Source organism: Balaenoptera physalus, assembly GCF_965194825.1.
Source record: "Balaenoptera physalus genome assembly, chromosome: 11".
Taxonomy (NCBI): Eukaryota; Metazoa; Chordata; class Mammalia; order Artiodactyla; family Balaenopteridae; genus Balaenoptera; species Balaenoptera physalus.
Genome location: NC_138896.1, coordinates 42,789,821 through 42,933,999, shown reverse-complemented (window position 1 = coordinate 42,933,999; position 144,179 = coordinate 42,789,821). Strand labels below are relative to the sequence as shown.

General features: G+C 37.5%; 1 protein-coding gene across 2 annotated transcripts; it reads right to left on the bottom strand.

Moving 5' to 3' along the window:
- Nucleotides 1-34,464: 34,464 nt before the first annotated feature.
- On the bottom strand, nucleotides 34,465-117,200 carry FAM83B (family with sequence similarity 83 member B). 2 transcript variants are annotated; one of them, XM_082414294.1, is made up of 5 exons: nucleotides 117,084-117,200; nucleotides 97,979-98,482; nucleotides 41,797-41,961; nucleotides 40,978-41,102; nucleotides 34,465-37,164 (listed from the first exon to the last, which is right to left on the bottom strand). In XM_082414294.1, the coding sequence occupies exons 2-5, from the start codon at nucleotides 98,420-98,422 to the stop codon at nucleotides 34,860-34,862; spliced, it is 3,039 nt and encodes a 1,012-aa protein (XP_082270420.1). In that variant the 5' UTR covers nucleotides 98,423-98,482; nucleotides 117,084-117,200; the 3' UTR covers nucleotides 34,465-34,859. The 2 variants fall into 2 exon arrangements, with proteins under 2 accessions (XP_082270420.1, XP_082270419.1); XM_082414293.1 differs by lacking the exon at nucleotides 117,084-117,200 and adding an exon at nucleotides 116,715-117,043.
- Between the last annotated feature and the right edge of the window lie 26,979 nt (nucleotides 117,201-144,179).

Below are 144,179 nucleotides of genomic sequence, written 5' to 3'. Positions count from 1 at the left end.
TCTTTATTTAGTCTTGAAAATAGTAAGGAGGAAATCTGGGAACATTGAACTGCTAATATTTTTTTTGGTTCCCTCCAAACCCCCATTCCTTTGGCAGCCCATATAAAAAGTAATGTTCTGGTATGCATTATGAATTACATTCAGGGGAGATTTTTTATTTTAAAGCTACTATGGATTCAGTGTCGGCATATATTATTTAGATCTATATATTAAATTACATGGTAATTTATTCTCATTTATTCCCACGTTTAAAATGTGTGTGCTACTATTGCATCCATAAGCAGACTTGCAGGAACTAATTCCAGTTGCAATCCTCTTACAGAATCAGTCCTAAACCATTATCCCAGCATGAATTCGTGGCACCATACTAAAAGAAAATACCATCTCTTTTAGGGACGGTAATTTGGGAGTAGGAACTCTGTCCATTCAGGATCACTATAGCAAAATGAGTGGTTTTGACATAGTGAATATTATTCAAGTCAATCCCAAATTACAGACTTGTGTCCTGCCTCTGTAGAAACTTGTCCAAATGAAGGGCTCGTGTTTGAAATTTTCCATACGTGAATTTAAGCACTATTATTATATTCAAGCCCAGATTGTATTAAAATATCATTTTTTGGCTGTTATTCTGACTGAAATATATCAAAAAATCTTAGCTCTAAGTATGATTCCAGCAAACCTGGCATTTCAAAAAGATGGTCTCAAATTCATCTGCAGGCAATCATTAAAGCTGTAAGGCAAAATTAGTGCTACATTATTCTCAAAAGACGTGTTTGTTTGTTTTTCAAAAGATTTTGTTTTGTCTTTGGTTTTCTTCCTTATTCCATATATGCCTTAATCTCTATGATACTGAATTCAGAGAAATGCTGCAAAATTCCAGACAGATGTCTTGCATACCTGAATTGGCCACAATTCCTAAATTGGTTCCTAGGAAACCAGCTAGGCATCTGCTGGTTTATAGGCCCAGCTTCCTCCAAGATTATTTTTCCGGTATGCATTACTCTACTATCTTGAATTTCTCAGTACTTGATCGTTACTGGGATAAATAAGAATGCAGAATTTCATTTTGTATTTATCTAAGAGAAGGGCTATTTAGTAGTTGTTGGCAATTTCTCTTTCTTGTGGTAGAGATATCAAATCCTAAATTTTTAAAGTTTCAGCAGCATGTACTCCCCAGATATTACCCCAAAATAAAGCAAGTAACTCACTATCTATGTTTTGTCTTTCGCTTAGGTATGGGTGCTGGTGATGGTATATTATTAATGCAATGTTTTCCCCCCGGTACATCTTTGCATCCAGGAATTTGCTTAAAGGAGAAATCTGAAAGGATCAGTAGTAGAACATACACTTCTTTCCTTTGAAGTATAAATTTTTAGAAAGGTTGGACAGACTACAGGTTGCCCCCATGAAATGAGAGCAGGGTTCCTCAAAAGAAAACTGTTTTGAGAGGAGAGGTCTGCTCCATGACCCCATATTGCCATCGAGTCCTGTGAACTGCGTGGCAGATGCTGGGTTCCCTCCTTCTAAGAAACTTGGGTAGCATGAGTGGATGAGTCTCAGGATAAGAGGCTGTAGATATGAATGAAAGAGCTTCTTTATAAGAACTGAGGCTAACCCTAGAGCCAAAAGTATTTCTTCTTGGAGCTCCTGTTATTTGAATATGAAAATAAATATAATTTATTTCCTACCCCAGTAGAAAAATGCAGCACACTAGTAATATTTAAAATAATGATATTTTCTTGCACTTTTGTAAATTGTTTCTGCATAGAAGTTTTATTTCTTTAAACAGATTATTATCTCCCTGAGAACAAGAACCATATCTTCTACATGTTTTTGTGTTTTATGATAGCATCATTAATTGCTGTAATTTATGAATAGTGAACATCTGATATGTGGGAGGGGGTTTGACTAAATTATATTTTCCCTTTATATGGCTTTATGGTTCATGATGTGCTTTCACACACACACACACACACACACACACACACACACACACACACAATTACCTGACAACCACACAGAGAGCGGATTGTGCCAGATAAACTAGTTTCCCTGAAACTTAGGGAAATAAGGGATTTGTTCACGGATAAAGTCTTATAGCTAAGAACTGGGAGAACCAAAATTCAAACACAGATGTATAGAATCTAAATACATTGCTATTCCACTTACCACCACTGGTGGCACTCTGGTGGTCCTCAAGCCAACTTTCAGCCACAGATTTCCTTTCTCCTTTTTCTACTGACCGCTAGGTGAGACACTCTCTCCCCAGCTGACCACACTGCTCAGCACTGGAGGCTGAGCCATGTCTGGCACCCCTCAGTGACTTAGTTACTTGCCTGACCCCTAAAGACTTGACATCTGAAACTTCACCATCAACTATACAACATGGAAAACGTCTGTGTCTTGTTTAGAGCCTTCACTCGAAACAGAATATATTAAATGTTAAAAGGAAGCAAAGTAAGCAGAAAGCGAGAAGAAAGGAGAGTTACTGAGAAAGACATTTGTTATGGGAGATCCTCACAAAAGTCTCCGCAAGCCTTGATCCCTCTGTGTTGTAATGCTCTTCCCTTCTTATAGAATGCAAAGGAATTACAAACTGTGATTTTGTTTTTAAGCAAATAAAAAGCCTCTTAATACCCCTTTTCAAAATATAAGTAGCTTATAAAACAAGGGAAATAATTATGTAAGTCTACAATTTTACTATTATGATCTCTATTTTTTTTAAAAAAATGTTAGTTTTGCTTGATTTATTATATTTTTATTAGAAATTAGAAAATAACTTGCTCTTCGATGATATAAATCAAGGGAGTTATGATGGAAAATCAACAAGGATCCACAAAGTGCCAAAAGAAGGTAATGGGAAAAATGAGGATGAATTCACAACTTAGAGAGCCCACTGGCCCCGCAGGTCACACCTAGCAACAGCTACAAGGTCCAAACAGGTCTCGATGTCTCCATCCCCAATCACTGCAAAAGCGACATCAGCCTGAGGGTTAGAATTAACTGCACAAGTAAAACCCCAGTTCAGGCCAAAGCTGGAAGCAATCCTATGATAGCTTCCTATGGCTTAGTATCATACTCAATAGGGAATTAAAGAACAGGATGGGGACTTCCCTGGTGGCGCAGTGGTTGGGAATCTGCCTGCCAATGCAGGGGACACGAATTCGAGCCCTGGTCTGGGAAGATCCCACATGCCGTGTAGCGACTAATCCCGTGAGCCACAACTACTGAGCCTGCGCATCTGGAGCCTGTGCTCTGCAACGGGAGAGGCCGCGACAGTGAGAAGCCCGCACACCGCGATGAAGAGTGGCCCCCACTCGCCGCAACTGGAGAAAGCCCTCGCACAGAAACGAAGACCCAACACAGCCAAAAATAAATAAATAAATAAATAAATAAATTTATTAAAAAAGAAAAAAAGAACAGGATGTCCCTTTTAGTCATTCTATATCTCTAATTTTCCTGACATTTGCCCCCTCTTCATGCTCCTTAAAGAATCAAACAAAGCTTAAGTCCAGAGAAGGCAATCACCCTTAATTTTGACAGATCTTAAGAAACAATTACTTCTCTGATTTATACTGAGGGCCTTTTAATCATTGAATTGCCTTAAATTACATCCTTTTTATTAAAAATCTGTTCCTCTGTCCTTGTCCATTCTCTCTAATTCTTATGGCATTTCTCAAGACCAGGTAAGAAGGGTCTATAAGCTTCTTAAAGAGTTCTCTGGATAAAACCTTCTTCATGTGGAAAATAGGTTGTTAAGATCTAAGATCTTTTCCTCTTCTGATGTATTCATAGTAGTTTGCTATAGTAGTGAGTTAAGAAGAGCTGTGAGGCTATGCCTTGCTCAGAAAAAAGTTTTAAGATCAGTTTCAGGTCTTTTCCTTGAGCTTCACAAAAAGAGTGAAGATGGGAAGGCCAGATTACTTGCCATGATCTTTCACTCTGATAATCTCTCCACGTGTTTAATTCAGATGACTCTGACTCAGGCTTGCTGGTATCTTGGTAAGAAACAAAGGCTAAGTGCTTGACCAGCTCTCTTACAAAGCTGACTAGCTTAGCCAGTGCTTAAGACTACAACTGTAGCATGTAAAGGGCTAGCAAGACTGAGGCTTAACCAGTTCCATCGTCCAAAGGTCTGATTTGGCAACTATAGCCCAGCAAGTCAAATCCCAATACAGAAAATTACTTAAGGGAGGCAAATGACTTTGCTGGTCATCTGACTGCTCTGTCTTGTTTTTATTCCCCCCTGGACATGATTTACATATAGGGGACAGGACACAGTGCTTGGGTAACATCAAATGTCAGCTAGGTAGGGGCTGAGCCTAGAAGGCAAGCGGGTTGTGAAGTAGAAATTGAGGTTAAAAGGCAGTAACAGAGGGCTTCCCTGGTGGCTCAGTGGTTGAGAATCTGCCTGCCGATGCAGGGGACACGGGTTCGAGCCCTGGTCTGGGAAGATCCCACATGCCGCGGAGCAACTAGGCCCGTGAGCCCCAATTACTGAGCCTGCGCGTCTGGAGCCTGTGCTCTGCAACAAGAGAGGCCGCGATAGTGAGAGGCCCGCGCACCGCGATGAAGAGTGGCCCCCACTTGCCGCAACTGGAGAAAGCCCTCGCACAGAAACGAAGACCCAACACAGTCCCCCCAAAAATAATAATAATAATAAAAAGTCTAATTATTTAAAATAAAAAAAAAAAAAAAAAAAAAAAAAAAAAGGCAGTAACAGAAATTGGGAAAATCTGGACACACAAAGTAGGGGACATTTGCACTTTGGTGAGCTGAGCACACCAAATCCTGGGTATAATAAATACATTTGCCCCAAGATCAGCTCAACACAGTCCCAGACTTTCTCCTGCCAGCCCTCTGTCTCCTACCTCACACTGGATCACAGGGTTGGAGATCCTACCTTGAGCCCCAGAAGGTCCATCTAAGCCCCTGAGAGCAGCATGTTGGCAACACTGAGAGAAGATATACTTTTCTGAGCTGACCACGTGATGCTACCTCACAGATCTAAACTTGGAGTAACTGCTTTGATTGGATCTTCACTTTTAACTGTGGTAGAAAAAGAGTTTCAAGACACACACTTTGACTACATATTTCATTCCACTTAGTACATCTCCTACTCACATCAATATATAAGTGTCCTTGCTGAATTCATTTTGATTTCTTTTTATTATTTCATAAGTATGGTTTTAAAGAGAGCAGTTTATAGGCTACAGATCCAGTACAAGACCCTGTTAACTGTTGTGGAACCCACTTTATGTGAAGCAGGGCTCTTAACATATTTGTCAGAACAAGTTTCTTGTGTCTATTTCTTAGAAGATTGTGTCCAACACTATTGGAACAATGTCTATAAAATAAGTGAAGTAATGCAGATGCTGATTTACCAAGGAAAAGTAGATATGCTTTATGGTCAAATAAAATATGAGAGAGGGAGAGTGAACCAAGATGGTGACATGGTGGCACCTGAGCACCTCTCCTCCTATGGACACATTGAATGTACAGCTACACACAGAACAATCTAGGAACCAGCTGAGCAGATCCTATACATCAGACAAATGAGAAAATACCCACATCGGAGCAGACAGGAAAGGTTGAGACACACTCTTGCCTTAAGCCCCCTACCCAGCCCAGCACAGCACCATATGACTGGGAGGGAACCCCCAACCCCCAGATTCTCCCTGAAGAGCACAGAATGTGGATTCCACATCTAGCACTCCCAACTTTTAAGACTCTCACTGGAGGGAAGGGCTCCCCAAACACCTAGCTCTGACTGCCAAAGAGGCTCATGTTGGAGAGACCCACAAGATCAGAGCAAATACACAGGAAGTTCCTCAAGGTGCTCAAGCACCTGCCACCCCTCAGGGTTCAGGGAGCAGGCAAAATCGCCTGTCACTCAGTCCTTCTTGGAAAGAGGTTCATCTGCTTACTTTAAAAGCTGCTGCCTGAAGGCCAGGCTTCTAATTTAGCAGGCATTTGGGGCTGGCTAGGATCCTCCTCAGAGACCTGGGAAGTCAACAGACACTTCTGCCTTCCCCCGCCAGCCCACTCCTAGTCACCAGTATCTCCCTGGAAGAAGTTTGAACACAAAACTGCACCCCAGCTTTTAAGGCTGCTGCCTAAGGGACGGGTCCCCAGATTGCTTCACTCTGATAGCCAACAAGGCTTAATTCCCAAATCCTCCAGGACTGAGGCAAACAAAGGAGCAGTACTTAATGGGTAACTGAGCCCTCCTCATAGCTATTCCCAACCTCCCAGGGCTCAATGAAGAGACAGCAGGTAATAAACGCCAGTCTCCCAGGCGTTTCCTGAAAGGGGTGTATCTACATTCTTTAAAAGTTGCTGCCTAAGGGCTGGTTTCTAATTTAGCAGGCATCTAATTTAGGGACTGGCTGCCATCCTCCCTAATAACCAGGAAGCCAGTGGATACCTCTCCCACCTTCTCCCTGCAGCCTGCTTCAATAATAAAACCAAGTCTCCAGTATCTCCCTGGAAGATGCTTGTACATACATCTAACAACCCAGCTTTTGTGGCTGCCCCCTGATGGATGGGCCCCAGGTCCCCTGACCACTCTCCCACTCATCTCCCCATACACCTAGGGCCAGCACAGAGGAAACAGGCGAAAAACACCCACCTCCCAGTTTCTCACTGGAAGGGCCTTAATTAATTACACGCTTTCCCTTCTGCTGCCTGAGGGTCCAGTTTCTAATCAGTCTGCAATCAATATAGGAAAATCAGCTGTATTTCTATACATCAACAACAAACTACCAGAACCATTTACAATAGCATCAAAAAGAATAAAATACTTAGAAATAAATTCAGTCAAGAAGGTGAAAGATTTCTACACTGACGGCATTCGTGAAAGAAATTAAAGAAGACACAAATAAATGGAAAGATATTTCATGTTCAAGAATTGGAGGAATTAATATTGCTAAAATGTCCACACTACCCAAATGATCTATAAATTCAATGTAATCCGTATCAAATTCCAATGACATTTTTCACAGAAATTGGAAAAAAAAGCCCTACATTTTGTATGGAACCCCAAAGACCTCAAACAGCCAAAGCAATCTTGAGAAAGAAGAACAAAGCTGGAGATATCATACTTCCTGATTTCAGACTATATCTCAAGCTATGATAATCAAAACAGTATAGTACTGGCATAAAAACAGACACATAGATCAATGGAACAGAATCGTGTCCCCAAAATTAACACACAACTAATGGTCAACTGATCTTTGACAAGGGCACAAAGAACACAGAATGAGAGAAGGATAGTCTCTGCAATAAATACTGTTGGGAAAACTTGATATCCACATACAAATTGATTAATTCAAAATGGATTAAAGACATAAAGTTAAGACTTGAAATCGTAAAACTTCTAGAAGAAAATATGGGCGGGGGGGTAAGTTCCTTGACACTGGTCTTGGTAACGATTTTTTTGAATTTTATACAAAAAAGCAAAGGCAACAAAAGCAAAAGTAAACAAGTAGAACTACATCAAACTAAAAAGCTTCTGCACAGCAAAGGAAACACAATAAAAAAGTAGCCTATGGAATGGAAGAAAATATTTTCAAACCCCATATCTGATAAGGAATTAATATCCAAAATATATAAGGAGCTCATATAATTTAATAGAAAAAACACAAATAACCCAATAAAAAAGAAGTCAAAAGATCTAAATAGACATTTTTCCAAAGAAGAAAATCAAATGGCCAACATGCATATGGAAAGGTGCTCAACATCACTAATCATCAGGGAAATGCAAGTCAAACAAAGAAGACAAATGCTGGTGAGGAAGTGAATAAAAGGGAATGCTGGTGCACTCTTGGAGGGAATGTAAACTGGTACAGCCTCTATGGAAAACAGTATGAAGATTCCTCAAGAAATTATAAATAGAACTACCATATAATCCAGTAATCCCACTTCTGGGTATATATCCAAAGGAAACAAAATCATTATTTTGATGAGATATTTGTACTCTCATGTTCACAGCAGCATTATTCACAATAGCCTAAGTATGCAAACAACCTAAGTGTCTTCCTACAGATGAATGAATAAAGAAAATGTGTTATATGTATGATAAAACATTACTCAACCTTAAAAAGAAGGAAATCCTGTCATTTGCAACAGCATGGATGAACCTTGAGGACATTATGCTAAGTAAATTAAGTCAGACAGAGAAAGACAAACACCACATGACAACACTTATATGTGAAATTAAAAAAAAAATAAAATAAAAATTCAAACTCATACAAGAAGAGAGTAGAAACATGCCTTATTTTTTGTTTTTCCCTTGCTGCTTTAAATATTTTGTCATTGAATTTAATTTTTGTTAATTTGATTAATATGTGTCTTGGTATGTTTTTCCTAGGGTTTATCCTGTATGGGACTCTCTGTGCTTCCTGGACTTGGGTGACTATTTCCTTTCCCATTTTAAGGAAGTTTTTAACTATAATCTCTTCAAATATTTTCTCAGACCCTTTCTTTTTCTCTTCTTCTTCTGGGACCCTTATAATTCAAATGTTGGTGCATTTAGTATTGTCCCAGAGGTCTCTGAGCTTGTCTTCAATTCTTTTCATTCTTTTTTCTTTATTCTGCTCCTCAGCAGTTATTTCTACCATTTTGTCTTCCAGCTCACTTATTCGTTCTTCCACCTCAGTTATTCTGTTACTGATTCCTTCTAGTGTATTTTTCATTTCAGTTATTGTGTTGTTCATCTCTGTTTGTTTGTTCTTTAGTTCTTCTAGATCTTTGTTAAACATTTCTTGCATTTTCTCAATCTGTGCCTCTGTTCTATTTCTGAGATTCTGGATCATCTTTACTATCATTTCTCTGAATTCTTTTTCAGGTAGATTGCCTATTTCCTCTTCATTTATTTGGTCTTGTAGGTTTTTACCTTGCTCCTTCATCTGTGACATATTTTTTTTTGCCATCTCAAAAGATATCACAAATAAAATTGTAGACCTATATCACTGATGAACATAGATGCAAAAATACTGAACAAAATACTAGCAAACAGAATCCAAAAGCACATTAAAAGGATCATACACCATGATCAAGTGGGATTTATCCTAAGGATGCAAGGATTCTTCAATATACACAGTTCAATCAATGTGATACACCATACTAACAAATTGAAGAGTAAAATCCATATGATCATCTCAATAGATGCAGAAAAAGCTTTTGACAAAATTCAACCCCCATTTATGATAAAAACTCTCCAGAAAATGGGTGTAAACAGAACCTACCTCAACATAATAAAGGCCATATATGACAAACTCACAGCAAGCATCATACTCAATGGTGAAAAACTGAAAGCATTTCCACTAAGATCAGGAGCAAGACAAGGATGTCCACTTTTGCCACTCTTATTCAACATAGTTTTGGAAGTGCTAGCCACAACAATCAGAGAAGAAAAAGAAATAAAACGAATAGAAATTGGAAAAGAAGATGTAAAACTGTCACTGTTTGCTGATGACATGATACTACACATAGAAAATCCTAATGATGCCAACAGAAAACTACTAGAACTAATGAATGAATTTGGTAAGGTTTCAGGATACAAAATTAATGCACAGAAATCTCTGGCATTCCTATATACCAACAATAAAAAATCAGAAAGAGGAAACACTTTTAAGGAAACACTCCCATTTACCATTGCAACAAAAAGAATAAAATAGCTAGGAATAAACCTACCAAAGGAGGTGAAAGACTTATACTCTGAAAACTATAAAACACTGATGAAAGAAATCAAAGATGACATAAACAGATGGAGAAATATACAATGGTCTTGGATTAGAAGAATCAATATTGTGAAGATGACTATACTACCCAAAGCAATCTACAGGTACAATGTAATCCTCATCAAACTACCAATGGCATTCTTCACAGAAGTGGAACAAAAAATTTTACAATTCGTATGGAGACACAAAAGACCCCAAATAGCAAAAGCAATCTTGAGAAAGAAAAACGGAGTTGGAGGAATCAAGCTCCCCTACTTCAAACTATAACACAAAGCTACAGTAATCAAGACAGTATGGTACTGGCACAAAAACAGAAATATAGATCAATGGTACAGGGTAGAATGCCCAGAGATAAACCCACGCACATATCGGCACCTAATTTATGACAAAGGAGGCAAGAACATACAATGGAGAAAAGACAGCCTCTTCAATAAGTGGTGATGGGAAAACTGGACAGCTACATGTAAAAGAATGAAATTAGAACACTCTTTAACACCATACAGAAAAATAAACTCCAAATGGATTAAAGACTTAAATGTAAGACCAGACACTATAAAACTCTTAGAGGAAAAACACTCTTTGACATAAACCACAGCAAAATTTTTTTTGACTCACCTTCTAAAGTAACTGAAATAAAAACAAAAATAAACAAATGGGACTTAATTAAACTTAAAACCTTTTGCACAGCAAAGAAAACCATAAACAAGACAAAAAGACAACCCTCTGAATGGGAGAAAATATTTGCAAATGAAACAACAAAGGATTTATCTCCAAAATATACAAACAGCTCATGGAGCTCAATATCAAAAAAGCAAACAATCCAGTTAAAAAATGTGTGGAAGACCTAAATAGACATTTTACCAAGGAAGACATTCAGGTGGCCATAAGGCACATGAAAAGATGCTCAACATCATTAATTATTAGAGAAATGCAAATCAAAACTACAATGAGGTATCACCTCACGCCGGTTAGAATGGCCATTATCAAAAAATCTAGAAACACTAAATGCTGGAAAGGGTGTGGTGAAAAGGGGAACACTCCTGCACTATTGGTGGGAATGTAAATTGATACAACCACTATGGAAAACAAAATGGAGGTTCCTTAAAAAGAGAAAAATAGAACTGCCATATGACCAGCAATCCCACTACTGGTCATATACCCCGAGAAAACCATAATTCAGAAAGAGTCATGTACCACAATGTTCATTGCAGCTCTATTTACAATAACTAGGACATGGAACCAACCTAAATGCCCATCAACAGATGAATGGATAAAGAAGATGTGGCACATATATACAATGGACTATTACTCAGCCATAAAAAGAAATGAAATTGAGTTATTTGTAGTGAGGTGGATGGACCTAGAATCTCTCATACAGAGTGAAGTTAGTCAGAAAGAGAAAAACAAATACCGTATGCTAACGCATATATATGGAATCTAAAAAAAAAAAAAAAATGGTACTGATGAACCTTGTTTCAGGGCAGTAATAAAGAGGTAGACATAGAGAATGGACTTGAGAACATGGAGTGAGAGGCAGAAGCTGGGGCGAAGTGAGAGTAGCATCGACATATATACACTACCGAACGTAAAATAGTTGGCTGGTAGGAAGCAGCAGCATAGCACAGGGAGATTGGCTCAGGGTTTTGTGATGACCTAGAGGGGTGGGATAGGGATGATGGGAGGGAGGCTCAAGAGGGAGGGGATATAGGGACACGTGCATGCATATGGCTGATTCGCTTTTTCGTGCAACAGAAACTAACACAGTATTGTGAAGCAATTATACTCCAAAAAAGATCTATTTTAAAAAAATTTAGTTGTATGAGAACCACCTGGAGATCTCTCTCTTTTGAGTCATACCATAGTTTGAGAATTGCAGATTTATTAAATTTTAAAAATTACCTTAAGTGAGATAATTTCCCTGATTGATTCTTAGAGACCTAATTATGAATATCAAATGCAAACTATGTAGAGAAAGAAATTATAAAAAATATTTTAAATAATGTATTATAACTTTATTCCATATTTCAAAGAAACAGTTATCTATATCTTTGAAAATTGAATTGCTTTTTGTAAAAATAAATGTGAAAATGCCCAAGAGTAAAACATTTTCAATGTTCTTCAACAGTAGGATACTGGTTTGGTTTTCTTGTATTTTGTTTATTTGTTTGTTATATGTGTACATTCTTCTAAGCCATTAAAATATGAAAACTGGGGAGTTCCTCGGTGGTCCAGTGGTTAAGAATCTGCCTTCCAGTGCAAGGGACGCAGGTTCGATCCCTGGTTGGGGAACTAAGATCCCACGTCACGGGGCAACTAAGCCCATGCTCCACAACTACCGAGCCTGTGAGCTCTAGAGTCCAAGTGCCACAACTAGTGAGCCTGTGCACCACAAGTACTGAGCCCGCACACTCTGGTGCCTGCACACCACAACTAGAGAAACCTGTGCACCACAATGAAAAGATCCTGCATGCCGTAACTGAGACCCAACGCAGCCAAATAAATTTAAAAGACAGAAAAAGAAAACTGTCTCTTTATATTTTTCAATTTACTGGAAAAATTGTGTCACAAATTATGTAACTACTGGAAGATATGCAACTTCTAAAAGAAATTGATATGTTAATTCAATATACTGAAATATATTTTTAACAATTAGTTATGCACTACAGAAAAAAATCATTCAAACATGCGATATGCACTAGTGATATAACACTAGTTCTGAGATATTTGTTTATTTTGTACAAATGCAAGTGTGATAGTTTTATTCAACCCCTCGAAAAGAATGTGGTTTTTTAATCATTAAGTATTAATTCAGGCATACAATTTTAAACAAAATAAAATTGAATATTACTTCTTCTGTATATAATGCAGGGATGAGCTTCTTTGTTCTTTTATATTTCAAGCTCTACTTTAACAATGCATAGGAAGAAAGTTAAATTTAAGGATTTCTTGAATTTATAAAATAGTTTTCTTCCCAGGAACTCAAAATTACTTGCATTCATTCTTAGAAGATGTTTGTCAGGCTGATAGTTTTACTGTGTCATCTTATGACTTAAGATGTGCCTGGCAGAATGAACACCAACTCCTCCTGCCTTCTATTCAAAGGCACTGAGCAGAACCAAGTAGATGTCTATGGGTTGAGTCTGATTTAGTTTTAGACACAGTGAAGCTCATACATCCATATATGGAATTTTGTTTTGTGGGAACCCTGTCAAAGTAGACACCATGGAAGGATAAACATTCCATGAAGTTGAGTCTGAATCCTATATATTTAGTACTCTCCTGGGTAAACGGTCGGGTTGCCTTCAGAACCAGTGGATGGACCACTTTAGTGCCACACGAGACTCAAGGAACACATTTCACTTTCATCAAACACAATTCCATCTTATTTTTATTGTCTTATTGTTTTCATCTGTTAAGTTACCCCCAGTAGGAAGATTTTGTCACCAATGTAAATTTCCAAAGAATGAGACAGCAAACTAGTCCATGCCTTTCATAGATCTGTTCAATAAAAATAAGTTTGATAAACACTAGATTAGCTAACACTGAAATTCTCCTGTAAACCAGAAACTATTCCAGCATAAATTCATTTAATGCTCAATACAACTCATATTATAGATTCTTAAAAAGTAGATATTGAGAGATCACACAGCTTGCCCATGGCCATAGGCAGTAAAATGCTTTCCGTATGCAAGTTCAACATTGCCCATTTCCGAGTCATTATGACCAAGGAAAAGAATACATGGGCAATTGACACAAACACCACTCTCAATGCACAGAGTGAGAAACAAAATATTCGTGATGAAAAAATTAAAGAGACTAGACATGATGTCTATGTATCAGAGAAGCAGTCTTGGACTGGGCACCTTGCATGCCAAAAGAAGGACCTCACCCTTGGCTGATTCAGGTTTTGTGGTACCTGAAGCATATTCAATTTTGGGACCCCCACTTTAAGGAAAAGATTATATGAGTATAAATAAAAATATGGGATAAAAGTACGTATTTATTATGAATTAGAAAGGAAATCTCAACAAATTAAAAAAAAAGTTTAACTACCAAGTACCACAAATATCACAAAATGCAGAAAAATAACACATCAGTATTATTAGTGAACAACCTGATACACCTGTCTAATATTTTATATCCTACAATTTTTAGTGCATTTTCTTTGACTGACTCCTCCCATGACAACAATTTTATAATATAATTTTCTAAAAAGAGAATAGAAAGGTAATATTTAATTGCTCCTCTGGCATGGTTGATGGAAAGTTGAGTGTGTTTTTCAAAATTATTGATTCAAAAGTGTCTCCTCTGTGCTCCATTTCTTTATTGGTAATGTTACATCTGCTCCAAAAGTGCTTCTTGCCTGGAGGCAAGGCATCAGAAAACTGCAACAGCTGCTAGTTCAGCTTGGCCACATCCTCCCTGAACCATGATTCCTCCTCATGCCATCCCTCACCAGGCCATTGGTGTATAGGACGTGATGTAGCCATGAAGCCTCGTCACGGTAACTTCTGAGCAGGGAGCAGTGGAACAGACTCTAAATTGATTCCTTCTTCTTTAAGTCAAATATGGCGTCCAGATGCATGATGAGGTCTACCATGCAGAGATCTAATTATTGGAGGTAAAGTTGGCAGCCTATTGAACTGGCCTCAGCCCCAGGGACACCGTCATGGGACAGAGGGTGTTATCCAAGCTGGGCAGTATGCCATGCTCCCAACACCTCTTCACATACACTGTGGAGAGGGCTCCAAGCCGTGATTCAATAGCTTCCTGAGAAAGCTACCACTGACTGTAATACTTTACGTATTTATAGAGAAGTAGGAGTTGGCAAGTAACATCCCATGGTTTTTGCAACAATAGAAGTTTCCTAAGCAGGGGAATGGCTTGTTAGAAAACAAGAAAATCCATGTGAGTCTGAATACAACACTGCCTTCATCCTAGAGAACTTGGGTTCTTCCACTGAACAAGCTCAGTTCTGCTAGCCGACTTTTTGCTAGGTTATCAAAACTTTAAGAGAGAGAGTTAACAGGGACATTTAGGAGGAAAAAAAAAAATCTCTCCTTAATGCTATAACAGAGAATGGGATTTGGATTCAAATAGACCATATCTGGCTCTACCACTTAACTTTCTATAAAATGGGAGTAGTACATACTGTGAACAGTTGAGTAGAGATTTACTGAGATATTATATGTGCAATGACAGTGCACTGCTTGGCCTATACATTTTTAATGTTAAATCCCTACAATCTTTCCTGAACCAATCAATACCAATAATGCTTCACCTTGACCCATCAGGACCAATATTCTCCACCAGTGGAATAAGTTTTACTGCTGTAAACTTGGCAGGCAGGGTACGTTGTTGAGCACTGGAAACTCAAATATGTATCGTCATAACCAACATTAATCTCTGTCCTCTTTGTCTAATACTTCATTTTTGAGCTTAAGCATGTAGATTCCCACTGGATTTGCGTCCTTGCTGTAAATCTCTGCTCACTAGACTAATTCTGAATGTATTCATAATGAGGAAACTTTGTATTGATGACTTACTGACTTGGACACTTCTTGATGTGTGTGACCCCTGCTACCTTGTTCAACCCACTAAACTGGATTTCCTCAGCATTGTTGCTGGCCTGTCTGAAACCTGGAATTAGCCAAGCACTATAGCATCAAGCGGCTGGCTACCAAGCTAAGCCACTTGATTTCATCTGATGCATTTGTGCTCTCCTTCCTGCTGGCTCCTGCTGCCAAGTTCTCAGCAAGTAGGAGGGTCTAATGCAGGCTCTTAAGCCACTTCTCAAAGAGGTACACAAAACCATTATGAGTAACAACAGGGTTGAAAAATATACATTAACTCTCAGGATGACTAGTTTCTACAAATCATACTTACTTGAATAAAAATTGTAAAGGCCAAAATAGTGCAAAGAACTTTACCTTCATTATCTCTCTTATTCTTCATCAGAATTCCATAAGGGAACTAGTAAAATTATTCCCATTTTATAGATCAGGATTTGGCGAACTATGGCCCATGGGTCTGGCCTGCCATCTGTTTTTGTGTGGCCCATGAACTAAGGATGGCTTTTACATTTTTAAGTGGTTGAAACATAATAAAAGTAAGAATAATATTTTGTGACATGTGAAAATTATATGAAATTCAAATTGCATACCCATAAATGAAATTTCATTGGAACAGAGCAACATCCATTTGTTTGCATACTGTCTATGAGTAATTTTGCTCTACAATGCAAAGTTGAGTAGTTGCAACAGAGACCTTATGGCCAGCAAAGCCTGAAATATTTACTATCTGACTCCTTATAAACAAACTTTGCTGACCCCATTTACAGGTAATGAAGCTAAAGATCAGAGCATTCAGTAACTTACCCAAGCTTACTCTAAAAGAAAGTAGTGATGATAAGATAAAAACTGGGTCTGATTGATCCAAGAGATCATATCTTAACAACTCTACAATGTTGTTATAATTTTCGTTGTTATGGAATTTACTGAATCTCACACACAGAAAGGAAATTACATTTTAATGACTCTATAGTCATACTTTCTATCTTGACCACTGCAGATAGGTTTGGCAGAAGATGACTGCTACCACTTCTATAAAATGGTATGCTGCCGAATTTATAAGGAGAGCATTTCGCTTTGCTGACATCTGCATGGCACAATGAAGTTCTGGTCCTATTTCAAGTGGAATAATTGCCAATCCCCATATTATAAACACTTCTACTTCTAACCTAACTTGAAAAGCACAGCACATATGCTAGGCTTTTGGAATTGGACGAAAATTATGGGACCATGCCCAAGAAATAATTACAAATGATTATTCAAAATTATACATTCAGTTAATTGCCAGTAAAGAGAAAAAATACTCCCTTCCTGGTTTCAGAAGCCAGAAATAGTGGCAAAAGATTCAATCCATTAAATAAATGAAAAAAAATTACATCATCATAATCATTATCTCAGAGCAACATTTTAATATCCAATATTCATTTTAAGGTCAACTTTGAAATATATTTATAATTTTATTTTATTTGCACCTTGACAACCACTAAATTTTAGATATATAATGCTAATTTTCAAGGCTGCTATTTTGTACATGTTAGAGTGCACAAGGAAGGGCATCAAGGATTAAGGGATACTGTTTTTAGGTCTTTGCAGAGATGCATAGACTGCGTCTGTCCATATACTGGGACACAGTGGCACACTGATAATTAGTATTGTGATGATACATTGACTTATGAATTAACACATTCATAATCAGTATCACAGGCTATTATCATTGTCAATGGTATTAGGATCTTTGGACTGAAACACTTAATCTGCATTTGTACCACAGCTGCCCATTCTGGAAGGCTTCATCTTCCAATTATTATGTTGGATCTTAAGATATCTATTTTTGTGACTTGGCTGTAAAGGTAAATGGCACATCTCAGAAGAGCACTGATTTTAATAGGCTAGTGTCTACCTTAAGTGGGGAAGTAAAAAAGACAAGGCCTTTTTTTTTTTCTAGGTAAGAAGAAAAGACATATGTATTAGAAAATTATAACGGGTAAAGTAATATTCTAAAAATTAAAGCTGTGCGTCCTACTTCCAATTTCATTTGCAAGAAGCTTAGAAGTTGCCACTCCATCCTAAAAACAGTTAAAAATCTTCATCGATTGATGGGGGTGAGATGGGGAGGGATTAAATTGGGAGATTAAGACTGACATATACACAATACTATATATAAAATAGATAACCAGCATGGACCTACTGTATAACACAGGGAATACTACTCAATACTCTGTAATGACCTATATGGGAAAAGAATCTAAAAAAGAGTGGATATATGTATATGGATAACTGATTCACTTTGTTGTATAGCAGAAACTAACACAACCTTGTAAATCAACTCTACTCCAATAAAAAATTTAAAAAATAAATAACTTTTTAAAAAAGGATAAAGTCACAAACTCTCTTGAACAATAAGGGGAAGATGCTGGAAAAACCACTGCCCCTAAGGTTAGAGACACACACAGGTGCACCCCATGTGAAGAAGCCATGCCTCAGGGGAGCAGAGATCACCATGGCAACTAGGGCCCGAGTAGGAAAACCTGAACTGGAATTGAAGACTTGCTGAAGCCTCAGTGTGGACACCTGTGAGAGTTAAAAATTCTAGGGGCACCCAGTCACAGGGGAGACCTGACAATATTGGAAGATTTTCCTAGAGGAGCTCAGCCAGATTCCCACAGGGAGAGTGGAAAATGAACCATTTAGAAATACTCCAGAGCACTCTGTTCTTCTTAACAAGGTTGCCCTCAGGGCAAATGAGGTCAGGAGCCCAACCTCCTGGGGTATTATGAGAGCCTAAAAAACTTGTGTAAGGGATTTACCCAAATCCAGCCCACTCTAGCCATCCTGTCTCACCTTCGGGGGAGAGAAAAACTGAGAAACACTTATGAAGTTTACAGTCCCGAGGTACATTCTAACTAAAACACTCAGACCTGATCACAGGACTATAGACTATTTCCCTTCCCTACAACTTAACACCATGTTACTAAAGGTCTATTTACAGCACTTCCTTTTACCCAGTGCATTATGTCCCTTATCAAGAAAATAAAAAATTGCAAGGTGTACAAAAGGCAAAAAACACAGTTTGAAGAAACTGAGCAAGCATCATAACCAGACATGACAGGGTTGTTGGAACTATCAGACTGAGCATTTAAAATAACCATGATTAATATGCTCAGGGCTGTAATGGATAAAGTGCACAATATGCAAGAACAGACGGGCAATGTAAACAGGGAGATGTAAATCCTATAAAAGAATCAAAAAGAAATGCTGGAAATAAAAAAAACACTAACAGAAGACAAGAATGCCTCTGAGGGGATTATTAGCAGACAGGAAAAAGCTGAGGAAGGTATCTCTCAGCTAGAGGATCTATCAATAGAATCCTAGAAAGCTGAAAAGCAAAGAAAATAAAGATTATAAAAAAGAAAGCAAAATATCCAAGGACTGTGGAACAACTACAAAAAGTATAACGTATGCATAATGAGATTACCAGAAGGAGAATAATGAGAGGAAGAAACAGAAGAAATATTTGAAACAATGATTACTGGGAATTTGCCAAAATTAATGTCAGAAACCCAACCATAGATCCAGGAAGCTCAGAAAAAACACCAAGCAGAAGAAATGCCAATAAAACTACACCTCAGTATATCATTTTCAAACTAGAGAAAATCAAAGTTAAAGAAAAAATTCTGATAAAAAGCCAGAAAAAAAAAAAAACAACACCTTATCTACAGAGGAATAAAGATAAGAATTACATCCAATTTTACCTCAGAAACTATGCAAACAAGAAGAGAGTGGACTGAAATAATTAAAGTGTTGAGAGGAGAAACCTCAGGAGACTAGAATTCTGTTCCCTGTGAAATTATCCTTTAAAAGTGAAGAGAATAAAGATTTCCTCAAACAAACAAACAAAAAAAAACCTTGACGGAATCTGTTGCCAGTAGGCCTGCCTTGCCTTGCAAACCTTAAAAGAAGTTCTTCAGAGAGAAGAAAAAATAATAAGTCAGAAACTTCGGTCTACATAAAAAAGGAAGAGTATCAAAGAAAGAATAAGTAAAAGTATAATACAAATATTTTTCTTATTCTTAATTGATCTAACAGATAGCAGTTTGTTCAAAATAATAGCAATAATGTATTCAATTACAGATGCACATATATGTCGATATATATGTGAAATGAATGACAGCAATTGTACAAAGGACAAGAGGAAGGAATTAGAATTATTTTGTTATTATAAGGTATTCACACTACATGTGAAGTGATATAATGTTGTTTGAAAGTGGATTTGAACTAGTTAGTTGTAAAGGAATTTTGTAAACTCTAGGGCAACCACCAAAAAAAAAGGAAGAAAAGAAGTATAATTGATATGCTAAGAAATGAGAGAAAATGCAATAATATAAAATGCTACATTAAAACCACAAAAGGGAGGGGAATTCCCTGGAAGTACAGTGGTTAGGACTCAGTGCTTTTATTGCCAGGCCCAGGTTCAATCCCTGGTCAGGGAACTAAGATCCTGCAAGCTGTGTGGCACAGCCAAAAAAAAAAAAAGAAAAAAGAGTGAAAGACAAAAATAGGAACAAAGAATAAGGGCAACAAAGAGAAAATAGTGGTAAATATGGTAGATATTAGTCCAACTGTATCAATAACCACTTTGAATATAAATGCTCTAAGTGGATCAATTAAAAGACAGAGATTGTCAGAGTGAATCAAAAAAAAAATGACCCAACTATACGTTATCTACTAGAAACTCCCTTTAAATACAAAGAAACATATAGATTAGAAATAAATGCATGGAGAGAAATACACCATGTTAACACAAATCAAAAGAAAGTAGAAGTAGCTATATTAATTTTAAGACAGAACAGACTTCAAAGTAAGGAAAGTTTTCAGGGATAAAGAAAGGCATTACATGATGTTAAAGAAGTCAGTTATCCAAGAAAACAAATTCTTAATGTGTATGCACCTAACAACGGAGAATCAAACTACGCCAGACAAAAACTGATAGGGGACTTCCCTGGTGGTCCTGGGGATGAGAATCCGCCTTCCAATGCAGGGGACGTGGGTTAGATCCCTGGTAGGAGAACTAAGATCCCACATGCTGCAGGGCTACTAAGTCCACATGCTGCAACTACTGAGAACGTGGGCCACAACTAGAGAGCCCGTGTGCCACAACTAGAGAGAAGCCTGTGCACCTCAGTGGAGGATCCCACATACCGTAACAAAGATCCCAATGAAGATCCCATGTGCCAGAGCTGGGACCCTACACAACCAAAAATAAAATAAATAAATAAGTAAATATTTTAAAAAACTGGTAGAATTGCAAGGATAAACAGATGAATCCACTATCATAACTTGAGACTTCAACACAGATCAGAAACAGGCAGATTCAGCAGGCAGAAAATCAGTAAGGACATAGGTAAACAACGACATCATAGATTAACTGAATATAATTGACATTTATAGATTACTTTATCCAACAACAGCAGAATACACATTTTTATCAAGCTCACATGAAACATTCACCAAGATAGACCACATTCTGGGCTGTAAACCACATCTTAACAAATTTAAAAGAGAAATTGTACAATGTCTGCTCTCAGACCACAATGAACTAAACTAGAAATCAATAACAGAAAGATAATTGGAAAATCCCCAAACATTTCAAGATCAAACAGTACACTTCTAAATAACACATGCATCAGAGAAGAAATCCTAAGAGAAATTTTAAAATATTTAAACTAAAATAAAATGAAAACAGAACTTATCAAAATTTGTGGGATACAGCAAAAACAGTGCTTAGAGGGAAATTTATAACATTAAATGCATATATTATTAGAGAAGAAAAAAGATCAAAAATCAATCATCTAGTTTCCATCATTGGAAACTAGAGAAAGAAGAACAAATTAAATGCAAAGTAAGCTGAAGACAAGAAATCATAAGAAGATAAGAAATCATAAGAATGAGAGCAGAAATCAATGAAATTGAATACAGAAAATCAATGAAATTGACAACATGAAATCAATAGAGAAAAATCAACAAAACCAAAGCTGGTTCTTTGAAAAGATCAATAAAACTGATATTCAAATTAAAACAAAATGCTGTACCACTACACTCCTATTAGAAAGGGCAAAATCCAGAACACTGGCAAAACCAAATGCTGATGAGGATGCAAAATGGTACAGTCACTTTGGAAGACAGTTTGGCATTTTCTTACAAAATTAAACTTACTTTTTCCATATAATCCAGGCTTTGCACCCCTTGGTGTTTACCCCAAGGAGTTGAAAACTTATGTCCACACAAAAACTTGCACATGAATGTTTATAGAAGCTTTATTCATCGTTGCCAAAACTTGGAGGCTACCAAGATATCCTTCAGTTTGTGAATGGTTAAGTTAAATAAACTACAGTACATCCAGGAAATTGAATTTTATTTAGTGCTAAAATGAAATGAACTATCAAAGCCATGAAAAGACACAGAGAAGCTTAAATGCTTATTATCAAGTGAAAGAAGCCAATCTGAAAATGCTACATACTGTATAATTCCAACAAAATGGCATTCTGGGAAAGGCAAAACTATGGAGACAGCAAAAAAGATTAGTGTTTGCAGTGATGGTGGTGAGACAGTAGAGATGAATAGGTAAAGGACAAAGGATATTTAGGTCAGTAACATACTCTGATGATATTATAATGTTTGATATATATCATTATTCTTTTATCCAATCCCATAGAGTGTGCAACACCAAGAGTGAACCCTAATGGGATGGAATTCGGGTGGATGTCAATGTAGGTTCATCCTTGGTAAAAAAACAAACTGGTGAGTGATGTTGATAATGGGGGAGGATATGCACGTGTGAGGGCAGGGAGTATGTGAGAAATCTCTGTAACTTTTGTATACACTACTATAAAATAGATAACCAACTAGATATACCTACTGTATAGCACAGGAACTCTGCTCAATACTCTGTAATAACCTAAATGGGAAAATAATTTAAAAAAGAATAGATACATATATATGTATAACTGAATCACTTTGCTGTACACCTGAAACTAACACCACATTGTTAATCAACTATACTGCAATATAAAATAAAAATTAAAAAAGAAATCTCTAATTTTTAATGTTATAAACCTAAAACTACTCTAAAAAACTAAAGTTTTTTAAATAAGAAAAAATAAAATAAATACATATTCCTAAACTGTGCTTACTTTTAGTATCTTTATCTCATTTTCTGGACAAAATGTTTCAAAATTAAGCTATCTTTATATAGTAAGTAAAGCATGTGAGTCTTTGCCTCATTATACTTCCCCTCTCTTCTGAGTCTTCTTAATACTTTTCTGCATGCCTCTTTTGTGCTTTTATTATCACTCTATTTACTTGAGTCATTCTGCTGGTTCCATATATTGTAAACTCTTTGAAGTCAGGTACTGAATCTTAAAAAGGTATTTGCATTTACTGCTATAGGGGATTAATGAAAAATCATTGATTTAAATTGAATAAAATATGTACTTGTGGAAAAGTACATTATGAGGAAAGATGTGTGCTTTTGTTTGACAGGCACGGAGAGAATTTTATGTGCTACACAGTTTCTTGCGTTAAACTAATGAAAATCTGTCCACTTTTAATGTCTGATTTGCTTTCATCATTTGCAAAGACAAATATTAGATAAATATGAAGTGGAGAGGAGAACTTATTTTTATGAGAAGGTAAATAAGAAGAAAGGTGAACTCCAGAGAGAAGGAAGATTAGACCTGAAAAGTACTTGCAATTCCCATGCAAGGAAGGTACAAGATACCATATTAGGAGAGTTGGAGAGAGTGCCCAATCTGAGTAGAGTTTTTAGTATTATCTTCCTTCTAGGTCCAGTCACAGCATCCAAGCCTGTTCATCTCTTTCTTCTTTGTCTCTAATACTTACTAAACATTTAGTATAGGTAGAGCATTATTCTAGAAACCATAATATTTTGTATTCTAAGTGCCCTGAATTAATTTTGCTGAAGCTGATAGATAAGCATGATTCTTTATTCTAATTGATGGCCTAAATCTGGCCTGAACAGACTTTGTGGTTCAGACACTAATTGACATGCAATGAGTTTTGAACCATAATCAATTCATCTAGTGACAGATGAGTCAGTTCTGAAACATAGTATATTTTTCTTTCATAGGCTTTGAAAGCTAATTGTTTCAGTTCAAATTCTGATTCTACCATTTACTAGCTTCTTGTCCTTTGAGATCATTAAGAAAGTCCTGTAAGCTTCAGTTTCCACATTGGGTAAAGAGGGATGATAGTAGAATTTAGCACAAAAATTTCTGTGAGGATCAGTTGAAATAATGCATTTAAAATCCCCACACATTATAAGCACTCAATAAATACTAGCTATTAATACTATTAGAATTAGTGTTGATCTACTGTGCAGTTGTCCCTATTATGGATCTCTTGACCTCTGGGGCAGACATTTTTGAATGAATAATTAATGTTGATAAGGTTTGAATTAACTGGACTTCAGTAAGCTAATATTTGTCCATTCAGGATGCATTAAATAAAACGCACTCTGCCAAGCTCATGAGTCTTCAGTACTCTCTCTCCATACTTAACAAAGCACAGAATCACCAATTTTATGGCTTTTCTACTTTTATTTTAATTTTTTATCTAGCTCTAAATAGCAAGATGTATTCAAGTGTATTTTATATCAATAATTCATTCCTTATTTAAATTTAACCTGAATAGAATATATAAACCAACAGTATATTTTAAAAATCTAGTTCTTATCTAGTGTTAAGTCTTATAATGTCTTATAATGGCATCAACACACCATTATATATAATATTTATTTATTTATTTATTTATTTATTTATTTATTTATTTATTTATTTATATAGACAACCAGGCTATTTAATGATGTCTTTCTTTCTGTAAGGTAGTCAGATCAAAATGATCACAGTCACAGAACTCCATAGCAATAGCAAATGAGCTCCCTTGTTATTGAATATAGCAAAACAGAAAAAGTTTTCTTTCTCAAATGGCAAAATAAATTATATGTTGATGACCTATAAATGATATAGATTACATAATTCCAAATTTTTTATTAAAAATAATATACAAATAACATTTGTCCCAATAAGGCAAAGTAGTGTAGATCCGATTCCTCTCCCCTTCTAATATATACAGATAAAAGTATCTCTTAAGAGCTGAGCAAGCAAACCTACAAATTTGGCTTAGGTGAATATTAACTAATTTTCAACAGGTTGAAGAGAGAACCATTTTAGTGGAAAACTATTTAAGCTTAAAGATGGAGCAAGCATGATTTCTCTCTAACATAATGTCATTCATCAAACATAGGTCCTAGAAAGCGTGTGAGCATGTGTGTGCACTGAGGTGAAGGAGGCAAACCAATCCTAAAGAAACAAGTTTTAATATTTTATTTTGGTAGAATATGCTATAGTTAAATGTTGTGATTTCAACATTAAATTCTGGCAGTGTAAACGTCCCTGAAATTACTGAGGCTTAAGAATCTTCTTAGAAGCACAGAAATTTAGCTTCAGTGGTTCTCATATTTCTATCCCTAGGCTAGCAGCAGGAACATCATATGGGGACTCAGAAATGCACATTTTAGGCCCCCCTCCAGACCTACTAATGTAGAAACTCTAGGGGTAAAATCCAGACATCTATGTTTTCATGAACTCTCTAAGAGATTTAGATGCACATGAACATTTGAGCATCTCTTGTCTAAATCAATTCCTCACAAACGGGAGCAATTTGACATATGTGCCAAGAAGTCTGGAGCAAACAAAAATCATTAGTTTAAGTAGAATGTTTGCCATTGATGCCTTTTCTAGAGCCTTTCAAGTCCTGTCTAGTTATGTTACGCCTTTGACTCAATTAGGGAACATTTTGTACGCCGCCATGCCTCCTCCCCATTCTCTCTTTAACAAGCTCAAGCTCAGCTTCATTTTGGTCTTTAAGATGGATCTTGATTCTGGTCAGTGATATTCAGCTAACTCCAGACCCTCCCTTTGAGGGTCAGTGTCATGATGCTCATTGCCAATCTGACTCACCCTACTGGCTAGTTCTACTTTATCTGGTTATCAAATCATTTCCCTATTTCTGGAAAACAGTTTAATATTTATGCACCTCTTCTTATATTTCCACCTCTTATCCCAGAGGACAGAATGTCCACCCTAGCATGTTCTTCTGACCCCCCTTCTTATTAGCTGCTCTTAAAGGCTGCATTGATTAGTAAGAAGACTAATCAGAGATGAAGCCAATAAACAGGCCACTTTTCACCAGCATGCAAAAAACTGTGTGCTTGTATGAGGATGAAACATGGTGGGGCAGGAAAGGGGGGGAAAGAGAGGCAGGAGGACTGTGGGAAGCAAACAACATCCCCCTGGATGTAAGCCTTAGCCCTACTTCTTAGCCGAGCCCTGAGTGTGGTACAAAACCAAGGCCAGCATGTCAGGTACTTCTTTATCAAAGAACCCTAGAAGGCACAAGGAATAAAACACAGAATTCAAACACTAAAATTTCACTCCCCTAAATCCTAATTTCTCAGACCCAGCCACTGTTTTCCTATTTTGTTCTCTGAATCCAGAGTTTTGCTTGGATACCCACCAAATATCTCCAGTTTTAGAGGAACTTAGTTGTTTTAATAAGTCCCAAAGTTGCTGGAAATTTCTATGGAGGAGCCCCCTTAGCTAGCCATAACTCTCTATGCCAACTACTCCCAGTTAAATCAGCAGTTTATATGCTTTATATGGTTCACATACCAACCTATGGGGGCCTCATCATACTCCTTGTTAGTACCACAAAACACTGAGTTCTGTGTTGGATTATCTGTTGTGGTCCCTTGTTACACCTCCAATATTCTAAGTTCTACCTTCCTCTCCTCTTTCCAGCTGGAGTAGCTACACTCTCCCCATGCCTCATTAGAAGCGATTCTAGTTTATAGCTCTAGGCAGATCTTTCTTTTACAATTCTGCTATAGTTACTCGGTCCATGTCTGCTTATATTTTGAAATATAATGACTTTACTTGGCAAATAATATCAGGACAGAAGAGATCCTTTGTGAAAATGCTTCACCACTGAGTTTGTGTTTCTATCATGAAAAACCATCTGGATAAAGAGAAATTCAAGAGATGACATACTTAGGAAGTCATCAAAGCCTTCTTTTGTTGTTACATTTAGCCTAAGGCAGTTTTCTGGTTGCTACCATCTTGAGAAATTTTGGTGTGTATTATACACATTTATATCCTCATCATAAATGTGGAGGAAGTATTTAAGATACACAGACAGAATCTTGGATTTAAATAAGGGGTTTCCAGGAAAGTGCTCAGGAAAACTCTCGTCGACTATTTAAAACATGCAATAAACAGCAAGATAAACATATTTTCAGCAGGGGAGATTCATTTGTTTTGTGGTCACTGGTGAAAAAAATTAAGGCTAAAATCACTGCCATTTGCTCTTCTTTCCTCTCTCTCTTCTCTTGATTTCTTTTCTCTTCTCTTTTCTACCTGTCCCTGGACAATCTTACTCAGTGTAATTATCCACTTCGATTATCCACTTCAATGCAGATTACTTCCACAACTATCTGACTCTTCTCCCCTGAGCCCCAGATATACACCATTAATGGCTGCCTACAACTTAGTGTCTGAAACATAACAACTACAAATGACTCAGCATCCTTCCCTCCACACACCACCACACACCACGCCTGCCCCTTCTTCTATATACCTTACCTCAGGTAAGGAAACTCTGCAGCCTTCCAAGCTAAAAGACTCAAATGATCAAAACTCATCTCTTTCCTTTAAGAAAAATCATATTTTTAGTTATCAACTATTTTATTCTAATTCCAAAACCTTTTCAATTTTGTTCCCTCTTCTTCATCCCCTAAGCCCACTGCATTTGTTCGTCACCCATTAAAAATTTCTTAGATTTCCACAGTAGCTTCCTAGTTGGACTCTGGATCTCCACGTTTCCTCCTCATCCATTTTTAGTAGCACTTCCTAAGATTAATTTTTACAAAAACAATTTTAAAGGTCATTCCAAGCTCAAGAGCCTTCAAAGATTTCTCACTGCTTCCAAGATACAGTCTAGACTTTAGCTTGGCACATAGGATGCCTTATAATTTGGCTCTAAAGCTTCTTTTCTGACATTTACTGTTTCTTCTTTGCACCCCCATAAACGCTAAAATCAAACCACACAAACCTCTCCATTGTTTTAGAAAAACACCACACCTTTTATACATTTCTATCTTTGTATATGCTTTTCCTCTGCCTAGAGTAGATCCTCCACTTTATCTTACTAGCATTAAGAGACTCCACTGTGGCTTTTCACATGGGATATTAATTGTTTATTTGTGACTCGATCACTAAATTATGTTTCTGGAAGGAGAAGACTGTGCGTACACCATAGGTATCCAGCAAATAATAGACATTTAATTTCAGTGAATGACTACTTAAATAAATCCAAGGCAACATCCATAGTAATTACATCCATAAATAATGATCTTAATGATGTTAGGATAAGGTCAACAAATCAGTGAGTAGTAAATTGTTCAGGAGATACACATTTTAGGGAGGATGAAAAATCTGGAAAGATACCATTTTCTCTTCTCTTTTTACTTGCAGAATGAAGGAAAATTTGACTCTACATTTATAAGCAGCCCGGTGAATTCTACTTTACATCCCTATCAAAAACTAATTCAGAAATGATGTCATAAATTTCCCACACCTAATACTGAGTCAATTCCCCACGTGTAGTGTTAGGGACATTACGTCTTCTAAAGGAAATGCAGATGGTGATCATGAATGACACAAAGAAACACATTTCGGATCTTTGATGATATTAAGGAATAACTGATAAAGGCATTATAGAAAATATCCTTAAATATTAAGGATATTTAGAAAACATCCTTAACTTTTAGTGATACATAATGAAAACACAGAAGTGACATCTGATATTGCTTCAAAGTAATATGAAATGGTGAAACAGTTAAGAGTGTGGATGATACATATATCCATGAGTTGATGGGTGATGGATATTCATTAAAATATTTGTCCAGGTGTGTATATGTTTGAAATTTTCTCAATAAGTTAAAAAAAATACATTTTCCATCGTGACCAATGCCTCCACAATTGTGAACAATTAAAGTGACATCAAATATTTGTTCTTGCTATTTGTGAGGCACTCTGATATTTTCTATTCTAGTCTCTCCTATTCTATTTTTAAAAACATAATTATGGACCACTAAATTTATTTGTTTTGATAGTGGGTAATGGCAAACACTCTGTTACACAGTGGAATAATTTTTCATATGTTAGTCTCCCCCTGTCCAACGCTCCCTCTAAGAGTTTTCTATATTCCACATTAATTAGTAACCACCTCATAAATCGCCCAGCATCTTAAACATCGTATCTTCTTGATGTTGCTCTAATTCTGACACATGGTTCTTGTCACGAAGTCTGCTGTAGAAAATTTTTCTAGAATTGGTCTAAACAGATGAAGATTAAGGCAGGCCATGGATAAAGCTAAGGCAACCTAGGAAAGACAATTCATGACATCATAAAATCGTTTTCCTGACTGAGAACAGGTATTTCTTTTTATTTTTTTTTATTTATTTATTTTTTTTTTTTGTGATATATGGCCTTTACTATGTTGAGGTAAGATCCTTCTATGCCTACTTTCTGGCGAGTTTTTATCATAAATGGGTGTTGAATTTTGTCTAAAGCTTTTTCTGCATCTATTGAGATGATCATATGACTTTTATTCTTTAATTTGTTAATGTGGTGTATCAAAATGATTAATTTGCATATATTGAAGTATCTTGCATCCCCTGGATAAATCCCACTTAATCATTGTGTATGATCCTTTTAATGTGCTGTTGGATTCTGTTTGCTAGTATTTTGTTGAGGATTTTTACATCTATGTTCATCAGTGATATTGGCCTGTAGTTTTCTTTTTTTGTGACAACTTTGTCTGGTTTTGGTATCAGGGTGATGGTGGCCTCATAGAATGAGTTTGGGAGTGTTCCTCCTTCTGCTGTATTTTGGAAGAGTTTGAGAAGGATAGGTGTTAGCTTTTCTCTAAATGTTGGATAGAATTCTCCTGTGAAGCCATCTGGTCCTGGGCTTTTGTTTGTTGGAAGATTTTTAATCACAGTTTCAATTTCAGTGCTTGTGATTGTAGACAGGCATAACTCATTTTATTGGACTTTGTCAAATTTGGGGTTCACTGGAGAGAACTACTAAGAAATTAAAAGTTATTACTGACTTTATCCAAGTAAAAAGTATTCAAAGCAATGCTAGTGGAATGTTAATCGTATTATGCTGATATTTACCTGTGCTCTTCTTTCGAGGGGACCAAATTACAAAGTAGATGTGTTAGATATTTACATACTCCTATGAAGTACAAAATATTACCATTTTCATTTAATATGAAAGAAATCAAGCACAAACAGTGTTTCTTAAAACACTCATGAAAACTTGCTGCACCTCCTGATGATCCAGACATTCTTTCTTCTTACATAAAGTCTACTGTAACCTGCATACCTGGAACAAAGTAGGTTCCCAGTATGAGTGGTGAATAAATAAATGAGCTAGATTATTGAAACAGTTATGGGAGAAATGCCCAATCAGACGTGTTATACTTTTCTTTGTTAGCTCAAGAGTATTCCTCTGTATATTTCTCTTTTCTGTTTTTAATGTTTTCAGCTCAGGTAATCCTACCTCAGGTAATTCTTTTCCTCAGGCAGGATACAAACTTAATTCTTTTAAGATCGTTCTGTTTTTTTCTAGTTCAATTACCTCAGGATGGTCTTTGGCTCCTCAAATCAACTGAGCCTATTCAAAAGTTTCCTTTAGGATGGCCACAAAAGTAAAACCTCATCTATGTCTCATACTATCCCATTGAACCAGAATTTTCTTAAACAGCGACACTTATGGTGAATGTAAAAAAAAGTCAAAGTTTGTTTTTACTTAACTATTTAAAATTTTTGTTACCTACTTAAAAATCACATTTGCCTTTAAAAGGCCAGTATTTAATTCAATGGCATCTTAATCTGTGATATAAGGGACATTTTTTTTTCCCTAAGGAAAATGCATTTTGAGTTATAAGTAACTTTCAGATTCCAGGTTGTATAATGTCACTAACTGATGTAATACAAATGCACGTTCAGAATATTTTACTCAAACTAAACATTACAAAATTCTAAAAAAGTCAGCTATCAATATTTTAACAAAATAGTCTCTGTTTTTCAAAGTCACAAGTTATTTAAAATAACTACTATATTCCAGTAGAAATAGAAAGAGAATGAGTGTATGTGATACTGTTAAGGGAAGAATACCGTCACTGGATATCAAATGTGGATAAATTATTAAATGAAATGTAATTGTTAATCCAAAAAAGTTAAGCGTTTAACAGATTATTTCAAAATTTATGGAGAAATATTTTAAAATGTGTAAAAATCTAAATTCATTATATAATAACTAAGTGAAAAACATCAGTGTCAGTGGTGAAATCCAGGGTATGAAGATAAAAAATAAACAACTTGATGCATAGATTTTGTACAAAATTATTTAATATTCACTTATTAAATCTAGTAACAAAAGTGAATTTGGAAGAATATTTGCTAACATTGCACGTATATAAAAGTTGACTCTCTTTGGTTTATAATTTCATCTTTTTCTTTTTAAATATTCTAGAACCAAATGAATCTTATGATAAACTTTTTTTAAAAAAAAACAGCATCACACATAGGTCACACATTATGTAAAACAATGATTCTAATTTATATCTCTTAGCCATAGGCACGTTAAGAATCAACAGATATCCACAAAAGACAAATATCTGTGGGATAACAGTTGAATAATTGGAAAATCTTGAGTAAAGTTATAGTTGAGTGCAGCCATAGTTCAACCTCATCTGGGTCACACTAGATGCCATCTAGATTAAATAAGATATTTACTTCCACAAATGTAGATGGCCACCATATACCCAGACCTCAACACATCGCATCAGAATTGTGGCCAATCCCAATCCCTGAAACAGAGGGACAGCAGTGTGTTCAGGATATAGGCACTTAAACTATTCTGAAACTGTCAAGAACTACTTTGAAATCGTACCTAATTTTCTGAGTTTCTGCTTACAAACTAATGTCCTATGTAGAGAGTAAAAATTGCCTTACCAAATTTTAATATAAAATTGCATCTAAGTGACATTATCTTTCCACCAAAATTAACATGGGGAGAAAAAGAAAATATATTGCTTGAAATGATTACATCCATGAAGCTTGGTGTGTCTGTTGAAAATTCAAAACCCTGAGTAAATTATCTGAAGCATTGTATGCTTGCTCAGTCTTAACCCTGTGGAGTTTCTCAGCCTCAGAAACTTTGGAAAGTTACTGTGTATAGATGCTGACATATAGACATTTCTGGAGGAAAAAAATAGAAGGAAAATAAGAAAAGAAAAGAGGGAGAGGGGAATAAATCTGCCGTGAAAAAGCCCAAGCTACCCGTCACAGGTGGATGGAATGAAGCCCTAGGCTTCCAACTCTACCAGGGAGAGGAGGAACTCAGGAACTACTTAAAAGCTATCTGTGTTTCCAGAAATGATGGCAGCTGTTGTACAAAAAGGCAACAGGCTTTTGCATATAATTAAACTGATTAAAACTCTATAGTCTTTATGTAATTTCAGCTTTATGCATTTTCAGTTGCATTGCTGTAAATTTCAGGACTTCCAATTTCAGAGCTGCCTAACGACAGCCCATTAGCCCCTTCACTCTGAAAGATGCCTTATCTCACTATAACAAAGAATGGGTAATATTAAAATCAATCTGGTTTGGTTAACTCCAGATTCTCCTTTGATAAATCAGTAAATGACTATGGTCCAGAATCACAGAAGTGAATTTTTCTAAGAGCAAAATGAAAAATCTCTCTCACTCATTAAACCTCAATTCTAATGCTTTTTAATAATCTGATACTAATCTGTGAAGATCATACAATTGCCAGATGACTCTCAAATTTAAAACGCTAACAATTAGAAACACTTTTCTTATTGTAAATGAATTCCTTATTTGATTATAAGGAACTACACATTCCAAAGGCCGTTTTCTTAAAAAATTCAAATTTTTTTGTAAATATATTTGGCTACTTTTCCTGTGAAAAATGACTGTTCACTCTTAATGTTTATTTTATGTTGTTAAATTATTAGGAAGTGTGCAAATTTTCCAATCTTTTACACTCAGCTTTCCAAAACGAACAAATCCCATGTCGTAGTACTTGGAAATTCCCTATGTTATAACAGGAGTTTTAAAACCTACTTTTATGAATGATGTGAAATTGAGTACTATATTCTGGATTTGTGTATATAAAATGCTATTGCTGTACAGTTAGTTGTATATTTCTGCAACTCTTAAAGAGAGAGCAAAAGAGAAAGACAAAGAAACCTTTCTTAGTTGATTGTTGTTGAGTCAGGAAATATAAACGTTGTCTCATTTAATTCTCAACAGTTTGGGTGAGGCAGGTGTTGAACACATTGGGGAGGTAATAGGATGTGACAGAGTGTTATAGACACTTTAGTACCATGACTCACTGGTGATGTGGTTTGGGGCATTACCTCTATGAGTCTCAGTGTCACAATTATCACCTGTAAATAATGAGGACAATGGTAGCTGCAAAATAGTGCCGTGGGGACTTTAGATTCTAGCTCAGGACCTGGTCTATGAATGTTAGGTTTTCTTCTTCTGCTGTCGTGTATTTTCCTGTCATGTTTCTTATCATGGTTTTAAAATACTGTGGAAAATTATTTTAATGACATAGATATTTCAATGTCATTATTTTTATTACTTAGTAATGACATAGATATTAATATTTGACTGAATCTTGAATTTTGAAAACAACATGCTGCCTCATATAGCAACTTAGAAGGTGTTAAATGATATATTTAAAGTGTCATAGGGGATTTCCTTGGTGGTCCAGTGGTTAAGACTCTGCTGCAGGGGGCATGGGTTCAATCTCTGGTCAGGGAACTAAAAAAAAAAAGTTTCATAGAAACACTTTCCACTTTTCAAATGATGCATTGTTTCTTTTTTTTTTAAATTAATTAATTTATTTATTATTGGCTGTGTTGGGTCTTCGTTTCTGTGTGAGGGCCTTCTCCAGTTGCGGCAAATGGGGGCCACTCTTCATCACGGTGCACGGGCCTCTCAGTATCGCGGCCTCCCCTGTTGCGGAGCACAAGCTCCAGACGCGCCGGCTCAGCAATTGTGGCTCACGGGGCCCAGTTGCTCCGTGGCACGTGGGATCTTCCCACACCAGGGCTCGAACCCGTGTCCCCTGCATCAGTAGGCAGACTCTCAACCACTGCGCCACCAGGAAAGCCCCGATGCATTGTTTCTTGAATTCTGTTCTTTGTGGATGAAGTAAAGCCAAGTTAATGTCTCTGTAATGGATATGGAGCTTTTATTTCATTACTCTAAGAAAGGCAAAGTGTATCTTATGAACTGCATATCATCATCAAATTAAGATATAGAAAGATTTAAAACTTTCAGTGAGGCCTCAAGGTCATTGAAGAACCAGGCCAGGTAGCACTTCTCCTCATTTTCATCAGGGTTCTCTCAAGAAAACACTATGCAGTCAGAGTGTATTTGACACAGTATAAAAAAGAGCAAAGACTTTCGCAAGCAAAACACCTAAGCACTGTCGTACTAATCTAAGATAAAAATTTATGTAGAAGTTTACATTTCCTAAAACCTTCTTTGTATTAGAAAAAAGAGAGGAATAATTCAGGTTTTCCAAATTCCTGCTGGCTTGCTATAAGTTTGAAGGAAAGAATGACAATAAAAGTTCAGCAGCTGATGACTGGAGTGCAGTACAGGCTCCCTTTGTCCAGAGTGGAAATAAGCACATCCTGAAAATAAATTTCTATGGTGTACTTGAACTACCTGAGGCTGATACTTTGCAAACACCTCAGATAAAATAAAAAATGTGCTGTGCTATATGGTTTAAATTGTACTGTTGCTGCCCAACCAGTTCCACAGAAAAATTAATAAAACATTAATAAAATACAAGTTATCTTGTAGAATTTAAAGGTAATTAAAAACCACAAAGGCTTTGTCCTATTTTCTCATAATTTGAAGATATGAAAACCCCATAAAGACGTACTATAAAGGACCGTTGACAGCGTTATGATCTGTTTTAATAAGGAAAGCATTTGCAATGAATGGTTAAAATCCACATACCATCTCTCCACCAAAGTTTCCATTTAAGACTTAAGAAGATCTTCAGTCTGAAGAAAACAATTTCATTACATTTGTCTTACCATTACCATTTAAAAATCATGTATTTATAGACATTCCATCTATAGTGTAATTAAGCACAACTAAATTTATCACACAGAGCAATAACTTTACTATACATTAGTAAGTTGGTAAACACATACTTCACACCCAAAATTCCTCCCCCATAGAAATCTATTAGGATATTACAAAAAAAATCTACAATGTTCTTTGGACAAATATTTATAGCCACATTCATTTTGTATTTTAAAGTCTATTTGTAGTTACAGTATTTCATTTATTTTTGTGTATGAAGCTTCCAAACTTCTGTATAAATCCTCGAAACTTGTTTTCATTTGGCTGATATGAGTGGTAAACACCAGTGTTGTAATTAAGCATTGGGCTGGACCTGCCATAACTATTGCCCATAGTTGAGGATTTCATTTCTGGGTGGTGTGTACTGGTATTTGGCATGTTGCTTGTTGGCTGACTAGAGCTTTCAATCTTACAAAATGGCTCAAAACGACTGTAAACACGCCGGTCAATTGAATGAGTTCTTATAAGCTCATCATTGGGCTTTGGTCTTGGAGAAGAAGCTGGTTTTCGTTCAGGAACAATAACTGCTTTAATCTCCTTCGAATCTTGGTACTGGATCTGCTCAGTGTTGAATCTCGGGGCAGATGCATCTCCTGCTCTTTCCAAGAACTTGCTTTCTACTGGACCTGAAGAAGGTATAGTTTTGTTACTTTCATCAGGTGAAGAATGTATCCCCTGAGATGAACAAACTGCTACATCTTCCTTACCCTTGTGGATGCTGCCTGGAGAGCTGGATGAAGAGGAATGTTTTCTTCTAGGAGATGAATCAATTTTGGGTTCTGATTTTTTTTGTTTTTGATTCTCTTCAGCCTCAGAAACTAAAGTGTCAGAACTACTACACATTCTATAAAAGGCAGGTGCTTTATTTTTGGATAGATTTTCTTTCTTTTCTGGGGTAAGGTTAAGTAATGACCTTAACTTCTGAGATCCCTTTTTCAAAAAACTTGGGGAACCCTTCACTTCTTTCTTGGAAGTGAGTTCTTTGTTGGGTTCTTCTTTATTCACATCAAGCAAAGCAGCAATGGACATTGACTTGATAGCAGTGCCACTCGGAGGGTCTCTCTTGGTAACCTCCTCTTCCTCATCCTCTTCCATGGCATGGGTCACATTATGAATGCTTTTAGAACTTTTTAACAAATCCTCTTTAGGTTTTTCTGGTTGTCTAATTGGATTCCTGGTAAATGTACTATACACATAATGCTTACTATTTCCATGATTTAAATTGGCTTTTGAGTGGTCAACGAATGGGAAACTTCGCCTTTTAAGCAGATTCTCATTTTGTTGATTCTTTAGGTTTTCTGTCTGCTTATTTACAGACAAGGTTGTATATAAATAGTTGTTTGAGTCCGTAGGGCCATTTGTAGTTGGGGTTAAAACTGCCAGGTGGCTTTCGGGAACCTGTAGGGTGTGCGTTTTTGATGCCTCCGACTGCAACGGGAGCTTGGGGGTTGATTCCTGCGAGGGTTTGTCTGTCAGATGCTGTGCGCCTGTTGAGGTGTCTGGGATCTTTTTAGGCATGTCACTTCCCTGGGAACCAATGACTGTTGAATTTGAGGAGTCAGTTGTACAACTGTTAACTTCCTGTTGCTCAGGTAAAGTGGGTTTAAACACAAAAGAAGAACGAAGCCGAGAGTGAGTATAAACGGTATTGGCTTTCAAATTCTCAGGACCTTCGTAGCCCTCAAACCGGTCACCTAGAGCCGATCCATTGGAATCAGGGGAAGCTTCTGAATGATCATTTAAGTAGGATTCAATTCTCCAGTTACGCAAGAATGACTTGGTGGTATGTTCAAGGGTTGGCATGCGTTGTTGCAAAAAGCGAATATGATTATCTGTCCCGTTAAAAGACCTCCGCACGTTGGAATTCCTTTCTGGAAGGTTTGTCGTCTTCCTCTGGGCAAGTCGGTCAGCAAAACTCTGGGCAGGTGTGTTCTGGTGGCCTGCATAGCCTCCCCGTGATGAGGATGCCACACTGAGACTATCTGAAGGCCTTTTCCAATTACAGGGAGCATTAGTGGTTCGATTCAGAGCCCTGTTAAGCAGCAGGTATGGTGTTGTTTCTGGCTGTTCCCCAGCATAACTATGCCTCTTCCAATTTTCATTTATCTGACTGTTTTGATGCTGATGGATTGGATCATTAAAGTTGGGAACAAAATGAGGTCTGTATGCATGATTTCTTATGCTATATTTGTCATGTTCATTGAGAGTATATATCCCTCTCTTTTTGAAGTAGCTAGAATCTAGTTTATGAATTTTGTCTTGTCTACCAAAAAGGTTTCTTTGGCTGGAAATGGAAGCTAAGGAAGACACTGAACGCTGGAAAGTGCCATTCTCCCAGAGCACTTTGTTGTACTTCACCCTTGCTGACTCTTCCCGTGCAAATGAGCTGGGGACACAGGACCTGGCATAGAGAGTCCTAAATTCTTCATCAAAGGACTCAACAAGTTGTCCTGTGATTATCTGAACCATGCTGAGGTGCGCTTTTTCAAATGACCACATGTAGCTGGGGAAAAAAAAAATCAAGACAGGCAAAATTTAATTGTGCTGACAATATTTAGCTCTATTAAGAAAAATGTGTCATTTAATGTCGACAAAAGAGTATTTTTGTTTATTTTCCTTAACTACCATAATTTAGAACATCTTCAGTCATTACATGCTTGCAGTACATGTCTCCCCACTCCCATATTCATATGTTAAATAACAAAGCAACACAAGTCCTGGCTTTCAATCCATCCATAATTTCAAGAAGTACAAAGAAAAGCCTGGTGTGCATTTTGCATCTCTGCCTACTAAGATTTTATGGAGTAAAATATGACATTATATTCCATATACAGCATCCTGGCAGGGTGCAGGCAAGCTGGTATTGGAGGAAAAGTTGAGAGACCTGGCCTCTGCCAAGCTGTCTATTCCACATGAACTTGGACCTCAGTTTCCTCCCGGACAGAATGAGGATAAGGACAGCAAAATCCCTACAATTCCTTATGGTCCTAGCATGTCATGATGCAAGATCGTCTGTGCTAATGCATGTATTCCATTTCTGTGGCTTAAGTGTAAGTGTAATTTAGGTGCCAGGGTTTGGAAACAGACAGGATTTGTGGCAGCAGCTTCAGCCACTAAGGGCATCCTTCACTTCACTCAGTATATACAGTAAATTCAGTCCTTACAAACCATGCCAATCAGAATGCCAATTAAGACCTTTCCATGTAGAATGCAATTGCTAAGGGATTGAAGTTTGTAATTACTTTATAGTACTTTGTGGAACTTCAAATCCCTCTCCTGGAGTTTAGAGGCAACAGTTATTTTGAAGTTTCATATATAATTTTAAATCTTATTTTAGAAAATCTTGATAATGTAACATACAGAGTAACTGAGCTGAAAAGGCCATTGCTAACATGTTATATCTCAAAAAATGTACGTGATATAATGGGGGTTAATACGAAACAAAAAGGAGACAGAGCCATTCTCCACAATAAAGGAGGTTACTATTTATACAGGGAAGATAATAACAGAGGCAGATGGAAATATTAAAAGAATGTGCAGAACAATAATCTAAGATACATAAAATACCATAAGCAACAGTGTATAACTTAAAAATCTTCTTATTCTGATATGCTTAATTTTATCAGTATGCTTACTGAATGCATAGTATGAGAAGAATATTTTTATGTACAGATGTGTGGACCACCAGGATGACTTACAAGAAATAGTACAAAAGTGAATCATTCGAGGGATTTTCAATCCAACTGAAGGTATGAATATAAAGTTTGTTAAAAACAGCAAGTAAAGAATAAATAATCAGCTATCAAATAGAAGAAAATCCCCAGAGACGGTAAGAGTTTAGCAGTATTTTGACAGAGACTAGAAGTCTAGAAGCTCAAACTTGAAAAGTGTGGGAAAACAATTTGTGTCGAAGAAGAAATGTATGGAAAAAGGAAGGAAGCAATAGTGGCTATGTTTTGGTTGAACACAGAAAACAAATTATATTTAGCTGAAATAAGAAACTATATAAGAGACTGATGAACTAGTGGGGGAAATCTTGAAAGCAAAGCAGGGAGATCACAGGATTTTTAAAAAACATACAAATTTCTCTCTTAGTCAAATCTGTGGACAATACTAAGTATCTTCCAGGTTTCCTATGACAATTTCAAATGAGGGTATCCAATTCAAAAAAAAGTATATGTGTTTTATCTCCTCATTGTTAGAATCATGATGTAGCAAAACACCTGTTGTGTTTTCCTGATAAAACTGTCCTTGTGACATGTGAGCTGTCACACACTGTGTGACGTGGTGACTACAGATGCCAAACCTCTCTAGAAATGATGGGCATTTAGCATTTCAAGAAGTTTTGTGGCTAAGAAATTTGAATTAAAGAAGAAGGCATTCTGAATTTGCCTACAAGGAAAACAATGGCAATACTAGAACAGGAGAGATGAAGGCCAAAACTCCTTTACCCAAAAGGGAGTACAGTTTTAACCAGTTTCTACAAAGACTGGTTCATAACAGTTCCACCAGATCCTCTTACATTTGGTAACAATAGGAAAAATCCATAATTATTAGTCAGAAAAAAGCAAAAATGACTGAAAACCATCAATTTTTTTAAAAGAAGTATACTTAAAATTAACATGAAATAATAAAGAGAGTAGAGTTGTTAGATAATTGTTTTGATGAATTTTAATAATCTGTGATCCTATGTATTCCATATTCACTTACACAAACAGTAACTTAAATTTTGCCTCTGGCTTATGATATAGATAAGATAAAGAGTTTCTGTTGCTGTTTGTTTGTTTTTTCCAACACCAATTTTAAAGTAGCTCAGTTACAGTCATCTCAACAGATATCACCTGTTAATACCTAGTAAGACAAAGTTGATGTGAATTTATTGTTGAAGATAATCTTCAAAGTCAAGTTAAATAATAAAAATAGAAAGTACTCATTATGATGAGATTAATAAACACCATTCTATAAGTCAAGTGAACTCCCATTTTAATTAAAATTTCAATTAAAACCCCTCTAAAAACAAGTGGGTTTGACTAAATAGAAACACAAATAATGAGTCTTTAAAAGAATTCATTAATTTCAAGCACTAGTTGTAATTTCTGCTCTTAACACATTTTCCTTTAAAATTCCAAAGAGGATTTTCAATATAGGGTCCCTGAGCTCAAAGAGAAATTTAGCAAATATTAACAGTTAAAACAGGCCTAAAATAGCAGCTGACATTAGGGGCTTTGGATGAATTAACTCATTTAATTCTCACGAAACAAGGTAGGTTCTATTATTATCCTCCTTTTAGAGAGGAGGAGACTAAAGGGCAACCAAGTTAAGTAACTTGTCCATGGCCACCCCATTCAATGTGTTGCCTCCTTCTTGTGGACTTTTTAAGTTCTTAAGAGAAGAGGCAAAATTTGCCCTCACATTGTCCTGTTGACATCCACAGCTCTCCTGGTTTCTTCCTGCAGTCTTTAGTATTGAGTGACCTAGGAGTTCATGTGTTTTTGGTGTTTTTATCTGCCTATTGATATAGCCTTACTGTGTATCCCATTCAGGACCAACGCCTGGAATTTATAAGGGAGTTTGAAGGCAGCACTTTTACTCTGGAGTCAGCTGGACCTAGACTGGGTGGCCAGACCTGAACTGTCTTTTGGCCCTTAGCTGTGATGTTTTGGGCAAGTCACTGAACCTTCTAGAACTTCTGTTTCATCATTTATAAAATGTAGATAAAAACAACTGCCTTACAGAGAAGTTGTAAGGACTGGGAATGAAACATAAGAGCCAAGCTAGAACAGAAGTAGATATATTCCACCAGTGGTACCCTAGAAAGATGCCAGAGAGTAGATCTGGGGCTGAAAAACCTTGCCTAGTGTCTACCATGGCATTTTAACAGCCAGACTCTTCAATGATTTTTCAGTAGTCCTATGATGACAACATGATAATCATCAGAGTCTCAATAATACTAAAATAAGAGCAATCCATTAGGCAGGTTCTTCAAGGTGATACACAGCTTCTATTTTTATGAACAATTATTATGCTTCATACTGTTTTCATAAGGAACAAAAACACTTTTAGCATTATAGAGCTTTAGGAAACCTGAGATATTAGTCAACTCTCTCATTTTGGGGAAGAAGAACTTGAAGCCCAAGGAAGTTATGTGACTTGCACAACTACTTCACAGCCAGAACTGAAATTCAAGTTTCCAAGCTTTTCATGCAAGGGTTCTTCTTTTATTTTTAAGAAATAACTAAACAGATTACATTAAAACTTGAAACTCATAAATTCTATAAATGATTGATAATACTGGAAGTAAACACAATGATCTTACCTGTAGGAACCATACATAACTTTCTGGCAGTCAATTAACAAAAATTTCTGTTCCATTTTTCCATGAAATTTTGCTCCTGTTTTGGAAAGATAATCTTGGCCTTTTACTGTCCGCACTCGGATATTCTAGAATTGCATGTAAATATAAAGTAAAAATTATGGCTAGAAAGGGGATATTTTGAAAAGTAAAATATGTCATCATAAAAACTTAGTAACCAAAAAAGTACACATGAAATAATTTTTTAAAACATATAACAACAACAACAAAAATAGTGAAAAGCACATTTTAAAACACCACCCAAAAAAGAAGTACTCAAGGAAAATGGTCACTTAAAATAATATATTTTAACATAACTTATATCATTTGCACAGGATGGTTCTATAAGTCACTTAGGGTCCTACTGCAAGAGCCCTTCTCAGGTTATAGTAGCATGATAACAAAATAACTAAGATTAAAATCCACCTGTCTTTTAATAAGTCAAACATCGCTGAAAACACTATGCTAAATGACTGTGACAAGTAATATCTGCTGAATGAAAGAATCACTCAAGCCAGTCGTTTCAAGGTTGTAAATTAATTATGACTGGCAGCAAAGTTAACTCAGAAGCTTAAGTGTCCCACCATCAAGAAAAGCATCCTATAAAACCATCACGAAGATGGTGAAGTCACAGTCTGAAAAGTACAAAGGACCCCTTCTGTGGTCACGACCTTAAATATATGGTGTACATTTAGAGTAATATAACTTAACATGCCTTACATTCAATGACTGAGATAAAGATAAAATAGTTGAAGAAAACAAAACAAAGCATAAAATACTTACTCTGAGACGTTGAACTTGACAGCCCTGTTTCTCGGTCATACATAGGAAATGATTAAAGTTTGACTCATCAAGCAGAATGTACACAGATATCCTTCGAGTTGATGCCTCCACTATTTCTTTGAAAATGTCCACGTCTGTAAATATATCCATCACTAAAGCAATGACCTATTAAAGATAAGAAAATGAAACAATTTTAGGTACCCAATAGAGAAAGACCTAGAAATTGCTTGCTTTCAGAAAAAATTAGACAAAACAGAAAATAGTTCAATGCATAATATATATATATATATATATATATATATAAATGTATACACAAATATTTGTGCAGTTTTCTAAAATAGAAGATAGAAAAGTATATTGAAAATAAACAAACTATATACATATTTGTAACACTAAGTAATTTCATACTAGCTTTAAGTCAAAGGGAATCTTCATTTCAGTAGAATGTTGAGTGAAGGGCAGATCCAAATCATAGCAATCAAGGTTGCCTGTAGGGTGAATGGAGGGGACAGGTAGATAGAGGGTAGAAATTGGTGCTACAGTTTTCATGGGAAATATTTCCAGGGAAAAGCAAGATTTCTGTAACTTGTTGATAAGAGTAAAAGTCTTGGAGAACTAGGACAGAGAAAAAAAATCTTCTAGAAGTTGAAATATAGCTAAGAAAGGACCAAAGATAAGAAAGGGTATAAGAAGACTTGAAGACCAGAAAATTAAATACATATGCTTAAAATTAGCTTAGCAGACAGAACAAGTAAAAGAAAACAAAATGGACAAAAGATACGATTAAAAAGGTAAATGCAGAGAGAAATATCCTAAGGAACAGGCCCCTAAAATGGAGAGAGTCCAAGTTAACTGTTGGAAACAGAACCATTATTGCCTTCGAGAAGCAGCGGGAGTGAAATGATGCTGAAAGAAAGGGAAATCATTCTACTGACTATATGCCAGATGAGAAGGACAGAATCCCTGCCCTTTGTGAAGCTTACAAAGTGGGGGAAGAAACCACAAGCAATACAGAGAAGAGGTAAATTATGTGATAAACTATAAGATGATGTTTATTGGGAAAAAATTAGAGCAGGATAAGGGGGAATCACAGTTCCCTGGAAATTGAGAAGTAGGGGTATGGGGCTTTCGGGGTAAGCCTTTCTGAGATAATGTCCTCTGAGGAAGTCCTTAAGATGGATATCCTGAGGAAGCGTGTCCCAGGCAGGGGGACCCAGCAATGCAAAGGTCCTATATCAGGTTCAAGAAACTGAAAGGGCAGAAATAAAACAAGAAAGGGAGAAACTAATCACAACGCCTTGAAGGCATTATAAAGCCTTCAGTGGTTTTTCCTGAATAAGAGTGTAAGCTGTTGACGGTTATTATTGAAGTAATAATATGGTCTCATTTATGTTAGAAAAGGATTGTTCAGGCTACTGTGTTAAGAACAGACTTTAAGGCTGGAAGGCAGGGTGGAAACAGGGAGGCCAGTTAGAACTATTGGAGCAATTCCAGTGGGAGGTGATGGTGGCCAGGACCAGACGGTGCTGGTACCAGCCACTATCAGTGATGAGGAGAAATGGTCAGCACTGGATATTTTGAGCCAAAAGGACTTCTAGATGGACTGAATATAGGATGTGGGAGAAAGAGGGGGAAAAAGAGGATGACTGTAAGATTTTTCAGCTCACCAACCTGAAGGACAGAGTTGTCATCAACTGATATAGGGGAGGGTACAGCTACACTAAATTTTAGGTAAAAGACTGAAAAGGCAAGTTAAGTTTGAGGGACTTGGATATTCAAGTGGAATACTGAGTAGGGAGGTCTAGGCCAGAGCTGTCAACTGGGTGTTGTAGTGTAGAGATGACAATTAAATCCAAGTCATCCAGGGAGACTGGATGAATAGTTAGGAGATCTAGTACAAGAGGGGCTAGCAAAGGAAGACTAAAAGAAGGGGCATCCTGAGAGGCAAGTTAAGACAGGATATCAAGAAGAAGGGTGTCCTCAAGAGTGTCATACCCTACTGCAAGGCCAAGTAACATGAGGATTAAGCATTCATTGGATTTAGTAATATACAGGTTATTGATGACTTCACAGTGTAGTTTTAGTGGAGTGGTGAGAGAAAAAGCTTTCTTGGGAGGGGTTTAATAGGGTTTGAGAGGACAGATACTGAAAGTAGCAGGTATAGGTAACTCTTTTTGAGTAATCTGGCTACAATGAGATGCAGAAAAATAGAGCAGTAGCTGTGGGTAAAGCTGGGTCAAGAGAAGTTGTATTTTTTGTTTTGTTTTAAGGTGAGAGAAATAACAGCAGGTCTGTGTGCTAATGAAATGCTCCAGTAAAGAGTGAAAATCAGTGATGCAAGAGATGGTGGGAGGTGGGATGGGGAAACAAGGGATTTCTGGAGGAAGGCCTTTGAGCAGGCAATACAAAAAAGGATCTAGTGCAAAAAATAATTAGAGCACAGGGAATAAAGATCTGCAAAAGATCATTGTACTACCAAGCCAGAAGGCCAGGTACAAGGTGCAGGTGCTGGTGGAAGTACAGATGTGGTGGAGGGGCTATGGACGTTCTCCTCTGAATAATGCCACTTTCTCAGTGAAATGGGAGGCAAGGTCTTCAACTGAGAAGACCTTGGATTATGGAAGCCACGTTAGCGGTATGAGGAAAGGGGGTTAAGTAGTCAGCTAGGAGGGTAGAAGAGGGAACAGACTACAGAATATAGTGTGACTGCAGGGTGGCATTAAGGACCCACCAAGTCATAAATTTAAAATCAGACCAGTCAATGTGGTTGAGAGCTATTCTCTCTCACCAAGGAACAAAAATTTTCAAGAAATGAGAAGGGAAGAAATGTCCTGGGAATAGACACACGGCAACAATAGCTAGGATAATGTACTGGATATATTGCAAGTAGGTTAGAACATGAAGAAGGTCATGGATAATATATGATTTAATCCAATAAGATGTTAGAACAAAATACTGGGCCATGTTCAAATTATACAAGATGATGACATTCTTTAAACTACCAGTGAAACATACTTCAATCAGATTTTCTTTAGGAAGAACAATTTCAATCACTCTAATGGCCTCATGTGATCGTTTCCTTATTTATAAATGGTATGAGGTGTCAGGAGAAAGGAGAAGCTAGTGAGAACAGCCTCACCTGTGTCTTGTGCATATTCTCTATAAAATCAAACATGCAAAAAACCTTCAATCACATCCACAATTATTAATGAATGCATTTATATACAATAATGAGTGATGTGATGGTGTATGGACATTGAGATAAAGAAATGAAAATGTCCATTTTATAAATTTATTTTACAAAATAACTTTAAAAAACATATGTCTGGAGCAGTCTAGCACTAATTTTTTTTTTTTAACTAGAAAGGAATTTTTTAAAATAAAGAAACATTCTTATACTACATGGTATTCTTTGTAAAAAATTAATCAGTATATCTAAAGAATTTATTTTTAATTTGTCTGATAGTCTCCTGTAACAAATTACTTGAGACTTTGGAAATGAACAAAAACTCATGACCAGATAAATAAAGGGTTTTGTTTGTAAAAAGTAATTGAAGTCACTCAGCCAATGGAATATTCTAGCACATAAAAGGTAGAACAAATGACAGTCTCTCTTGCATGACAGATAACACAATGCATCAGGATCCAGGAGACCAGATTACACATCTTTGACAAGTTTATGTGATGTCAATGGAGTCAGGTACCTTATCAGGATTTATGGTTCCCAGCACCCAGTAGATATCTTGAAAACTTATATAAAGTCTACAGAAAATTTCAGCTGTGCCAAGAAAGGCAAAATAAAATGTAGCCTTTTTTTTTTTTAAATTTAATGGTGGGTTACATTCATGGAAAGGAATGATAATTAGAAATGAGGTATGCCAAACCTGATCTGAAGGTGTTACACTCCCAGCTAGTTAACTAAATCACACTGTGCTGTAGAAATAGCCACAATGACTATATATAATGAAATAAAAATGATATACCTGATTAGTACAAGGCTTTTCAAAACGTACATTAATTGATTTCATAAGTCAATACAGAAACCAGTTGCATTAAATGGTATTCATTAAACTACCATGTTATATAATTTTAAACTTCTTCTCTTGCTTCTTCATTAATTACTGTTTTATTCTTGTTTGATAAATTGAAAAAGTAAACAAGCAAATGCATTCATCAGCAACATGAGACTTAGAAAACTTTCAGGAAGATATTCTGAGTGACTTTTAAGATTTGAGTGAAACTTTGCATCTTTTAGTAGTTTCAGAGAAACTGATTCAAGGATATGAGTTTCCACTTATTTTTCTCAGAGTAGTAAATTTTCCTGAAGTGACCTAGACATACTGAATTAAAATAATATAAACAATGACAATAAATTTATGATAACTTCATGATACAATTTAAGCCCATTTAGGAAAGTAAATAATGAGTTGTTATGTAATTCAGAGAAAGGGGAGAAAAAGCTCTAATTGTACAAGGTTGTTAGGGTGGGTACCCAGTAGAATGAAATACACTACCAGGGCTTCATGAATAAGCCTTAAATAATGAATAAAGATTATTTTTAGTCATCCAAGCTGGAAGACTAGCATTATAGAAATAGAGGCAAAAATTAGAATGATGGTAACAGTAATATTTTAATAAATGTTTATTGAATTAACCTAAAGTTAAACACAAAGATTATCACACTTATGAATATGGAACAAATTTACTTAGGGTTTATCTGCATAACTGCTATGAAGGATCTTGAAAATCTGACACATGTTTAGATTTGATCTTGAGAGCAATATAAATCCTGAAGAGGAAAATATGTGCACAAAATAGTATCTTGGGAAAATGTATCTGATAGCAACATTCATATTGAAAATATCTAAACTCTAATGAATCATATTGACTAAAGAGGAACATGAAGCCCTCTTTTTATGATAATGTTATAAGTGCAGTGAAATAGTTTTTAGAATGTGAGGTAGAAACCAATGACAAGAAAAATGAAAAGCATGATAGATTTGATAGAAAATGTTCATCACAATGTTGACACTGAATTACTTGCATTTCCTTAGAAATATGCCTCACCATCTTCAGAATTTTAATTTTGAAACCCATACTGTTTTTTCCACTATAATCCATTAAGATAGAACACTATTAGCAATATGTTTTTATATGACCTAGATATTTAAAGAAATGTAAGTATACCTTGGGTTAATGATCTGTAGTCACAGAACTGTCAGTAATACCCTCAAAATTGAAAAAGTGAATATTATACCTTTTATGCTTCAAAATACTAAGCACCATTTGAAAGGATTTGGACTTCCTTGGTAATTGCCTACATATATACAGGAGGATTTACCTTTTTCCAACAGAAGGAACTCTAATAAGGAGTACAAATTAAAAAAAAAAAATCAACAAAGCTTTTTAATAACCATATCTATAATAAAATTCAACACAACTAGAAAACCTTAAGAATTGAGTAATAGAAATCAAAGGAAATGATCACTTAGGAAATATATATCTCTGAGTCTGTAATGCCTGTTAAAAGCAATGTGCTAAATGGATTTCAGAAAAAAGAGAGCCTAATATTAAGAATAAGTGCTTTTGGTCCTTATCCTTCTGCAGCTTAAATAAAAGTATCCATTTTGTGTGAAATTTCATATATAATATATTGTATGCACTGTAATATTGTTTAGTAAGTTTCAGCTTTACATTATGAATGCCATAATTTCTGCACATATATAAGCATCTATACTAGTAGCTAAATTGATATCAACTGGTTTGGTCTGCCATAAATTGTGTAACCTTTGGAAAGTCGTGAAATGATTCTGAGTCTCACGGACCTCTATTATATATTAAATAAATCACAGACGATCGTGTGTGTACCAAGTTCTAAAATTCTATGTTTCAGTAACTATTCATTCACTCCCAATTACCCAACAATTGGATTAAAACATGCATTGTACTTAGCTTGTAAAAATCTCACCTACCACGACCTGGTGAAAGTGAAAAACAAACAAACAAAAATACTGGGTATTGTACTAAAATTCAATAGAAGATGTAAGGGGGAATGTTTGGGCTGTGTTATGGCTACAACATAAATCTGTAGAAGTAGTACATATGTTTGTCAACTCAGAAGAGTTGCATAATTATGGATATTTCCCTCCCTTTCTGCATTGTGTTACATGATTGAAAGTACTTATACACCAGTATTATGGACTGAATGTTTGCATCTTCCAAAAATGCATATTTTGAAATCCTGATCAGGCTTAAAAGAAACAGCAAGAAGAGCCATAGTCCTTTTACTGATTTCACAGTTCAGCCCTCTTACAAGTTCTCATTTCCCCAGCACTTCCTAAAAGTGACTTCTCCTGAAACTTGGCCTGACAAGAGTCCTGAGCATGGGCCCCCAAGCCAAGGTGTCAGAATCTAGATCTTGGCAAACTGACCAAAGTAACTTGTTTTCCTGAGACTCTTAGGAGATCTCCTTTAATCTGTAGCATAACTATCCATTGGCTTGGAATAACTATTATCTTATTTAAATTTTTCCAATATAAAGGGATGTCTGTCAGGAAGAAAGGAGTGAAGGGCACTGCAGGTGGAAAGACAAAGAGGGAAGAAAGGAATAAGAATCTATTACTAGTTTTGTTGGGAAAATTGTAGAGTAGCACTTAAAGGGGAGGAAACGTTTGGGTAACAGGATCTGAAGCATTAAGAATACTCACCAGGAACAGCATTAGAACCCATTTTGTTGGGACATGGAAATCTGCTGAGGAGGAGTTAGCCATAAGGCTAGAAAGATTAGAAAGGTCAATTTGGCCAAGATTGTAGAGGGCAGCCCTTGCACGCCAGGCTAACTACAGATTCCACAAGGCACAATGGGGAAGCATGTAAAGCTTTTCACCAAAGAATTATGTAATTGGAAAAATACTTAAGAAGATTAATATGTTAGTATGCATGGGATGAGTGAGAAACTGGAACACCTACCAGCAAGTAGAGGAGTTAGGAGGTTTCAATCTTAATGCAGCATAAATGTGTAAGATCCCAATGTGAATGAAGGCAGCAGGAATAGAAGGAAGGGAGGTAAAGCTGCAAAGGATGACTTGACAAGACTCAGTGGCTGAGTGCTTGAGAAAGACAACAGAGAGAGGCTAGTCAGGGCTCATCAGGTATTAGAGACCTAAATTACATGGAAAATTATTGTACCATTGTAAGAAAATTTAAAATTTGAAAGGAGTATTTTGTATATAAGGAAATTCAAAACAACGTGATAAACACCACGCTAAAAAGTTGTACTATGTTTTTCCTATCTACCTATTTATCTATTCATCCATCCTTTCATCCATGCTTTTTTAAAATTAACCATTGAAACTTAAGTGTTTTTAGGCATACAGGAAAAGTTGGGTGGACCTCAAAGGAATAAAATAGGAAAGAGGTAATACAGTTGATGGCATACAATCTCGGTGGAGTCAGAATGGGATGGCATGAGCAGAGGAGGAAGAGTTTGCCTTAGAATTAGGTTCTACGGATGTGCTAAGACTACAGGGAAGAAGAGAATGAGTACTAACTGCAAGAAACATTTTGATGGTGTATAGGGTATTGTGAGAGGAGGAAAGGGAAACAGATTAGGTGACTGTCACTGGATGCCCTCAGCATACACTTCATGGCTGGGGGTAAAGCCTTCCTCTGGGGCTGTGGTTAGTGAACGCTCAGACTGTGGGCTTGCATGGGAATGAAGAAGGTCCAGAACAGTTGCTCTGAGGAATACAGTACAGAGTTAACAGGAAAATAAAAGTTATGCAGTATAACAGTGAGAGGCCAACTGAACTTTTTTTTTTTAATGTAAACTTGAAATTGACTTTTTAGCAAGTTTTTGAGAAATTTTCCATCAACATTCAACAAATGTCAAAGACATTTAGGTAACAGAAATTTCAATACTGACTAGGTATTTAATAGTAATGCTTTTTTTAGGTTTGATTATTTTTTTTAAAAAGCCCTTATTTTTTAGAGAATTATATTGAAGCAATTACAGATGAAATGAAATAATCTGTTACATGTGATTTTCTTCAACTTAATTCAGCAGCAGTGGGGGATACGGAGGAAACAAAATTGAACACAAGTTGATAATTAATGAAACAGGGTGGTGGGTACATGAGGAATCATTATCATATTCTCTCTTCTTTTATGTACGTTTGAAAGTTTCCAAAGCAAGATGATAAGTAATCAAGAAACTATCTAAACTTTCACTCCACCCATCATATTCCTTCTTCTCACTCTTTTCTATTTTTATCTTTTTAGGTCAGATATCATCCTTGCTAAAGTTCCCCTTTATTTTTGTACTCCTTCTTCTTAAGTCACTCTTCAGTGTTTCCTTTACTTCCACAAATATCTGTCCCTACATATCTCTCTGATTCTGTCATTTTTCTAGTGAGGTGGACTAAGAGAAGAATATAACCTTTTTGAGCCTCAAATTTCTCATCTATAAAATCAAGTGAATAACTCCTATTCTGTAGGAATGTTGGGAAAATTGAGATGCTGTATATCAAGTCTGTAATAAGTGGCCCATGGCATAGGATGTTACACAGTATAAGAACATGGCAAAGGATCACTGAATAGTTGCTACTATTAATAAAAACGTGGGTGATAACAGAGCTTGAAGAATAAACATTCTGTTATATTTGAGCAAAATTTTATAGTCCCTAATTTAAAGAGATGAGTAAAGTGTTTCACATGTTTCAAACCATTATTTTCTTAATTTATAGCATTGGCCTTAACCAAATATTCCCCAATAATTAAAACAACAATTACAACAAAACAGAACAAAACTTTTTATTCATGTTTTAAGAGGCTGCATTCTTTACTTGAGCAATAACTGTGTTACTTTAATGTCAACAATTAATTAACCTGACATAAAAAATCAAACATACCACATGGCAAAAATACCACAGGTCCTATTTATTCAATAGTAATTTCTATCTGAATAAGAAAGTTGAATATCAAGGTATCAAGGAGTTACACAGAAGTTATGAAATATTGCAGTAGCATTTTTGTATTTAGTATAAGTCTTTCCTATGTCTTTATAGTCAAGTTATATGCACCTAATCCTCTGTTTATTTAACTCTACTACTCTCTTTCTCTCTTGGATAATTTTTTTCACCGCTAGCTTCTGAGAATTGTGTATTATTTTTCACTTTGATGCCTGAAAGTTGAAAGCCCACATACCTTTGGTGGTAGAGAAGAGTCATTCTAAAAGCTAAGAGACAGGGGAAATAATTTAATTTTCAGGGGCTCATCAAGCTAAATTGAAAAACGTTAACCACATTACCTAGAATATTTGCTGAATAATCCCTCTCCAACACACTCCAGTTTTCTTAAGTATTTTGAACACCTAATAATTCTCATTCTATTCAGATAAACAATATACAGACACAAAACAGCAAATGTTTTTCAGTTGGGCTACGGAAACAAGACACAGATTTCCTATTTTACTAGCAACTATGTCATTTTCAAGTTTTCATTAATATGATTAAAATCCGATTGTGAGGGCTTCCCTGGTGGCGCAGTGGCTGAGAATCTGCCTGCTAACACAGGGGACACGGGTTCGAGCCCTGGTCTGGGAGGATCTCACATGCCGTGGAGCAACTAGGCTCGTGAGCCACAACTGCTGAGCCTGCGCTCCGCAACAAGAGAGGCTGCGATAGTGAAGAGGCCCGTGCACTGCGATGAAGAGTGGCCCTCGCTTGCTGCAACTAGAGAAAGCCCTCGCACAGAAACGAAGACCCAACACAGCCAAAAAAATATATAAAAATAAATAAAGATTACTATTAAAAAAAAAAAATCTCATTGTGAGAATCTTCCTTTTCTCTGCTGAGAAAATTCTAAAGTATAATTTATTTATTTTTCTTATATAGGCTCAGAAGAAGGAACTTGTCAGAATTCTAGGTTGAAAGTCTGTTTCACTTTATTACATATTTTATATCTGAAATTTGAGGTTTTATCAAAAGGCAACTGTCTTTATCAAAAGTTGAAATAGCCACATTTATTCCAAACATTTTTATTAACCTAAACCAAATTGGTTTATCTGTAAAATTAAGGAAGATCCATGTCTTTACATATCACCCTTGATTAATATTCTACATAAATATGTTATTGAAAAATAAAATATGTTTCATATAACTATATCCTCAAGCAGCTGGTAAAGCTATAGATTTTGGCAAAATGGAAATTAATGATTAAAGAAGAGGAATAGAATGAGATGAGGACAAAAGAGGAGAAGAACTATACAAAAATTCTCTTGGAGTAATACATTAAATTTGGTTATTATACCAAATTTGTAAAATGACATTTGAAAAGTCATTTAAACTCTAAGTATTTACAAAGGCCAAATAATTTCATCTTTTACATATAAGGACACAAATAATATTAAAAAGGTACTTCCATTCTAACAAAATTCAAGTTGGAGTTTCAATCTGGGCCAGTGAAATATATATATTTTTAAATTTACTTATTATTTATTTATTATTTATTTTTGGCTGTGTTGGGTCTTCGTTTCTGTGTGAGGGCTTTCTCTAGTTGCGGCAAGTGGGGGCCACTCTTCATCGCGATGCTCGGGCCTCTCACTATCGCGGCCTCTCTTGTTGCAGAGCACGGGCTCCAGACGCGCAGGCTCAGTAGTTGTGGCTCACGGGCCTAGTTGCTCCACGGCATGTGGGATCTTCCCAGACCAGAGCTCGAATTCGTGTCCCCTGCGTTGGCAGGCAGATTCTCAACCACTGCGCCACCAGGGAAGCCCTGGGCCAGTGAAATATTTTTGAAACAAATTAAATATGCCTGCAATTTAGGTTTCTTGAGACTTAATATTTGAAAATAGATCAAATGGCAAAAGAAAAGTACACTGGATAAGTATTAAAACATTCAGATAAAGAAAAAAATTATCTAAATCATTAAAATGTGAAGCAGTTCAATAAGAAATCTAAACTTAAGCTTTTATTATTGAGCTGATCAAAGGCAACAGAAAGCCTGCCGATTGATAAGGAGACCAAAGGAATCTGTCCTCTGAGAGGATTGTAGAAAAGGGGTATGCAGAACGCTCTCATGAATTTAATGAAATGATAGGAGAGAACACTGTCAATGACATATTTAGTTTCAAATTAAATTAAATTAAATTAAAGAAATTAAAGTTTCATGAGCATCTAGAAAAGATTCCCAACCACACTTTCTCAGATAGGCTAATTATTCAGTTAAAAGATCATCTCACAGTTTTTTTAGACATTATGTTAGATTACTCTTTTTTACTTTGAAATCAAACTTCCTAAGTAAAATTTAGGAGCATTTCTTTCAATTCTAGTATCTGGATCAGAAAGTAAACAAACAAGTGGTTAGCAACATTCTTATGACATGAAAAGAATGTATAAAATATTTTTCATAATTAGACACACACACATAGGGAGGGGAGAGGGAGAGAGAGAGAGAGAAATTGATCGATTATTTGTCTCGTTCTCTCTACCTCCAGGGGAAAAATTACAAAGAAAAGACTAAGAAAGGAAAAATTGCAACAATTTCACAATTATGCCAGGGACAATGACATTTTCTTTTCTTCTTGGTATTACATATTTTTACAAAACTGACATTATTTATGTAATGTGTATGTCATATATTTGTCATTCTAGACAAATGCCTCCTCAAAAAATTAAAAATAGAACTACCATATGATCTAACAAATCCACGCCTGGTTATTTATCCAAAGAATACAGAAAGAATAACTCAGAAGGATATATGCATCCCTATGTTCCTTGCAGCACTATTTACAATAGCCAAGACATGGAAACAACCTAAATGTCCATCAACAGAAGGTGTGATATACATGTGCAATGGAATATTACTCAGCCATAAAAAAATAATTAAATCTTGCCATTTATGATAACATAGATGGACCTAGAGGGTATTAGGCTAAGTGAAATAAGTCAGAGAGATAAAGATAAATACCATATGATATCACTTACATGTGGACTCCAAAAAACAAAATAAATGAACAAACATAACCAAACAGAAACAGAGTCATAGATACAGAGAACAAACACGTGGTTGCCAGAGAGGAGAGGGTTGAGGGGAGGGACATAGATGAGGGGGATTAAGAGGTACAAACTTTAAATTAAAAAATAAATGAGTCACAGATATGAAATGTACAGTGTGGGGAATACAGCCAATAACTATGTAACATCTTTGTATGGTGACAGATGTTAACTAGACTTATCATGGTGATCATTTTGAAATGTATAAAAATATCAAATCACTATGCTGTGTACCAGGAACTAACATAGTAGTGTAGGTCAATTATACTTCAAAAACAAACTCATAGATTTTTGAGCTGGGCAAGATGGTGGAGGAGTAAGACGTGGAGATCACCTTCCTTCCCACAGATACATTAGAAATACATCTACACGTGGAACTGCTCCTATAGAATACCCACTGAACGCTGGCAGAAGACATCAGACCTCCCAAAAGGCAAGAAACTCCCCACGTACTTGGGTAGGGCAAAAGAAAAAAGAAATAACAGAGACAAAAAATAGGAACGGGACCTGCACCAGTGGGAGGGAGCTGTGAAGGAGGAAAGATTTCCACACACTAGGAAGCCCCTTCGCTGGCGGAGACTGCGGGTGGCATAGGGGGGAAGCTTTGGGACTATGGAGGAGAGCGCAGCCACAGGGGTGCGGAGGGCAAAGCGGAGAGATTCCTGCACAGAGGCTCGGCGCCGAGCAGCACTCACCAGCCCGAGAGGCTTGTCTGCTCACCCGCTGGTGCGGGGGGCGGCAGGGGTTGGGAGCTGAGGCTCCGGCTTCTGTCGGATCCCAGGGAGAGGACTGGGGTTGGCTGCATGAACAAAGCCTGAAGGGGTTAGCACACCACAGCTAGCCAGGAGGGAGTCCGGGAAAAGGTCTGCAGCTGCCAAAGAGGCAAGAGACTTTTTCTTGCCTCTTTGTTTCACGGTGCGCAAGGAGAGGGGATTCAGAGCGCCGCCTAAACGAGCTCCAGAGACAGCCGCGAGCCGCGGCTATGAGCGCGGACCCCAGAGACGGGCATGAGACGACGCTAAGGCTGCTGCTGCCGCCACCAAGAAGCCTGTGTGCGAGCACAGGTCACTATCCACACCGCCCCTCCTGGGAGCCTGTGCAGCCTGCCACTGCCAGGGGCCCGTGACCCAGGGACAACTTCCCCTGGAGAACGCACGGCGTGCCTTGGGCTGGTGCAACGTCACGCCGGCCTCTGCCACCACAGGCTCGCCCCGCACCCATACCCCTCCCTCCCCCCGGCCTGAGTGAGCCACAGCACCCGAAGCAGCTGCTCCTTTAACCCCATCCTGTGTGAGCAAAGAACAGACACCCTCAGGTGACCTACACGCAGAGGCGGGTCCAAATCCAAAGCTGAACCCCGGGAGCTGTGCGAACAAAGAAGAGAAAGGGAAATTTCTCCCAGCAGCCTCAGAAGCAGCGGATTAAAGCTCCACAAACAACTTGATGTACCTGCATCTGTTGAATACCTGACTAGACAACGAATCATCCCAAATTCAGGAGGTGGACTTTGGGAGTAGGATATATTACTTTTTCAACTTTTCCTTTTTTTGTGACTGTATATGTGTATGCTTCTGGGTGAGATTTGGTCTGTATAGCTTAGCTTTCACCATTTGTCCTAGGGTTTGGTCTGTCTGTCTTTTTTTTTTTTACTTAAAAAATTTTTTTTCTTAATAAATGTTTTCTTAATAATTTTTTCCTTATTTTCTATTTTTAAAAATTAAAAACATTTTTTCTTATTAAGTTTTTCCATATTTTTTATTTTAAAAAAATAAAAATTTTTTTCTTAATAAATGTTTTTCTTAATACTTTTTTATTTTTTATTATAAAAACTAATAAATTTATTTTAAAAAATTAAAAAAAAATTTTCTTAATACATTTTTTCTTAATAATTTTTTTCTTATTTTTATTATAATAGCTTTATTTTGTTTTATTTTATTTTATTTTATCCTCTTTCTTTCTTTCTTTCTATTTTTTCTCCCTTTTATTCTGAGCCATGTGGATGAAAGGCTCTTGGTGCTCCAGCCAGGCATCAGGGCTGTGCCTCTGAGGTGGGAGAGCCAACTTCAGGACACTGGTCCACAAGAGACCTCCCAGCTCCACGTAATACCAAACGGCAAAAATCTCTCAGAAATCTCCATCTCAACATCAAGATCCAGCTTCACTCAATGACCAGCAAGCTACAGTGCTGGACACCCTAAGCCAAACAACTAGCAAGACAGGAAAACAACCCAATCCATTAGCAGAGAGGCTGCCTAAAATAATAATAAGGCCACAGACACCCCAAAACACACCACCAGACGTGGACGTGCCCACCAGAAAGACAAGATCCAGCCTCACCCACCAGAACACAGGCACTAGTCCCCTCCACCAGGAAGCCTACACAACCCACTGAATCAACCTTAGATACTGGGACAGATACCAAAAACAACGGGAACTACGAACCTGCAGCCTGTGAAAAGGAGACCCCAAACACAGTAAGATAAGCAAAGTGAGAAGACAGAAAAACACACAGCAGATGAAGGAGCAGGGTCAAAACACACCAGACATAACAAATGAAGAGGAAATAGGCAGTCTACCTGAAAAAGAATTCAGAATAATCATAGTAAAGATGATCCAAAATCTTGGAAATAGAATAGACAATATGCAAGAAACATTTAACAAGGACGGAGAAGAACTAAAGAGGAACCAAGCAATGATGAAAAACACAATAAATGAAATTAAAAGTACTCTAGACAGGATCAATAGCATAGCAGAATAACTGAGGCAGAAGAACGGATAAGTGACCTGGAAGATAAAATAGTGGAAATAACTACCGCAGAGCAGAATAAAGAAAAAAGAATGAAAAGAACTGAGGACAGTCTCAGAGACCTCTGGGACAACATTAAACGCACCAACATTCGAATTATAGGGGTCCCAGAAGAAGAGGAGAAGAAGAAAGGGACTGAGAAAATATTTGAAGACATTATAGTTGAAAACTTCCCTAATATGGGAAAGGAAATACTTAATCAAGTCCTGGAAGCACAGAGAGTTCCATACAGGATAAATGCAAGGAGAAACATGCCAAGACACATATTAATCAAACTATCAAAAATTAAATATAAAGAAAACATATTAAAAGCAGCAAGGGAAAAACAACAAATAACACACAAGGGAATCCCCATAAGGTTAACAGCTGATCTTTCAGCAGAAACTCTGCAAGCCAGAAGGGAGTGGCAGGATACACTTAAAGTCATGAAGGAGAAAAACCTACAACCAAGATTACTCTACCCGGCAAGGATCTCATTCAGATTTGATGGAGAAATTATAACCTTTACAGACAAGCAAAAGCTGAGAGAGTTCAGCACCACCAAACCAGCTTTACAACAAATGCTAAAGGAACTCCTCTAGGCAAGAAACACAAGAGAAGGAAAACACCTACAATAACAAACCCAAAACATTTAAGAAAATGGGAATAGGAACATACATATCAATAATTACCTTAAATGTAAATGGATTAAATGCTCCCACCAAAAGACACAGAGTGGCTGAATGGATACAAAAACAAGACCCAGGGCTTCCCTGGTGGCGCAGTGGTTGAGAATCTGCCTGCCAATGCAGGGGACACGGGTTCGAGCCCTCGTCCTGGAAGATCCCTCATGCCACGGAGCAACTGGGCCCGTGAGCCACAATTACTGAGCCTGCGCGTCTGGAGCCTGTGCTCCGCAACAAGAGAGGCCGCGATGGTGAGAGGTCCGCACACCGCGATGAAGAGTGGTCCCCACTTGCCGCAACTAGAGAAAGCCCTCGCACAGAAACGAAGACTCAACACAGTCATAAATAAATAAATAAATAAATAAATGAACGTAAATTTCTAAAAAAAAAAAAAAAACTAACCACCCCTGTATTAAAAAAAAAAAAAAAAAAACAAGACCCATATATATGCTGTCTACAGGAGACCCACTTCAGACCTAGAGACACAGAGAGACTGAACGTGAGGGGATGGAAAAAGACATTCCATGCAAATGGAAAACAAAAGAAAACTGGAGTAGCAATTCTCATATCAGACAAAATAGACTTTAAAATAAAGACTATTACAAGAGACAAAGAAGGACACTATATAATGATCAAGGGATCGATCCAAGAGGAAGGTATAACAATTGTAAATATTTATGCACCCAACATAGGAGCACCTCAATACATAAGGCAAATACTAACAGCCATAAAAGGGGAAATCGACAGCAACTCAATTATAGTAGGGGACTTTAACACCCCACTTTCACCAATGGACAGATCATCCAAAATGAAAATAAATAAGGAAACACAAGCTTTAAATGATACATTAAACAAGATGGACTTAATTGATATTTATAAGACATTCCACCCAAAAACAAGAGAATACACATTTTTCTCAAGTGCTCATGGAACATTCTCCAGGATAGATCATATCTTGGGTCACAAATCAAGCCTTGGTAAATTTAAGAAAATTGAAATCATATCAAGTATCTTTTCCGACTACAAAGCTATGAGACTAGATATCAATTACAGGAAAAGATCTGTAAAAAATACAAACACATGGAGGCTACACAATACACTACTTAATAACGAAGTGATCACTGAAGAAATCAAAGGGGAAATCAAAAAATACCTAGAAACAAACGACAATGGAGACACGACGACCCAAAACCTATGGGATGCAGCAAAAACAGTTCTAAGAGGGAACTTTATAGCAATACAAGCCTACATCAAGAAACAGGAAACATCTCGAATAAACAACCTAACCTTGCAACTAAAGCAATTAGAGAAAGAAGAACAAAAAAACCCCAAAGCTAGCAGAAGGAAATAAATCATAAAGATCAGATCAGAAATAAATGAAAAAGAAATGAAGGAGACAATAGCAAAGATCAATAAAACTAAAAGCTGGTTGTTTGAGAAGATAAACAAAATTGATAAACCATTAGTCAGACTCATCAAGAGAAAAAGGTAGAAGACTCCAATCAATAGAATTAGAAATGAAAAAGGAGAAGTCATCACTGACACGGCAGAAATACAAACGGTCATGAGAGATTACTACAAGCAACTCTATGCCAATAAAATGGACAACCTGGAAGAAATGGACAGATTCTTAGAAATGCAAAACCTGCCGAGACTGAACCAGGAAGAAATAGAAAATATGAACAGACCAATCACAAGCACTGAAATTGAAACTGTGATTAAAAATCTTCCAACAAACAAAAGCCCAGGACCAGATGGCTTCACTGGCGAATTCTATCAAACATTTAGAGAACAGCTAACACCTATCCTTCTCAAAAATCTTCCAAAATATAGCAGAGGGAGGAATACTCCCAAACTCATTCTATGAGGCCACCATCACCCTGATACCAAAACCCCACAAAGATGTCACAAAGAAAGAAAACTACAGGCCAATATCACTGATGAACATAGATGCAAAAATCCTCAACAAAATACTAGCAAACAGAATCCAACAGCACATTAAAAGGATCATACACCATGATCAAGTGGGGTTTATTCCAGGAATGCAAGGATTCTTCAATATACGCAAATCAATCAACGTGATACATCATATTAACAAATTGAAGGAGAAAAAACATATGATCATCTCAATAGATGCAGAGAAAGCTTTCGACAAAATTCAACACCCATTTATGATAAAAGCCCTGTAGAAAGTAGGCATAGAGGGAACTTTCCCCAACATAATAAATGCCATATATGACAAACCCACAGCCAACATTGTCCTCAATGGTGAAAAACTGAAACCATTTCCACTAAGATCAGGAAAAAGACAAGGTTGCCCACTCTCACCACTATTATTCAACATAGTTTTGGCAGTGTTAGCCACAGCAATCAGAGAAGAAAAAGAAATAAAAGGAATCCAAATCGGAAAAGAAGAAGTAAATCTGTCACTGTTTGCAGATGACATGATACTATACATAGAGAATCCTAAAACTGCCACCAGAAAACTACTAGAGCTAATCAATGATTTTGGGAAAGTAGCAGGATACAAAATTAATGCACAGAAATCTCTGGCATTCCTATACACTAATGATGAAAAATCTGAAAGTGAAATTAAGAAAACACTCCCGTTTACCATTGCAACAAAAAGAATAAAATATCTAGGAATAAACCTACCTAAGGAGACAAAAGATCTGTATGCAGAAAATTATAAGACACTGATAAAAGAAATTAAAGATGATACAAATAGATGGAGAGATATACCATGTTCTTGGATTTGAAGAATCAATATTGTGAAAATGACTCTACTACCCAAAGCAATCTACAGATTCAATGCAATCCCTATCAAACTACCACTGGCATTTTTCACAGAACTAGAACAAAAAATTTCACAATTTGTATGGAAACACAAAGGACCCCAAATAGCCAAAGCAATCTTGGGAATGAAAAATGGAGCTGGAGGAATCAGGCTCCCTGACTTCAGAGTATATTACAAAACTACAGTAATCAAGACAGTTTGGTACTGGCACAAAAACAGAAACATAGATCAATGGAACAGGATAGAAAGCCCAGAGATAAACCCACACACATATGGTCACCTTATCTTTGATAAAGGAGGCAAGCATATACAGTGGAGAAAAGACAGCCTCTTCAATAAGTGGTGCTGGGAAAACTGGACAGGTACATGTAAAAGTATGAAATTAGAACACTCCCTGACACCATACACAAATATAAACTCAAAATGGATTAAAGACCTAAATGTAAGGCCAGACACTATCTAACTCTTAGAGGAAAACATAGGCAGAACACTCTATGACATAAATCACAGCAAGATCCTTTTTGACCCAACTCCTAGAGAAATGGAAATAAAAACACAAATAAACAAATGGGACCTAATGAAACTTAAAAGCTTTTGCACAGCAAAGGAAACCATAAACAAGACCAAAAGACAACCCTCAGAATGGGAGAAAATATTTGCCAATGAAGCAACTGACAAAGGATTAATCTCCAAGATTTACAAGCAGCTCATGCAGCTCAATAACAAAAAAACGAACAACCCAATCCAAAAATGGGTGGAAGACCTAAATAGACATTTCTTCAAAGAAGATATACAGATTTCCAACAGACACATGAAAGAATGCTCAACATCATTAATCATTAGAGAAATGCAAATCAAAACTACAATGAGATATCATCTCACATCAGTCAGAATGGCCATCATCAAAAAATCTACAAACAATACATGTTGGAGAGGGTGTGGAAAAAAGGGAACACTCTTGCACTGTTGGTGGGAATGTAAATTGATACAGCCACTATGGAGAACAGTATGGACGTTCCTTAAAAAACTAAAAATAGAACTACCATATGACCCAGCAATCCCACTACTGGGCATATACCCTGAGAAAACCATAATTCAACAAGAGTCATGTACCAAAATGTTCATTGCAGCTCTATTTACAATAGCCACGAGATGGATGCAACCTAAGTGTCCATCATTGGATGAATGGATAAAGAAGATGTGGCACATATATACAATGGAATATTACTCAGCCATAAAAATAAATGAAATGGAGGTATTTGTAGTGAGGTGGATGGAGTTAGAGTCTGTCATACAGAGTGAAGTAAGTCAGAAAGAGAAAAACAAATACAGTATGCTAACACATATATATGGAATCTAAAAAAAAAAAAAAGGTCAAGAAGAACCTAGTGGCAAGACGGGAATAAAGACACAGACCTACTAGGGAATGGACTTGAGGATATGGGGAGGGGGAGGGGTAAGATGTGACAGGGTGAGAGAGTTGCATGGACATATATACACTACCAAATGTAAAATAGATAGCTAGTGGGAAACAGCCTCATATCACAGGGAGATCAGCTTGGTGCTTTGTGACCACCTAGAGGGGTGGGATAGGGAGGATGGGAGGGAGGGAGACGCAAGAGGGAAGAGATATGGGAACATATCTATATGTATAACTGATTCACTTTGTTATAAAGCAGAAACTAACACACCATTGTAAAGCAATTATACTCCAATAAAGATGTTTAAAAAAAACAAAAACTCATAGAAAAAGAGATGAGATTTGTGGTTATCAGAGGTGGGAGATGGGGTGTGAAGAGGGGAGGAGGAATTGGATGAAGGTAGTCAAAAGATACAAACTTCTAGTTATAAGATAAAAAATATAAGGGATTCAATGTACAACATGATAAATATAATTAAGACTGCTGTCCGTTGTATATGAAAGTTGTTGAGAGTAAATCCTCAGAGTTCTCATTACAAGGAAAAACTTTTTTTCTATTTAATTTTGTATCTATATGAGATGATGGGTTCACTAAACCTATTGTCATCATTGCATGATGTATGTTAACTCAAATCATTATGCTGTATACCTTAAACTTATACAGTGCTGTACATCAATTCTATCTCAGTAAAACTGAAAGGAAAATGTATATAAGCCACTATGGATGATTTCAATACATGCATAAATTATATGAGATATGAAAATTATGGTTAGATTTTTTTTTTCTTAAAAAGTATAGCCAAAAAGTGGTTATTTGAAAAATCCATCTCATTAATTAATTTAAAATCAAAATAAATCATATGTTCATCCATAATAAAATATATAGAATATTTTAAATAAGACAGGTTTCAGAGCGCTTAAAGGAGTTCTTCTTGGTGGCAGAACTGTGCTCTAGGGATATTTCTCAAAATGGAAGAATCTCGCCAGGTAAGGAACCATATTGCAAAAGTAAAAGTAGAATGGCTCATGAAAGAAATTGCTTAGTTTCTACTAAAGAAATGGAAGAAAAAATAAAGTGGGATGAGGGTATAAGGGACTTGAAGGTCAATGAAATCACTGACTACAATTCTATTAGTAGACTATCTTTTATCAGAATCTTTTCCAGCATTTGCCAGGCTTTTTTTTTTTTTTTTTTTTTCTCATGAAATGCCAAGAAGGCAGAGATTTCCATTTGGTCAATAAATGAGGTAGCAACAGCTGCCTCGTATTTCACAAGTGTCAAAGTCCATTAATTTTTTCTTCCTCCAAATTTTGGTAAAGGAGAGCCTTAAATAAGTAATGGTAATTTTTTTTTATCCCTCGAGTGGATTTTCTTTCATGACAGGTTTTATGTCACATCTGTTCAATGTCATTCCTTTGATAAAAATCATATGGTGACTCAAGCTAAATATGTCATCATAACATTTATGTCATTAGGTCTCTTTTCTGAGATTCCTTCAAATCTTAATACATTCTCTGAAGTTTGGTCCTGTGTTTAACTGGAACCTTGCATAGAATTAAAAAAAAAAAAATCATTTGTTGAGCAAAGGCATGAATTAAATCAACTCTGACCTCTGAAGTGCTTTCAAACTCTGAGATACTATGCTTCTTAAAAAACAACAACAACAACAAAAAACTTCATAAAAGATTCCCTTTGAAAATATCACTGAGAATTCTCCTCTACTTCTTCCGTCTCATGCCATCAGCTCCTCATGCTGCAAGCTAATGAGACGTTAGACACAGAAGTTGAAAATCAAGATCAAATGGGAGTAAAGAGAATAAGGAACTGAAGAGAATTTCACTGAGCTATGACATCACTCAGAAATGTCAGCCACCTGGCGTCTTCTACTTGTATATTTCAGTAACATTGAACAATGCTTTGGAGTCATTTGGTTGTCTTCCATGGTAATGTTTCCAAACGATTGAGATCAGTAAATAAAATTACGCTATCTAAGAAAAATAACACATTCTTAAATAGCATTTGATTGAATAAAACAATGATGGGAATAATCTTCAGTTTAATTAAAAATATAAAAAGGCTAATCTAGATAATGGCTTTACTACTCAGAAGAAACAACAAAAAAAGGCTGGAATATGTTTCTAACATTTGTGGATTTTTTAACCATTAACCAGCATTCAAGAAAAGGCACTGCCTGAAAAGAGATGCATAGCACATATTAAAAAGTAAGCTTTACTCTACAGTTATGAGTAAAGCTCATAACTGTAATGAGCTTTATATTTGATGCTCCTGTTTACCCTAAACACATTACAATAATAGAATATAATGGAAATGGTCACTTCATAAAACAGGATGAATTTTAATATAACCAGAAAAGAATGTTTAATCAAAAAGGTTCATACATATACATTGAATGAAAGAGATTGCATAATACTTGCCATACCTGTGAATGGATATTTCAGTATGTGGTTATTTAGTTATAATATTTTACCAGGTCTTAGAGATAATTCTTAGCAACATTATACCAAATCACCATATATATAAAATCACCTATTAACTGTGGGAATAATCAATAACTTGTTTTCCTTTGACTCTATACTAGATTGAATTCTAAGTCTAGAAAAAAGTTGATTTTTTTCTTAATTTAAATTTAGATGATACAATCAGATAAAACAGATAAGGAAGTATAAGCAGCTTCTGGCAGGAAAGAGCTCTCTACAGGGGCCCCTTTTGTCTTGTCACTAACCTTACACCAGGCACCCCCATGCTCTACTCATCTCTGGCCCTAGCACACCTTTCAAACCTTAATCACACAATACCTTGTCCAATCTGTTGGTTCTTTCCATAGATCAAAGAAGTAGAAATGAAGAATAAGTAATTAACAGATGACCAGATCTCTTCCCTAGCTTCCCCTTTAGTAATCTCGAGAACGAACAGTGTGAACAAGATAGCATCTAAAGAAAAATCACAAGAAGGCAATAAGCCTGCATACATGCCTATACACAGTGGGGTATGGTGACCAATCTGATACCCTATCCCAGTGATTAACTGAGATTACTTCCTGTTTCCCTTTAAAACTTTCAAGGTTGAGCACAATCTTTGGAGTTGGTTTTTGGGGAACACGAGTCCACCTTCTCCCCAGACTGACGGCATTCTGATTAAAAGAAACTTTCCTTTCTACCAACATTTCTCTCTCTCTCTCTCTCTCCCTCTCTCTCTCCCCCCCACACCCCCATTGATTTTTGAGCAGTGAGCAGCTGAACCTGATTCGGTAACAAAATCACCAGCTTAATTCAGCCCATGTACGTTACCTATACGGGATCATTGTCACAGGTTCTGGTACTTTTTTCTGCTCTTAATAGAATAAATGACCTAGCTTATTTCTAAACTGAACCAGACATTCTGTACTTTGTGATCTTTTGAAAATTCCATTTAAATGGAATTTCAGTTCTCCATAGAGATAAAACAGGAACGTCAGTTGAAACAAGTCTCAGATTTTCAGTTTAATCCTTTCAGCACAAAGACACACCCACGGAGAGCTTCATCTTAGAACAAGGGAGGGAAGCTGTTTTCTGAGGCGAGAATCCCAGGCACCTGGTCATCGTGGCACAAGCTGGGAGAGGCACAGCTGGAGCCCACAATGATTTCAATCTGCCTCACAGCCTTCCATTTTGTCTGTGGCCAGTAACCTGCCCTTTTCTCCACCTCTCACTCTCACTTTGGGTGGAAGCACAGAACTTTACTCCGAAGCAGGTGACCTTGGAGCATGGCTGGCAGTCACTCCCCAGCTCTGCCACTCCTGCTTCCCATGTGGCTGCTGCCTCTGGGGGTCTTTTCCAGGCTTCCCCAGGATGTCCTTCATTCTCCTTACAGGTCACTAATGTCCCCTCCTCCACCGTCCCCCTCCTCTTTTCTCTTCCTCCCTCTCATTTTCTTTTATTCAATTGAAGCATAGTTGATTTACAGTGTTGTGTTAGTTTCAGGTGTACAGCAAAGTGATTCAGATATATATATATATATATATATATATATATATATATATATGTATATTTTTTCAGATTCTTTTCCATTTTAGGTTATTATAAGATATTGAATATAGTTCCCTGTGCTATACAGTAGGTTCTTTTGTTTATCTATTTTATATATAGTAGTGTGCATATATTAATCCCAAACTCCTAATTTATTACTTCTTCCCTTTCCCTTTTGGTAATCATAAGTTTGTTTTCTATGTCTATGGGTCTATTTCTGTTTTGTATATAAGTTCATTTGTATCCTGCAATCCCTCTCCGGGGCATGTATCCAGAGAAAACTATAATTCAAAAAGAGACATGCACCCCAATGTTCATTGCAGCACTGTTTACAAAAGCCAAGCAACCTAAGTGTCCATCAACAGATTAATGGATAAAGAAGATGTGGTACATGTATACAATGGAATATTGCTCAGCCATAAAAAGGAATAAAATAATGCCATTTGCAGCAACATGGATGGACCTAGAGATTACCATACTAGGTGAATAAAGTCAGAAAGAGAAAGACAAATATCATGACATTGCTTATATGTGGAACCTCTCATTTTCTCTTGGTCTCTTTTTCCCTCTTTCTCTGTTTCCTTGGATATACATTTTCTTTGCTTCTTTTTACTGCTTGGCTTCCCCAAAAGTCAGTTTTTGCCTCCCACAGCCACTCTGCCAACACTGGCTTGCGTGAGGCTCCTGGAGCCAGAGCTACACTCTGGTTCTCACTCTTTCCTGGCACCACAGCTCTAGTGCTAAAGGTGTCTACTGACTCTGTCTCTGAACCCCAGTCTAATGTCTTAACAGCCAGAATCTCTTTGGCCCACCCATGGAACAAACACGGAAGTCTGAAATGAGCAGAGGTGGGGTCTCATCCATCTGCTTATTTTTAATTTAAAAAAAGTGCATTGAGCTCTCATTCTTTGACAGACTCCAAGAGGCATTAAATCCAGGCTGGAGGAAGGGGGCAGGGTCCAGTGGAGGAGTGTTTATCTTATCTTAGAAAGGAGTGGGGAGGCAATAATCAAGGTTAGAACAAGATGTAGTCTTTGGACAACAGTACTTCTAGGTAGAAATGGTAATATCTGTGAATTCACTCAACAGGGTCCCTTAGGACTTGTGGAAGATAATACTACTCACTGCCTTTGGACAAGTTTTGTTTGCTCAGCTGGACTTGTTGATAACTGTCTGCATATCAGCATACGTACTGACCATCACTCCCTAACACCATTAAATATCTGAGAAGACCAGCTAATCATAGACATTTTAGAAGAGAGAGAAATAGTCTTTTACTTACAATTTTTTAAGAACACTGACTTATTACTTAACAATTGGACATTGAACAATATGTAAACAAAGACTTTAAACTTTGTGATTAGTCATAGGAGCCTTAAAATAAGAAGTAAATATCTTTGCCAAATGGAGTGAGACAATAACCACCTAGGGTGCCCAGGACAGTTTCAGCCTAACAAAGACCTCTTCCCCTGTCACACAAGATAAGGGTTGACACTAATTCCTCAGTGAGGAGGAGCTGGGAAGTGACATTAGAACCTATGTTATGCATGCACGATCCATAAGCATATAGAGCAATGATTCTAATATTCACCTGGAAAATAAAATGTGAGTACATAGAAAAATTCAAAGAAAAGGGTAATTGAAAGTGTACTCTTATGCTAGAATAAATAGTATGCTACTGGCATATAAAAACTAGACCAGTAGAAAGAAACGGAGGAAAAATAAAGAAGACTGAGTTAAAAAATATACTGTAATCAAGATTCTGTTAAAGATGATTTTCAGACAGTTAAGAAAGAACAATGTTATTACATTAATAGGGTTAGAAAATAAGAAAATAAAGACTAATATCCCAATAGAAAAATGACTGAAACCAAGACATGTGGCCAATAAACATATGAAATGTAGCACAAAATCTCAGTAACAGACAGTATTACAAATTAAACTGTCATGTTTTACCTGTCAGCCTGTCAAAAAAACTGAAGTGATTGACAGCACTCCATGTAGGCAGGTGGTGAGAGAAAATCTCAGCAGTAGTGTAAATTGAGACAATTTTCCTAGGTGACAATCTGGTAACATTCTTAACAGTGAATGGGTACCAAACCACATCCTTTTTCCCACCAGGGCAATTCCCTGGACTCATCCTAAGAGAGACGGTACTCAAAGGTAGAGATGTACACCTTCATGTTAAACCCTGCACTCACTATGACTACACACATCTGTAAGCAGCCTACATGCCCAATAAATAATATGGCATTATAGTACATCCATATAATGGAAAACAGTGGTGAAAATAAGCCAGGTTCAAAGCAGTTTGTAGGATATAAACCCATTGACTGAAATATAGAGAAATATATACATAGAAAAAAATCTACAATTATAATCACCAAATTTATTTCAGGTTATTTTTATTGTCTTCTATCTTCCTCTTATTCTGGTACTGTATTATTATAAGTGAGACCAGTTCTATTTTTTGATTATCAAAATGTATTTGTTTTAAATATTTATGAAATCAAACTATATAATTTTCACCATACATAGTGGGAGTTCAGTCATTCTGAACAAATCGTCTTGTTTTATCCTAAAGGCTGAAGTTAAAGAGCCCCTCAAGATGCTTGTGTACAGAGAGAACAAATATAGTAACCAGCACTCCTTGAAAAATTCTGTCCTAATGAGACTTATTTCTGCCTGAGTGTGTGAGCTACAGGTTATACATAGATAAGATTTTGGACATCACTAGTAGACAACTAGAAATAAAATGAAAGGACAATTTGACTCTTGTACAAAGTAAAGGAGGTTTGCCCAGAATTCTACAGTTCTTTTATCTTAGAACCCATACAAAAGTTTTGGAAATTGTCAAAAACAAGATAACTATAATGATTAAGAAGGGCATGTAGCCTCCCCAATAATAATGACAAACTGACAGAATTCTCAGAGAGACTAAGATCATAGTAGAGCTGAAGACTAAATCATGGCAGTCAATTCCTACTAATGAATCCCCAGATAAGAAGAAATCCCGTATGATAGATATTGGACTTAGGAAATGTCTACCTCTGGAAGTTGGCAGAGTCAAAACAGTGAAAATATGATCCAGGATTCCTAAAAGTGAATTCATGATTTGTAGATTCAGAGCTCTGAAATAGAAGGTGGGGGGCACCTGGGGACATTGTCTTCCATTTTGGGGAACAGGATTATTTTATGTCACATCATGCACTTGGATGTCAATGTCAGGGACAAGACACAGACACAGGACACAATGTTTGACCCAATAAGGCAACCCCTTTGCTAGGAGGTGGATGAAAGAAGAAACACAAAAGCAAACGTATGGTTACCAAAGGGGAAACGTAGGGAGAGGGATAAATTGGGAGACTGAGATTAACAGATACATACTACTATATATAAAATAGATAATCAACAAGGACCTACTGTATAGCACAGGGAACTCTATTCAATACTCTGTAATAACCTACATGGGAAAAGAATCTGAAAAAGAATGGATATAGGTATATGTATAACTGAATCACTTTGCTGTACACTTGAAACTAACACAACATTGTAAATCAACCATACTCCAATATTTAAAAAAAAAGATATAAGAAAAAATAATGCTAATAAACTATGAAGAGAATTTTTTGCACAAAGAAAAAGAGAAACATTTTACACCAAAAAAAACAAAACCAAAACCAAAAACTGTGCTGAAAGTGATTCAAGCAAATGGTGGCAAATTCACAAATCATGAATGAAAATTAAGTCAGTCTTAACCTCCTTAAATAAGAAAGACCCAGGGCTGGGAAGACAGCTGGCTTCTAAGACTTGAAAAGGAGGCTGAGGAGGGATGACTCTTGGACTGAAATATAGTCTGTCAAATCAGGTGACTTGCCTCACCAATGACACACCTGTCACTAAACAGCATCAGCCTGTCAGAGCTAAAGTGCTTAATTACCTTAAATAATTTCTTTATAAATCTGGCTAATAAAAATGAGCCGAATGTAAAATGCTGACTTCTCTTAAAAGTCATTCCAAGGTAGAACTTAGTGCCTCAACAGCCTAACTTCAGCAGCAACTGTTGTTTCTTTCCTTTATGTTCAATATTAAAGGACTGAATAAAGAAAGCAATGCTATTTTTATGAGAACCTACATAAGTCATTTTATTAACTTTCTATATCATGGCAATGCTGTGTCACCACAACATTTTAAAAAACTTCTTCAGCTGAGTATATGATGTGTTATATATTCTTTCCTATGACAGGAAATTTTTTAACATAACGGTTACAGGGGATAAGACGATTGATCATCTACTTGCTTTATTGTAACAGACTTTCACCATATTTGTTTCAAGAGGATAACAATACACATTTTTTTATAACGGTGAGCAACCTTGTAAACCTGATACAGTATTACTGACTGAGATTCTATATTGAGCTACATAGTTACCCAATTCCCCAGTCCCGGTGGTATTTCCAGTCTAGGAAAACGTGGTAAATGTATTAAGAGGAGAGCAACAGAACCACGAGGAGGATAGCCTAAAAAGCAGGATCAATATAAATTGAGTTTTGAGACATGTCATCTTTAACCTTCAGGCTTCTTCTTTGTAGACTATTCAAGAATACTGATTTGGTGAGATATATAGGCAGATTCCCAATTCTTTTCACACGTGTCAACGATAGCTTTTGTTGCCAGCAACTCAGTAAATCAGTAAAGTTGACAAGTGCCAAAGAAGTGTCATGATCTATTGAAAAATTTAAATTTTGACCTATGATTGCCCTTTAATATCCTAATACACAATTAGAGATGCTTTGAGTGTTGAGTATGCCAGTGTGGTTACACGTGTGGTCCTGCACACACATTTCCCAGCCATTCTTACCAGGTCAATGGGATGGCCCATCATGCTCATCAGTTTTGGCATCTCTCAGTTTCTTGCTTTTTAAAAGAACTTATTTGAGGCATGCTGCCATTTAGCTGCAAGCACAGAGTCAATTCAGCCTCCACAATCAAGCATTTTATTTGCTATGTATATTTGTTATACACATGTATAAATATATACATACATTGTCAGTGACATGTGCTTTTTCTCCCCTGAGTCATCAACATTTACTTGATTGACAGCAAAGACAGAATCTGTGGCACCAAAACTATTATTTTTATGAATGCTTCACTTGAGTATGTAAAAATACAAAAACTGTTTTATTTTTGGTGCTTTTGAAGTATGAAACAGAAATCATACCAATTGCTGACTTCGTTCTTCAATAGCACTCTCACTTTTTCTGCCTCAATAGTCTTCAAGAATACCACACTCCCAACAAGTGAAAACTTGCTTTACACATGGAGATTCCTCCCTCCCCAGGCTGTGAATGAGCACTTTGAAAAGGCCCCCCACAGATTCTGCTCTGCTGCCACAGGGGTGGGATAAGGTTGGGGATGCCTCACTCTCTTCCCATCTCTCCATCCACCGAAAGGCAACGATCTAAAGAGAGGTAAGTTCTTTGCTCCTGCTTTCAAGTTGTGCCTTGTATTTACATGAAGATGCTAAAAGCTGTAAGCCCCACCATTAAGGTGAAGTATGTTACAATATTAATTACATGAATAACTTTGTGTACATAATTGCATTGTACACATCAAATGTGCATTTTCACAAAATCTTAGTTGATTTTAAATGTGATACTGCATTTTGTAAACATTTATAAACTATCATGGGATAAACTCTTTTAACCTGTTTTATATATCAGGTTTGATTTTTGTTTGTTTTAACACAAATCGTTTCATTTCATTATGATTAACAAGTGTGCTCTGGGTCATTTGGGCCCTGGAGCTCAATTTGTCTTCAGTCACCAAAATCTGAGCATGAACATTTGAACAGCATTCAGTTTGTCAATTTCCCTGAGCTTTTGAACAGAACACTGACAGACCCAAGTAAAGACGGCACTGGAATTATTGGGTATGACAAAGGATAAAATGTGTATTTTGAATCAGGCTTCCAGTTGCTGCATTTACTACTACATCCTAAAATCTCAGTGCAAGTTATCCTTGCATGCAATTTCTAAAATGTTGAAAAAAAGAAATGTTTGGTAAAACCTTGAACCTATTCTCCCATTCACACAAATGCTGTATGTAATGTCTATTTAAAATATAATAATAAGGCTTTCCTAATTTGTACTTTATCAATTTATACCGCTGATTTCGGATTTCATGGCAAATCAGAACTCACCTTTCTATTTCTCATTTTTGTTTAAGAAATATGCTGCACATTCACTATGTGCTAGGTATTTTAAAGTATACAAGGTAAAGTTCCTTTCTCAAGGACTTTAAAGTTTAGTTGGAGAAACAGAGGCATAAACAAAGATTTGAATCACAGCAGGATTAAGGGCTAAAAAGATGTGCATGGGAGCATGGAAAGTAATACTAAGAGAACCTGGGAAGTTCAGGAAATGTTTAGCAGAGATGGGTTAACTAAAACATGAAGGTAAAGAAGAAATTGATAGGAGAGCCGACTGTAAAAGAACAGAAGAGAGGTTCCCAAATCAGTCCAGATAAGAGACCATGCAAACCTGGAGTTGAGCAGATGACACTGGGCACTTGCACATCTTGGTGAAAGAACCAACAGGTCTTGATAAAAATTTGGATGGGGGTAGGGAAAGATACATGAGAGAAGGAGTTAAAACGATTTCAAGGTTACTATTTTGGGTACTTTGGGGTTTTTTTAATTTTTATTTTATATTGGAGTATAGTTGAGTTACTATTTTGAATGCATGTTAAGATGGTGATACAGTCAGAAAATATAAATGCAACATCTGATTTGGAAGTGGGGTAGAGATAGGAGTTCAGCTGGGGAAGTACTAAGTTTGGGGTGGATGGGACACTCAGGTGGCAATGTCTGGAGACGCTGGTGTGAACTGGTGATGGGCAGCATGTCATTCTTTCTGGCCTTTTTCCCAATTCTCCACAGGTAACAAATGACCTACCAAGACCAGCCATCTCTGTGTCTGAGTCTCTGCCAAGTGTAGAGCATCTCCGAGCTTGCTTCACACCTGAACACAGCTAGCGATAAGCCTCCCAAGGACTCCTGTTCTTCCTGCACTGCTGCGGGGCTGGCAGAGAATTCTTCTCTGAGCTAGAGACAGCCTGGGAGGAAAGAGCACCAGACAGAAGCAATAGGCAGGTTTAACTATGTCAGAAGCTTCTGGTTCATTTCAGGTTTAATTACCAGGGGATATACAGCGAATGCCATATTGGATCCTTGGAAACCCTTTTTAAGACAAAAACATTTCGCTAAATATCCAAAGGGGGAGGAAGAAAATAACATTAGCCTCTCTAAGAAAGGCCACCCTGAGTAGAGGAAGGAAGGATGTTTTCTTTATTCTGGTCTTCTCTCGGGCCCAAATAATTATTTTCCTTGAGTATGTTGTAATTACAACACCAAAATTCCTTAAATTTAAAGGTTGCTAATTAGGAAAATAGTACAGGTACTATTTCTATTTTATGCAGGTCTAATCCCTACCTGCTAGCCAAAATCATTGCTGGCTGTGAACTGGTAGGCATGTGACCTGCTTAATTCTTCTTCTGGAAGATGCCTTAGTGTTACTTGCATGTCTTTTTTTTTTTTTTTTTTTTTTTTCCTGTCACATTATCCTACTAGTTCAGACAAAAAGAGAGTGACTAGAAGTTCCAGAATATTCACCAATCGAAAGCTTAAACACTTTGACCTGAATTTGACAGCTAACTTAACAGTTAGGTTTTCATGTTCTTTTGTCTTTTTCCAGACATCTGTAGAATTTTTTAACGTGAAAATTCTTATTAGAGTTTCTGTCAAAAGCTGTAAGAAAATTTTCTGAGTCTTCTGTCCCTATATTCTATTTGTAGAGAACACAATAATACATAAGTACATGTCATAAATTTTAATCTCATCTAATGGCTTCCCTATTTATAGCATTTAAACTACTCAGAATACACAGCTATGCAATCAAGGCTTTCATTATCAGCAAGAAGATTACAAGTATTATTTCAGATTAATCATGGTACCCAAAGCTGTTTCCCATCTGTGGTTTCCCTACTTTCCAGGTGGTGTTGTTTATTTTCTATTGATAATAGTGGTGGTGTTGATAATTTTCTATTATCAGGTCATGTGATGGGTTACTCCACACCAGTGCAGCAGCAGTATTGGCTGGTAAAGCTGTCCCAGGTCTGCTGAAGGTACTAAGTAGCCTAAAGGGTCTCAAAGAGAGGACCTGGGAAAGAATGTAGCAGTGATGACTAGGAAAATAATAACAATAAAAACAAAAACAACAAAGACTCAAGTGAAGGAAACATAGAGACAACATCTAACTAAATACTAACAGGATGATGTCAAATGTAATTTTATACTATTTTGCATTTGTACTGTTTCCATACAACCTCTTAGAATCTAGACTTGACTACAATATTAAATTAAGTTTAATTCTTAACAAATGCAGTTGATTTTTATTAAAGAAGATCCTTCCAAGGATTTTGGGTAACATGTATAAATTCAAACCAGGTAAATTTTCCTGATAGTTGTTGAAATGTGACTAAATACCAAAATATTTTGTTGTTTTTATCCTATCAATTTTAAATTGACAGCATTCTTCAATACAGAATAATCTTCCCTGATATACACACTACTATATATAATATAGATAAACAATAAGGACCTACTGTATAGCACAGAGAACTCTATTCAATATCTTATAATAACCTATAATGGAGAAGAATATATATATATAACATTATATATATATAATGGAAAAGAATCTGAAAAAGAATATATATATATATATATATATATATATATATATATATATATATATATATATATAACTGAATCACTTTGCTGTACACCTGAAACTAACACAACATTGTAAATTAACTCTACTTCAATTTTAAAAATGGTTAAAAGAATAAATCCTCCCTGACTTCTCAAGCATAGTATACTGAATATAATTTAAATCTGATATTATTTAAATATACCCTAAGACAATGACAATTTTAAAGGTTGTTGGCAGAGACACTTGCTATATTCTAAGGCCTTATGAGGCTATGCTTATGGTATTCGTTTGTACGCTTCTTACTGTTTCTCTCTTGCTATCAGGATGTCAAGCTAACACTTTCTTTTCTTGTCAGTGTGGCTCCTTGTATTCTAACTTGATATTTGTAATTTGATCTCGGTTTGGAAAGAAGATCTAAGAGCTAATTTGAATTTTGTATAATATAAGGGACTAGGAGGCCTGTTCAACCAAAAAGCTATCATTTTTGCCATGTCTATTTTGGCTGTTCTAGGGCTGATTTGTTTATTTCTTGGTTCTCTGCGTCAGTCTAGATGGTGGTATAAACAGGTGGCCACATCTGGAAAGGTAACATGTTGGTGTATACTTTAGGTTTAAACAATTGATAAAGTATAAAGTATTTTAACCAGTGATTTTTTTTTAGTCTTTGCAATTGGTTATTGGTTTCAGAACCCATTTTTCCCTAATTTTGATGAAGCCTCTCTCAACAGAAACAACCATTATACACTACATTTACAACACACACAAGTAAAAACTATGAACGTGAACTGCACGTTTATTTTCAGAATATATGATGCCTTGATATGTGAGTGTGTGTTAAAATTCTCTGATGCAACAATCGTGTTTGAACACAAACTGCCTGAGAAGGTAAAAGCCAGAACCACAAACTGGTACATCTACCTGAGGATAGGAAAAAAACACCCGTGTATTATAAAAAGATATGTACAAATCTCAAGGAAGTACAACAAAGTATAACAGTATTTTATGCAAGGCTAAAATGATAAAAACTGAAGGGATCCTGATGTGGTATCGCATCTCTCCATTCCCAGGTCCGTTCCAAAGAAAACACACCTGCCCCAGGCAAACCAAAGCTTGTCCTGTCCAGGCTTCATTATGATCATCTCTTCAATATGCCTTTGCAATGCACATTCTCACTCACCCACATTTTGGATGTTACTGTTGTTGTTTTCCCACACCCCTTCTCAGTTACAGAGTCCATGGCAATAAAGTATTTGTAAATGCCCTGGCAACAATTAGGTTCCAGGCTTGGAACTACCATGCTAGCCGTGGTCAAGGTACTTCACTTCTTGAAATCTCAGTTTCTTTATCTGAAAAATGTGAAAATAAAGCATACCCCCCAGTCTTTTCAAGGATGAAATAAAATAGTCTTTTAGGCATGTAGCATCATACCTAACACATAGGAAAGGCTACGTGGTCGAGCTGAGGTTCAAAGCCAGGCAGTCGGGATCCAGGGTTCACATCCGTGTTCATCATCCCTGCCCTAAGCTGCCAGATACATTTGCATATTCTGAAGTTTCTTTCTGAAAGGTATCACATCAGATTTGTCCCTGCTTATTTCTAATAGTTTTCTGGCCAAACAAAGCCATTCTTCATGAGCAGCCTAAATTCCAAGGGTCTACTACCATTTCTAATATGTCTACTGAAAACTGAAGAAACAGGTTTTGTATTCTATTCCAGTAAAAGACAAAAACGTTAATTGAAACACCAGATGGCTGAGACACACCCCTGTAGAGTTCTGTTTCTTAGCTTCCGTAAGATGACACATATTTTTAATTAAAATCTCTTCAAGTATGTTCTCTCAAATATAAGACATGACACTTGCATAAACTATATTGTATTTGTACCATTTTTGGCATATGTGTGTTTTTTTATTGGCAGACATCACACGCATATGTTAAGTTACAGAAAGTAGATTATATTTCCCTAATTTACCTATAACTAACATCCTAAACAAAATCAAGAGAGGCATCAGTATCCAAACAGACTACATACACCATCTATCAGGAAAAAAAAGTGCTTCTAGGACTTGGAGTTTGTAAATTCTGGGCAGATCCATTGCTTCCTGAATTTAGATATGGAACACTGGGAGAGCCGTTTAAATCACTGGACACCAGTCACCGAAAACCATTGGCTACATACGCCACAACACTTACGGGATTCAAGTGCAAAAGACACGCAATTAAATATGAGCCTGGAAAGAACTCTTCTCTCTCACCCTTAAATTAACCCCCTAAATTAACAGACAAATATAAACGTCCAAATGGAAAAGAACAGTTTTCTTCATGGAATAATTAAAGACTACTGTTCTCTGACCACCATAAAACACAGTGATTCAGATTTGAGTAAGGTGACAAGAAACCAATTATCTTTTAGCACTTGCAACACTTAAAGTAATTAGAATGTCAAATCACTTACAGAATGGACAGGAGTAGAATGGCTACAGGAATAAACATTGAGGCCTCACATATATTCACATGTGCATGAGAAAAGACTGCTTGGAGGTTCCTTTTATAGTTCTCTTCATATAAATATTATCAAAGGAGAATCTTAGGTGCTAAACTTTAGAAGGTGTTTATAAAAAGTCACATTCCATCTACATCACTTTGTTCAGATATTTGACCTTTGATTTAATTTAGAAATTGGTTCTGTATGTAACTTGATTTAGTAGAAGCAGAATATTTTAATTGGTCCATAGATGTTGGGCATATATCAAAGCTGGAAATGTGAAACTTGTGATGCCTAGAATGTCTTTTAAGAACCACCAGTTGATGGCAAACATCATTTCTAGAACCAAGATATAAAGTGTTAAGTGGCTGAACTGATATCAGAAATTTGGTTCATTTTATAAGTGCTGATGTATTTTACACAGTTTATTAAACAGTTTAGACTTGTAAAAATTTGCCCTAATACACCAACTATAAAATATTATTAACAAATAACCATGATACGAACAGTGTGTGTCAAGGAACATCTCAGTGGTATAAATCAAAAGAATTCTCAGGAGTAATCTCACCTTGTTAGTTCAGATCAGGTTTCCTATAATAGTTATCTATCGCTGCTTAGCAAATTATCCCTAAAATGTAGTGGCTTCACACAACAAATGTCTATTATCTCACAGTTTACATGGGTGAAGAATTTGAGAGCAGCTTAGCTGGGTGGTTCTGACTCAGAGCTAAGGTTGTAGTCATCTGAGCCTGGCTGAGAAGGAGTATCTGCTCCCAAGGGGGTTCTTGGTTCCTGACCCCACGGGCTTCTGTATAAACTGCTGGGGGACCTCATGACAGAGCTTACCCCAGAGCAAGAAATCAAAAGAGAGTGAGAGGCAAGCAAGATGTCTTTTAAAACCTGGTATTACTTCTGCCATGTTCTATTCATTAGAGGGAGTCACTAAATCTAGTACACACTCAAGGAGAAGGGAATTCAAGCTCCACTTTTGGAGGGAGGACTGTTGAAGAGTTGTGGACATATTTTAAAATTAGCACATGTAACAATAAGATGTGTTGCCCAAAATGTACACAGTATTAGTAGGTAGAGATGGAGAACAGTAGTTCTGGAAAAGGGAAGGACAAAAGCAAATATTTAAAGGCAGAAAATGGCAGATGTCAAATCTAGAAGGCAGATTCTGGATGTGGTCATTGCTTCTGTGGCACTTGAAGAAAGCAAAGACACAAAGGTTTGTAATCAGAAAAGGATGACATTGATCCTTCTGGCAAGAAACCGTAGGGATACTGGAGAAAGCAGAATTGTTAGGTAGCAAGATAAGTTAAAGGGACTGTTGCAATTAACCATGAAAAGTTGGGAGCAGAACTTGGGCAGTAGCAATGGAGAGAATTAGGAGGAGGGAGACGTGGCCGAGGTCCAAACCTCAGTGCCCGATGACAAAACTGGAAGAGTAACATGAGAGAGGGATGAATCATATGTGATTCCAAGGTACTGTGGCCTTGGTATGTAAGAAAGTGATGATGCCTTTCACAGAGAGAGAAGACAAGAGAACACATTTAAGGAGCTTCATAAACTTCTAGCTACTCTTTTGGACATAATTGCATTTGAAAGTCCAGTGAGCCGTGTAGGTAAAGATGTCGGACAGTCGACTAGAATTAAAGGGCAACGTTCAGAAGACAGTCCACACCAGAGTTGTAAAGAGCAGGAGGTGTGGAAGTGGAAACGGACACCAAGGAGTAAAATGCAGAGAACAGACCCAAGGGCTAAAACCTTTAAAACGTTCACTTTCAGGAGATGGAAAGAGAGCTACCAAAGGACATAAAGAAACACTAGGGCTTCCCTGGTGGCTCAGTGGTTGAGAATCTGCCTGCCAATGCAGGGAACACGGGTTCAAGCCCTGGTCTGGGAGGATCCCACATGCCACGGAGCAACTAAACCCGTGTGCCACAACTACTGAGCCTGCGCATCTGGAGCCTGTGCTCCGCAACAAGAGAGACCGCGATAGTGAGAGGCCCGCACACCGCGATGAAGAGTGGCCCTCGCTTGCCGCAACTAGAGAGAGCCCTCACACAGAAACGAAGACCCAACACAGCCATAAATAAATAAATAAATAAATAAATAAATAAATAAATAAAAAAGAAAGAAAGAAACACTAGAAGTACAGGAAAAGAATGAAGAAATATCATAGAAACCAATGGTAAGAGATGAAAGGTGACCAGTGCCTACAGAGAAGTGGAGGAGGCTGAGGATTGTTAAAAAGTGGCTGGCGTGTCTTGACCATGTGGACAACAGTGGCCTCTGAGTCACTGGGTTAGAGAGAAATGGAAGACAGACCCAGACTGCAGAGATTAGAGGAAAGAGCAATAAAGAAACAGAGACCCTTGATGGAAAATATTCCCTAAGAAAGTAAAATGATTAAAAAGTAAGAGAGAGAATGGTAACGAGATGGTAACAGGATGGAGGCAAGCAACCACTCAGTGTGTTGTAGTGGAAAGCAGAGGGAAATAACTATAAACACAAAATAAAGATATAGAAATCAAAGTAATAGAACTGCAGGGGACAGTTAAGATCACAGATTTTTTTTTTTTTTTTTTTTTTTTTTTTTGTCTGAAGAAAACAGGAGGTTAGGAGAGAGGACAGCTGATAGTAGGCTTTTGAGGGGGAAAAGCTGGAGGTGGAAAGTGATTCACTTAGAAAGTCTTCACATCAGGGATATTTATCCAGGGAAGCAGCTCTTGGCCTCTGAGTAGTAAAGATGTTCAACACAGTTTTGAATGCTAAGCCCCGGGGCTTCCCTGGTGGCGCAGTGGTTGAGAATCTGCCTGCCAATGCAAGGGACACGGGTTCAAGCCCTGGTCTGGGAAGATCCCACATGCTGCGGAGCAACTAAGCCCGTGTGCCACAACTACTGAGTCTGCGTGTCTGGAGCCTGTGCTCCGCAACGAGAGGCCGTGATAGTGAGAGGCCCACGCACCACGATGAAGAGTGGCCACCACTTGCCGCAACTAGAGAAAGCCCTCACACAGAAACGAAGACCCAACACAGCTAAAAAAAAAAAAAAAAAAGGCTAAGCCCCATAATAAACATGTGTAATTAAAAAAATTCTCTTGCCACTGTTTCTTCTTAATACGAGATTACATGAGTTGAATATACTGTGACATAGGTTACAGCAATCTGAAGCAGTTTCTTCAGCAGTAACCAGGAAACAAAAAAAAAAAACAACAAAAAAAAAGGGGCTTCCCTGGTGGCGCAGTGGTTGAGAATCTGCCTGCCAATGCAGGGGACACGGGTTCGAGCCCTGGTATGGGAAGATCCCACATGCCACGGAGCAGCTGGGCCCGTGAGCCACAATTACTGAGCCTGCGCGTCTGGAGCCTGTGCTCCGCAACAAGAGAGGCCACGATGGTGAGAGGCCCGCGCACGCGATGAAGAGTGGTCCCCACTTGCCGCAACTAGAGAAAGTCCTCGCACAGAAACGAAGACTCAACACAGTCATAAATTAAATAAATAAATAAATAAATAAATAAAAGAACGTGAATTTCTTAAAAAAAAAAGAAAAAAAGGACTTTTTCTACTTCCAGGCTGAAGGGAGAATTTCACATGTGTAATCAGTGGGTGCACTCTTTGGGTCACATTTCCTGAAGTGGTATTTTTAAATAATTGGGCTCTCAATTCCTTTGATCTTACCCTTAAAAATAAAACTGTGTGGACACACACGTTAAACGTGAAAATAAGCTCTGGGAAATCTGTGACTCTGAGCTCCAAGGATTTTGTTACTGTGAAACTATGCAAATAAATCCTAAAAGCCCTGATGACTGAATCAGAATGGGTCTACTTCTACAAACACATAAAAAGACAGCTGACATGATAACCTTTTATTTTAGAAGTGAGCTTCATGGTTTTCCAAATTGGATTGTTAACGGAAATAAATTATTTGAAATGTAACTTAGAAAGAGAAAAAGACTGGTGTACTTGGCTCAATGAATACACTTATTTTTTGAATGTGGCAGATGTTTTTTGAAAAAAGGTGAAATGAACATACATCTGAAAAAAATTAACACTACATTTTCCCAAACTTTATGCTTTCTAGAATATAACTTTGACAAATATAATGCTATAAAATTCTTGTATTTGGTTTCACTCAGGGCCATTCATTTCCCTCTTGATGTTTTGAATAGAATCTGGCATTATATACTTCTGTTTAAAAAATTAGGTTTAGGGAGTTCCCTGGTGGTGGTTAGGACTTGGTGCTTTCACTGTTGTGGCACCAGGTTCAACCTCTGGTCGGGGAACTGAGATCCCGCAAGCCACGCGGCACAGCCATAAAAAAGAGGGAAAGAGAGAATATCACTAAAAAATTAAGTTTAACAGAAATTGTTAAAATATAAAAGCTACATGTATAAAATTTATATGTAAACTTTGCTACTTAATATATCTAAATAATATATTGCTATACATGATATTTATAATATTTATAAAGCCATTTTAAAAAGATACACACAGTTATTTTTTTTAAGGCTTTAAACCTAGGAGCACTTAAACCCTATTAAATTTCCCATGGAGTTAAACATTTATAAGTGTGCTTTAAGAAGTCTCTAAGACTTTAAACCTGATGAAAAGTATGTACATGTAAAACATATGTAAATATGAACATCTATCCTTACACAGAACATTTATACATAAATGTATTCTCACATGTATACTATTTTTAAGTAGTATTTTAAACACAAGACTACCATTTGCAGCTCAGATAGACAAAACTTCATGAAGATAATGGTTGTAATAATGAGTTTGATGATGTGTACTGCATGGAAAAATGTTGGAAAAGTAAGGCATGAGGAGGAAAAATAAAATATAGGATGGTCTCCATTCATAAACATGTTAGAAATTCTTAAAATAAGAGTAAAATAAAAAGTCTTTAACTGATTCACTGAATGAATAATATTTATATTTCAGTACTAGACATAAATTTTAAACATTTTTTTCTAAACTTTAAAATAGTGATAGCTTACCCTTTATTTTTATTTTCAATTCCATTAATATATATCTAAGATATGTGTAATTTTTTTCTCACATGCAGATTTTGTGATATTTATTCATACTAATTCATTCTAAATTAAATGAAAGGGAGTCCTCTAATACAAGACTATGATAGCTTATATTAGACCAACATTCTTACTGAAAACAATAAAGGCTAAAAAACAAAAATAAAGGCAGCCAGAATTTGTGGAGCCAAGATCATAGATAAAGGAGAAACAATGAGGAAAGCCAAGTGTTTCCTGCCACTTTTTCACCTAATATTTTTTCACATTTGCCAATTCACACAGCAAGGCACTGAGGCCGAAGCAGTAAGCTGTGGTGAAGAGTTTTTAGCAATTTCAGAGGGATGAAGAAAACAGAAACTGGATTCTAGTACCATCAATGCAAAAAGGACTTACAGACACCTGATCACAGAGAAAGGGGAATCATGATAAACTGAACTCAGGATTCCATGCAGTTATTGCCCTAAAGACATCTGGCAAATCTTAAATTGCTCACTGAGTAAAAGGATGAGAAACAAAAGAGAAGAAAGTTGATAAGAGGGTAAAGAGCTTAAGAAAGCTTTTGAAAATCACATTAGGAAGATAAAAATTGGAGTTGAGATTCTTCCAAGAAAAAGAGGCTCCTCTAAATACCTCCAGTGAAATCCCAGAAGAGTTACCCTAGAAGTAGATGAAAACTGGAGATAGCCCACTATTCTGTAAGACTAAATGTCATCCTCATACCTCAATCCCTGTATGGAATAGGTTGATTTACCATTACTTTAACTGTCAACTTAAAGAAAAATAAATCCTCTTTAGTGGAGATTACACTGCAACTTTTCATACTAAATATTCAGCATTCAATCAAAAATTCCAAGCATGTAAGAGGACAGGACCAAATGACCAAACATCAAGAGGAAAAAACAAAACACAGATAATAGAAATAGATTTATAGGTGATCCAGATACTGGTGTCATCAGAAACAGACTTTAAAATAACTTTTATTAAGGCATTCAAGAATTATATGGCTGTTATACCCTGAGAAAACCATAATTCAAAAAGAGTCATGTACCACAATGTTCATTGCAGCTCTATTTACAGTAGCCAGGACATGGAAGCAACCTAAGTGTCCTTCGACAGATGAATGGATAAAAAAGATGTGGCACATGTATACAATAGAATATTACTCAGTCATAAAAAGAAATGAAATTGAGTTACTTGTACTGAGGTGGATGGACCGAGAGACTGTCATACAGAGTGAAGTAAGTCAGAAAGAGAAAAACAAATACCGTATGCTAATACATATATATGGAATCTAAAAAGAAAAATAATAATAATAGTTCTGAAGAACCTAGGGCAGGACAGGAATAAAGACGCAGACATAGAGAATGGACTTGAGGACACGGGGAGGGGGAAGGGTAAGCTGGGACAAAGTGAGAGAGTGTCATGGACATATATACACTACCAAATGTAAAATAGATAGCTAGTGGAAAGCAGCTTCATAGCACAGGGAGATCAGCTCGGTGCTTTGTGTCCACCTAGAGGTGTGGGATAGGGAGGGTGGGAGGGAGACATAAGAGGGAGGAGATATGGGGATGTATATATATGTATAGCTGATTCACTTTGTTATACAGCAGAAACTAACACACTATTGTAAAGCAATTATACTCCAATAAAGGTGTTAAAAATAAATAAATAAATAAATAAAAATCCCAAACCTAAAAAAAAAAAGAAAATTAAATGGCTGAAAAATACCAACATCAGAATTAAGAATTCAACAGTTGAGTTTAATAATAAATAATACTCAAAGAAAGGATTGGTTAAGACTTAAAGATACCTATGTAGAAAATATCCAGAATGAAATATACAGAGAGAAAATTATGGAAGAAACAAAAATGAATATGAAATATATGGGATGTGTTTAAGTAAAAATAAACAAAGATGTATACACCAGCAATTAGAATTCTTAGGACAGGAGCAGAAATAGAACAGGAGGATCAACATTTGAAGAGATGCTAGCTGAGCTATTTCTAAAGCAACAGAAAGACAAGACAGATTCAAGAAGCTCTACTATGTCAAGGAAAAAAAAAATTAAAAAATAAGTACTCATCCAGGTACATCATATTAAAGCTCCTGAAAATGAGACATGAAAAGGAAGTCTTAAAAGCAGATGTAGAAAAAAGATACATTATCTCTAAATAAGCAACAATAAAAGTCTTTACAACTGCAATGATAGTTTGTTTAAAAAAAATGTCACAGCAAGTACTGTTTGTATTTCATGTTATATTCAACATTGTAATGGAAGACCTAGCAATGTAGTAAGGTAAATCAAAAATATAAAAAGTTACATGGATTGAAAAAGGGAAAATAAAACTAGCATTAGTTACAGATATGATGATATATCTAGAAAATTCCAAATAATCTATACATAAACTATTGGAATTAATAAGTGAACTTATCAAGTCATTGAATCCAAGGTCAAAATATGAAAAATATATTGTATTTCTACACACTAGCAAAGAAGAAAAAATTAGAACAAAAATATTCAAATATTTTTTCTAATATCAGAAAAAAACAAATAACCATTAATAAATCAAACAAGTGATATGTAAGACCTATATACAGAAAACTACAAAATCTCACTGAAAGAAAGTATTTATAACTCTAAATGTAGGAACATATGTCATTCATGGATTGGAAGATTCAATATTGTAACATTTAATTCTATTAAAATAGTCTACAGATGCAATATAATACCAATCAGAAGCTCAGATTTTTCTTTTTAATTGACAAGATGATTCTAAAATTCCTACAGAAAAGCCAAGGATTTAGAATAGCCAAGGCAATACTGAAGAAGAACAAAACTAGAATACTTATGCTACCAAATAGAGAGGCTTACTATAAAGCTATAAAAACTAAAACACTGTGGTCTTGGAACAAGGTTAAGAAATAGATCAAAGGAACAGAATACAGTGAGAAATATACTAATATCAAAGTGGTCACTTAAGTTATGAGAATAGTGTCACTGCAGTACAGCATAGAAGGGATGATCTTTTCAATAAATGGTGCTAGGTCAACTAGATAGTATTTCTACAAAAATTAAAATGGACGCTGACCTCATATGACACACATAAATCAATACCAGAAAGATTTGTAAACCCAAATATGAAAGACAAAATAAAACTTCTAAAAGCTAACAAAGGAGAACATCTTCTTAATCGTAGGTAGAAAAATATTTCTTCCATGAAACTCCAAAATAGCTAATCCTAAAATAAAAAATAAAAAATTGAGGTACATTAAAATTAAGAACCTCTGTTTATCAAACAAACATACCATATCTGGGTGAAAAAGTAAGCCACAGAAGAGATTTGCAAGACATGTATCTGACAAATAATTAATATATGGCATAAAAAGTTCTTAGAAATCAATATTAAACAAATAACCTAGTTTAAAAAATAAGAAAAGAATGGGTAGAGAACCCTGAGCCCTATGACAGAATGCAAAACATATCTCATCTAAAATCCAAAGGACAAGTATAAAGGTGACAATATCATAAGAGCAACTAATCAAAATCTGGCAAGAAAACTGATCAGGGCTCAATGTAGCAAGTAAAATTGAACATGGATTTTAAAAGATGAATGGGAGGCAAAGAATATGGAAAAGGATATTCCAAGGAGGGGAATAATCATGCAGAAAATTAGGAAGCAATAAGCTGCCATGGAAGGCCCACAGAATGGCAGTAAGTAACACTGCAGGGTCAAGTGACAGGAGGGAGGTGGAAGGAGATAAAGCACAAAGGTGAGGATGCAGCAGGAGCCACCTTTAACAGGAGAAGCCTCATATACGCCATGCTTGTCGACCTGGACTCTATCTGGTACATCATCAGGCCCCGAATGTAATAGGACCTGTATAAAAGTGTCCTGAGAATTCAGTGGTTTGCCTGGTACCAGCATGGAAGGTCTATCAGGTGCTCTGTTTGGGCTCAAGTACCAGCAATGCCTACTTCACATCCTAGTATAAATTATTTAACTTCTTTGTTCTTCACCAATGAAAGGAGGCAACAGAGGTGCCTACCTGAGAGAGCTGTTGTGAATATAAATATTAATACATATAAAGAGCTTAGCACACTGCCTGGCACATACCAGCCAATAAATGCTAGATAGTATTAATGTCATGAACAAATTTAGTTTTCCTTCCCAGTAGAGAAGCAACGTGATATGAGTCTGGGAATGGAAGACCCCTGGATATGATCTGTACTGAGAGTTACTCATCAGTTGGGTGACTTTGCACTTTTGGACTTTCTCAATTTCCAACTGCTCATTAGTAAAAAGACCACATGGTCACTAACCCGAGATTCTTTTCTTTTTTTAAGTAACTGCTCCCAAATTTCAGCAGGCTTGAGTATGACTATGTACTGTGACTCAGATACTGATTTTTTCCCAAGATTATGGGTTTTCCAGTAGCACATATTGGATTGATATTTAGCCAAATGGCAATGTTTTTGCATTTTCACATTTATTTACTTGTTTAAAATATTTGTTTGACTTCTTAGGGGGAAAATTGATAGGTGATGATTAATAAGACATTAATACAGCCCAAAGGAAAGAAAATGTACACTTACTGATTTTTCTGCTTTTAAAGCTTAGAGATTAATTATTGAGTAGCTAATAATTATGCAAAAATAGTTATGAGGCTTTCTTCATTTCTAAATTCTAAAGGCTTTCTAAAGGAATATTACTGGGAGGTGCTCATCATATCAGCACTGGTGTGCCGAGGGGTGGGAGGAGGGTAGGTACGGGTCCAGGTAGCATGGATCCGCCCTGCCTGCAGCAGAGGCTGCCCTGGTGAGAAAGAGCACATTATCCTTGATAATCTTTACAACCGCCAGCACACGGTGTCATAAAAAAGCAGACTGCCTTTTAGTCAGACATATTGTTGTTTTCAAATTCCCAAGAGACAATGAACTTCCTTATTACCTGTACCCAAGCAGCCTCCACTGCCCCTGTTCTATATGCCTTTGCTTATCAGCACAGGAAATCAAGTATTTTATTATGGGAAAAATCCTAAGTGGAAAAAGCAGGAGGCAAATTGTTATACATAATTTCAAATATGATCTCAACTATATTACATGCGAACATTCTATTTCAGCGATCAAATATTGGGTGCTCAGAGATCACACACACACACACACACACACACACACACACACAGTTGTGTGCACATGTACTTCTCTATCCATCTATTTATATCTTAGCGGGAAGAAATTTTCTAAAGTTTATTTTCCCCCATATTTTCTATAAGGAATAGGTATACTCTGATAATAAGAAAAAATAAACCTTTATTCTATGCAATCATTGAACTAGTAATCTGTCTCTGCCAGCAAATATTTTGAGGGCATTTCAACTACATCAAAACTTTTCTACTTTGAAACTTCAGGAAATATCTCTATAACACTCTGATACATAGAGTAAATAGGTGGGGAAAAAATCCAGACACTTTGTAATACATAGGTCACTCACATAATGTCCATACACCCTCAACCTCTTATCTATAGATCTCCCACAAATCTTTTAGCACATCCCCCAAATATCAGACTCTAAACCACTTGAAGTGTTTCTTTTTCTACTTGTATGACCTAACAGAGTGTCTTGAACATAGCAGGGATTCAATAAGGACATATAAACTATATATAGTATAGTATGTAGTTGAAACTTTTTATACAGAAATAAATTTTATTGACTTAAAATATTAAGACATTTTAAAATAGCTTTAAGGCCCCCCCCCCAAATCACCTTCTTTAGGACACAGAATTAAGTAGCTATAGTTTTCTATTCCTGCAGGAAATTGAAGGTATATTCTCATTTCAAGAAGACATTGTCAGCTCCAGGCCATTATCAGCCTGTTGGTGAGCATTATCCCAACATATGCTACAAACTGTTTTATATTTCCCTCTACGTTTTAACTAACCAACAAAATGTTAATACGTCCAAGATTGGATGTAATGGTATTACTCAGAAACATTTCATGACCTCCCACTGTCCATATCCACAAAGCCGGACTGAAGGACCTTTACAATTTGATCTCAACACACACCCCCTACCGCCTTCCTTTTTTTCCAGCCCCACTCTACTCTCCCCACATTCCCTGTTGTCTAAAATATCAAGCTCTCCACGGTACTTCTACTCCTCAACATGTATGACCCAAGGTGACCTCTGAAGAAAGTGAAGTCCCAAAGGCACCCTCCCAGTTCTTGTTTTTCCCCTCACCTGATCAGCACATGGGGTTGCTTAACACTTGCATTTGGGAGGCTCTGCTTCTCAGCAGGTTATATAACCTCCTGCTTTATCAGGTCCTGGGTCATCATCCAGCCAGTCTTCTTATCTAACACTTTTTTTTACCTACTTCGTTGTATCTGAGTCTTATCCAGGTACTTTCTAGGCCGTCCCTCACCAATGAGCTCAGGACTAGAACTATTTCCAAGTCCAGCCGCTCTGGATGTAGATTCTAATCTGAACCTTAATCTCTATTTAGACACATATGTTGCTCTTGGTGGCTGCCGTCACCAGTCAACTATCTCAGGGCTCTGATGAAAATGATAACTTAAAAGCCTCTGTGCCTTGGTCTCTGCCTGCTTCCTGATTGCAACTCTCTCATGACTCTGAGGCCAACCTCAAAGGACAATGCCATAATCCCAGTTGCTCAGGCCAAAAATTTGGGGGTCATCTTATATTCTTCAACTTATTTTATACCCTACATTTTACTGCCTTCAAAATATATCCAAAATCTGACCAGCACTGCTACCATCCTGGTGATCTAAGACAATATCATCTCACATTTGAATTATTGTAATAGCCTCTGCTATGCTTATTCTTGAGCCCCTATAGTCAATTTTCAATACTGCAGCCGGATGTGTCCTTTTAAAATAAAGCATATTTCAAATTGATCATGTCTCTCTTTTGCCCAAAATTCTCCAGTGACTCCCCATTTTACATGGAGCATAAGCCAAGGTCTTTGTAATGGTCCATGAGGACCTCCATGATACCTCTTTGAACTCACCTAATTCATCTCCCCTTTGCTTTCTTGGGTCCAGGAACTGGCATCCATACTGTTCCTCTAACAAACAAGAAGGCATGTCCCTGCCCTAAAGCTTACCCTACGTCTAGTCTGCTCTGCCCTCAAAGAGATGCAAGGCTCATTCCTTCTTTCCTCAAATCTTGACTCCAATGTCACTTTCTTGATGAGGCCTCTTCTGAACACCCAATTTAAAATCGCAGACTAACCCCTGCCACCGCTCTCAATCAGCCCTCCTTACCCAGCCATATTTGTGTTTTGTTTTTCTCCATAGCACTCCTCATTTATTACGCTTATTAAAATCTAAATCTCCCTATTTGTCGGTAAGCTCCATTCAAAGATAGGGTTTCTTTGGTACTTTATTCTCTTATGTATCCTCAGAATTTAGAACTCTACTTGACATGCAGCAGACATTAAATAAATATTTGCTGAATGAATGAGTAAGTAGCTTGCCATACTTGTCACCTGTTAAGACTGGCCAAAGGTTGGCTGACCCAGTCATAGTTGAACCCAGAAGAGGCCAGAGGACAACCTCATTGACTGCCCTTCTCTTACTTCTTTGAATGTTTCCTTTATTTGAAACTCAGAGAACCCATTTCTTTTCAGTGCATCCTGATTTAGTCTGCATTCTAGGTGCTACACCTCATCTATATATCATAACTTTCTGTCATTTCCAGTAGGTCACTTCTGATCTCTAATAGTAACCCCACAATGGCTTTGTACCTGGCCCATTTAGAAACCAATGCTTCCACATCCCCACCAACTGGTCTCCATCCCAGACCCTCTCAACCAGGTCTTCTAAAACCTCCACTTGGGAATATGCAGCCATTAATAGTTTCCAGTTATGACCCTTTTAGATCATTACCACTGACTTAGTCATACCTATCACAAGAAAGCAGATTATTCATCAGTAAAATATGGATAATAAAAGTACCTATTTCACAGGGGGGTATGAAGGTCAGTTTAAAGTACTGCATGTAAAATGCTGACCAGTACATGACACATAAGTGCTCAGTAAATTATGTGTTCCTGTTACTAGATTACATAAGATAAATCTTTTACTCAAAATCAGATGCTAGTTCCAGTCCTGATAATAAAAGCAACGTTTTTCAAGATAATTTGAAGAGTGACTAGTTAAAAGACATGAATGATTGATATACAAGTATATGTCACATGATGAATCTGTGGCAACTACAGGAGAATAGGCAGAATCCTTGAAATACGAATGTCAATCTGGTGTGAGAGCCACCTTCATCTCAAAAGGGTCCCCATAGCAACCCCCCCATTATATTTCACATCTCATTAGAAGGACAGATAAGCTAAAGGAAGTTATATCCCTTTATTCTCATGGAAGTTAACATTTGATAAGATGCTTCAATGTGTACCTGAGGTCATAAGCTTATCATCCCATTCAGCTGCAAACTACATTTTATGTATAACATTTTAAACAAAGATGCCTACAGAGTTCTCTTCATCCACGTTCCTTCGGCTTCCTATTGGAATACTACTTGCCCCGTTCTCCTGTGCAGGGTTATTTTTCTGGCTTGGCCCTAAAGGCATCTGAGTTTGCAAAACTGCTAAATTCTATCCCTATGAACTTTAAGTATTATTTAGACATTAGGAAAACTGAATGTTTTACGATCATGTTTTATGATTAGCTTTGCCATTCCAACAAACTACTAAAGGTGTATTATCAGAAAAATATTACACACTTCAGTAAATAAATAAGTGTTTTTTAAAAATTTTAATCCTATCACAGGAAGGAAAATGAGTAAACAAATTATCATAAAAAATAAAGTGTCTACTTCAGAGACCCCAGAATACAAAGAACTAAATTTTGTCCCATGGTCAATAACAGGCTCTCTCAAAGTTCAAGAGAAAGATTGTACACACCACATGCAGTCCCTATAGGAATTGCTTCTCACAGCTTATTTTGGAAAAAGAAAAGAAAAAGAATTAAAGAGTACCAAAGGGTAAAAACTGAGAACAGAAAATGGTCTTAAAAACATTTCCCTTAATCAGATAAATCATGCGCACTCTGAAATAATTCAAATTTTAAATTGTTTCTTTCCAACTATTAACAGAGGTATAGGTTACTATCACCAAGGCAGAGTTTCTGGTAAGTTTATTGGCCCCTCTAAATAATTCTAAGTTTTCTTTTAAAAAGTAAACTCTTTCCCAAATTGCCACTTTCAAATGAAAATCGGTTAAAAATGAAAATCATGGGTGATTTTAGACTTTACCTGATAAGACATAGCCTGGTAAAACATCTGAAACTCATAAATCACACATGACTTTAGTATACAAACCAAGCTGGAGGTCTTATATAACAATTTTGTTATTTTTACATACACCAGATTTTTTGCTTCCACAGAGCAGAAAAACAGCCCCTCTATCAGGAAAACAACGTTTTTTAATCTAAGACTAATTATGGTAGACTTTAAATAATATACCTAATATTACTTTTTGAATTACATTAGAATATTTAGTAAGTAATAATAGTTCATAAACTCAGAGTTACTTAAACCAACTTTTGACCCTAAATGGCAGGTCTATAATAAATATGAACTTTAAAAACTTGCTCTTCTTTTTTATAAATATGGAACCCTTGTATAATGTCTTTATTTAAAAATCTAATAAAATTATCACTTTTAAAATTCAAGATGAAAATGGAATGACTACGTTTTTTCCTCTTGGTCTACAGAATGTTCCCCTACCTCCACCTTAGCTTTTCACCAGAACTCTGTATCTTTTCAGATCTTTGGATCTTTATGTAAGAAAGCATGGTTTAGAATTTTTTCTTCAACTCTGAATAGCTGTCCATAAAAGAGATGCCTCACTCTGTATGACAGACTCTAACTCCATCCACCTCACTACAAATACCTCAATTTCATCTTTTTTATGGCCGAGTAATATTCCATTGTATACAGAGTGAAGTAAGTCAGAAAGAGAAAAAACAAATACAGTATGCTAACACATATATATGGAATCTAAGGGGAAAAAAAAAAAAAAGGTCATGAAGAACCTAGTGGCAAGACGGGAATAAAGACACAGACCTACTAGAGAATGGACTTGAGGATATGGGGAGGGGGAGGGGTAAGATGTGACAGGGTGAGAGAGTGGCATGGACATATATACACTACCAAATGTAAAATAGATAGCTAGTGGGAAGCAGCCGCATAGCACAGGGAGATCAGCTCGGTGCTTTGTGACCGCCTGGAGGGGTGGGATGGGGAGGGTGGGAGGGGGGGAGACGCAGGAGGGAGGAGATGTGAGAACGTATGTATATGTATGACTGATTCACTTTGTTATGAAGCAGAAACTGGCGCACCATTGTAAAGCAATTATACTCCAATAAAGATGTTTAAAAAAAAAAAAAAGAGATGCCTTTTTTGCACATCCTGAGTATAAAATTCATACATCTAAGTTGTCTTCACAGTGGGTCTTATTTTCAATTATACATACGTATGTTGAATCAAAATTTTCCCATTTTGAACTTTCTAAGCAATAATACTGGGAAAATGCTATGTAGATCGCTAATGTGTACATATTTACCACAATATTTCAGAAATGGGTTTGAGTCATTTCACCAACAGCTAATAACCATGGCTGGCATTCCTGGTAAGATGCTGTCTTGTTGGATACTGGACTTGGTCATTCGTTGCTCTCACTTTTAAAGAAGAAATGCCAAATCACAGTGATGCAAAAGTACAGGCTGATAAAACAAATACTGTGTATTAATGTATGTATGTGGAATCTAGAAAAATGGTATAGATGATCTTATTTGTAAAGCAGAAATAGAGACACACATAGAGAACACATGTATGGATACCAAGGGGGAAGGGGGTGTGTGGGAGGAATTGGGAGATTGGGATTGACACATATATGCTATTGATACTATGGATAAAATAGACAACTAATGAGAACATACTGCATAGCACAGGGAACTCTATTTAATACACTGTAGTGACCTAAATCGGATGGAAATCCAAAAAAGAGTGGATATATGTATATGTATAGCTGATTTATTTTGCTGTACAGTAGAAACTAACACAACATTGTAAAGCAACTACACTCCAATGAAAATTAATTTTAAAAATACAGGCTGATGGATTTTTTGACAAAATAAAGGTCTGGAGTAATGTAGTAAGAGGAAAAGTAGAAGGAGGAGAAGAAGGGGTCGCCATCATCTCAACACCACATGCAGGGTATTAAACATGTGGAGGTGTCATGGTAGATACGTCAGCCGATTCATTCCACTCTCGCAAAGATCCTATGGAGTATTAGCATCTCCGTTTTACAGATGAGAAAACTAAAGTTCAGAGAGTTTGTAGTATAATGTCTAGTGCAAACAGCTGTTTGAGTTGGGATTCAACCCAGCCCTAACTGACCCTGAGATTCAGAGCCTTCATGTCATTCCATGAAGTCTCTTTGAAAAAGAGCATTATTTGAAATTGGCAATTAAAAGAGGCTGCAGCTTCCTGCCTGTGAAAGTCATCAAGTCAATCAAGGAAACTTAAAACTCTATTTTGCAATAAGGGTAAAGAGCATCTTATTTCCTCTTTCCTCTCCCTTAAGTAACTGTGTTAAAATCATCAGGGTTATTGTTAGTAGTGGAGGATAGGAGTAGAGACCCAGGAGTTTGGCATAGAGAGAGTATTCCCATGCAGACACAGTGAGAGTTAACATGGTAAAGTCACTACAATTTTAAAAAGATTTTTAACAAGATCTCTCACTCTCTTTCTCTGTCTCTTTCTCTCTCTCTCTCACACACACACTCATACACACATATAATGCATTTTATTCAAAGAAAAGCTGTTCAAATTAATGTCACAGGATACTAATGTCATTAAATCTTACTAAGCAAAAGCTATTTTTTGGAAGAAACTAATTTTGACTCAAATTTAAACAAAGAAATATTCACAGTGAGTGTTGGAATAGGGAGGGTGCAGAGAGGAAATTCTTAATAAAAATTGGGACTATCAGGAGAGAGATAACCCTAGTCTAATAAGGGCACTGACAAACACATAAATATTGCTTAGCTGGGTAGGATATGGCTGCAAAGTAATAGTGATGAAAGTGACATACTATGACACAATAAATATTATTCATATAATGAACTAATTCAGTATAACATATTGAAATAATCTTGAGGTGGTAAGCGCTATTAGAGATTTGGGTAAGAACATTCGATTTAAAAAAACCTAAAATGCTTTGCTTCATGTCTTTCATTAAACAAGTGACAATACCTGTGGTGTACAATGACTTGTTCAATCCATAACTAGTTAGCTATCAAGCCTCTAGCCCAGTGCTACTTTTATAACACCCATCAAATACCAGGAGAAGCCCCCATCATTAGTCCACCTTCCCTTTTGTGGCAATGGGCCACCTGGTAGTGAATGTTTCTCTGTATTACTAAGAATTCTGAGGCCATAACAGACACGCCTAGGAACAGTGACTCGGGGAGCAACCAACACCTGAACTCAGGAGATGCAGGACAGAGCACCTAAGGAATCACTTCTGCCCTAATTCTCACTAGACTTTTGCTTATGTATCTTCTCAACTCCATATTTCACAAGAGTAAGAGTCACATCACATGGAAGATGCTAGCCTAGAATTAGGAAACAGAGAGGCCAACAGCATTCTGGTTAAACATTTACATATTCAAGGTTATCAGAAATGATTGCTTTAGGGATATTTATCACTGAGTGGACAGAAGAAAAATGACTTTAATGAAAGATGACTTTTTAAAGTAATTAGAGGGGACATTTTCATAAGAGGTAGTCGCAGTAATTAGGAATAAATTCATATATCATCTTGGGAACACCTCATGAGAGACAGATAATTACCTGGGAAAAGTCTTGCTAGACGCTATCAGACTTTATAAAGTTGAACCAAATTTAATTATGTCAACCACATAGTGAAAAATAGAAGGAGGTTAGGAAAGAGCCAGTAAATAAAACTAAGACCATTTTAGGGCACAAGGTATTACCTGTAATTCGATTTTCCCAAAGGAAAATTCTCAAATAGCCAAATAAGCAAATATACAAAAGAAAAAAAAAAAAAAAAGAAAGAAAAAGGAAACAAAAGAAGAAGAAAAAACATTTCTCTGAATAACCTGTAAGTGACAACTGGCAAAAATGAAATGAACAAATACAAACAAATCTATGGATTTTTGAAATACTATAAAGATTATATTCTGCTTATAAAAGCAGAATGATTCAGAGACAATAAAACAAATGCATATAAATTAATGAATTCAAAAACAAAATATTTTCAGTGGTTATGATCAGACTTCAAATGTTTAGACCTCTAAGAAAACTGCTTTTGGCTTCTTATTATTTTAAGATTTTTTTTTCCATTTTATGACATTTATTTTCATAAGCACCTTAATTGCAACAGAGCAGTGAAAACGAATTTAAATTCTTCTCTGAGATCGTTTCCTGGATTCTGCTTTGCTGGTTCCTAGCTCTACTTGTTATGGCCTCATAGCTCCGTAGAGTTTCATAATGTTGATTAACAAAAGAATTTCACAGGGGCAAAAACCTTTATTCTATTCACTAAAATAAACATTATTCAAGTACTTTATGAAAAAGAAAAAGATCATCCTCTTCATACATTTCATCCAGTCATGACAATTCATTGAGAGTTACCAATAAAGAGAATTTGTCTTCTGAAAATAGTTCAGAAACAAGAAGTTTATCATAATAACTAAAAGGCTTGATTCTGAAGGTTTACAAGAGCCTAACTTACCTGCTGAATAAATGATAGTCATGAAAAGCAGGCAGAATATTTAAAAGGCAACGTGTTCCAACAAGCTGGTATTTCGTAATAATATTTGCTCTTCTTATTTTAACATTTTTCACAGGATCTAGTTCAGTTATGGGCTAAATAGTCTAAAATTTTGTAAAAATGTGGCCAATAACTTTTTCTTCTCTGGAGTACTGGATCCTTCAAAAATCTTTAAATTAACATAGTGACATATGAAGAAATTTCCAAAATATTCGCAAAATATACATCCCATGCATTTATAGCCCATTTAACCTCAATATTTATTGCATCTGGTTAGAAACAAACACATTCTCCAATGCTTTTGGGAAAAAAAAGGGAAAGAAAACCACTAAGTAATCTATTATGATTTATATTGAGTTTCAATATACTCAACTTATAAAGTTCAAATAATTCTCTTTCTTTGAATTCAGCTTGGGTATGTATATACAAGGTAATATACATACCTTGGGTGTGTATAAAGGTAGAATTCTTTCTTATTTTATGCCACTTAGATTTGGTGAAAGAGAAGCAAAGCATTACATTATTGTTTTACAGTTTGGACTTTGAGTTCCTCAGCTTGCTAATTCAAGTAGGAATTCTAAGCAGACGATGACCAGGCAGAGGATATTACTTTTAGAGGCTCACTAAATAAATAGTTGCCACATTAGAAAGAAAAATACATCAGAAGGTCATGACTAATGTTCAGTTTCCAGTGAGTGCTAGCCCAAGAACTCATGCTAGCTCCTGAATTTCATTTTGTGCCACAGAAATGCAATGCCCCATAGGAGATTATCTGTGGTGCAGGCTGATGAACTCATAACTACTGTTTACCATAATAACAAATATTAAGCTTCACTGATGTATTTTTCAATTTTCAGTTAACACTGTAGTTCAAAAACGTATTGTCTCCCCAAACAGAAATTCACAAATGTTCGGACTTGATATTTGTTGTTTTACCTTTACAGGGACTCATATATTTTCTTGACTTCTGTTGTTTCACAAAATACAATTGTATACTTTGTTCTCAGAGCATAGGATAGTCCAGTTTTAAAAATCCTCATGGTTCAATTCAGAGAATTGAACTGACAGTTCAATTCATTCAATGAAAGTTTGGACACCTACCGTGTACCTGATTCTATAGTTAATGTTTAACAACTGGAATAGATTCGTGCTTCCTTGATGTAACCCTGCTAAAGGAGTTAATATGGTTACAATGTCAGGTTATTTGAGCTTAAAAGGTCCAGGGGAAAAAAATCACTTTACTTTTGCAAAGCCTGAGTTTGACAGTAGCCTTGGAATACTGTGTCTTCCTAATGTGAAAGGGAGGCTCTTAGTTGCCTGTCTCCCAAACTACCATGTCCCTGTGGGGTTCAAGGGTCTAATATGTCTGTACTTCATAAAAGCATGCTTTCCCAAGCATCTCTGTGTCTTGTTGACATGAAAGAAAGCAATGCTGTGTATGTGTGCATCCCAAGGCCCCTTTTAGATCTAAATTTCTATACTGTATAGTATCCGTAACTAAGAAATAGACACTTTGTAGTTAACAATCATAACTTTTTGTTCATACATTTTAAAACTCAATAAACAGCCTGGGAAATTTTGTTGTAGTTTCCAAAACACCCATCATGGTGGTGAGTACATAGAAAACTCGCAAGAAGCTTTATTAGATTGATTAAAAGAACATTTCTACAGTTTTACCTGAGTTCTAAAATAGAATTTCTGAGATTTATAAACCAATACAAATATTTAAGAGAGAGTACAGAGGCCCTAAAATGCTAAGCACCTCAGGACTTTACTTCAGAATTTTACATTATCAAGCCTGATTTTTTACTGTTTTCACACAACTTAGGAAATAAATAAGAAAATCTATGTTTTATTTTATAGGATAAACTATATCCAGAGCAAGAATTAAGGCTCAGTCCTGTTAAGAACAAAGAAAAATTCACCAGATTTGCCAACCACATATTTCCTTTCAGAGATTAAGGAAAATGTAAGTGATTTAGGCTATGAATACATCAAATCATCTCTTTTTCGGTCCATACACCTCAGCCTTCATGGGTGAAGCTCTCTCATGTACGTGACGAAGAGAAGGAAATCTCCACCTGTAGCAGGAACCCAACACCACTCTCTCAGATATTTACAAGATATGGGAAGTACAACCTTCCTACGTATCCATACATATATTTCCTGAAACAGGCATGGTCTATACATATAGAGACTCTTTTATTAACATATGTCTGTTATACTATGGTGATTTTCCACATTTCGAATTTTTCATTTAGAAATAGAAATTTTACCTTTCTTGCTTCTTTTATCATCTTCCGAATGGTTTCCTTAATTGTAAGTAGTTGTGCTCTTGGTGGATGAAAGAGGAGGTCAATGTGGGTCCCCCTTAAGAGTCCAGGCATCACATACGGCCAGCCCAAGTCAAGATTGGGAGCTTCCACATCAGACTCAACAGGCCAGTAAGTCCCTGAAGATGAGGTATCATCGCAGAAATTATCAGTACCATGTGCTGTGCTTTGTGCCACTTTTTGAACATTTTTCAAAATATAATTAATTTCTTCCTCGGCTAGAAAGTCTGGCACTCGTTCCTTGGCAAGAAATTCTTGGTATGCATCTAACCCCTGTTCAATCAGCGTGTCCACAGCTACTCGATACCATTCCTTGTAGTGAGGTTCAATGTAATTGTCTAATTTACACTCGTCATTCAAGGAGGAAAGAATTGATGAGTTCTCCATACTTGCAAACCTTTGACAGTGGCACTTTCAAATGCCCATTCGTGCAGGGATGAGAGGTATCTGGGTATTTAAAAAGAAGGAAATCAAGAACAGTTAGAATTCTGTAATCAAATGTTTCATAATCCATGTTCAACTGTTATTTTTACATTTACTCATAAAAATGAGTACCAGTAGCTCAATATGACATACATTTCATATCCAAAGTGGCAATAATAATACCATAATTCACATATCTATCACAAATGAGCTAAACAGAATCCCATTCACAGACTGCTAGCTGATATTCCTTTTCCAAGTTACCTCTAACTTTAGTTTCTCATCTAAGGAAATACACCTTCCTTCTCTGATATCCAGAAAGTCCATCCTTCTTAACTTTAATCTGGGATTACACATGGTGTGATCAGTTTCTTTTTGGTTTTAAAATATTTTAAAATAGAATTAGAAGAAAACCAATGCCTGACCAGCCATTTATATAAATCTTACTGAGTACTTGTTATACATATATCCTGATGAAATATAAAAAGCACAGAACACTTGTCTTCCAGGAACTTATTAATTAGATGAAGAGGCAAAATGTATACACAAAACTGTTTGTTACCACTTTGAACAAAGACATATATTGCTAAGGGCCAAAATGAGTACTGTCTGTAGTCAATGCTTTCAGAATAAAAGCAAGCAGAGATCAATATGGAATAAAAGAGTTACGGATAGCCTTGCACAGGAGGTGGGCTTCAGCTGAACCTGGGGCAATGAGTAAGAATATGATGAGGTGGAAAGAAGGAATATTTTCATCCCACATAAAAATGTAAAACATAAGCAAAAGCACAGAACAAGTATGTGCTTGGTACATTCAGGAGTTAATTAAAAAAAAAAAAAAATCTTGGTCTGCTGGAAATGAGGATCTTTGTATTAGGGGTAGGAGATAAAATTGAATAGACAAAACGGAGCCAGGTGTGGAGGGCCACTGGAGACTGTTGTGATTTAGCAAAACTTGTGTTTAAAACAATTAGTCTGGCAGTTTCAGGGGAGTGGAGGAGAGACAAGTAGCGAGGAGAGTCTTTCAGAGTTCAAACTCTCAGTGAGGACGTGACAAGAATATTCAAGTGATGGTTCAAAGAATGAACTCCTGAAATTTGATGGCTTGACAACATATAGGTGATAAAGAAATTCAGGACATCAAAGACAATTCAGATTCCTCTTAGGAATTAAAATCTGCCTATCTGAGCTCACGCCCCATCCCTCATGCCCACAAAATGTTATCTGTTCCATAATTCCCTGCATGAGATACTGGACTGGACCTTATCTCAATCAAATAAGGGACTTTCCAGGCTTCTGAAGTCAGGATCTTCATTGTGTGGATTCAAACAAAGTACAACCCTATGATGTGCTACAAGCACAAAAGGGCTTATTTGACCAAAAACATCTTTGTCAGTGGCCCTGCCCTAGTTTACAATTTTCCACTTCACTCAGACTTTTTGGTCTCAGGTTTACCAAAAATCAAATCTGATTTGGGAGGGTAACCCAGGAAGCCATTATCATTTATCAACTCCTTACCTGAAAATATGTAACAAGAGTCACTACTCATAGACAGAAGTCATGAAGGAATGGACAATAAATAGGGCCATAAGTTTTGCTGGGGGAGAAAAGATCAGAAAAAGATCTAGCATATAGGAAGGCAGAGATGAGGAGTGAGGAAGATACACAGTACCTTACGTTACTATTTTAGTGCAGATAAGCCTATGTCCATCCCTAGGCTCAGAGTTTTTACAGAGAAAATCTAGCAGTAATGAAAGCCTAAAGAGTATATCTGATACAAAAATAAAAACAGAACATGTTCCTTTCGGTCTCCTAGAGGGTCCTCAGCTTGAGCCATAACTTGATCCAGGCCAAGGCGACTGGACCTGTCCCTGGGTCCCAAGACCATCAGGCTGTGCAATGTGGCATCTGAGTTCTGGGCAATACCATCTTCCTGCCCCACATGGTATTATGGTGGAGCTTTGGGTAACACACTCTCACTCCTCCATGGGCAGAAGGAGGAATAAATACCAAGCTGTCTGCTAGTGTGAGAGATATGGTATGAAGAAGTAAAATTTGTTTCTTTTATTACCTAATTACATTTAACTTAATCTATTGACATGCACCAGGAAGCCAATGAGGAAACTTTCATAAATGTCTCAATCTTGTATAAGGTGCCATCTTCTTTCAAATGACATTTTATTTGAGTCCAGTGGTTCTCAACAGGGGAGATTTGACCCCACCCCCATCCCAAACAAGAACAATGTCTGGAGATGTTTTTAATTATAAGGATTTGTGGGGAGGGTGCTACTGGCATTCAGTGTGTAGGGGCCAGGGATGCACAGGACAGCCACCCACAGTAAGGAATTCTTTGGTCCAAAATGTCAATAGTGCCAAGGCTGAGAAATCTTCATCAAGTTGCTCACTTCCTATGCATGATATCATACTACTAATTGATGACTTTTTGGTGTTCATTACAGTTTTCTTTGGCACATAACACTCATTTTTAACAAAGAAATAAGGTTTTTATTTGCTTGAGAGGATCAATCCATTTGATGAAAGTATAGTTCCCTAAGGTTTAGTGAGGTGTGGTTTTCATTTGATAATTCCAGTCCATGAAGGGACAAATATCCAGTGATCACATGAAAATCACACAGATTATTTGTAATTGTTGAAAACAGTAGGTAACTGCTGATTGTTCATAACAATCCCAAGTTTTCTGAGCACTCATTTTTAAACTTTTAAAATTTAACTTTTGAATTCCTATAACTTGTGATGTTAACGCCTATGACTTATCTGGAAATTAAAATGCATAAAGTGCTTTAAAAAACTATATTCATTTCTGAGATTTACCTACGCAAATATGTACTCTGCAACTATAAAAAATTTATTCTTGAACTATGTGTAAGCTGAGAAATCATAAAGATCAGAGGGATTTGGAAAGTAAAATAAAACTAGGAGGGGCTTCCCTGGTGGCGCAGTGGTTGAGAATCTGCCTGCTAATGCGGGGGACGCGGGTTCGGGCCCTGGTCTGGGAGGATCCCACATGCCGCAGAGCGGCTGGGCCCATGAGCCACAAGTACTGAGCCTGCGCATTTGGAGCCTGTGCCCCGCAACGGGAGGGGCCGCCATAGTGAAAGGCCCGCGCACCGCGATGAAGAGTGGCCCCCGCTTGCCGCAACTAGAGAAAGCCCTTGCACAGAAACGAAGACCCAACACAGCCATAAAAAAAAAAAAAAAAAAAAAAAAAAAAAAAAAAAAACTAGGAGGACAAAGTGAAAAGTTAATTATGAAGGAAAAAACAATTGAAAATGAGAAAAAAGCAAAACACTACAGGACTAATCAAATAGCAAAGCCAGAAATGATGCAGAAAAACACACCAAAGGAAAAATGCAACAGCCATAAGCACTGAAGTTGAGATATGATTTATAAGGGTTAAGAAATAAATACACTTGATTTGTCCTGCTGGAGAGAGGCTATCTTTCAATGCCTAGAGATATCCATTTATTGCAAGAGGTGTTTACAAGGGATACTTGTAAAGGAGCCATCTACGGACAAATTTTAATGGAGGAGAGCAAGGTAATGGTACCTACATAAACGGCTACTGCAATAAAATAGCACCAGTATTTAGTTATAGACTTAATACAATACTTTCAAGAGTTCAATTATTAAATATTGGAAGGGCTATAATTGAGGATAAAATGAATTGGGTGTACCTTTAAACATACAAAAAGCATTATTTAATTCATAACCATTAAAAACTCCTAGAAAGTATATTCTTTCAACGTACAGGATAGAGTTAATAAGTAGAGAAAAATAAAATCTCACCACGATATAAAAGCTGAGCAGAGTGCTAGGCTCGGCTGCTATTTAAGTGACTCACTCCAGAAAAAGAGCCTTGGAAAATACATGATTCAAATCCAGGCCCCCAAACCACTACACACTGCATTTGATATCAAATCTTTAGTTTAACTTGCGGGAAGTATAAATTCCAAATGTTAAATCTGTAAATACAAAAGCTATAAACAAGGTATAAAAGAATAGATTTCAGTGCATGGGCCACTCTGAAAAACAATTGGGCAGGTTCATTTATAAAACTGCATATAAATACGCAACTAACACATGAGATAAAAATTGCACTCCTGGGGTTGATCCCAGAGAAATGAAAACTTATCTTCACACAAAAACTTGTACATGAATGTTCATAGCAGCTTTATTCATAATAGCTCTAAACTGGAAACAGCTCAAATGTCCTTTGCAGGTGAAATTATACAAACTGTGGTACCCTCAGACCACAGAACATTAGTCAGCTATACAATGAACTAACTTCTGATGCCTGCAGCAACCTGGATGAACCTCACGAGAATTATGCTGGGTGAAAAAAGCCAACTCCCAAAGATTCCACGCTGCATGATTTCATTTATAAAACAGTCTTGAAATGACAAAGTTATAAAAATGATCAGATTAGCGAATGCCAGGGCATAAAGAAGGGGTGGATGTAAAAGGGCAACAAGGGGCATTTTCATGGTGATGGAAACTTTCTGGATCTTGACAATATCCACGTCATTATACTGGGTGTGACACAGAATAACAGTTTTTGCAAGATGTAACCACTGAGGGAAACTGGGTAAAAGATAACAACGAATTCCTCTGTATTATTTCTCTCAACTTCATGTGAATCTACAATTACCTCAAAACAAATTATACTGATGAGCAATTTCATCTGCCTTAAATAGAAAACAAAAACAAAAACAACACATAGCTGGGAGGGTGAGAGCTTGTGTGCAGGCTCACACCACCAGGTTCAAAGCCTGCTTCCCAAATTACAGTAAGTCCCCTACATAACGAACCTTCAAGTTGTGTCGAGATGCAAACGTGGGTTCCATCAATGTCAGGCATGAGTGAAATTGCAGCTTGCCCTCTGATTGTGTTAGGTGAGTACCTAGGCTAACTTTGTTGGACTTACGAACAAATTGGACTGAGGAATGCACTCTCGGAACAGAACTCATTCATATGTAGAGGACTTACTGTATTGTGAAGCTCTTGGACAAGTGACCTATGTCCACAAACCTCAGTCTGTGTGTGTTACCAAATGCAAGTTCATGTTCCTGACCCCCAGTGAGGCCAATCAAACTGAAACATCAGAGTTTGGAGCAGAGAAAGGCTTATTGCAGGGCCCAGCAAGGAGAACTGGCGGCTTGGGTGGCTCACACTCAAAATCCCCGAGCTCCCCACCGGGTTCCAGCAAAGCATTTGTAAAGACCAGGTGAGGGAGGGACATCTCAGGGAATGTGACCATCTGATGCACAGTTCTCTGATTGGTTGATGGTGAGGTACCAGGGTGGTGTCACAAGGGATAACAATATCAATCCTTAGGCTCCAATAGGTCTAGGGACTATGAGGTCATGGTCATCAAGTAGTTAATTTCTTCTATCTGGTGGTGGTTTTTAACATCTGAAAAACTCAGGAAATATGAGATGCTATTATGGGGGGGGGTACTTCAGAGAGGAGCTAAAGCAGAAGATAATGGGGGAGTGGTCTGTCCCAGGAAGGCCCCATAGGGTCCTGCTCAGTTACATGTTAGTGGCATTAGGTCATTCTAAGGAATAAATGAGGTAATACCCTTAAAATATTTAGCTTTTACCATAATTATTATTATACTACTATTACTATTTTATGTTTTAACAATCTGTTACAGTATAAACACTATAAAGATACAAAAATAATTTGTTCAAGAGTCTTTTAGGATTCAAAAACAGGTAGTGTTTTCTGTCATCCCATTAACAATGTTATGCACTGTTTTGTCAACTGCAGTATTAAGCAAACAGTCAAAAATAGTCTCCATTTGTTTATGGTTTCTGATCTAAGAAAATTCATTGAAAAGACTTCTGAAATAAGAGGTCAGTGAAAAAATGCTCCAAGGAGAAATTACAAGCTTCTTAAATGACAGATAGTCTGAGGTTATGATTATTTCATGTGCAAACAGCTGGCTCCAAATCAGGACTTTGACCGAAAAATACCAAACAGATCAGAGTTGCCAGTGTCTTTGAGGTCCTTTTCCCAACTTCCATCTTAGGCTGTTTCTATTCAGCTATTGAATGCTGTTATGAATTCAATTGTATCCTCCAATAAAATATGTTTAAGTCCTAACCCTCAGTACCAGTGAATGTGATCTTATTTGGAAATAGGGTCTTCTTTGTAAGAGACAGGACATAGACAAATACACAGGGAGAACTCCAAAGGAGGACAGAGTTAGAGATTGGAATGCTAAGGATTTCTGGCAACACCAGAGCTAAGAGAAAGCCATGGACAGACTAACCCCTAGAGCCTTCTAAGAAAATGAGGTTCTGAGGAAACCTTGATTTCAGACTATTAGCCTCTAGAACTGTGAGAGAATAAACTCTATTGTTTCAGGACAAAATTTGTGGTAGCTTGTTATAGCAACACAAGGAAGCTAATATAAACACACATAGGATTGATTGTCTTTATTTGTAAACCTTAAAGAATGTAAAATAAAGGAACTTAATAAAAAATTAATTTACCCTCCACAAGTAATTTCAAGTGTTTTTCTAGTTTATGTGGTATTATAAAACCAGTTCTCTGACATAACTTCAACGTTAGGCAAATTTCACTAAGGGACATTTTATAGTCTTTCAAATATTGAGGAAAAAATGCTTCATATCACTCTTTTTTTGGGGGGGTGAGAACTGACTCTATGATGTGTATCAAAATGTCTACTTACAGAAGATGAGAAAATGTTTTTTAAAGGATTGTTTCAGAACATCCCTGTCTTATAAAATCATAATCTATGATGGACCACTGTTCAAAATCATATATCTCTTCTTTGTTCAAATTTGTACCTGCCAAGATAAGTTTGACTTTGATTATCAGAAATTTAAGATAACAATTAAAACATTAAAGAAGTTACTGTTAAATTAAAAATTCACTATAATACTGAAGCTGCCAAGGACAATCTGATATCTAATTTTGGCATCCAAATGTATTAGGAGTTTCTAAACTGGCTTCATAATAACACTTACAAAAAATGGTCCAGTATCCAAGAGCACAGGTCACAGGCTTCCACAGAGCAGGCCAAGGAATACATGCCTGCGTGGCACGTGCAATCAGAGTGTGGGTGTAGATGTCTCCATATGTGGGTCACCAACAGAATCACCCATCTTATCAAACTCATGAAAAGCACAAAACTAAGCAGCTCCAACTCATTTTATAAATCCCAAATGAAAATTCCATTTGCTCAACATCTAATCATTTATTAGTTTCCTTAATCTCTTTTAATTGGGGATAGAATGATGATCACTTTCACATCAAAGTAATTGCAGGGTTTGTTTATATTGGCTGCTTTTCACTATATTTGCACCCCCAGTCTAAACTATAGTTCAAATGTAAGAAAATAAAGGCCACCAATTTATGTTAATGACATTAAAACATAATCATTCACTACCATTTGGAAGGATTTATTGAGTAATTCCTGTAAAGAAATTTGTAGGAAAAAGAATAAACACTTTACTGAGAGAACATATACTTAATAGTCAAACTGCAGAGGATTACTCTATGCATGGCTTAAAATGCAAGAGAAATTAGAGTAAAACTACTCTTTGACCAATATCTAACTTGTTCCTGAACTGTGTTTTATTATGATATTAATACGCCAGAAGCTCCAATGGATGGAACAAGGTCATCCTGATGGGTTGTAACTTGTGCCAAAATGCTCCATCTCTGCCTGGTCCTGATCAATGTGTGTAACAACCATTTGGACCAATAAATAGAAAAACATTGATACAGTTTACGGAACTGAACAATAGCATATATATTAGATGCCAGAATCAATATTCAAAATGAATTCAAAATGATCTTAAGTAGTGAAATATAAATTTATTTAAATTTAATAAATCAACTGGATAGGATTAAACTCAATAAAATAAATTTTAAAGTTTGAATTTACATTTAAAACTAGTTATACAAGTATAGGATGGAGGAGGGTTTGGGAGCAGATTATGTCATAAAGAATAGTTGAATAATTGGAATGTTTAGTCCAAAGAGAACACAAAGATAGGCATATTAGGGTAGTCTTTAATTACAAGAAATGGTGAAGCAGAATTATTTTAAAGGCAAATGACAAATCACAAGTTGGCTCAGTGACCCAGAGTGGGAAAGACGGCCCAGGATTTGACTTCTGCTCTGCCACATACTGGTTGTAAGACCTAGGTCTTCATTATTTCAGGGCTCCAAACCTCGTGTTCCTCACCAGGAAAACGGGTAAAATAACAGTACTGATAGTAAAGGGTTTCTATAAAGACTAAATGAGATAAAAGCCTTACTCTATATCAGCCATAAAAACTGCTAAAAATGGTGAGGTAGTCATATAGGAAGGAGTTTTATTTAGTAATAAGGCTCTATTTTTCTCTTTCTTACTGAGAACCCTCTTTCTGTATGTAATCACACAGAGGACATATTTTTGGATAGAGTCCTATAATGTGTCACAAATTGGCTTCCAGGGGGACCCTTTGCTTTAAAATTTTAAGATGATATTTATTTTGCCTTCTGAAGAGACCTGGTATACCCACAAACCCGCGAACTTTGTTTGGAAGCAAGGAAGTGGTTAGGAAAGCGTTTCTTAGTCAGGTGTAACAAAGACCTGCCTACTATGCCCTGTCCTGGATTCTCCAGAGTCAGCCTTCACATTTTTTTGAAGTTAAATAAACAGCATTATACACAAATGCAAAAGAAATGAACAAAAAACCCAAGAAAGTCAGAGGGTGTCTCTAGTAGTTTTAATAGCAGGCAAAAATGCTTCTGTTATGATGCTATATGGACAACAAGCAGGTTACCAAACTACATAAGAGCAAAATTATAACTAAAGAAAATTCACCCAAAACCAAAAGGAAACACACACATAAAAATGAGAATGCTTGTCTTAGAGTGGTGGTTCTATGGGCGATGTTTTAAAACTTCTTTACACGTTTCTGTATTTACCAAATGTGTATCAATGAATATGTATTGTTGGCACTGGGGAAAAAGAAAGCTGATAAAAGAAGTATCCCAACAGTTATTTTTGACTTTAGAATGCCCTCCTCTTTTTTTCAGTCATGTGCTAAGTTGACTGTAATAGGTAATTTAAAACTCTGCATATAATAATTATTAGACTCTGAAGTCTAATAATTATTACAAAGCAACACATGAAAAAGTACAAAATGTCCAGAAAATAAAGCTATGGTCACAGGGACCACAAAGAAAACAATAAAATTAAAATAACTACATGTGGTTAACGAGGTCTTAGTAAGTAGCTCAGAGATGCACAGTGTCATCCCCAACTCTCAGGGGTCACGACCAGAACCAGGGCAAGGAGTGCCACAGCACTCATGGCACCTGTTATCACATCTGATGCATCAATTAAAGGCCTTATTTGCTATACCTCCTTCACTAGACTAGGAGTGCTGGGATAGGGGAGACTCTCTGTTTAGCACACTCATTAATGCTCAGGATGGACATAATTGTTAAATAATAAGCTAATCACATACTGCCTTAATAACTCAAAGTAAGAGAATGAGAGTTGATTAAAGTATGATAGGCCAAAAAATGCCAAAGTATAAATTTTTTTATAAACGATAATATCCATGCAGAACTCTTAAAGATTGAAGCAACTACATGTTTATATTAACTAGAGGTTAATTTTTTGATAATACAAAATATTACCCATTTGTAAAGCACTTTTAAGAAAATAATTAGAAACCCAGTGACTGCTGTAAGTCATTAGATAAATCTAGAGATCTCTATCAAAAAACACAAACACTTATTTCAAATGAGCACTTTGTCAGGAGAATGGAGATGTTATCAAGTGTCACTTGGAGATTCTAACAAAAATTTTTCTGACTTACTTCACTCTATATGACAGACTCTAGGTCCATCCACCTCACTACAAATAACTCAATTTTGTTTCCTTTTATGGCTGACTAATATTCCATTGTATATATGTGCCACATCTTCTTGATCCATTCATCAGTCGATGGACACTTAGGTTGCTTCCAGGTCCTGGCTATTGTAAATAGTGCTGCAGTGAACACTGTGGTACATGTCTCTTTTTGAACTATGGTTTTCTCAGGGTATATGCCCAGTAGTGGGATTGCTGGGTCATATGGTAGTTCTAGTTTTAGTTTTTTAAGGAACCTCCATAATGTTCTCCATAGTGGCTGTATCAATTTACATTCCCACCAACAGTGCAAGATGGTTCCCTTTTCTCCACACCCTCTCCAGCATTTATTCTTTGTAGATTTTTTGATGATGGCCATTCTGACAGGTGTGAGGTGATACCTCATTGTAGTTTTGATTTGCATTTCTCTGACGATTAGTGATGTTGAGCATCCTTTCATGTGTTTATTGACAATCTGTATATCTTCTTTGGAGAAATGTCTATTTAGGTCTTCCACCCATTTTTGGGTTGGGTTTTTGTTTTCTTGATATTGAGCTTCATGAGCTGCTGGTATATTTTGGAGATTAATCCTTTGTCAGTTGCTTTGTTTGCAAATATTTTCTCCCATTCTGAGTGTTGTCTTTTGGTCTTGTTTATGGTTTCCTTTGCTGTGCAAAAGCTTTTAAGTTTCATTAGGTCCCATTTGCTTATTTTTGTTTTTATTTCCATTACTCTAGGAGGTGGGTCAAAAAAGATCTTGCTGTGATTTATGTCATAGAGTGCTCTGCCTATGTTTTCCTCTAAGAGTTTGATAGTGTCTGGCCTTATATTTAGGGCTTTAATCCATTTTGAGTTTATTTTTGCATATGGTGTTAGGAGTGTTCTAATTTCATTCTTTTACATGTAGCTGTCCTGATTTCCCAGCACCACTTATTGAAGAGGCTGTCTTTTCTCCATTGTATATTCTTGCTTCCTTTATCAAAGGTAAGGTGACCATATGTGTGTGGGTTTATCTCTGGGCTTTCTATCTTGTTCCATTGATCTATATTTCTGTTTTTGTGCCAGTACCCTACTCTCTTGATTACTGTAGCTTTGTAGTATGGTCTAAAGTCAGGGAGCCTGATTCCTCCAGCTCCATTTTTCTTTCTCAAGACTGCTTTGGCTATTCAGGATCTTTTGTGTTTCCATACAAATTGTGCAATTTTTTGTTCTAGTTCTGTGAAAAAATGCCATTGGTAGTTTGATAGGGATTGCATTGAGTCTGTAGATTGCTTTGTGTAGTAGAGTCATTTTCACAATGTTGATTCTTCCAATCCAAGAACATGGTATATCTCTCCATCCGTTTATATCATCTTTAATTTCAAAGTTTAAAGTCTTGTGTTTTTCAACGGAAATAGTGATACAAATTAGCTGTAAAGCATGACTCATTTCACCTCTGTTATTAATGTCAGTTCTATTATTAAATGGATTTATTTCAGCAGGAAGAAAGGATTCATTCTGTGTTTAAATTAATTATGATTACAGACGTTTGGTATATCATTAAGGTGAAACTGGCATGGACTATATATTCCAGAGCAGCCCGGAGAAGTTTAAAAATCGACATTTTTTTTTTTTAACAACGTGATAAAACACAGCAGTGTGAGGCTTCGGATTATCCAATAAATTATCCTGTTACAAAGCCAGATTATGGTTTCGAGGATTATGTAAATCTCTCCATTCTAAAGGTACGTAAAACTTGCATGTGAGTCACTTGGTGGCCGTCTGGGTTATCAGACCGACTGGGGTGTCACAGGGCTTGTGCTCAAGTGACCCTTATTTTACTTAATAACGACCCCAAAGCAAGAGGAGTGAAGATGGCAATTCGGAAACGCCAGAGAGAGGATGTAAAATGCTTCCTTTGAGTGAAAAGGTGAAAGCTCTGTACTTTTCATCAGGAAAGAAAAAAAGGTGTGTGCTGAGGTTGCTGAGATCCATGGGCTTAGTCAGTACAAGACTAGCACTTTCTTCTAGATACCTTGAAATATTTATGAGAATGTGTCTACTTTAGGAAGAAGCTAGAGCCATGTGGCTGACAGGGTCTTGGTGCTCCGGCTGGGTGTCAGGCCTGAGCCTCTGAGGTGGGAGAGCCGAGTTCAGGACATTGGTCCAGCAGAGACCTCCCAGCCCCACGTAATATCAAATGGCGAAAGCTCTCTCAGAGATCTCCATCTCAACACTAAGACCCAGCTCCACTCAAAGACCAGCAAGCTACAGTGCTAGACACCCTATGCCAAACAACTAGTAAGACAGGAACACAACCCCACCCAATAGCAGAGAGGCTGCCTAAAATCATAATAAACTCACAGACACCCCAAAACACATCACCGGATGTGCTTAGCTAGCTATATCACAGTTGAAATAAAGTGATCCTCTTTTATTTTCTCCCAGAAATTCCCCCCAAAAAAATGTGATTGGAAAACTAGCCCATGCTAGTTCAACCCTTTTACTGATTTCTCACTAAGCTTCTTCATTGGCTCCTTTAACTTGTTTATAAAACAACTGCACACATAGAAATTAATCAGGTCTAAATAAAGAAACACATTTTTTAAATGTGTAAATGCTGCTGGATTTGTATAATGGATTCTAGGTCTTGTGGATTTCAGGGAAACAGTAACCAGAGTTCCCTGTGATCTCTCTTTGTAACTGTGCTTTAATCTCTCTGACCGTGGTTCTAACCTGGGAAACTGTAATGACAAGCAATCCCTACAACAATGTACATTTTCAAGTGGAAAGACCCTGGCACTGTTCTGAAGGTGTGTTATCACTGGTTACATTATCAAAAGCTATCTTCTCTGTGCTTCAGTTGTAACCATCCTCTGTACAAATCAAGAAAGTCATTCACATGGAAAGTATACAAAATAAACAACTATTGAGGGTGTCCCCCAGATAATGGTATTACTATGCTGTGATATTAAAATCAAAAGTAACAGTTTGTTTCAACTCAAATCAATAATGATTTTATCAAGTCACTTACTCCACATGTGATTTGTGCACACACCTACTTAAGATGATCTATGGCTCCTGTCCCAAATTTCTGGGGAATCATACTTGGGATCCAATGGCCTTGAATAGATTTTATGCTCTTTTCCCTTTAGGTTTCTTGTCCTAACTCTTCTACATACAAGATGCAACCTGCTAACTGGGAGTAAGTCTACTCTATAAACAAATCACGGGATTTTATATAGTTTGAAGACACTGTCTTAATAACAGGGCTCTGAATTAAGGCTTTGAGGATGTACCAGATGTGACTGATTTCTCAGGGAATACCTTTAGATGTGAGTGTACAAGAACTGGCCAATTGCACAAACAAATGCTTTTGTAATAAAGCACTTTTCATGTTACTTTCAATGTTTAGAGGCTGATGTTTTTTGCCTCACATTAATAGACATGGAAATTGTAGACATAGGCTATCATTTCAGTTTTCTTTAGTATCATTTTTCTATTGAGATTTTAAAAAGAAAGATTCAATTATATGTATAAGTGGTCCCTTAGTTCTTTTGACCTGTGACTTTTTCTACATTAGACACTGACACTCAAAGTAACTCTTCTGTGATAAATCCAGTCTTTAATCCATCAACTAAGAAATATTTCAATTTACTGCCCAGTAAGGCTGTCAGCATGTCAATATGCAGTTTCAAAACATCGTTACCCTCTTTTTACTGTCTTATTTGCACTCTTATTTGAATATTTTATTCCAACTTGAACTTATAAGTTTTTGAAAAATAGATAAATGAAAGTCTCCATGGTAGTGATAAAATGCTTATCTAATAAATGGAATATAATCAAGGCAGACTGAAATGATTGGATATGTCAAAGGCGACAAATCTTTAGTTTTAAACAGATGATCATTATACGCCTGTTCCATTAGGAAGGAAAAGAACAAATTTTTAAATGCATAAAATGCTAGAAATGTATTGTTAAATATTGTATTTAACATTAAAATGTAACTGGCAATTTTATTTATATTTTAGTTGTCAGAGAATAAAATTCCCCTTGTAATGTGTTTTTTTGATATAATTTGATTTTACAGATTTTTAGAAACATATAATGTACCAAAGTAGAGACCTGTACTGATGGAGATGACAGATGGACATGAAGAAAGATAAATAAATAAATAGGTGAACAAATGGGGAAACAGACAAACAGAAGTAGGGAATGGGAGGGCTGGACAGAGAAAAGATGAAAGATGAGGTATCAAAAGAAGACAAGAGAAAGGATGAGATGGAGGAGCAAAGAAAGAAAGAGAAGATTGAGGAAAAGAAAGAAAAGGAAGAGAAGGAACGAGAAGGGACAAAGAGAGGCCAAAAAGGTTAAATGGACAGTAAGACTGGAAAGCAAAGGAACGGTTGAGACTGAAAAAAAACCCTGAAATCATTGGGAAACACCGTCAACAGCTCCTTACTCTAAAAACATCTTACCTTTTTTTCACTTTTCTCAAACCAATAATTCAGGAGTTACATTTATTTGAGAAAAATACATTTTTTAAAAAACATCAGGAAACAGCTATTGAATGAGTCAGATGATACTGAGTATTTGGAGCAACGCGCTGTTTTGAAGTGAAGCCATCATTGCTTGTGCATGTATATAAAAGACAGCCCAGACAGACATCCCATGGTGAGCGACTCTATTACAGCCACTGAGGTGGAAGATGCCGCTTTTTAGTGCTCTGAAAACTGCCTATTCTTCCCCAAGTGAGTAATGCTTATACAATCTGAGAAGCAACGTGATAATAAATAGAGAACTAAAACCCTTTGAAATGAAAGTTGGACAATAGAAGTGGAAATAACGAGATTCCAGTGATACCTTGGGGAGACCTTAGTTAACACTATTTTATGGTACCCTCAATTAAAAGCAATCACAGAGAATTTCAGAGCACAATGGGATACACCAGTGATCATGTATCCAAGCCCTTTCACACCAGTGAAAAACTTGAGAGGTTGAGAGAATTTAAATACTCCGTCCAAAATCACCAGTAACTCAGGTCTGCTAATGTTCAATTTCACAAATGATTAATGAACATATACAATATCTGCTGAGATCTTCACAGTATGAAGGAAATACTAAGTAAAGGGACCTGATCCATTAATATCTGTTTGTACTTATTAGGTTCCTAACTGTGAGCTTCCTGAGATCCAAGAACAGGATCTTGTTACCCTTACATTCCCGGAGTAGAACACATTGTTTGGTGCATAATTGTCAATATATATATGTTGAATGAATGGATAGGGCACAACAGCACAAAGTTATAACCTTTACACAACATGACTGCACAGCTTTTGTATAAACTCTTTAAAATAGGCCACTGCCTACTGGCTGTCATTTATATACATGCACATGGAGGTTACACCAGATCCTATGCCAGTACCTATGCCAGAGGCTGACCACTACCACCACCTTACCTTCCCCAGGGATGGGCAGAGTCTACAAATTATTTGACACATAGCTCAAAAGATAAATGGCACGTGCCTTTTGGGGAACATCTGGCTCACTCCAAAGGACAGTGTAAAAATAAAACAAAATACAAACTGGGTAGTAATTAGATGTCCCCCAGGAAAAGTTCTGCATATTAAGCCATGATCATGTGACTCAAGCACTTTGCAATGTAGATGTGTCCAATGGGTGAATATCCCTTATATTGGTATCATCTCTCCAACCCAGGCTCATCTTCCTCAAAGCATCACAGCTACTCAAAACATCTTTTACCTCCCTGATCCCCCGCCCCTACCTCCTACGCATGCTAGCATCCTGACTCCTTAAAAACCTTCCTTCCCAAATGGAAGCCAACTTGCTCCCATTCAAGTTCACCTCCACACATACCCTTTCTACTGGAGCCCACCATCCCCCCCCCCAACCCCGTCCTGTGTCAGCTGCCCACAGTACTCATCTCCCATGATTGGCAATGCCAATCCCCATGGGTTCCCGACTCTACCTTGTGGGCTGGGATAGGTACCGCAAACAGTGCCAAAGCCCACTGGCCCACCTCAGGAGGAAGGAAGAGTCATCTGAAGGCTCCAGAAAATTTTCTCAGAGAAATTGGTGGTCGGTGGATTTAATTCTTGATGGAGCTTAGGTGCTATTTGTATAAAAGTTAACCCATGGAACCCCTAAAATCCATCATTTAGAATTCTGTTTCCATGGTGTTGGGGTTTGCGGAGTGTATTCTGATTTTCAAATGATAAATTCACCAACAAAGTTCTAAAATACACTTCACTTTCAAATTAGATATAATTAAGTAATCAAAAGGACATTTTTAACACTGTGTTTAACAGACGCTGTGAAATTGTGAAACATCCCTGGGACACACATACTCGGCAAGTTACAGGAGACACATGAACTTACCTAACTAGCTAAACAAGGGCAACTTGTAACTTTACAAATAATTAGTTAAATTAAGCTAAGTGTGGGGCCTGTTCAAAAGGTCTCCTCCAACCAGATTTACATTACAGAAGAGGCCTGATTTACTGGAATCACATTTTCACTGCAAGATTCACAGGGCCCTGTTACATCCTGGAAACTCACAGGTGTATAATGTAATGGAACCGGAAGCAAGAAGGTGAGTTGTTTCTGTTCAGTAAGTCATGGTCAAGAAAAGCTCCACCATAAACTGTAAGGGGTCTGCTAGCAGGAGGGGATGTACTAGAAAGAATAACCATCACCCAAAAGTTTAGTCAGTTACAGTTAAAGTAACAATCTCCAGAGAGTAACCACAAAAAACATCACTGAGTCAGCAGCAAGAGGTGTGGTTTGTCTCCATGTACGCAACCCCTTTCAGCAGTTGTTCAATGGGTGATACTTCCCACAATACATTCTGAGCGTCTGGGGTCTAAAACGTGCCAGTTTGAAAGGCAGGATCCACCCAGCCCCTCAGGCAGGCTCTGCAGGGTGCCGCCAGCATCCTTCACAGGCATGTACACCACGTGTGCCGTAAGCTCAAACGCAAGGGGTGAAATTTGGACTGGATGGCGTGGGGGCCTCTATCATGCTAGGAACTGCAGGAAGACAGGGAGAAATCAAACAGAACCAAGACCCGCCTCACCCCCACCCCATCCAGATCCACGCCACTCTTGTTCTTTTGTTATTTTGGAAAACCGAAAAGACCTGCTTCCTCTTCTGAGCCCCTTTCATCCCTGTTCCCTTTCGTATTTCTTGCCAGGACTGATTCAGCCTCAGTCATGGATTTCCCTGGGGCTCCTGCCTGTGCTTGGGATGAGAAAGGGAAAGAGGGGAGGTGCCTGCTGGTAACCTAGCATTATGTCTATCAAGTGGGAATCTGGAAAGGAGCTGCTGGATATCAGCGTCTGGCCTTGACTGCTGGCTACCAGCCCCACTCTTTCCTAGTGTTCTGGCCTCCTTAGCTCTAATCTCCACTGCTGGGGCTGAGACGCTATAATTTATAAGCACATCCCTCCGGGCACAGTCTCCATGCGGTCCTGTGTTCCCAAATCTCCAGTCTCTTCCCTATAAAGCACCACTGTCTCTTCACATACCCGTGATTCCAACTACTAACATACATACCTTATCTTCCTCTTCACCCCACCCCCCGCCCCGGCCATATAGGTAATAATTCTCCCAACACGACACAAAGAACAGACCTAAAGTCTCCATGTGACTTTCCAGGAGCAATCCCCTCTCCTTTTAAGGCCACCACCACCCCAGAGCAGTGGTTCTTAAAATCTGATAGGAACCAGAATGACTGGGCGAGCTAATCAAGGTCACAGACCCAGGCTCAGGGGAACTAAAGTTTGAAAAGCACAAGTCTGGATTAATCTGAGAGCAGAAGTGGGATAGGACACAAATAGGAGAGTGTGTCAAGGTACAAACTTTTATTTTCCCTTTTGAGTTCTGTTCCCCACGCTGGGTCTAAAGGACACCCACGCCCTGTGCAGCCGCGGTTCCCACCTTTTCCCAAGCTCCCCTCCTCCATCCAGCCGCCTTCCTCCCAAGGAGGCCTCCAGGACTCTCCCCACCGCCGACCCCAGAGCCAAGAGGAAAATGATCCAAAGTACACCGCGAGCGGGGCCTGTCCCTCGGGCACCGGAACCCAGCTCGCCTGAGACTGAACTTTTCAAACTTCCACAAGACTGAACTTTTCAAACTTCCCAACTCACTCTTACCCACACGCTAACGAAAGAAAAGCAGATAAAAGCAGGAGACTGAACTCTGCACGCCGGCGACTGTCCGATCCCGCGCGCGCTCCCCGGGGAGGTTCGCGCCCTCCTCCTGGCCGGCCCCGGGCTGGCCGCGGTCCCCGCCCCTGTGGCCCCCCGCCCGCCGGGGAGGGGAGGGGAGGGGAGCCAGGACCCCACTTACCGCCGGGAGCGTCCCGAGCCGCGCGCAGCCGCGCCCGCGCCAAAGGTTTGCGTCCCAGGAAGCGGAGGTGCGGAGTCACCTGCGCGTCAGGCGCGTAGGGCAGCTCGGTCCTGCCCGGGCCGCGCCTCCCGGGCCCAGGTGCCGAGCCAGCGAGGGCGGGGTGGGGACGGGCTGCAACAGGTCCCAAGCCGGGTCGCACCGAAGCCCGCGCAGCCAGCCAGCGCCCCGGAACCTGTCTAACTCAGACCTCCAACCCTCGGCCCTCAAAATAGAAAGGCTTTCTTTCCTGTCCGCCCTCGGGGCTACCAGCAACTACAAGTCGCGACATCCCGGCCGGGCGAGCAGAACCCGGAGGGCGGCAGCGCTCACCTGGGCAGGGGGTGGGCTCACGGAGCGGCATTCAGCTCCCATCCCCCGTGCGTCCCGGGCTCAGGAATGCGCGGGGGCGGGAGGGCGGCTGGGTGAGAGCCGGGGTGGTACCACCCCCAGGGAGCGGATGGACTCAGCTTCAGGGAGATAATCCCCATCCGCGACCCGCAATGCAGACCCTACCCCACCGCCCGAGTGTGTCCGGGCTTGGAGGAGAGCAGGAAGTGGAAAGGTGGAAGACACACTGCGTGTGAATTTATCTTTTTGTAAGAAAGAATTTTAAGTATCATCAAAGATGTGGGACTGACTTTGCATTGTCTTGATTACTGATTTGGATGAAAGGAATACTTGCACGAAAAGCAGGTCACTAGGTGGGTGCTATGGAGCAATGTTATGGACATAGAGACACTATCATTTGGTTTTAATATAAAATAACTGCAGCAATTAATGAAATTAATTTTATATTTTTTCTTCTACATCTCAGTAAATCTGTCTCGAGTGTTTTTAATAATTGTATAATCACGTCGTCTTCAAGATCTAGCCATTTGCAGCAAATGTTAAAAATGCAGCCTAGTAGGGAAAGAATGAAACTTAGGAAAAATAGACGTATTTTAAACTTCTGGCATGATGTGTCAATTATCATAAGCTGGAATTGACTTTTTAAATGACTTTTATGGCTATTCTGCCCTGAATAAAACACTTGAGGAAAATGCTAAACTGTTGAGATTTGAATTAAGTCCTGACTGATGAGTAGACACAGGAGAATGAAATGTACATATTCTAGATGTTGAAACAGAGCAAAGGACAAAGGTGGAAAGTAAAAGTAAGTTCCAGCACATCACAAAGCTAAATTTCCAGATTGTGGTATCTGCGATCTGAAGTTTCTTCAACAGCATGTGCAGAATATTCTTGTTTTACACATTTAACTTCTTTCTTCTGTTTCTGCTAATTTTCATGTCTCACCTTTTAATATTTTTGCAATTCTGGTCTTCATTTTTGGCATGAAATCTTCTGACTCACTCAATCCATGTTCTCTGTGTGGATCTTCATTTGCTGGTGTTCAAAAATAATGCTGCATTAAAAGAACAATATTTATGAGCATTTCGAAACTATGTTCATAAATATATGCTTATCCTATTTAAAACACAACAAGAACATTTAGACTAAAATTAAAAGGGGCCCGTGGGAAGTTGAATTTTATTAACATATGCATTCGTACATAAATCAAGTGCAATCTATATCTACTAAAATGTTAATTATTCAAAGCAAAAGAGAGGAAAGTATCAGTAGAGAGGAAGAATCCATTAAGGGCGCTATGCTAAGGGCTTTCCATCCTTAGTGGGATGAGAGAATGTATAAAACTGACCTGACACCTTAAGTATCCTGCAAGCTAGGTGAGGAGAGAGGATGCATGTTCAGGAAAGGGAGCTACTAGCACAAGGCAGTAGAACTTTAAGTGGAAAGGCTCTGTGTGCTTTACAGGTAAGAGGAAGAAATGATTACCTGCTTAGATTACTGGGGAATGCTGACAGAATAGAAATGTTGGAGTTTGAATTGGGTCCTGACTGACGAGCAGACTTGGCAGAAGATGGAAGTTGACATATAACTAGATGTTGCAATCGCAGACGAAAGGTTAGAGGTGAGAAAGTAAAGCGAGTTCTGGGACCCTACACAGCAATAGCCACATGTGGCCATGGGTGTGGCAGGGCTGCACTGGAAGGTAAGTTTAGGAATAAAGTTTAGAGATATTTCCTCAGCCACAGAATGATGTCAGTGTTATTTACTGCCTAGGATTGGTGTGAGAATTATGAATTAGAAATAGTACGTGTAAAACCCTTACCATAGCACTGATATGTGATACTAAGTGGCCACTATTATTATACTTGGGCTCAGATTGTGAAGAGCCCTGATTGCAAAGCTGCAAAGCACAAACTTGGTATTGACTGATGGTGAAATAAGGACGAATCTAACAGTTGATGCCCTTTAGGATAAATTCTAGGGTGTGAGGAAGAGAGGCTAGGCCAGCTGTAGTGTAAAAAGGGTGACAAGGGTAGCAGCAGTGACAACAGAGACCAATTTGACAGCCAATGAGACTGAAAATCAATATAATTTGGGGTCAGAGTGGATGTGGAAGTTCAAGCGTTTGAAATAAGAAATAACTGGAGCTGCTAAAAGTTACCAGTGGAGGGAAGGAAAGAAATAAACTAGCTATGTATGTGAAAAGTAGGAAGAGGCAGGAACAGGGTCACGTGGAATTTATTTCTGAGATGTTGGGGACCTCTCTAAGTCTATAGGCACTCAGGGAAAGATTGTGGAAAGGAAATAGCAAAGGATAGAAAGAATAGTGGTAAGGAACAAGAGCCAGATAGTGTGGGAAAGCACACATAACCCTCAGTCTTTCCATATGAAAACTGTGCCTAATACATTCTCACCTCTATGATTTTTTTAAACAGATAGGTTCGATTGAAAACAGGAACTAAAAGTAGAATTTTACAAATAATACTTTTACTAAAAAGATGAGTGAGAAGATGGCATGCTTGACTAAGAGGCTCCCAAGACAATATTTATTGATCAGACAGCAAGTCCATCTTCATTGCTTCTTTACCCCATTTGACAAAATTTAGACTGAAGTCCAAGAACAAAATAGTGGCAATGTTAAATTATACTCAACAGATCTTGATCTATCTCCCACATTGAGTTCACATGCACAAGGAGATTCAAAAGCAGTATCAGTTTTTTTTCTGATCCTCAACATATTTATAATTTAATTGAGAAGACAAACTATACATATATGAAATAGAATAACACAGAGTAATATACAGATGCACAAAAACATTCATAAAAATAAAAGATATAGAAATCATAGAAGAGAAAAAGCAAATAAAGTTTATTGGAAAAGAGAATTATATTCTTGGTGACATTTTTTTTTTCCTGACTGTTTATTTTGCTTTTAACAAACACGTGTAACTTCAAAACTTCTTAGAGAAATGATAAGAAGCTATTTCAGTGGGTTACCAGATTTCAGTCATTATTTGTAGACCAAAGGAGCACTAAGCTTCTGGTCCTTTCAAGAGCTTTAAAATAAACATTTTAGTGCACTTCAAGGCAATGGCTTCCAGGCAGATAAAGCCATTGATACAGAAAGAATGTCACATTTAACAATAAAAAAACAAGTTGTGCTTATCAATAACATTTTCCCTAAGTACCTTAGGGAATGTTAAGAAGCAAAATTCCTTATCAGTGTTGACAAAACCTACAGCTGGATGAATCATCACATCAGTTTAACTGTCTTAAGACACATTTCATGTATGACTACTGTGGAAATCATTGAAATGAACTTCATTTTATTTATGTGCCACATTTAAATTGTTATATAAAGTATTATGTAAGTGTCATTAATTCAACACATACTTATCAAGAGTTTTCTGTAGGAAAGGCATCATGTCAGGCACTAATTAGGGCAGAGGGTGGAAAGTTAATAAAGCATAGTAGATATGCCTAGGAATTATCTATGTTTATCTGAATCTTTGACATTTGTGTGTATGTTTGTGTGTGTGTGTTCATGTGTGTGTAAAGGTGGAAAAACTTAAATACAATTTAAAGTCCAAAAAGATGGTATGATTCTTTGTGAAAAGAGGTACGGAAACAAATATAATTAAATATTATTAGGTACATATGTAGATTAATAATAGTTTTTTTCTGGGTTTTTTTTCCACTGCTAAATTCTTTCAAAAGGATGGGAAACACATTATTATACTTTGCTTCCTTCATTCTTCAAAATTAATGTTTATTACTGTGTAATTTTTTTTTTTTAATCTAGAAGTATCTATAAAAGGTTAGATAATTTTTTTGTTTTTGGCTGCGTTGGGTCTTCATTGCTGCATGCGGGCTTTCTCTAGTTGAGGTGAGTGGGGGCTACTCTTCTTTGTGGTGAGGTGCGCGGGCTTCTCATTTTGGTGGCTTCTCTTGTTGCGGAGCACGGGCTTCAGTAGTTGCCGCACGCGGGCTCTAGAGCGCCAGCTCAGTAGTTGTGGCTCATGGGCTTAGTTGCTCCGTGGCATGTGGGAATCTTCCCCGACCAGGGATGGAACCGATGTCCCCTGCATTGACAGGAAGATTCTTAACCACTGTACCACCAGGGAAGTCCAAGTTTAGATAATTGTAACAAATTATTTTAGTAAATGAGGTAAAGAGAAATTAAATGGTAATTAAAACACAGAAAACCATCATCTTTTATTTTTAAATCGCTAAACTCATTAGATCCTACCGTCTCATGAGTGCATTTTCTCTTCCTCTTGGGCAGATCCAATATGGGAAAATATTAGGTTGCTTACGTTTTTCATGACACACACAAATAACTTAAAAAATCTTGCCCGTATTTACTAGTAAAACACATAATCATCAATGAAGTAGAAGGACAGAACATGTAGTGATGCTGATAGGAGATATTTGATATAATCTACTGATTATTAGAGTTACTAATTTTTAATAAATTTCCATTAGTGTTTTGTTACCAGTGTTTGCTAAGGTATATGAAAATTGTCCAGTTTAAATATCTTTTAAAAGGCTTCACCTAACTTCTGAAAAGTCATTAGCTGTTTATCATTGTTATGGATGAATATGAATAGCTGTCTTCAAAGGCATTTTAGAGTGGCAGTATGCAACAGCCATGATCACCAATGTTATTAACATAATCACAGACATCCATCGTTATCCTACGTTGTATGAATTATTTAGAGATACGACAGTAGCGATCAGTTTAGTTGTCCTCAGCGTCACTCACTACCTGGATTGGATTTCACAGAGGTCGGCTGAGGTCTGGGATATAACTTGTACTTTTGTGATTAAAACAATGAGAGGAGAGAGACAGAGACAGAGAGAGAGAGAGAGGAGAGAGGAGCAGCAGCTAATTGCCAACTCCAACTGCGTTTTCTGGAAGATCTAATTTGGGGATGTCTGCAATCCTATATCACTGTCTCACAGATCATGTTTATTTGCACTTCATGCCTTTGCCCACGTCTGCTCAGTGGATCCCCAGCCTGTGATGCCCTCCTTGTTCCTTTCTGCCTCTCTGCAGGATAACCATTGCTCAAGACCCATCTCTATTCCTACTTTGTCTAATTCTAGCTTTGACTAGTGTAGGCTCTTTAAAATGCAAAAGACTTAATCCCTTTACTACTTCTCTGTCAAAAATATGACACCTTATAACATACCTATCATTGTTTTCCAGGGCTGTTACTGAAGTCTTCTGGTATAATTTAACCTTCCCAGCATCCTGTCTTCCAATCAGATCAGTGGTTCTCAGCAGAAGGAATACGAATCCATAGAGGACATTGGGAAGTGTTAACAATGATTGAGGGCTCTCCTGGCATTTGGTGGGCAAGAAACTGGAAAGGAATATGTCCTGCAATGGGTCCAGCACAATGGAAAATTCCCCCCTGTACTGTGCAAGTAACTGCAGTCCTGCCACATAATGAGGGTGAAAAATCCATTAATTATTACCTAAGACTAGAATTTCTTCCTTTTACATACAAGAATTGTTTGCAACTAAGTTAATTTTTGCAAGTAAGTAATTCTTTTTTACTTGTAATCTTTTACAAGTAAAAACAGTTTTAACATACATTGAATTCCAGGAATCTAGTTACAATATATTTTGCTTAATTTAGAAACTTGTTAAGAATTATTCTTTATTCTGTAAATCACAGCACTAGCAGAACTGCATCAGTTACCAATAAAACATATCTGTCTTCCTAGGCAACTGTAGGTCAAGCATCTGATGGCCTCTGTGTTTTCTGGTAGGATTCTGTGTGAATATTTATATATTAAAAAAACAGTATTTTTTTTTTTTTACAAATTGCTTGTATTTACATTACAAGTGAGGGCATGACATTCCTTTTTAAAAACATGTGTGTAGGGGGGTCCTCGGGAAGATGGCGGAAGAGTAAGACGCGGAGATCACCTTCCTTCCCACAGATACAGTAGAAATACATCTACACGTGGAACTGCTCCTACAGAACACCCACTGAACGCTGGCAGAAAACGTCCGACCTCCAAAAAGGCAAGAAACTCCCCCCGTACTTGGGTAGGGCAAAAGAAAAAAGAAATAACAGAGACAAAAGAATAGGGACGGCACCTGCACTAGTGGGAGGGAGCCGTGAAGGAGGAAAGATTTCCACGCACTAGGAAGCCCCTTCGCGGGCGGAGACTGCGGGTGGCAGAGGGGGGAAGCTTCAGAGCCACGGAGGAGAGCGCAGCCACAGGGGTGCGGAGGGCAAAGCGGAGAGGTTCCCGCACGGAGGCTCGGCGCCGAGCAGCACTCTCCAGCCCGAGAGGCTTGTCTGCTCACCCGCCGGGGCGGGCGGGGCTGGGAGCTGAGGCTCGGGCTTCGGTCGGATCGCAGGGAGAGGACTGGGGTTGGCGGCGTGAACACAGCCTGAAGGCGTTAGTGCACCACAGCTAGCTGAGAGGGAGTCCGGGAAAAAGTCTGCAGCTGCCGAAGAGGCAAGAGACTTTTTCTTCCCTCTTTGTTTCCTGGTGCGCGAGGAGAGGGGATTCAGAGCGCTGCCTAAACGAACTTCAGAGACGGGCGCGAGCCGCAGCTACCAGCGCGGATCCCACAGCAACAGGGGCGCAGAGGGAAAAACGGAGAGATTCCTGCACAGAGGCTCGGCGCCGAGCAGCACTCTCCAGCCCCCCGAGAGGCTTGTCTGCTCCCCCGCCGGGGCGGGCGGGGCTGGGAGCTGAGGCTCGGGCTTCGGTCGGATCGCAGGGAGAGGACTGAGGCTGGCAGCGTGAACACAGCCTGAAGGGATTAGCGCACAACAGCTGGCTGGGAGGGAGACCGGGAAAAAGTCTGCAGCTGCCGAAGAGGCAAGGGACTTTTTCTTGCCTCTTTGTTTCGCGGCGCGCAAGGAGAGGGGATTCAGAGCGCCGCCTAAACGAACTCCAGAGAAGGGCGCGAGCCGCGGCGATCACCGCAGACCCCACAGCAACAGGGGCGCAGAGGAAAAAAACGGAGAGACTCCCGCACAGAGGCTCGGCGCGGAGCAGCACTCACCAGCCCGAGAGGCTTGTCTGCTTGGCGGGCGGGGCTGGGAGCTGAGGCTCGGGTTTCGGTTTCGGTTGGATCGCAGGGAGAGGACTGGGGCTGGCGGCGTGAACACAGCCTGAAGGGGTTAGTGCACCACAGCTGGCTGGTAGGGAGTCCGGGAAAAAGTCTGCAGCTGCCGAAGAGGCAAGAGACTTTTTCTTGCCTCTTTGTTTCGCGGCGCGCAAGGAGAGGGGATTCAGAGTGCCGCCTAAACGAACTCCAGAGAAAGGCGTGAGCCGCGGCGATCAGCACGGAACCCAGAGACGGGCGTGAGACGCTGGGGCTGCTGCTGCCGCCTCCAAAAAGCCTGTGTGTGAGCACAAGTCACTCTCCACATCGCCCCACCTGGGAGACTGTGCAGCCCGCCACTGCCAGGGTCCCGTGATCCGGGGACAACTTCCCCGGGAGAACGCACTGCCCGCCTCAGGCTGGTGCAACGTCACGCCGGCCTCGGCCGCCGCAGGCTCACCCCGCCTCCTCTGTACACCTCCCTCCCCGCGGCCTGAGTGAGCCAGAGCCCCCGAAGCAGCTGCTCCTTTAACCCCGTCCTGTCTGTGTGGGGAATAGACGCCCTCAGGCGACCTACACGCAGAGGCGGGTCCAAATCCAAAGCTGAACCCCAGGAACTGTGCGAACAGGGAAGATAAGGGGAAATCTCTCCCAGCAGCCTTAGAAGCAGCGGATTAAAACTCCACAAACAACTTGATGTGCCTGCATCTGGTGAATACCTGAATAGACAACGAATCATCCCAAATTCAGGAGGTGGACTTTGGGAGCAGGATATATTAATTTTTCCCCTTTTCCTTTATTTGTGAGTGTATATGTATATGCTTCTGGGTGCGATTTTGTCTGTATAGCTTTGCTTTACAATAGCTTTATTTTACTTCACTATATTATAGCCTCTTTCTTTCTTTCTTTCTTTCTTTCTATTTTTTCTCCCTTTTACTCTGAGCCGTGTGGACGAAAGGCTCTTGGTGCTCCAGCCAGGCATCAGGGCCGTGCCTCTGAGGTGGGAGAGCCAACTTCAGGACACTGGTCCACAAGAGACCTCTCAGCTTCACGTAATACCAAACGGCAAAAATCTCTCAGAGAGCTCCATCTCAACATCAAGACCCAGCTTCACTCAACGACCAACAAGCTACAGTGCTGGACACCCTATGCCAAACAACTAGCAAGACAGGAACACAGCCCCATCCATTAGCAGAGAGGCTGCCTAAAATCATAATAAGGCCACAGACACCCCAAAATACACCACCAGACGTGGACGTGTCCACCAGAAAGACAAGATCCAACCGCATCCACCAGAGCTCAGGCACTAGTTCCCTCCACCAGGAAGCCTACACAACCCACTGAACCAACCTTAGCCACTGGGGACAGATACCAAAAACAACAGGAACTACGAACCTGCAGCCTGTGAAAAGGAGACCCCAAACACAGTAAGATAAGCAAAATGAGACGACAGAAAAACACACAGCAGATGAAGGAGCAGGGTCAGAACATACCAGACTTAACAAATGAAGAGGAAATAGGTAGTCTACCTGAAAAAGAATTCAGAATAATGATAGTAAGGATGATCCAAAATCTTGGAAATAGAATAGACAAAATGCAAGAAACATTTAACAAGGACGTAGAAGAACTAAAGAGGAACCAAGCAATGATGAAAACCACAATAAATGAAATTAAAAATACTCTAGATGGGATCAATAGCAGAATAACTGAGGCAGAAGAAAGGATAAGTGACCTGGAAGATAAAATGGTGGAAATAACTACTGCAGAGCAGGATAAAGAAAAAAGAATGAAAAGAACTGAGGATAGTCTCAGAGACCTCTGGGACAACATTAAACGTGCCAACATTCGAATTATAGGGGTCCCAGAAGAAGAAGAGAAAAAGAAAGGGACTGAGAAGATATTTGAAGAGATTATAGTTGAAAACTTCCCTAATATGGGAAAGGAAATAGTTAATCAAGTCCTGGAAGCACAGAGAGTCCCATACAGGATAAACCCAAGGAGAAACACACCAAGACACATATTAATCAAACTGTCAAAAATTAAATATAAGGAAAACATATTAAAGGCAGCAAGGGAAAAAAAACAAATAACACACAAGGGAATCCCCATAAGGTTAACATCTGATCTTTCAGCAGAAACTCTGCAAGCCAGAAGGGAGTGGCAGGATATACTTAAAGTGATGAAGGAGAAAAACCTGCAATCAAGATTACACTACCCAGCAAGGATCTCATTCAGATTCGATGGAGAAATTAAAACCTTTACAGACAAGCAAAAGCTAAGAGAGTTCAGCACCACCAAACCAGCTTTACAACAAATGCTAAAGGAACTTCTCTAGGCAAGAAACACAAGAGAAGGAAAACACCTAAAATAACAAACCCAAAACATTTAAGAAAATGGGAATAGGAACATACATATCGATAATTACCTTGAATGTAAATGGATTAAATGCTTCCACCAAAAGACACAGGCTGGCTGAATGGATACAAAAACAAGACCCATATATATGCTGTCTACAAGAGACCCACTTCAGACCTAGAGACACATATAGACTGAAAGTGAGGGGATGGAAAAAGATATTCCATGCAAATGGAAATCAAAAGAAAGCTGGAGTAGCAATTCTCATATCAGACAAAATAGACTTTAAAATAAAGACTATTACAAGAGACAAAGAAGGACACTATATAATGATCAAGGGATCGATCCAAGAGGAAGGTATAACAATTGTAAATATTTATGCACCCAACATAGGAGCACCTCAATACATAAGGCAAATACTAACAGCCATAAAAGGGGAAATCGACAGCAACACAATCATAGTAGGGGACTTTAACAACCCACTCTCACCAATGGACAGATCATCCAAAATGAAAATAAATAAGGAAACACAAGCTTTAAATGATACATTAAACAAGATGGACTTAATTGATATTTATAGGACATTCCATCCAAAAACAACAGAATACACATTTTTCTCAAGTGCTCATGGAACATTCTCCAGGATAGATCATATCTTGGGTCACAAATCAAGCCTTGGTAAATTTAAGAAAATTGAAATCGTATCAAGTATCTTTTCCGACCACAACGCTATGAGACTAGATATCAATTACAGGAAAAGACCTGTAAAAAATACAAACACATGGAGGCTACACAATACATTACTTAATAACGAAGTGATTACTGAAGAAATCAAAGGGGAAATCAAAAAATACCTAGAAACAAATGACAATGGAGATACGACGACCCAAAACCTATGGGACGCAGCAAAAGCAGTGCTAAGAGGGAAGTTTATAGCAATACAAGCCTACCTCAAGAAACAGGAAACATCTCGAATAAACAACCTAACCTTGCACCTAAAGCAATTAGAGAAAGAAGAACAAAAAAACCCCAAAGCCAGCAGAAGGAAAGAAATTATAAAGATCAGGTCAGAAATAAATGAAAAAGAAATGAAGGAAACAATAGCAAAAATCAATGAAACTAAAAGCTGGTTCTTTGAGAAGATAAACAAAATTGATAAACCATTAGCCAGACTCATCAAGAGAAAAAGGGAGAAGACACAGATCAATAGAATTAGAAATGAAAAAGGAGAAGTAACCACTGACACTGCAGAAATACAAAAGATCATGAGAGATTACTACAAGCAACTCTATGCCAATAAAATGGACAACCTGGAAGAAATGGACAGATTCTTAGAAATGCACAAACTGCCGAGACTGAACCAGGAAGAAATAGAAAATATGAACAGACCAATCACAAGCACTGAAATTGAAACTGTGATTAAAAACCTTCCAACAAACAAAAGCCCAGGACCAGATGGCTTCACAGGTGAATTCTATCAAACATTTAGAGAAGAGCTAACACCTATCCTTCTCAAACTCTTCCAAAATATTGCAGAGGGAGGAACACTCCCAAACTCATTCTACGAGGCCACCATCACCCTGATACCAAAACCAGACAAAGATGTCACAAAGAAAGGAAACTACAGGCCAATATCACTGATGAACATAGATGCAAAAATCCTCAACAAAATACTAGCAAACAGAATCCAACAGCACATTAAAAGGATCATACACCATGATCAAGTGGGGTTTATCCCAGGAATGCAAGGATTCTTCAATATACGCAAATCAATCAATGTGATACATCATATTAACAAACTGAAGGAGAAAAACCATATGATCATCTCAATAGATGCAGAGAAAGCTTTCGACAAAATTCAACACCCATTTATGATAAAAGCCCTGCAGAAAGTAGGCATAGAGGGAACTTTCCTCAACATAATAAAGGCCATATATGACAAACCCACAGCCAACATTGTCCTCAATGGTGAAAAACTGAAACCATTTCCACTAAGATCAGGAACAAGACAAGGTTGCCCACTCTCACCACTATTATTCAACATAGTTTTGGAAGTGTTAGCCACAGCAATCAGAGAAGACAAAGAAATAAAAGGAATCCAAATCGGAAAAGAAGAAGTAAAGCTGTCACTATTTGCAGATGACATGATACTATATATAGAGAATCCTAAAGATGCTACCAGAAAACTCCTAGAGCTAATCAATGAATTTGGTAAAGTAGCAGGATACAAAATTAATGCACAGAAATCTCTTGCATTGCTATACACTAATGACGAAAAATCTGAAAGTGAAATTAAGAAAACACTCCCATTTACCATTGCAACAAAAAGAATAAAATATCTAGGAATAAACCTACCTAAGGAGACAAAAGACCTGTATGCAGAAAATTATAAGACACTGATGAAAGAAATTAAAGATGATACAAATAGATGGAGAGATATACCATGTTCCTGGATTGGAAGAATCAACATTGTGAAAATGTCTCTACTACCCAAAGCAATCTACAGATTCAATGCAATCCCTATCAAACTACCACTGGCATTTTTCACAGAACTAGAACAAAAAATTTCACAATTTGTATGGAAACACAAAAGACCCCGAATAGCCAAAGCATTCTTGAGAACGAAAAATGGAGCTGGGGGAATCAGGCTCCCTGACTTCAGACTATATTACAAAGCTTCAGTAATCAAGACAGTTTGGTACTGGCACAAAAACAGAAATATAGATCAATGGAACAGGATAGAAAGCCCAGAGATAAACCCACACACATATGGGCACCTTATTTTTGATAAAGGAGGCAAGCATATACAGTGGAGAAAAGACAGCCTCTTCAATAAGTGGTGCTGGGAAAATTGGACAGGTACATGTAAAACTATGAAAATAGAACACTCCCTGACACCATGCACAAAAATAAACTCAAAATGGATTAAAGACCTAAGTGTAAGGGCAGACACTATCAAACTCTTAGAGGGAAACATAGGCAGAACACTCTATGACATACATCACAGCAAGATTCTTTTTGACCCAGCTCCCAGAGAAATGGAAATAAGAACACAAATAAACAAATGGGACCTAATGAAACTTAAAAGCTTTTGCACAGCAAAGGAAACCATAAACAAGACCAAAAGACAACCATCAGAATGGGAGAAAATATTTGCAAATGAAGCAACTGACAAAGGATTAATCTCCAAGATTTACAAGCAGCTCATGCAGCTCAATAACAAAAAAACGAACAACCCAATCCAAAAATGGGCCGAAGACCTAAATAGACATTTCTCCAAAGAAGATATACAGATGGCCTACAGACACATGAAAGAATGCTCAACATCATTAATCATTAGAGAAATGCAAATCAAAACTACAATGAGATATCATCTCACACCGGTCAGAATGGCCATCATCAAAAAATCTAGAAACAATAAATGCTGGAGAGGGTGTGGAGGAAAGGGAACACTCTTGCACTGTTGGTGGGAATGTAAATTGATACAGCCACTATGGAGAACAGTATGGAGGTTCCTTAAAAAACTACAAATAGAACTACCATACGACCCAGCAATCCCAATACTGGGCATATACCCTGAGAAAACCATAGGTCAAAAAGAGTCATGTACCAAAATGTTCATTGCAGCTCTATTTACAATAGCCAGGACATGGAAGCAATCTAAATGTCCATCGACAGATGAATGGATCAAGAAGATGTGGCACATATATACAATGGAATATTACTCAGCCATAAAAAGAAATGAAATGGAGGTATTTGTAATGAGGTGGATGGAGTTAGAGTCTGTCATACAGAGTGAAGTAAGTCAGAAAGAGAAAAACAAATACAGTATGCTAACACATATATACGGAATCTAAGGGGAAAAAAAAAAAAAAAAAAAAAAAGGCCATGAAGAACCTAGTGGCAAGAAGGGAATAAAGACACAGACCTACTAGAGAATGGACTTGAGGATATGGGGAGGGGGTGGGGTGAGATGTGACAGGGTAAGAGAGTGTCATGGACATATATACACTACCAAATGTAAAATAGATAACTAGTGGGAAGCAGCCGCATAGCACAGGGAGATCAGCTCGGTGCTTTGTGACCACCTAGAGGGATGGGATGGGGAGGGTGGGAGGGAGGGAGATGCAAGAGGGAAGAGAAATGGGAACATATTGTATATGTATAACTGATTCACTTTGTTATAAAGCAGAAGCTAACACACTGTTGTAAGGCAATTATACTTCAATAAAGATGTTAAAAAAAAAAAAATGTGTGTAGGTTGTTATTTTATCAACAATTTTCAGTTTGTTTCAGTATAATGAGGGGACATTAACTTTATTGGTTCAGAAACATAGAGGGACATTGAGTCTGAGAGTTGAGACCTACAGAACCAGATTATACCGTTTTGTGGGAATAGCAGGATGGAAAGGAGGAGTAAAGTAAAGTAAAGTAAAGTAGAAACTAGGATTTATTGAGTAATTCCTTTGTATCGGGCATAGTGTCTTAGATTCTAATATACACACAACACTGCAGGACCAACCCAGTGATGGCTGCAACCACTAAGTGATGAAAGAGCAAATAGTTCAAAGGCATAAAACATACACTGAATGATAACAATAAAGTCCTTACCATGGCCTGTTGCGTGCACTGGCCTGCTTACTTTGCTACTCACCTGGCATCTCCACCTCCCTTCATACTGTACCCCCTGCTCTCACCTTCTGAGTTCCAGCCCCATCAACCTCCTCCCAGTTCATCTGTTTTCCTGGATGTTCTTCTTCCTCAGGGCATTTGCAAATGCTGTTCCTTCTGCCTGGAAAGCTCACTGTCTTCCCCAGGCTTTCCTTCTTTTTCCCTGAGGAAACCACTCTCTAGAATTATTCCCATGTTTTTTTAATGCATGTTTGTTTTTCTGGCTCAATATTACTTCATGGAAATCCTTCTGTGTCAAAAGGCAAAGCTCTAATTGATTCTTTTAACTGAGACATGCTACCTTTTGAAAGGATGTTCTATATTATATATGTGGCATTTCTCTATGGATTACAATTTTATATCCGGATTACTCTATTTTTCTATGATTCACAGCGTTGCAATAAACATCCTTGTGCATTTAAGAAAAGAGTCTAATATGAACTCCTCCTTCAGAGTTAAACGTTACCCTTCCTTCCACTGGAAAGCTTTCCTGGCTTCTCAGACTGGGTCATTTCCAGATTTATACATTTTCATGTGGTTTTTCTTCCTTAAAACTATAGTAATTATAATTTTAAGTTTATGCAAATGCTCAGCTCCTCTAGTTCACAGGGAATAAACATACATCTCTTTCTGTCCACCTCTGAACCCCTAGTGCATAGCAGGGGCTTAAAAATATATGAAGAATGAATGAGAGAGTGAAGGAACTATTATACCCAAGAGCACCTTCTCTTAAACTCTTCCAAGTGGTGCCTGCATACTCACGTTTTTGTCTCTTAGCAACTTCTGTAGCCGACATTTCCTCTTCTTCTGAAAATTGAGTTGATATGGTGTTGAAAAGAGCAAATGTAAGGGATTGTGAGCTTCAAAGACCTGACTTCTATATTGCTCAATATCAGACTTCAAATATCAAAATGTATCTCTTAATCTCTCCTCTAATTATGAGACTGGAATTATTCATATATAAACACAAACAGACACACTTTTGAACAGTGCCATGTTCTGCCTTCACCACCAACAGTATGCCAACCAAAAGTATATTTCCCCAGTGGGGATTATTTTAAATACACTAGACTTCATTTAAGCAGATGTTCCCTAAGGTTCCAATTCTGCTTACAAACATAAGCAAAATAAACCCCACCATCATTATGATTATTAGTTGAACAAAAAGTGTTAAGAGAGAATGTTTAACAAAGAAAAAAAATTTATAAAAACCTATAGGATACTACTGCTGTAGAGAGTCAGATTACATTGCTCTTTGTTATTATATAAAGAACTTAGCTTTTTTTTTTTTTAATTTAAAAAATCTATCATGAAATTCAGTTGGGACATTAGGGCATCTGGAATGAGAAATGGTGAGAAGAAAATAGAAATCCGGATGGAACAGAAATTGAAATCCAATAACATTACCAAAGTTTATAAGCCCAAGTTGTAGAACCAGCTGATTTTCATTCAAATCCTGGATTTGTCATGACCCTTAGCATGGCATCTTATATGCCTGTGTCTCCAAATCCATACCCCTAAATCTGGTATAATTATAATAATACTGACCAACCTCAAAGAGATGTTAGGTAGATTAGAAAACCTACAATTACCATACAAAAGTCCAATATGACTATGGTTATCATTACTGCAGACATTCCACACCTATTTCAAACAGCAAAGCCGAGACAAGCTCTAAGATGAATTAGGACAAAAACAGAGCCTCATTCTCTGCATGGCAAAATTCCATTCTGATGCTTCACCTTGTATAATCATGTTCTAAAAAGACAAACTGATATTTCAAAATAACCACCCCCCTCATTAGGTTTTCAGCTAGCACAACCTACAGACTAGGGGAAACCAATCAGAGTTTTTCTTGGAATTTAGAGACAACTTCAGCATCTGTCTGGAGCTATAAAATCAGTCCGCGAGTAGCCATATTTAGTCATGGAGACAGAAAAGCAAAGAGGACTGGTCTGCAAAGAGAATGAGGACACAAAAGCCCACGGCAGAGTAGAGAAGGAAGATGAAACTGAGTCTTAATTGCTTTCCACTTTCTAGGCTCAGATTCTGTTGTGGGCTTGAGTGGAATCCTGTCCTTGGGCTTGGGAGAGATGCATAGATCCTCTTACTGTATCTTCACTCCTACATTTGTAAATACAAGCTGGTTTCTGTTACTCACGGTCTAAAGAATTCTAACTAATCACCTATTTTAGTATCAGGTGGAGGGCTGAGAATAACAGACCCTCAGAGAGAGAGAATGTGGAACTGGCTTTCAGGAGAGGGTCAGGTTGATTTCTCAACCCAGAGAGAGAAATTGATAATCTGTATCATGCCACAGTGAAGTATTTGATTAAGTAATATGCGTTGGCTCTTGAGATTTAGGCTGAGTGCTTACCAAAAATGAAACATTAGTGGAAATAGTAGCAAATAAAGATATATGTGAAAGTGTGCTGTTTGCACTCTGAGATGTTTAGTTTTAGCCCAGGATATACTTCAATCCTGCATTCGTCTGTAAGCAGATAAAGAAAATCTGGGTCGATGATTAAAAATATTTGAGATCTAGACAAAACAATTTACCATAAATCACATGAACTGCAGTTGGTGCATACACCAAGTACTATGGATAAGATTGATCCGATTGTTTCAAAGTACAGAATTGAAATTTGAGGTATATGTATGTTAAACCTGGCCACCTGCCTCCCTTTCCATGTCTTTAAAGCAGTCTTCTAACATTTGTTCCCAGAAGTAATAATCTTTACATTTCATTGTAAGGCTCATTTCATCACTACATTGTCAGGAGGAAGATACAGGACCCAGTCACGGTTAAGAAAGGCTCCTTCCTCATTCTACTGTTACCCATCCATGGTCTGTGGCCGAGGTCAATCAGCAGAGGATGGTGAGCACTGGTCACAACTCATAATCACAGGAAGGGAACTTTCATGGTAAAATAGGGTTTGGAGAGTGTCCTGATAGGCAGTGTCTTGTGGAAATGTTTTTTAGCAATCTCAGTTCCCCCAGCTAAAGTCAAAAGACAGCCCAGGAAGTTTCAGGGCAGAGGCAGTGTAAAACTCTGAGGAACAGTCACCCAGGATAACAAATAGCGTAAGAAGTATTATCCCCGTGGGTCACCCTCACATCCAAGATCAAACAGCACTAGGAAGTAAAGGGTGCCCGAATACCTATGTGTATGTGCATACCCACACCCACAAAGAGGAGCCTTCCTCATACTCCTCCCAGGGGAGGCCTTGAAGAGCACTGCACAAGGAAAAGATCAAGATATGTTTCATTAAAGATTCATTCCGTTGTTTCCCCCACCATTTAAAAAAAATTTTATTGGAGTACAGTTGATTTACAATGTTCTGTTAGTTTCAGGTGTACAGCAAAGTGAATCAGTTATACGTATACATATACCCATTCTTTTTCAGACTCTTTTCCCATATAGGTTATTACAGGATATTGAGGAGAGTTCCCTGTGCTACACAGCAGGTCCTTTTTAGTTATCTATTTTAAGTGTGTTGGCCATGGTTAAGGTTATAATTTCAGGTAACAGTATATAAGAACAAATTGAAAATGAACTCGAGAAAGAATGAGTTTCACTTAGAGAAAACTAACCTATTAAAATGCCCCTCAGATATTTTTGTCCAACAACATCCGCCTCTTGGGAAAACCATATTTTCCCTGTTCCTTTTGGATCTAATGGGTCTGAGAACCTGAGTACCTCCTCACTCTCCTCACAACCACAGTGGTAAGCGAATGACCTAGCCTTCCATGTTTACTATTTAAAAAAAAAAAAAAGAGAGAGAGAGAGCCAGGCTGCTCGAATCATCTACATAGGGCCAACCAAAGGTTGTCTCTAGAATCAAAATCCCAACATTTAAATTTTTTTAATCATAAAATATCTTGGCCATACTAAAATGTATAAGGAATAATATAACAAGGATCCATGTAACCAATACAGCCCCTACATACCCCACCACAGGCCATTCTATGATCTTGGAAAGTTAATCATTCTCTCCAGTTTTCATTCCCATGTCTGTCCTGATACTTGATTCTTTACTTATGTATGTACCCCTAAATGATATATAGGATTATTTTGTAAAATTTAAAATGATATCCATATATCATAATGCAATTAGAGAAGTTAGAAGCTGTCTTTCTGCTGAGATTGTTAAGCTGAGGTGGGGAAGGATGGCCTCTTCCTTTCCTAACTGTATGGATGAATGATGAAGAAAAAGGAAATTAAGCCAATTTATGAGGGGAAAAAAAGTTTAAACAGGTGGGAAGTGGAGGGAGAGGACATTTTAGTAAGATGATCGAGTGCTGGATATAGCTAACTACAAAACCATCAATCCGGCTCCTGTTTTAAACAGAATTTGAGTTGGATTTTGTCCCTTGCAACCCAAAGAGTACTCACATATAAATTGGTATCTTAAAAAAGAATACTGCAGGTAACAAAACGTATGATGCAAATAGATTGAACTGCATTTTTCTTTAATAGACCAATTGGCCATGGGTGGGCCCATGACCAAAACAAGATCACTCATGAGTCTTCCACTGGATTATATATTTGGATACTGGAGAAAAAACTGGGATAGCACACCGTGAATCTAATAGTGACCCATCTTCCCCAGACACATGGAGAAAATCCCTCGGTAGTTGGGAACGTTAAGGTTACATACAGAGGGAAGCAGTGGAGGTAGAGGTACACATATTGGAAAATTTTTTGAACTCTGAAATCTAGTTGAATCTAATCTAGAGTCAAGAACTTCCAAATTAATGATCTAATAAGTTTCCTTTTTAGTTTTAAGTTAGTTTGAGTTGTTCCTGTCTTAAAAGTCCTGATCTATTCCCTATGGTATAGATCTGTGTAAAGACTATTACTTCAGGATTACTCCAATTATGGAGTTGTTAAGTGTTTGTTGTTAGGCACTCGTTGGTTGAATCGTGGATAGGATATCTTTGGATATATGGAAAGAAAGACATAGATGAGCTGAGAAGTCAAGAGTAAGACATGGCATGTCTTTTTTGCAGTGTAGACAATTGCAGTGCTGACAATAATTGTCCTTCCTCTGGGAACTTCCCAAGCATCAGGAGGGTGAGAGGGCAGCCATCCTTAAATTGCATCAACTCCTAGATCCTACCAATGTCAGGAAGAGCTTACTGAACAAAGCTGGACCGATCCCACTTTCTCTCTATTTAGAAATGTTCTTGAGAATGAACTAGTTACTCATGGCATGTGACTGGAACCACAACATGTAAACTCGGTGGCCGTGGCAATGCCATTTCATCTTAAAGATGAGAAGCAGAGAAAGCCATTATGCAGAAATGGAAAAACCAATGCAGATGTGCAGAGATAAACAAGAGAAATGGAAAGAGACTTTTCATGGCTCTCCTGGGCCTAATCCCATTGTCTTCTGAGGCTCAACGCCATTCTAGTCCCCTTATGTCGCTTCTCCATCTCTGCAAATTCAATTAAGCTTCATTGTGTGCTTGCCCAACCATTAGCTGGGTTCTGTTCACTTGCAACTGTATGTTTCAAAACAAAACAGCTGTGCCATTATAACAATAACTTTGACGGCAACGGTAATATAATGTTAACTAACATTAATCAAGCATTTTTCATAACTTTATATGACATATTATTTAATCTTCACTATAACCTTATGAGATAGATGTTATTTTTTTCCCCAATTTAAATATGATAAAATGAATGTTAGCATATATTGTTACATCTTTAATTGAAAAATATTCAGGCAAGTCATTAGTAAAAATTAAAGAATTAATAAATATTGGGTTCCTCTAAATAAACTGTGATATTATATTAAACCTCCAACAGAAAAGGTGAGGAATTATCCCAGGTAGAGAGTAGTTCTTTTTTTTTCAGTTCTTTTTTTGATAGTGGTTATTCACTAGCATGTTATGATAGTTATTAAGAAGTAAATAACAACCATCAGGTGGCATTATGAGTCATTTTGACAGATACTATAATTTAATCCAAAAGTCCCCCAAAACAAACAAACAAAAATGATACCCCACTGATACTGACCCTATTTAAAGTTCTCATAGAAAATCTTGTGATTATGTTCAGAGAGATAACACATAGTGCACTGTGTCTTCGGGATCTGGCTTTGCTTTCCCCTGATATTTTTCTCAGTTGAAGCTATGGTTTTAAATTTTAAACAAATGCTTACATGACTCAGACTATTTGATGTAACATGAAAGAGCAACTTTGCCCCTAGCTAAACAGAAACTCCGTGGCTGCCTAAATCAAATGTCTGAAAAAAAATTAACCATGGGAAATCTTGCCTATGGCATGACCTATCATAATATAATTTAATATAAAGACAGAGTTTCAATCTATCAGTGTATCTTCTACCATACTGCGTACACTCTTATGTAGCACTCACTACATATTTTTGAGAAAATCAATGTGAGGTGGATCCAATTTTGAACTGTATCCAGGGGTGACTTGTATATGACCCAGAATGATTTCATTTCAAAAACCTGCCACTATCATAATTTCCTGTTGTTAATATTCCACAGATTACTGGAATGCATTTTCACTGCGTTACCATTTGTTTTCATGTCTGGCTCCCCTATTAGATGGATTTTCTTAGTATCAGAGACTGTGCCATCCTTATTCACCTTCTTTCTTTAGTGCCTAGTACATTGTAAGCACTCAGTAAAAATAGGTAAAATATATCTAACATATGATTATCCCAAGGTTCCAGGGCACTCAACAAAAGGAGTACACAAGTAGTCTGGCCATCTGGTATGTCTCCTTGTTGGTGTCATCTACAGACTTCTTAGACACCCAAGATTCCTTGAAGACTCTAACATCTGGTTAGCTCTCTGATTTCTGGTGAGTGCAGAATCCACATAGGTCATCTTTCCAACATACCCTGGTTACTAGTTTTTTATTGTTCCTTTTGTTAATCTCTCCTCCAATAATCTTAGCCTACAACCTACCTCAGGAGCCATGCCCACGGTCATACCCTGGACTTGGCCATTACCAATAATGACACCCTCTCTGTGATGTTCATTTCAAATATCCCTCTCTGACCACCACCTTCATTCTTCTCATTGTTCCCACTAGACCTCTAATATCTAAAACCTTAACTCCATGGATCTTCAATTCCTCAACTCTGACATCTTTTTACTCCTCTTTGCCTCCCTCAGTCCTCATTCCTCTTCTACCTGACTTAGATTCAAGGTTCATCACTAGGATCATTCCCTTATCTATACACTCGATTCCCATAACCCTCTTTCCCTACGTTGTATTCTCCTAGCCAGGTTCCCAGTTCTGGGTGAATATAACTCTCTATCTCTTCCGCACATACACCCAAGGAGAGACTTGAACTGGAGGAAAACTCACCACCATGCTGCCTGGTCCCAGTTCACATCTATGATCACTAACTTCCAGCAGCCCACCCCACGGCACCTCCCTTGTTCATTTTACTCTCCCACTGTTCCTCATGACTATTTCCCAGCTTCTCCTCTGTCCCCAAACCTCTAATGTCTCCTCCACCCTCCCACTCACAGCTGATGATTTTGTCCCTTATTTTACTGAGAAAACTGAAGAAATCAGAAGAAAATGTCCTGACATTCCAGCCACCAAATATTAAAACCTAAAAATGAAATTTTGCTTCCACCTTTGGGTGAACTATCCTAACTCCTGGGAAAGGTCAATCCCCTCCACACGTGCACTAGATTCTGTTCCCTGTCACCCACTGGAAGACAGGACGTGGCTTCCTCTCTCCTGCTTCACACACTAATTGTCTCTATTGAATCTTTTCCATGAACATACGAACATGTTATAGTATTTCTCATCTAAAAGAAAATGAAAAAAATATAAAATCTAGTTCCTCAATTATCTGTTCCTCTTTACAACAAAGTTTCTAAAGACGAATTGTTTGTTTCAGGAATCTCTAATACTTGTGCTCTCATTCTTCTTTGAGTCCATTCCAATGAGGTCTTCCCATCCCCCCACCCACTTGATATGAACAGCTTTTTTCAAAAATATGTGTGTCATTCATATCACCAAATCCAATGGTCAGTTCTTGATTTGAACTTAACAGGATCTATGGGCAGCATATGTCACAGTTGATCACTCTGGTCTTCTTGAAATACAACTCCCTACTCCATGCCCTTTGGCCTCCAAGACACCTCACTGACTGCTCCTTCTGAGTTTTCTTTGCTTATTCACTGTCATCTCTTGGATTATAAACACTGGTGTCCCTTAGCTTGTCCTTTTACCTCTTCTTTATCCATATGTATTCCTTAGGTGATCCCTGATGAGTCTCCAACCCAGTCCTCTCTCTTGATCTGCAGAAACATTCATCAGATGCTCCCACCATATTTTAACTTGGAAGTATAATAACATCTAAAACTAACATATCCAAAGTTAAGTCTTGGTGAGGCTTGCCCTTCAAAAATGAAACAAAACAAAACAATTCTGCACCACCTGCAATCTTCCCCAAATCAGTAAATAGTAATTCTATTCCTTTTTATTTCAGCAAAAAATATGGATGCCTGCTTGATTTCTCTTTTTATAACATAATCTGCATTCAACCTACCAACAAATTCTATTAAATTGTCCTTCAAAATACATCCCAAATCTCACCATTTATTATTATTCCACCCCTGCTTAATCCTGGTCATTTCTTCCTTAGACTATTGCAGAAACCTCTAAACTTGTTAACCTGCTTTCACCTTTGCTCCCACATTTGCTAAGCTTAGATTCTGCTTTATTTAATAGGAGTACACAAGCAGTAGGATGAACAAGATAGAAATTTCCAGGAGGATCCACTGTCATTAGGGACCTGGCATCCTTCTATCTAACTGTCCCACTGCACTAATCTAAGAGGTCTGCTCCAGCTCGGGCATCTGTCTGCATTCTGAGAAGTGAAGGGAGAGAAAAACACAAGGAAGAGGTCTCTTTCATCCTTTAAGGAGTCTCAGTGGGAGTCTTCACATAAAATTTCTACTTATTATTAGCCAGAGCTTTGTCACTTGGCCATGCCTAGCCATGAGAAGTGGGGAAGTATGGAGATGTTCTCATCAATGTGTTGAGTTAATCATCAGTGTTCTGTTACCAGAGAATAAGAAGAAAGTAAATACTGGGAAGGATCCAGCAGTTTCTGCCACACTTTACCATTGTGTATTCTTCAGCACCTGCAGTTATTTTCAACAAGAAGAACCATCCAGGCCCCTAGTTGCTGTGTGACTAGAAAGAGATTCTTATCTTAGTTCTTGGAAGAGCATCTTAGCTGTTTTCTTTACCTTTGCCCCATAATGTCTATTCTTACAGAGCAGCCAGAGTGAAATTTTAAAAATATATCTAACATTATCATTCTTCATTATAAAACTGTCCAATGGCATATCATCCCACTCATCCAACATCCTTACAATAGCCTACAAAGTCCTGTACAAATTTTCCTCTGGCTACATCTCTGATTTCATTGACTTTGAATTTCCCTCATGCTCACTGTTCTGAACATGTGGTTCTTGCTGCTGTTACTTATGTATTTCACACATAGTCCTGCTGCAGGGTCTTTTCACTCACTATTCCTTCTGGCTCCAAGATATCCTTTCCTCAGCTTTCTTATGGTTTATCAGACATGACCTTCCCCAACTGCTCTACACAAGAGAAACTCCCCTAGTCATTGTCTAGCCCCTTTTACCCTTTTAATTTTTATTCATCTACTGAAACCACCTGCCTTGGCCAGGCACGATGATAACCACTTGCATGAGTTGTCTCACAACAGGAGGTCCTGATAAGGAACATGGTGCTGGCATGGAAAACTAACCAGGAGAATTCAGGAGGTGCTGAAAGGAAGGAGGAGATGCCAGCCTGTAATATGTCCTACCAGCCTCCCGGAATCCTTTCGTTGGAATCCATCTTGGCTGAGAGATACATGCACCACCAGGAAGGACCCTGCTGCAGACCAAATATGAGCCAAGCAAGATGACTGGCCAGAGACAACCCAGAAACTAACTCCATTATCATAAAACTTGAGACTGTGAGCCACGTGGCAGAGCAGTTCTCCTGGTTTCCCTTACCCTGCCGTTCCACCTGGGCGCCCCTTCCCAATAAAGTCTTTTGCTTTGTCAGCAGGTGTGACTTCTCAGACAACTCATTTCCAAGTGTTAGACAAGAGCCCAGTCTTGGACCTTGGAAGGTGTCCCCCTTCCTGCAACACTTACTCTATACATTTTTGTTTGTTTGTTTTTATGATTTTTGTGGTCTCTTCCTATCACCATGTAGTCTTTTCAAGGGTGGAGATTTCATCATATTTGTTCACAACTGTATCTAAAAGCATCAAGAATAGCATTTGGCACACAGAAGGCATTCAATATATAATAAGGAGTAAATTATATTTATTAATACGAGTTGGGAAAAAGTTAATATCTAGAGTAGAAAATAACTTTTTGAGTTCATTAACTTTAGCTTTCTGTATCCCTTTATATGAATATTCATTTAATAATGGTTTTATAAGGGAGCAGTTTTGCCACCCCAAAATATGTCTCTTTGGCATGAGAATTAATTTAGGCTGTTTTTAAAAACAAGACTCAGGAAGTTCTTCTCATTACCTCACCCTTAACTGCCTAAAAGGATTTAGACAAAGGACCTGTTCCTAGGATAGAGCTATTACCAGAGACATCTGGAAAGAATATGGGCTGGGTTTGCTGGGGGAACTTGGCAAAGCCTAGAAATCAGAGTTCACTTTGCACCCTGTGAGCCCTGCCTAGCCCAGCAAACGTTTGTCTTTCCATCTCCATGTGAATTGCCTTCCTCCCCTTTGAAATCCCAACAATTTGCCACAACATCTTCGTTTGTCTTTAGCTGAAAGTGGTATTTTAAGGTAAAGGTTTTAGTTCATTTTGGAGAGTAACTCAGTTTTCCTGAGTCTCTCCTATATATATATATATATATATATATATATATATATATATATATATATATATATATATATATATATATGTTATTAAACTTTTATTTGATTTTCTGTAGCTAATCTGTCTCATGGCAATTTAATTCTTAGACCAGCCAGGAGAACTTAGAAGGGGAGAGGAAAATGTCTTTCTCCCTGACAGCTTCATAGGGAACATTAGAAGTGCTGCTACATAAATGCTCTTGATCATTCTGATCCCCTGGCGTGAAACATGACAATTAAATACGTCCCATATAAAATGTTCATGAAATTTAAATAGACTTTCCTTACCAAGGAGTTTTGTTCAAGGAAGAATCAAAGTTAATGAGGCATCTTAGAATTACACTTAAATAGTTACAAGACTCATTGAAGCCAAATTTTTCACAGTGAGTGAAGAGTTCTAGAGATTTTCATGTGTATGAATAAAGTGATTAGCTATTTCAACCTCTGATGATGAGGGTGTTGAAAGAGATCCTCTAATAATTTTCTATTGTTAGTATCCAAAATATTCCAAGGTTTCTCCTTAGAAATAGATGTTTGGTTAAAAATTTTCCCTATATTTTTTCGAGTCTCCATTCTGTAAGTTACTATTGTACTGAACTAACCTGACAATCTAATTCAATAACTTCATTTATACTTTAATGCCTTAGCCTGGTTGGTCTTAAAGAAATTAGTATTTTTAAGCTGAATTCAAATTTAAGAACAATTTTTCCTTTTGTCTTAGTTGTATGTGGATTGTGTTGCTTTACTTCCTAGAGATTTTGGATAGTTAATGAAAATATATGAAATTTATTCATTGAGTACTTACTATTGATCTTTATACCAGTTTAATGAAGTAGACATAATTAGCCTATTTTGAAGATGGATAACCTAAGATTCATACTATCTTTTCATATACTTAAGATCTATTTGCATTTTCTTATTCTGATAATTTTTAATTATACATTTTGTCCACTTTTCATTGGTTGATGACTATTTTCTTAACTATTTGAAGGAGCTTTTTTCTAAGCTAGGGAAAGTTACAATTACGTTCTAGTTTGTCTTTATACTGCTTTTTCTTAAGGGGATTTCAACCATGCAGAAACTTTAAAAATTTTCACTTCTGAGTAGTCAGATTTGTCAATATATTATTTCATGGCTTCTCTTTCTGTTTTGTTGTGTTTTTGTATCATATTTGGAAAAAGCCTTCCTCATTTTTGAGATTAAAAAAGAATTGTCCCCACATCAACTAAAATGACTATTAAAAAAAAAAAAAACAGAAAATAACAACTGTTAGGCTGTGAAGAAACTGAAACTACAGTGCATAGCTGATGAGAATACAAAATGATGCAGCTGCTATAGAAAACAGTATGGCAGTGCCTCAAAAAATTAAACAGAGAATTACCATAAGATCCAGCAATCTCACTTCTAGGTGTATACACAAAGGAACTGAAAGCAGGGATTTGAACAAAATTCAAGTAGTATTAGTCACAAGAGTCAAAAAGTGGAGAAAACTCAAATGTCTTTCAACAGAAGAATGAGTAAACAAAATGTGGAATATACATACAATGGAATATTATTCAGCATAAAAATTGAGTGAAATTCTGATACATATTACAACATGGATGAAACTTGAAAACATTGTGCTAAGTTAAATAAGCCAAGCACAAAAGGACAAATATTATATGATTCTACTTGTTTGTGACGTTGACTTCACAACAATAATGTGAATGCACTTAATTCCACTAAATTGTACACTTAAAAATGGTTAAAATGGTAAAATTTTTGTTATGTATATTGTACCATAATTTAAAAAAAAATTATCCCATTAAGTCATTTAATACTTTTGTAGTTTCACTTCATGTTGGACGCCGGTTGCAAGAACCAGGTCAATTTTAAATAAGAAAAGTTTATAGGAAGCCATTTACTTATTCAGTTTTATAATAGTTTGTTTATTATTAAAATGGAATTTATTTTTTAAATGCTCATAAAAACCACATTATGGAGACTTTCCTGAAATGTATACTTAAATAGAAGATAAAGTAAAACTTGCTTTTATTAGCTCTACTTCAAGAA

Bases quoted from the DNA above. Each gene is read 5' to 3' on its own strand.
- FAM83B (XM_082414294.1), bottom strand. From the start codon at position 98,422: ATGGAGAACTCATCAATTCTTTCCTCCTTGAATGACGAGTGTAAATTA. The intron at 41,103-41,796 runs GTAAGTATTTTA...ATGCAATTCTAG, and splicing joins GTCAAGTTCAACGTCTCAGA to AATATCCGAGTGCGGACAGT. The intron at 37,165-40,977 runs GTAAGATCATTG...TTTTTTCCCCAG, and splicing joins GTTATGTATGGTTCCTACAG to CTACATGTGGTCATTTGAAA.